General features: G+C 41.4%; 3 protein-coding genes and 1 long non-coding RNA gene across 9 annotated transcripts; 3 read left to right on the top strand and 1 right to left on the bottom strand.

Moving 5' to 3' along the window:
- The first annotated feature begins 47,445 nt into the window (after positions 1-47,445).
- foxl2a (forkhead box L2a) lies at positions 47,446-50,354 on the top strand. Its single transcript, XM_053873896.1, has one exon. It carries the CDS (start codon positions 47,611-47,613, stop codon positions 48,514-48,516), a length of 906 nt encoding a protein of 301 aa, XP_053729871.1. The 5' UTR covers positions 47,446-47,610; the 3' UTR covers positions 48,517-50,354.
- Positions 50,355-61,801: 11,447 nt separating this feature from the next.
- Positions 61,802-118,871, top strand: pik3cb (phosphatidylinositol-4,5-bisphosphate 3-kinase, catalytic subunit beta). Of its 3 annotated transcripts, XM_053873888.1 has the most exons (24): positions 61,802-62,026; positions 75,246-75,324; positions 90,408-90,603; positions 92,361-92,589; positions 94,712-94,941; positions 98,942-99,121; positions 100,593-100,763; positions 103,821-103,910; positions 104,014-104,268; positions 104,336-104,432; positions 105,619-105,749; positions 105,995-106,045; positions 107,140-107,328; positions 108,267-108,388; positions 108,706-108,849; positions 108,919-109,018; positions 109,551-109,747; positions 109,811-109,920; positions 110,195-110,273; positions 112,088-112,255; positions 112,316-112,439; positions 112,515-112,660; positions 117,150-117,282; positions 117,797-118,871. In XM_053873888.1, exons 3-24 carry the CDS (start codon positions 90,445-90,447, stop codon positions 117,932-117,934), a joined length of 3,243 nt encoding a protein of 1,080 aa, XP_053729863.1. In that variant the 5' UTR covers positions 61,802-62,026; positions 75,246-75,324; positions 90,408-90,444; the 3' UTR covers positions 117,935-118,871. The 3 variants fall into 3 exon arrangements, with proteins under 3 accessions (XP_053729863.1, XP_053729864.1, XP_053729865.1); XM_053873889.1 differs by lacking the exons at positions 61,802-62,026; positions 75,246-75,324 and adding an exon at positions 78,713-79,015; XM_053873890.1 differs by lacking the exons at positions 61,802-62,026; positions 75,246-75,324; positions 90,408-90,603; positions 92,361-92,589; positions 94,712-94,941 and adding an exon at positions 94,953-96,971.
- A 1,994-nt stretch (positions 118,872-120,865) lies between these two features.
- On the bottom strand, positions 120,866-124,808 carry LOC128763967 (uncharacterized). Of its 4 annotated transcripts, none has more exons than XR_008415700.1 (5): positions 124,700-124,808; positions 123,149-123,225; positions 121,641-122,134; positions 121,343-121,539; positions 120,866-121,265 (listed from the first exon to the last, which is right to left on the bottom strand). It is a non-coding gene; the product is annotated as an uncharacterized LOC128763967 (long non-coding RNA). The 4 variants fall into 4 exon arrangements; XR_008415701.1 differs by having other exon boundaries at positions 120,866-121,539; positions 121,641-121,716; positions 121,987-122,134; XR_008415698.1 differs by having other exon boundaries at positions 120,866-121,539.
- A 233-nt stretch (positions 124,809-125,041) lies between these two features.
- Positions 125,042-139,518, top strand: LOC128763548 (period circadian protein homolog 2-like). The gene is made up of 22 exons (XM_053872443.1): positions 125,042-125,195; positions 127,750-128,300; positions 129,418-129,510; positions 129,801-129,955; positions 130,123-130,244; positions 130,548-130,749; positions 131,349-131,400; positions 131,739-131,881; positions 132,207-132,285; positions 132,381-132,487; positions 132,560-132,713; positions 132,841-132,949; positions 133,022-133,301; positions 133,493-133,640; positions 133,714-133,850; positions 133,926-134,132; positions 134,214-134,459; positions 134,593-135,620; positions 136,011-136,218; positions 136,532-136,760; positions 137,008-137,158; positions 137,382-139,518. Exons 2-22 carry the CDS (start codon positions 127,858-127,860, stop codon positions 137,532-137,534), a joined length of 4,446 nt encoding a protein of 1,481 aa, XP_053728418.1. The 5' UTR covers positions 125,042-125,195; positions 127,750-127,857; the 3' UTR covers positions 137,535-139,518.
- Positions 139,519-139,796: the final 278 nt, after the last annotated feature.

Below are 139,796 nucleotides of genomic sequence, written 5' to 3'. Positions count from 1 at the left end.
ATTTGGAGCCGACAATGTTTTTCTTCGCTTTCTAAGGTGGTCCAGCTACAACGTTGCTTCATATGTTTTTTCCTCTTCGTCTTTTTACATTTACCATCAGAAGCAGTCACTCGTGTCTCCATACTTACAGAAACAAACAAAAGAACCTCAGAATTTTGCCACCTTGCTCACTTCTGCAGGCTGAAAATAATCACAAACTTTATGTTGAAAATCTACAAAGCAAAGTATTTAAAAAATATATATTAATAACGAAATCAAACATCACATTATATGTCTCATATTATGGACCAAAACGTTATTCTTCTATATTCTTAGAGCAAAAGCCAAAGTCGAAAATGGTCATACTGAATGTTGGTAGGTAACATGGTCAAAAATAATATAAAAGTATATCAACTTGCAGTTGATACTTTTTCAACTGAGATGCTTCTTATTGTGGGTCAAAAAAAATATGTTTCAGTCAGGAAAATATAAGGTTCCATCAGCCAGTTCTCTTTTGATGATGACAATGGTGAAGATAGTAGTGCAACACATCTTGTTTTATTGATCATACTGAGTGATGTTATACAATTTATTCCACCAGTTTTCATTTCAATAAACTTCCCGATTACCCTTACAGTTACTTTCACAGCCACAGTATGCATCCCTGACCTGCACAGATACACTCTGAGAGGTGCCTGAACACCAGCTGTTTTTCCCCGCATGACAAAAGTACCTGTTTTGGAGCCCTGTTTTTCTTCATTGTAAAATTCTTGAGAAATAAAACTCACTCTTTCATGTACTCCACCATAACGTATTTCTATATCTGTCATTTTTTGCAATGTTCCATTACATTTTGGATTGTCTAATATATGAATTGGTTGTTAAAAGCACACCAAGTGGCCTTTTGATAGTTGGATATTTTGAATTAAATGTCAGAATTAATGACCACTTCGTGATACACTACAGCACCATCAGACGGTGTAGCTAAGAATTGCTAACTCCACTTTGTCCAAGTGTCCTGTGAGTCACACTTCTGCCGATTCGCTCAGTGACTCGAGTGGCATGAACACTACTCATGATAATGATATAAACTGTAGATGTTTCTCAAGGTAAGTCGGTTGAAAAATGGTTCAATTGTTGACTCACCAAACCTTTAGGCGATCTATTATGGCTTTCCTTATTTAGATAGTTATCTACTGAAGCACTTGACACTTGACATAAACATCAATTGCAGTTTCAAAGAGTGACTTCCAGAAATTTCGGAGTTTACATCTTAATCCCCTCCAAAACAGGAGAAACCCCCGCAGACTACCGTCCTGCTGATGTCAATAGTTCCAAGCTAGTTCCTTGACACCCCCACAAAGGCTCAGTGGATAAAGCTAGTATTTCAAAAAGTGCTGAAGCAGCCACTATCAAACTCACTTCACAGTTCACAGACAGAGACACTACACTGAAAACTACTTTCAAACAACTCCATCCAGTGTCCGATTCTCTGCCATGAGTACAATGCTTTTGCCACATAATAAAACAGCTCTAAGAATTTAATAATGTCCATCACAGTAGAGAGAGAAGTGCTTTTACATGTTGCTCAAGTGGTACGTAGAATATGTGCTCCTCATTTGCAGTTGCAGTGTGGTATATAAAACACAGATTTATTCATCAATATAGATTTGTCATTCATACAAGGCATGTGGTTTTAAACTAAGATGACTGTGTGATATAAGTAGGCAAATCACTGTCAAGGGATACACCGATAAAATGTTCTTTTTCCATGAGCAGTTACAGGGCGATACAGTATATGACAAGGATACTGAACCAAGTGCATCACTGACATCAGTAGTGATGAGCAGATGAGGTTTCATGAAACAGTGTCTCTATTTTTCGAGCTCAGTAGGTGGCGCTTTTGGTTTCAAAATGATGCAAGGTTTTATTGAAACGATTGTTCAAATCCTTTAAACTAGAGAGTGCCCCCTGAAAGTTAGGACACTGTTTCATGAAGCCTCATAATCTTTTGAAACAAAAGAAGACTTCTTGCCGACATTTAATTGTCCATTGTGCATGTGCATGTTTTGAGTCATTTTTGTCATGTAATTTTGTTCTCTGATGAATATGGATCCCGACGTGGTTGAACCGTTTTGGTCAGCGTCCGCCAACAATCCTGCAGAGGTGGAGTCACTGCGGTTCAAGCTTGGTACCACCAGTGAAGTTTTGCTCTTTATGTCATCTGTTTGTCTCTGTTTGGCGTTTTTGTCTGTCCGTCTGTTTTCAGAGTCGCCACAGGCACCGAATTAAACCCAGATATCTTTAATAGAATTTGGGCACAAGTGTTTTCCAACACTTGCCTGGCCATCATTTCCAATAACATTTTCATCTTAATCCTAATCTTGGCAGGTGAAGAAAAAATGAGGAAAGGATTCTGATTTTCCACTTTGTGGATGAAATGAATGAAAATATTTCCAGAGTTTAAGGATTTGTTGGGGGAATTGCAAGGTACAGCTGAGCTCCGCACTTTCTTCGGAGTGTTTTCGGTTTGGCTGGACGGTCCCTGATTTACATTTGAAGGCCCAAGGTTCGAATCCCAGTCCAAGCCCGAGAAGAAGAGAGAAGAGGAGAAGGCAGTAAGCTCTCCAAAGGTCTCAACCATGAAGAATTTGGATGGTTATCAGGAAAACCGTGATCCCGAACGAATCCTTGATCCAATAAAGTAAGATGAGATAGCGAGACATCATTTTTATTGTCTTCAGACTGAACTTACTTTTCTCTCCTCTTTGCCCTTTAAAGGTGATCTTCGGATACTAATGATAAACGGTGCAAGCAACGGTTCCCAGTCCATTCACAAGCAGTTGTTTGCAATAATATTCAGATCAATGCCGTTACATCATGAATCTGACATGACTACTGGACATCAGAACTCATCCTTACAGAGCATTTCAACAGGAATTTCAATCCTTCCTACCGGTACAGTGGGTGAGAGGCTGCAGACACCATGGACCAGAGACCATAGCAGTGCATATATAGACAACAACAACTCACACATAGACCGGTGGCTTGGGAGGAGCCCACCAACTCTGGGACTACTACACCTCATGCCAATATAAAACAAAAAAATACTTTCATGAATATACAATAAAGCATCAAAACACAAATAACAATGGTGATAATTTATCCAGTATACAGGGTTATATGAGCTCCAGTGCTGTGAGGTTTCTCCCAGGAGGAAAATGAAAAAAAAAAAGATAATTTTTGTATTATTTATTTTCTATTTTTTAAACATTCACCCATCGTTTTCTGACAGTTCACATGGTATTTATTTTGTGGTTCATCCTCTATTTTTATGCATCAGATAATAATGTGCACTCATAAATAAAATAAAATAAAATACATGATTATGAAAGTTAATGTAAACCCCAGAATGGTTTCAATAATATTTTTTGACTTTTGGAAATTGTCTTAAATTAATATTTCTGTAAATTATTGCATTGTAAAAATATTTTCAGACAGGCAAAATGGAGACATGGTGACATGTTGAATTTTGTACATGATGAGAGTACATTTGGTTTGACTGAACAGCACTGACAGATGAAAGTCGATTTAGTTCAATGATTTGAATGTATGTTGGGATTGTAACATCAAACTTTCTGGCTTGTCCTTGTTAAGAAGTCACATTACAGAAGTGATAAATAGAAATGACTGTGGCATGTCTTTAAATACAACAACAACAACAACAACAACAACAACAACATAATAATAATAATAATCACCATCATCATCAGCATATTTTTGTGAATTGTGCACTATTGAATATATTTCATATGATTCAAAGTCAGTCGAGCAACATGTTCTGAGAGTATATGATTGGATGACCCACCCTTGAGAGTAATCCAAGTCATAATTCATCACCGAATGAAACCATGAATCACTCATGTCTTTATTGTCATAGTAAGTTGCCGGTGCGTGCTGGCTCCCTTCATCATCCTCAGCACCCGCATATTTCCGAACTGGCCTCCACAGGATGGTAGCTCATGACTTTGGAGCCCATTCAGCTTTTCTAATTTAACACTGACCTCCCTACACTGCTGACCCTTGGATCACTTTACCAGTTCTCATTATTATTAGGTTATTAACACAAACCCTTGAAAGTATCTTTTGAAAGTCTAAGACAAATGTGATTAGGCCTCTCTGCTCGCGCCGGTGCAGACATACCTATCGCTGTCGAACTCCTGTCTGCTCCCTATTACCGTCGACACTGAAGTCAGTGAGAGGATCTGGACCTGAAAGTCAATATCCCCCCGCACGCCGGACCAGGCAGGGGGGAGCCGGCTTTGCAGCACATTACCTCTTTATTAAATTAATTACGATAAGGATCATAACTTTAAACGCAGGGTGAGGAGAGGGGCGGGGGCTTTTTTTTTTTTTTTTTTTTTTTTTTAAAGCTCAGATGGCTTGGAGCAATTTCTTTCTGCCACGATGGTGAAGGGGTTATTGGATCTGTCAGGTCTGAACTCTGTGGCAGAGTAACAAGCTCCATAAGGTAAGCCGAGGTTGGGCACAGTTCGCCGCGCTGATCCCTGGACGTCGGCAAGAGGGGAAATTTGTACTACATACTGAACAAATAAGAAGCGAAGAGCAAGAGAAGCGAGACGACCGGTGAGGCCTTGTTTTGATGGCGCCTCAGCCTAAAGGCCCGGAGGGTCATGCAGGGTCATCCTGGGGTCCTGTGCCATATACAGTTCCACTAGAAGCAATGAAGTGTGTCATTATATTATGAACCTGCTCAGATGTTGCAACGGCTCTTTATTCCTGGTTGCACAATTCCGAACGGTCCCCACAGGCTTTCCATGTGTGTCATGAAATGATATTCAGAATCCATCTGTGCGGTCCAAATCATGAAATGTACTTTCCTTTGGTGGGTGGGAGGTGAGCTATTTTTAGAAGTGGCTATGGTATTTGGGGTTGAATTAAGGTAAAAGAAAAGGTTATGGTCAGTTCAGACGACATACGTTGTTTTGCCAGGTCTGGAGGTTAAACAGACAATGGACAGCCTTCATATGGTCAACAATTCAAGGATGTGTATGTGCGACCCACCATCCGCTTTCGAAGCCTTTGTGCTCATTTTTGAGTACAAAATAAAAATATATTGTAATTGATTCCAAAAAAATAGCACTATTGTAGCTTATTCAAAATTATTACTATTATTTTTCAAATATTTGGAAATGACACATGGACAGATAGTATAAGAATGATTTCCCCTCTGTGGGAAAAAAATCTAGTGATCTTACGATGCTTAGATTTCTGCTCCAAAATCTTTGGATTTGATCAACTCTTTCATGAGGCTTCATGAAACAGTGTTCTCATTTTCAGGTCACAGTAGGTGGCAATCTAAGTTGAAAATTGATGTGCGGTATCATTGTAGTTGGTTATCTCCAAAGATATTAGATCAGAGAGTGCCATCTAGTGGGCTCTGATAATGAGGACACTGTTTCATGAAGCCTCATAAGATCATCACTGCTTTTCCAATTGATAAATGATTCCACAATATTTTCACTTTGTCTTTTTACTCCCCATGAGGCCTGTGTTGGACGCCGCTGTCATTTCATGTATATGAAGCTCTATCAAAGCAGTTGTTCTACTCAGTACTGCAACATCATATGTCATAAATAATGTGAGACAGCAACATTCACTGTCTGTGCTTTTTAAAAGCAGACACCATCAGCTGAATGTGCTGTGTTAAACCAGATCATAACTCGTACGGTAGGTGATCTGTCATCTCACTTTACAATTGTTGCTACCATTTATGGTGCATAAACCATGTTAGGAAGCAGAATATAATTCCACCTCAGCAGCCTAGAATCCTAGAAAAGTGACACCTAGCAGAAGAAAACCGCTGCCCTCTTCAGTTTGATGTTATTGATCAACAGTCCCGTGGTGCTCGACTGATGAGAGGCAGATTTGCAGCCGGAGCCCACCCACATTTCAGCAGGTTTGAGCTCTTGTCTTTACATTCCTGATCTGTGTTTTTAATGTAGGAGTGCGTACAGACCAGTGTGTGTGTGTGTGTGTGTGTGTGTGTGTGTGTGTGTGAGTGCCCAGGAGCTAAATGTGTGCAGATGTATGATAATATTTTCAACGTACCAAAGTCTCTTTGAGGGAGAATAACCTGCAGCTGAATCAGCCTGCTGCCCCGCCACGCGACCTCCTTATTTAGTTCCAACACAAGGAAGAACTTCGGGATGTACACTGCAAACTATATTGTCAGCCGCTAATCTTGACTATAAGAGAGCTGATGGACATGGGGTTCTTAGGGATCACACTTGGTTATTCTCAACAAGCAGGTTGATTTATTTGGAGGGTTTTTCCAAGCTTGAATTGGACCCCACAGTTAGAGCAGGGTTGATAAGGCTTCATGAAACACTGTCCTCATTTTCAGAGCTCAGTAGGTGGCGATCTAGGTTTAAAAGTTATGTAAGATAGTTGTTCTACTTAAAAGTTTCTACAGCAGAAAGCGACATCTAGTGGGCTCTGAAATTGACAGCACTGTTTCATGAAGCATCATCAACCCATCAATATGCAGCTTATACCCTGATAGATAGATAGACAGATAGATAGATGATGGATGGATGGATGGATGGATAGATAGATAGATAGATAGATAGATAGATAGATAGATAGATAGATAGATAGATAGATAGATAGATGATGGATGGATGGATGGATGGATAGATAGATAGATAGATAGATAGATAGATAGATAGATAGATAGATAGATAGATAGATAGATAGATAGATAGATAGATAGATAGATAGATAGATAGATAGATCTCCTATTTGATGCACTACTTTCAGCTTGCTTGTTGCTGAATGAATCTGCCGTTTAGAGACGAGATTCAATTGGCAGCTTGAACAGCTGCTTTGTGTTTAGCAGCTCAACACCGTCGAGGGGGCAGGAAGACTAATTCCCAATCCAAATACATCAGCATCAAAGGCTCAAATAAAGCCACAAAACTGTGTGGAATTCTCAGCTCGGAGATTTCGTAGATATACTTTAGCGGGGTGAAGTGAGCGGAGTCTGGACGTGAGATCATGTCGGTGGTCAGCGAGGAGAATGGATTAGAAAACATTTGTCAGATGTAAATGACGGAGTTAAGGAAAAACCTTTGAGATAAAGCATGAAGCAATTCCAACTTGTTATATCGTTAGTCTTTTAAACGGACCAAGGAAGAGGAAAAGATTTGGCCAAAGGGATGTCAGCTGCCGCCGTACGGTGAAGGAAGAAAAACATGACGTGGTCATGTAGAAGCGACTTCAAAAATATGATTCAAAAGTAATATAATACAGGTCTGACGTGGGTATTGACAATGATCGTGATACTAAAAACTGCCGCACGGACTCAACAGAGACCGTGATGGTTTTCCTCTCCTTTTCGTCATCCCTTCACCTCACCTTCCTCCCCTCACCTTCCTCAGTCAGTCTCAGTTCTCTGAGCCAAAACACATATTTTCCCAAAAAGCTTGAGATGACCTGCTCTAAACTGCAGACCCCGGCGATGAACCATTTTCAGTATCGGTGTCTGTAGCTGCTGAGCTATTCAGCCTCTCCTCACTTGTCGCCTCAATATTTGTTGTGCCACGGTACAGTAAACATTTCTGATAGCAGGCCTCGTGCTCCTTCACTCGTGTGGTGTTTATTTTGTCATCCTTCCCTCACTTCTCTTCATCTCCACTCGCCTCTCAGCCCTGCATCTTTATCTGGAAGCCAAGTTTACTCACTGGAAGGAGCAGTAGCTTCAACAAACAGCACTCTTAACATAAACACCGGCGCAGACCAAATATTTACCTTTCGCCCCCGTTCGTCCTACTGTTCCGACCATCCTCCGCTTGTCAGTGCCACACGCCTGCAGATGATATCACGCGCTCGCACTATCAATAATTGTGACTGAATATAAGGAGCCCCCAGTGCTTTGGGCTGAGTCACTGTCAGCAGCTGCTGTTTTAGGTTTGGAAAAGTATGTGTATGCCTCCATGCTTGCGTGTGTGTGTGTGTGTGTGTGTATCTCAATGCTCATTGTGTTTGCATGTTTGTTTTGTGGCAAGACTTTAGTTTCCTGCTCTCACACACCTTTTCTTCCTGAGCCCAGTCTGCTGGAGAGAATGTGTCCCTAACAGACCTTTTTGTTGTTCTCTCTGAACTCAAACGGAATATATGAATTTTTACTGCTCACAGTCACCACAAAGCAAAAGCAGGAGAAATATGTTTTTTATCCAAACTGGGCTGAAACCCAAAAGGCTAGGACCTCAGTGTTTTTTTATACTTTATACTTTTTATATTGGCATACGATGTGGCTGCTTTTTGATGGCACTGTCACGTGACATTCTGCTGAACGTAGTCACAACTTTAGCTAACAACGTCAGGAAAATACCATCTGTACCACCAAAATAAGTATTGAGTTAAAATTGAAGTCTCTGGGGCAAAAACCACCAACACAAAACCGAGCAACATACTTTCTCTTGCCCTGTAACTTGTCGTATGTGTTAGCCGAACTGAAAACACGCACGGATGCTCTTGAATATATTCTTAACTCTTCAATCACTAATATACATTTGCATTTTAAAATGTATTTTTAAGATTAACTTAGGATCAAAGTTGTGTTTTGTGTGCTACGTGCGCTTCAAAGTCACCAGTCTGACAGATCATAAACATCCAGTTATGCAGAGGTACAGAGGTATGAGACAACACCATCAACACAACGCAATAAAAATAGCAAAACAAATCAATAAAATAGTTCCTTTGAATTTTTTCTGAGATTTTTGTTGACTCAGAAACTCGTGTTTCAGTGGAGAAACGACGTCGTACCCGAACAACCTGACCACAATTGTGCTTTATCCGGAAGCATCTTGGATCCAGACCCAAAACACTCCCAGAATTAAATAATCATATCTTGCCCCATTATCGACATTTACTGACCATTTCTTTGCAACACGTTGAGCGTTTAATCTCAGTGAAGGTGAGTTACGATTAATGTCAAATTGATCACACATTTATCATCTGTTCTAAATGCACCTTGAAGGCAGATGTTATCAACACAATAGTGACCAATAATGTTTACAATGTTATGCCTTCAGCATGTTGTTGAGCGTCTTCAGTGGCTCTGAGGTTCTTCTAAAGAATGTCCTCGACAGTATCTGTTCTGTTGGGTTGTTGGAGGAAACAAACGTTTACATGAGGGAAGCATTATTGGCCACTCTTGTGTTGATAACATCTTCCTTAAGTTACATTTAGAACAGATGGAAAATGTAAAATGTATTTGCCATTAATCACAAGTGAACTCCAGTTCAGTGCAATTAATTGAGATAAACAAAAATAGAATCTATTGACATCTACCTATTGACATGCAGGACTGACTGAAGGATGTAACTACAGGATGCACACCATAGATCCACTGACATATTTAAAATCAGTTGCTAACACAGACTTGACTCCACGAGACATTGGCCTCACATATGAATTTTTTTTACCCTCATTGGCCCCTCCAGTGTAAAACATGAAAGGCACCCAGAATACACAGACCACTGCCAAGCAGCTTATTTCTGTTTCACTAAAACACCATGGGTGCACATAAATGATGAGGTCATTCTCAAAACCCTCATTTGTTTTGACGTGACCAACCAATCCAATGCTCAGTCTCAGAAACGCTTTATTTATCTCAATTAAGACACATATAAATCCCTATTTTTTCCCAAATTTTCCAATGAATTTCCAGAATGTTTTTGTTGTGCAAATCTGGCTGCACTTTGTCCAATTATTTTACTACTTTTTTTCGTAACTGCTCTGCACTTCATCAACCATCTCGTTCCTTTTCCTTAGCCACGGACAGAGAATGACCTTTGTCTTCTCCAGAGACAGGAAAATATGAGATAAATAGTCCTGCATTCCCGCGATTATTTTATTATTCTTTGACTCAGTGAAAGAAAATGGCAGTAAAACTTCATACTACGATATTGTTGCATCTGATGTGTTTCGCAGGACAAACAGTGAGCAGCAGAATTGAGTAACTTGGCAGCCCAGCACCTCCATCCTGCCTCAATCCTTGACTTATCCCACCCTGGTACTTGCGATGCTCTCACGAATACCCGCATGAATGAGCGTGTCCTACCACTGAACCCCTTCCCCCCTCACCCAAGACACACACCCATCCTCCTATCACCAGCATCAGGCTGCAAAGTAGTTTGCTTCCTGCTTTAATCACACACACAACTTTTCGGGCAGCAGCGCCACACACACACACGCACAGAAACAGCATGCACACAAACTCACATGTCTCCTTTCTGCACTGTACACGGTTCATCATCATCATCATGGCCTCAGCATTATCTTCCACTGTCAGACACTGTCTGAGAGGCAGCGAGAGATGCCTATCTTGAGCTTACTAGACAAGTTCAACAGACACCAGACAGAGAGAAGAACTCAACAAGAAGAAAGGAGATGATTTGACTGAGCGTATGAGTCACAGATAGACAAACATTCTTGCAGTTGACTCACGTGTGTGAAGAAACAATGAAGTCTAAGATGGAATGACTGCTATGGAATTATTTTTGGTGCACACTTTTCCACCAAAATATGCTCAAATAAGCACAGACACACACAAAAAAAAACATTTTTAGTATGAAACATTCTAGCTCAGGTAGAGTCCCAATTCCAGCTGCACCACATTAGACAATGTGATGCCAGAACCAAACCATCCATGATGAAGGAGACTGTGTGAGATTATAGTGATGCAAGAAGATTTACGTTTAGAGGAAATGCACTTTATTTTCATTCACTCACAAAACATGCATCTGCACCTTAAAGGACGACAATTGCAGCAGGACGTAGAGCAACCCAGCTGACTTGTCTATGGTTAGTTAGCTGGGGTCCATGCAGTACATAACATCAATGCAACACCTCAGAGTGAAGATGTTTTTAATTTTATTATTATTATGATTATTTTTAAATAGTTTGTGTCGTTTCACTGCCAAAAGGCAGACTTTAAACCACACTTAAATTCAATTGTAATGACCCAGTTAATTTGTTTTAATCCTCAATTTGAAGCTTAAACTTAAAACTTTAACAAAAAGTCCCCACAAAAGCAGAAGGTCCCCACAAGGAGGCGTATTTCCAATAATTGGACCCCACAAGTATAGCTATGCAAGGTAGAGACACACACACACCACAATTACCATGCTGCTTGAGGCAGTGACTCGAGTTAATAAGTGCTTTGTGGATGTTTTCCCAAATCTTCCTAATAGACAGAATAAACAGGGCCTAACCTTTTAATGATGTGATGACATGTCGATGATGGAGACATTGTTCAGCACCCTCTCCTCCCAGCCCCCTCACCAGGACTCCAGAGATGTGCCTCCCCTTCACACTCATCTCCTCTGTCAGTGTTCGCTCAGTCCTTTCTCACGTGTGCGCAGCTTTAAAACCATGACTTGACACAAGAACTTTCACTGACTTTTGCAGAACTTCTGTGGCCTAACAAGGAGAGAAACAGTGTCTTAGAGTGGAGTTGAATTTTGGACAGAAGGGGGCGACTGCATTGGGAGTGTGGGGTGTTGCACAAACTCACATGGATTTGTGACACTTGATATTATGTCTCACTTGAGGTTTATATTTCAGACGCCAATATTTATGATGGTAGGAGCAAAACACTTTTTTTCCATGGAGAATAGAAGTACAATGATAACCTTAACATGTACTTCTTTTTTACATTTTAAAGGACTCATTATACCTGTGGTTATCAAGATGCAAACCTAAAAAAAATCTTGACATTAAAGGCTTAATATTTTTGAGACCTGATGTTAATTTGCATTCAAATATTTTGAGTCCTAGTTTTTTTTACAAATCTATCTTAATGTTGGATTAAATTTACAATGATACTGGTTTTTTTTTTGGTTTTTTTTTATTTTATTTTACTACCATTCACAATACTTTAGGCCAAATAACCTCTCAATAAGGTTTTGGGGTGAACTTGAGTGCCCTGTGTGCCGTCAACACAATTTTGCAACAATGTAAATGATAAATAAAAGAACATATTCAAAATAAATAAATATTGTCGGTTCAGCATTTTGAAACAAAACACAAAATGTGTTTTAAATATTTCTGAAGCCATTAATGTACTTCGATTGTTTGCATAAGAAGCATGAGTAAACTAGTCGGTTGGAAATAAGAGGTTATCCTCGCTTATCCTTTTTGTAGACTAAGAATTCCAAAACGGACTTGGTAAACAAAGTCAACACAGATGTTCTGAAGCAGGAAGCATGGGAAACAGGAAAATATTTTGTTCAAATTAGAAACTTGTTTCAAATTAGAAGATTTTAAATAAGAGAGTAAACAAGGAAATTAAAATGTTGTGTGTAAGTCATATTTTTTCAATGAATGAACAGATGATGGAAGTGAGCGCCAGACCGTGTCCTCGCCTGTGTAAAGACGGAAACAGATTCTTATTTCGACAACAAAAAAAAACCTTACAGTGTTAAACCAGTAATGCCACAGAGTCAGCATCCACTTCTGTCAGAACAGCTTGCAGCTAGTTTGAATGCAGCACATGGTCTCATCATACAGACCTATGTCATCAGTTTTCCGTGAGACTGAATGATTGAGTCATGAACTAGCTACTGTCATCACAGTGTAAACAGTGAAGCTCTTCACTTGTGCACTAGCAAGCCTGGACTTAGCTTTATGTGTCATTTGCTGCAAGAATCAAACCGAGGAATGTAATCTCAACAGAATGTTGACTGTCTTTCATCGCGAATGATGCGTCGGTTTAATGAAACATGTTTACCAGGCGTCTGCAGACACACTCCGAGGTCTGAACATGACTGACCACTGGGGTGGTCTCAGCGGCTGGGCTTGGGTCATCTATTAGTCAGCCACAGTGACTGTGTGTGAAACTGAAACCGGCTGACTGACACAGACAGCACCCAGCTGCTCTCTCAACCCTTGCTAGGCCAGGCTTGTTTGTCAGACACGCTTTCACCAGACAAGAGTTGTACGCGGTTGAAACGCCGACTCCCACCCAAGATCCAATTGTGAAATGTGGATTTAAAGGTATGAAGTGAGACTCTCATGGAGGACTCAATTTGTGTGTTCTGATCCGGTACAGTTTTTTCCAGACATATTTCAAGATTGAACTTGAAATGCAGTTATTTTTGACACTATTTTATTCCAGAAACTGAAGACAATGACAGTCATCTGAGTCTGTCAGTGATGCCAGTCTGAACTGCCTGAGCTGGTGTGGAGTTATGTCATCGGTGCATCATGCTTCTCTTATAGCATCGATGCATTCTTGAATGTGATGGCAGCCTTTAACACGCACCTGTCTTGAATTTGACTTTGTCTGGGATTTGGAATGGGGTGTGTGTTGGGGGCTGGGCGGCCTGTGTGTTGAGATATGTGTGTATTACAGACACCTAGTGTTTGCCTTGGCCTCAGAGGTGCAGACACATAAAGAGAGAAGGGAGTGGAGAAGGTTGCCCTGCAGTGTTTAGATAGTAATCTCTCTCTCTCTCTCTGTGTGTGTGTGTGATTGTGAGGTGTCTTGAAAACCCAAATTATATTGCTTCTTCTATCATGTGAAACAAGACACAATGACCGTCAAGACAACAACATGTGATCGAGGATGAGGATTTGCTGCCCAGGTCTCTGGTGTCAAGTACAGACCCTGCTCCTTCAGAGACATCAGATACATTCTATTCACACTCGTGGCTTCACTGAACGATGGCCTGATTGGCAAGTGGCAGTGAGGGGAGGAAGTGAGGCTGACAGCACTCTCAGGTGCTGTTAACACTTGACTGACAGATGGGGCGCACCCTGGCTGAGTGTTAACACTTTCCCCACTGGAGTTCGTGAAGGGTGGCCCCAAGATTTGGAGTTGAAATAGGTGGCTACCTGGACTTTTCTATCTGCTCCAGCACTGATGTTTCAAATTCAAGAAGATTCAATTGTGATTTTGTTGCATTAGCTCACTCGGATTCTGGAAAACTAGAAGCTCTTTGTCTTGCTCTCTGGATACACTTGAGACTAGTCTGTGCTGGAGTTAATATACCTGGTTTCAGTCAATCTGGGGACACAAAACCAGCATTTCCATCTTTCATGATGATGTTAAAATACTTGGAAACCAGGGCTTACTCCATACGCCATTGCCTATGAAGGCACATGCTTGTATGCCTCTAATATATTTAGTATGACCCAGTTTTCTTCACTGTAAATCAGCAGCAAAATGTCGTATTCAACCTGGACCTTGGATTTTCGTAAAATATCCATCAAACTGAATAAAATACTGGCTATGATAAAAACATGAAGGTCCAACGGTGGAAAAAAAAACACCCCCTAACAGAGTTGGAAGAAAATGATTGACCGAGTGTAAACAATTTTTGCGAGTGAGAAAGAAATTATTACAATGGCAAGTTGTTAGTCGTGGCCCCAGAGAAATCACTCCCTCCTCTGAAGCCCCATTATATAGTGGATGTTCCTTTATGTGTGAATGGCATAAATGAAAATTATACTCCGGATCAAACATCATTGGTGTCATTTTTATGGGATTTAATCATGTGTATTTTCATTTTCTCATAACTGTCTGTGACACCTGCTTGTGTGTACCCAAAGGCTGCATGAAAAACAAATATCAACAGGAATGCGGATTGAGGTGTTAATAAATGATAATAATCTTAAAAAATTTACATGTAACGCATTTTCCAAGAGAGTTTTGTGACAAACTAATAATTATTGTTGTTGTTGTTGTTGTTGTAATAATAAGAAGTAGAAGAAGAGGAAGATCAATGGGAATCTGATGTGAGTAGTTAAATGTGAAAAAATCCTGTTGTGCCTGTTGTTTCACAGAATAAAAGCATGAAATAAGCACAGTAAGCAATCAATAAATACAGCAAATGTATGATTGACGATTTATACATGTGAAATTAAGTGCAGTGAACAGATGGTGGACTGACAGATATTGCCACTGTCTACTGGTTACACTGCCTATTTTGGCACATCACATGGATGAATACATCATATGGAGCAACTGGTCTTTTTGTGGTGGTTCTATTTTGATATGGCTGGAAGGGTTTGACCAGAACAGAGTGGATTCTCAATCTTGGGGGGGGAATTCAGTTATGTTTTGTGAAGTTTTACTGTGTATTGCTGTGCTTTGTAGAGTATATCTAAGCTTGTTTGATGTATCAACTGTTAAATATGGTCAGTAAATCAATGGCAATAAATGTGTTTATAAATCCATTGCAAGGTTTGACATATACAAGTTGCCTGGAATTTTTTAATCACTTTTAGTAGTGAAGATTTAAGTTTTATTCTGTCCATGAGCAAGTTTACAAGAGCCTTGATTATGTCTTCAAACAAAAGTAACCTAAATCGCAACAAGGGAGATGTGTTTCATAGAGTGTTTCTGTGCTTGATATTCAACTTTTGAATGACTCTGTCACCATTTTAATTGTTCCATTTATCCAGTCACCCCCCTCACTCCATGCCCCTGTACCTCCCACTCACCACTCTTTCTGTCTTGTTGAGTACTATCTTGCATCTGGACCCTTCTGTCTTCTCCTGTTTCTCTGGAGTGTTTCTGCTGATCCCTGACTTTCCCTGCAGCTCCCTCAGGGGTGTGTGTGTGTGTGAGTGTGTGCGCATGTGAAGCCAGGTGTCTGCTCCTTTGGCTGTGTCTATCAATGGTGCTGGGGTGAGGGGAGATGGGAAGAAGATGTGTGGGTGTTTCTAGTGTGGGTGTGTGAGCTGCTGAGTAGGAGCTGCCGGGGCACTGTGACCAGGAGTGTCTGGGAGAAATTCCCTGCATTCTCAAGGATCTCGCCTCAGATAAAAGCCGCAGTGCTGCCATGCACCTGGTTTGGACACACACAATCGCACACACACACACACACACTGAGGAATCATGTTTGCACCAATTAACCCAAAATGTAAAACAACACCGTGACGTACAAGGGTCAAATCAGAAGAGTGACCCCACTGCTACCCGGTTTCCCCTCCACTGGTGCAAAAACAGATATTATAGCCCAAATAACAACAGCCTTTTTGCCTCCTTCGTGACATTCTAAACATTTATTCACAAAATGTTTTGTGGGCACCGCGGTCAATCGGAGCATATAAAAGCAAAGCGAAGTAAAAGTGCTCCGCTGAAGCTGATGGTGTGATCTGAGGCCCTTGACGGCCCGTCATCTGTCACCACCAGTCATCAGGCTCGCTGGGAAAACAACCACAGACACACAATCATGCTGGATGTGAGGAGGGAAGAGAGGAACAGGAGACAAAACTCTGGTCAAACACTGTTTATACAGTCATATAATATCGGCTTGGAAACACTTGGCAGATGCAACAGAAAGTGTGAGCGTACGTCAATGTGTTCTTGTCTATAAATTATGCGCTCATGAACATTGAAACTCGGGTCACATTTTCCACCATGCAAAAGCTTTACAATCTGTTGGCTTTGTAGGCACAGAACAGAAAAACTACACTGACTCAAAACTGAAATTTCATTTCGTTGTCGCACAACTGATGCCATGTTTTAAGTTGACTGTTCACACTTTTTATGCTGTGTGCTTCAGTCACAGTGACCTGCACTTCCCCACACAATGTGCAATTTTTTGAACGCTACGGTAAACATTTTTCACTCCGTTGAAATGCCTAAGAGTCAACATTTAACGCTGCCTTGGGCGTCAGCATGGAACGCAAAAGTCTACTTTGCCAACATCAGTATATTACACCATGGCAGTTAGGATGGGTTGAGTGGCATTAAATGATTTCTTATCATTGTTATTTAAGAAAAAAAAAAGCACCGAAATAACATTGGATCACAGTTTAAGGGACTGCAAAATCATACTGTAAAATCAAATTTAACCAGAACTCATATCAGCCACAGAAAACGTCAGCGGGGTAATTGCTTTGCTGGCTCTACGTACAGTCCCTTTGATGCCAATGCAAGTGTTTACTTGTACTTCGCCTCTCACTCATGTTATTCCTCCCTTCACTCCTCCCTTCCCCTCTCCTGTGTTTGTTGCCATGAACACTTCTACACGCCTATGTGCACACGTGCAGGTGTGTTTATGTATGAGCTTGTGTGTGAGTGTGTGTTGGAATGCTGACCCACACAGAAAGAAGGTGAAAGACTTCCCAGACATCAAAGAGCAGGTAGCTGACAGCGAGAAGAGGGGCCGATAAGTCCAGTTGCATGACAATGGACCCCCGAATGCACACCTGGACTGTATGGAAAGGCAGTGACATGGAGAGAGTTTCTCACACACACAGTTCTCATTCATTCCCCCTCTACGGCTCAGGAACACACACACATACCCTCACACACCTTCAAGCACTCAGCTTGGTTACCATGCATGTCTCCGCTACATTCAGAAGCTTCCTTCAGCCTACTTTCAATCCAATCCACCCATATGCGGCCCCACCCCACGTCTGACCTCTGAACCCACAGGTGTTGGGGTCTTTGTCCTTGAACATGTGTGAGCAGCCCAGTGTTGTGACGGGACCTCAAACCCTCCTCCTCCCCCAGCCTGTCATCTCTCAGGTGCAGCCCCAAGTCCAGGGGGATGGTGAGGACCACGCATGAACTTCACGCTGGTCGGCTGCAACAGGTTACTTTCTGTATTCATGTACTGATGAAACATAAAGCAAAAAATCAATAAAAGTCAATGGTTTTAATGAAAACGCACTACTACTACTACGACTGGTTCTGCAGAGGAACCAACAGAAGAAGCAAGTGAAGCAGTAGCATGTCAACACACTGAACAACAGAGTAACACAGAGCAACATCTGTTTACATTATTGAGGTGATTTCAAGGATGAAAATATAAACATGTAACCCAAATGTTTTGACGAATGCTTTCTCTACGAGACATGAAGCAGAACGTTGTTTGTAAATCCTTCCGCTTGACAGAGGCGTTGACTTATCTTTACTCATTCTGTTTTGAACTCATTTTCATCTCGATCATTGTTGTTTTGTGCTGTTTACCAGATGATATAGTTGGACCAGCTGAAGCATTTTGCAACTTATTGAAAAAAATATTAAAGGCACATCAAATGCACACACTTCTGAACTGATATTAATTTTCCCTAAATATTTTAAATCAAATTTTCCATCCAATGTTGATTTGGCAACTGGATTCTGATGGATATTCCACCAGGTGTTAGCAACAAGCCAGTACAAAAATGCTGTCAAGGTTTGCAGTTCTTTCCAGTAAATGTGGGAGTTTGATCTGAAACTGAGGCGACAGAAACAGAGGGCAGAAAGTAAAGGCAGGTGAGACCTAAACAAGTCCAGCAGAGGAGCTGGAGAACACAGAATATATAAAGGTTTTTGGACATGGAACATCATTGTATTTTCTGGTGGTCATGGAAGTCTTTTCCAGATCACATACGGAGCCTGTTTGTTTTCAGTAACACGGTTCCATTAACACCCTCGAGAAAGAACTTCCAGCGGACCCTCCGTGCCTTTCTTATCGGACTGCACGCGAGCGCAGGAGGGGCCCAATCAGAGCCGTTACTTACCCTCACTTCCTGTTTTTCCTGCCGGGATGTCCCGTCACCTTGGCGACCCAGTGGCACACGCAGCTCTCAGCACCTCCAATCATCAAAGGAGGCAGCAGCTCTCAGGAAATTGGTTTTAAGGTCCCAAGAAGGGAATCGGTCTGTTTCCTAATGGGCTCTCATTAGAACAATGGCTGAGTGGCAAGTTTGCGTTGACTTCAGCGTGACGTGTTTCCCTGCTGCTTGTTGACCCTGCTAATTATTCGCCATTGTGGCCTGAATGACTCAAAGATCAAACTTTGTTCTGCTTAAAACAGAAAACAATAATTGACTTTTCTACTCTGGTTAGTGTCAAAAACAAAGGTGTGTTTTTTGGAATTTACTTCGCTCTTGAAAAAGCAAAGGATTGGGATTAAGATTATTCAAATCCAGTACGATCAGAAAGTTCAGAAAAGGTTCCCTCAGATGACCACAGTATTACGTATCTTGAAGAAGTGATCCGATGTCAGTTCTACCTCTCAGGGATTTATGAGGTGTCCTTGAGTACGCAATTCCAAATGTAGTTGACCCTTGGCTAATCTCTGCTCAACTTCTCAACTATATTCTTGGAGCATTAAATAATCCATGTGCACTTCAGGCTGTGCCAAAGGTCAGAGGCAAACCTCTGGAGATGTTTGGTCAACCTGCTCTCTGATTCATAGGAGACCAACGTCATCTGTCACCACCTCGCCCTCCGTTTATTATGAGTGGATTCTTTCCTGTGTCAGATCAAATAATCGAGTGGGTCCATTGATGCATTTAGCCACTGGGGTCCAGAAAGGCGCGTTTGTTTTCATTGTAAATCCTCTGGAGAGACTTTGTTGGACAAAAGAGGAAGTTAGAAACAGACTGGTGACTCGAGGTTTTCAGAGCAGTGGTGTGATATTATCTCTCTCCTCAGAATTCCAAGCAGTTAGAGCAAGACTATGATTTTTCACAGGTCGGTGAAATGCTCTTGTATTTTTTTGTGAATAGACATGAGCATATTGAAAATGTTTTCTTTGTATTTCAGTGAGGCTGATGACACCGCTTGAATCCTGCTAAACTCCAGGTTAAGATAGTTTTTTATTGTCAATTCTGCGTTACATACAGAGGATAGAAATGTCATTACTCGGCAACACGTGCTGTGACATATTCGACATTAAACCATGTATAAAATACGACATAAATAACATATATTACAAGAGTTTTTGTGGTTTTACAAGAATCTTGTGGTTTTGTTCAAGAGTGAGGGAAGGAGGCATGAGAGATCAACAGATGGATCGGTGTGCTCTCAATCAATAGGAGGTTAGTCATTGTGAAAAAAGAGCTATGAGGTATTCAGACTACAGTCATCAGATCTTCTTTCATGCTCCCAAAAAACGAACCCATTTCAAGTCCACACACACAACAGTCTGAATAGGTATAGTACATATGTCAGTAGTGGGCACTGTCCTAACATCAAATGAAGAAGACAGCACATAACCAAATCCATCCTCACTCCCATTGTGCAATATGTGGCAATGTGAGTGGACATTTGCCTTCTACGATGTTGCTGAAGCCTTCAGCGTTGCATGCTGATGCACTAGGCTTCCAATTGAAGTACGTCTATGTCCTGCCTTCCGCGGCATATCTTGGTGCTGTGGGCACCGCATTAGAAAAAAACAGATAGTGGCTTGGGGTGAGGTAAGCCATGGTATAGAGCTCCTTTTGCTCTACATGAAACAAGCTCTCAGTAGCTTTTTAAAGCCCCTAAACCATCAGTAGGAGGAGACATCCTTACTGACATGTAATGTGTTATAAAGAGCAACCGACATCCATTGTCAGTGAAGAGCGCTTCCAAACATCATTGGCCACTCTTGTGTTGACTGACCCTCCCTTTAAGCTGTATATAGAACAGATAAAAAATGGGTGACTGACTGGCTTCTGAGTAGAGCATGTGCTTCCCACTAGTCCGCAGCATGTGAGTATTCACTACACTTACTAGTTTACTTTGTAGAAAGAATATATATACACCACGATGAACAGCGACCACTGCTGTGTAGTCTGCTGGTAACAACTTTCAGGGAGGGAGCCAAGGCAGAGGCGCAGTGATGTCATGGCTCTCAAAAAGTTGCAGATTGGCCATCCAAATGGAGAAATGGATCTTGTCAAATTAATGCAATCTAGGACCTGATTTCAAAACAGTGACTGAAAATACCAGATCCATGTGGACGAATGGCCTATCCGATGCAGAACCCCGTGTGGACTGGGTCTCAGTCATCTGTGCAGGAGTGGAACTGCTGCTCCTCCACACTGAGAGAAGCCGAGAGGTTCAACACCTTTGTAGGGTGCCTCCAGGAGGTTCAAGGTGAGTTGAGATCTCTGGCTATTAGACAAGTAGTACAGGACAACTACAAAGGCCACATACAGTAGGGTGAGTGGATCAAGACAATTCACCTCATAGTTCTGAAATCCGACATTGTTCCACCAGTAGGTGTTCTTTTGTATGTTGTGACCAGATCTCTTCAGATAAAATGTCAAAAAACTCAAACATCACTTGGAGGCAGCCGTCATGTTGCAGCTAACCAGCAGATTATACAGTGTGAGAGTGTAATTCATTGAGCTGGACAGCTGAGTGGGTTTTCAAATCTGAACATTGGAAAATGTTCAAACAAAAAAGTGAAAACAAGTGAAACAACAAGTGTGACTCTGAGTGTTAGGTTGCTGCAGGTGATATCCACATGTTGATCCTTCTCTGGTTTGGAGAAATGGCTCAGTTGCACATGCCAGTAAGTCAAAGTATACAAAAAAGTACACAGTTCATTGTCTTAGGACACACTGTCCATGCTGCTTTGTCTTTAGGTGGCTTCCACCCACCACATTTGTTTTGACTTGTTCTTCTATCTTTCTGTTGAATGATAGTCCTGACCTCACGTCTCCATAACCCCTTCTCACCACCATACGTGTCAGTCACCTTGCCTGATCACATGCACCAGAAAAATGCGCACACTTGCCGACAATCCGGCCACTATCAGGACAGCTACGACAGATTATTAAACGCACCTGTCAGCGACGGCGGAGCACCGGAGGAATCTTGCTTCCGCCCTCACACTCGCACCACACGGGAGCTGTTTATCCCAACAGTGGGAGCGATGTTGATCCATGTAGGCCAATGTCACTGTAAGTGGAAGCAAAATATTTTCATTGCTTGGGTATCTGTTGGTGTCAACAACCTGATAGGGCTCCAGGGTGGAGATAGCCGGTTCCCATGATGCCAGTAACCTTGGCAGCAGAGAGGAAGGGTGATGGCGGACGGTGGGATTGGCTGTACCCACTTATCGGGAACATAGTGAGTGTCAACACATCCAGAGAGACAGATTGTTGGGTCAGGATGTGACAGAAGAGCGATAGCGTCTGAGATAGAAGGAAAATAGCTCTGGCTTCCAGTTCCAGTTTTATTGCAGGAGCTATCTATTTATACAATATTTATAGTTTATCATTATCTATATAGTTATAACTATGTATACTTTATTTATTCTGCCATGATATATGTTGGTATGTTAACATTTGAAACACTTGATAGCTTGTGACTTCACTTTTTTTTATTCCAATGCTTTGATGTTTGTTGTGTATCTTTAATGTCTTTGATATGTCTCACTGTCTTTGTTGTCAATAGCTGCTCAACATGTCATGTGTATATAATAATATTTGATTAAAGTTAGCTCTCCTAATATCATGTATCTGAAATTTAAACAGGTTTTGGAACTCACGAATCATTTGGGTAAATGTTTCACATGATTTAACATTCTATATTCACAGTTGTTTATGTTATGTTTCTATTATTTGTGACATTGTTTTTGTTTGTCGCCCATAACCATGTAAACATGTATCCTTGGAAGGAAGTGTTAGGGCCAAACATGGCGATGCGATAATGCAGAGGGTTTTTCTCGCTGTTATCTACATCTTCATGATTAAGTTTGAATGAAGCTAAAATACTGCGAGTGCATTGTTTCGACGTGAAACAGAAAATATTTAATGTCCATTCTGTTTTGGTTTTCAGTAGCGGTGAATAAAGTAGTTTATCAGGAAAGGTTGGGGGGGGAAATTGAACAAAAAAGAAATATTAAATAAATAAATAATCATTATTTCAGATTGATTATTTACTTATATATATATATAATATTATATACACCGTTATAGTATTATAGATATTATAATTTGTAATCATAACACTCTCGAAAACATGAACTGAATATAGAAATAAAAAGTATGCAATTCCACAATTTCTTGCAGTTTTTCCACATGAACTTACTGATAATTCTGTTTCTATTAAAAAAAAATCCACTTATCATGTAAGAAATATGAAATATTCGTTCATACATTCATTCATCCCTCTTCCTGATCTCTAGCATGATCTTTTGACCAACTGTAAATAGTAATACGCCAACAAGAAGGAAGAGTTAGTAGTAGTAGTAGTAACAGTAGCAGCAGTGCACATGCAACATCAGTTCCTGTCAAGCCCACAGGTTCAGCACCCTCTCAGAGGAGGTCCAGGGATTGAAAAGTCTGTGGTAATATGGTCCTAGAGCCATAAGACGTAAGACCTATTGTCATGGCACCACATAATGTTAATGAAGTACATAGGGTTTGTATATTTTGACACAGTACTGGATGGACATGGAGATCCCTGGACGTCATTAATGATGGACTGTAGACAGGTGCCGGTCACAAACTAGTGTTGTTGGTTCAGACTTGGATTCACTTCATCACTAATCCATTCATGGATCTGCACTGTATTGGAAATGAAACACCTCATCTTATCCTTGGTTTTACTTCCACTGTATTTTGCTGCATTTTTTGCTGTTTATTGTTGTTGCTCCTCACCATCTCGTCCCGTCCTTGACTTGAATGTTTTGATTTCTCCCACCAACCTTCTGATTCCCTCTAGGACCTGCGAGGGAGCAAAAAGGATCTGGAGCTTACTGTCTATGATTTCAGACGAGTCATGCAGCGCCAGGAGAGTCGGTTGGGGCTAACTGGATCAGGATCAGCAATATCAAATATATCTGATGTACGAGGGGATGTTCTCCTTAAACGCCTGACAGTTGAAGCTTTGAGAGCGTTCCTCTGCGAGTGCTCATCTTACAGTCACTACCCCTTGTTTTCATAACACTCTCAGAATGAGCGTCTCAGGAGTGTGTCTGCATCCTCTGACACAGACACATTTCTGGTGATGATACGAAAACCATTACGTGCACATAAAAGTCCACTCAGTACCAATAGGTTATGAGTCTATTAAACATGTCACAGCGCTGTCATAATATTGGTGCTTTATAAGTCAAAACATGCAGCAGCTTGTCAGGTCTGCAGTGGGTTTTAGTGTAGGTGCATGTGTGAAGAGAGGGTGGTCATTGTTGTATGCAATAGCTCTTAAACATTAGTGCTGTCACATGTCAAAGTAATGTTCCGACTCAAGAGTGGACGAGTCACACTGCGACCTGCTGTGGTCGCCTATTAAGTGTCAGTCCCATCTACACCTGCTTCAGACAGAATTTCTATTTATTCCGGATCATAGCATAAGCGGAGTCACCTTCTGATGAGACACAGATCTGAGTCACATATATCCATATATGTGGGATTCACCTACTTCCTGTTGAGTCCTGGTGTTTTGAAGGGGGTGTTACAAAATAATAATAATAATTTGAACACTATTAAATATAGAACCAAAAATGAATTTGAGTTTACCAAATATATGAGGCTCCATTCAGACAGTGGAAGTGATGTGTAAATGCTTCATATCAAAGTCTGGAGGCGTGGAGCCTCCACGCCTCTCGTGTGGGAAACATGGAGGCTTGTTTACTAAAATCCCTCTCTTCACTTGCTAAATATCTCAAACAGTTAAGGATTTCACCCTGAAAGCAAAACAATGTAGTGTGGGTGACGTAAAGTCACAAATTCACCCACAAAAACTGTGAGTTTGGAAAAAACATACAAGCCCTAGGATGCCACAAAACACCACCATTTATCTATGTCAGAGTCATGAAAATGACAGCAACTAAGTCAGAATCAGAATCAGAATCTACTTTATTGCGGTGAGGATCCCACCAACAGCGAAAGTGGTTAGGAATATAGTGCGGTCATGAACAAAAATTAAATTAAATAAAATATAAAATAGGGTAATTCTTCAGGGCAGGACTGTTTCATAAGATCATCCAACTTCAGTGCTATATTTATCACTGGGACTAAAGGTCCATCTTGGAAGAGAGTCTGCTCACCAGAGCGCCAGACAGTTCAGTGCTCTGACGGTTTGTAGCGACTCCATCTGAGTCAGTCAGTATGAGAAGGTACCGATAACAAACACAAATTGAAACAAAGATATTTCCTCACTGGAATCACTGGTCTAAGGTGTTCACAGTAATGCGTCCAGCTTCTGCAGAGCCAGAACTTCTGAGACAGCATCTGAAGCGCTTCACGGAGGATCCCCTGTTCCCACCTCCTTCAACCTAGAGGAGAACTGTCCCTAAACTCACCTCGCCCACGCCCCTTTTTCTCCAGTCGTACTGTAGGGTCACACCCCATACCTGTCAACGTATACGTTTTCCCCGTATTCTGTACGCTTTTTCATAATTTCAAATCATGTATGCCGTTTAATGACTTTTATACGGGGAAAAATAAATTAGAGCAAAAAAAAATCCCACTGATGTTTCACGCCAGACCGATATCGACTCGCCAATTTCGGATCCAAAACGGATCGTGTCCTCTCGCTGGTAGCAGACGACAGTCGGCACATCATACTAACAAAAGTTATCCTCAATCGCTGTTCGCTGCACTGCGGCCCACATCCGTTGTTTTGAATTGTGTTGCAAGAGGAATCATTCAGAGAACAATCATGGAAGTAAGCATGGAAGAATCGGAATTACCGCCTAGTAAGAAGAGAAGCGTTCTAGGAAGAATTATTTATTTTAAAACATGCTGCACATAAGTGTAATGCAAGAGCTTTTATATATGTTATCTTTGTTGTCATTTTCCAGTACATTGTCTGTCTTGCTGTGATGTAAACAGTAATAATAGAATATTAAAATGCGCCATGATTGTGTTTGTAAGGTTTATTTTCAATTTATAAGGGGAATTGCGTCGCTTTATAAGGGGAGTTACTGGCAGAGGTTGACAGGTATGTCATCGTACCCATCGTGACCTCCAGTCCGTCACCGTTTTTTAGGTAGCTCATTCCACCACCCAAAATGTCCTGCCCATGCCTAGAGCTGGTGTGGGTGGCTCCACATAGCTTCTGCCACTGGCCCAAACTTTTATGAGCAAAACCTTGATGAATGTGATACATTCTGCTAACTGGATGGTCAAATCACCTTATGAGTGAGTCTCAAAACTGAGTCAACTCTGTTTCACTTTCTAAGTTTGTTTTGCCTGGTTTGTCAGCTCTCCATACCTGCTTTCCAAAAATATGCTACGCAGGATTAATGCGACTAATACTGTCTAAAAATGTCTGTTGGTGTTAGCTAGCTGCACTTGTCTCTAACCAGATATCAGTTGAGCTGCACTTCTCCAGTGAATTGTATTGTCTGACAACAGCACTGATACAATATTTACTGACCTGGAGCAGCACTGACCTCAAATGTTTTTATTGCAACCCTCCAGTCATGTTTGTTTGTTGGAAGACATGAAAGTGTAGCAGGGAACCAGGGTTGTACCCTTGAAGGAAATTCGGGAGAACAGTTGCTTCTTCAGTGATCTGATGTCTGCCACAATCTCACGCAGCTGGGATACACAAACTCAACTGATGGCCTTCGGAATTTGGAATGTCCCAGTAGCAACGGCGTCTTGGGAAAATATTTTTGCTTTAATCAATAGCTGGATGAAAGATGGAAAAACTAAAGGCTTTTGCAAAAGGTCTCTGAAGGCTCAAGGGCCAAATTCATGTGACTTTACATGGCACTTTAAATACAAACAAGTGCACCCAGAACGGCAATATGAGTCACAAAGGTCAAGGAGCATAAAGTGTAAAGACAGTACTGTATTTGCATTTTGTGAATACAAAAATATTCAATCACATTTTGCATCCGTTTAGAACTTACATTATGATCTAGTGTGTCAAAATCCAGTGAGTAAAGATATTGCTGTTGACAACATGGAGGTGTGTCTCAAGCGCTCAATACTGAATTTGGATTTTGTTATAAATATTAAAGCAGCTGAGCAGTGCACAGGTCATGACAGGCGACCTAAAAGCACTTAGTTTCCTATTGAAGAACATCACATTTCATATGTGCCTGGCTCCTCCACTTTCCACTCACATGGTGCAACAGAGCATCCAACCTGCTCCTTTTTTCGGAAGTAACATTAAAAAATATTTGCCTCTCTTCACTGACTTTATACAAATTGTGAGTTGACTGTGTATGCACTTTTTCGAACACTGTACTGCTGAAATGACTTATCTGATATGTATATAGTAAATTCCATTTTATTGCAAACAAATTGCCATCTGGCTTTAAAGCGTCTTTGAATATGGATGAGCAGCGTTTGAGAAAGATTGACAAAGAGAAAAAAGAAAGGGCAGAGGAGAGGTGAGCTGGGAGGCAGACGGAGGAAGAAGGAAGTTCATCCACCTCTGTCTGATTTACAGCAGTCGGATATAATCTCCCACACCGGCGCGAGATACAACTCTCTTTTTCAAATCGATACGCTCTCGCAGGACGGCGTAGCACGAGGCCTGTTCTTGATATCCGACAACAGATATGAGGAGCGAGCGGCGCCGCTGTATGAGAAACGTATGGCTGGACTGCAGACACATCAAAGAGGTGGAGAAAACCTATTTGTTCAAGATCAGATTAGTAATTCCTTAATTTTGTTGTGGAAGTGACTGAGACATTCTTAATTATTATTCATTGTTGTGCAGGGGTGAAAGGTTAAGTGCGAAGTTCAAGGTTTTTAACCAGAAATTCACATAATACAAACATCACCTAGAACAGACAGACAGCGACAGATAGAGATTTCCAGTCAAAATGTGTGTTTATTATTATTATTACTAAGGATGAAAAGGTAACAAACACAAGAGAATAAAACTAACTGACTAGTAGTTTTGATGAACCTCAATTCAGAAACACATCAGTGTCAAGAGGCTCAGATTCCATCCGTGTGTGGAACTTTTATTTTTGTACAGTATTTGCTAATCATTGCGCTTTGTAGCAACAATATGATTTTTTTTTTAAACAGCTGATGAAATTTCATTTTCCTATATGTTTCTTCATACCTTTTGAATAGTTATTTGGTTATGCTGGTAGTATTTTTGGTCAGAAACGCCATAAAATTTAAACATGCAACATCAAGATTTGAAAGGGACAAAATCCATTTTATTTCCCAATTGGACTGTTTAATTTACCATATTGCTTATTTATCTTCATGCAAAACGAACAACCATCAATAGAAAATGTGAGATAAGCGAGATAAACTTGTATAGCGCTGGGGTTTTGAATGTGTGCTTAAAAAGATTAAATAATAAATAATAATAGAATTATATCTGTTAAATACAGATTTACAAATCATAACTATCAACTTTCTTTTATGTAACATGAATTATTAAGAAACACAAAACATTATTCATAAGCTTTTCAATGGAAAAGGTTAGGGTCAAAAAGCCATCCAGAAATGGCAAGTATCACATTTTCTGAGCCATCCAACTCCCACGCACTGACGAAACTATTTTTATATTTTTAGTTTGCTGCTAAATGACTGCATAGCATGGTAACTTGTTAGAAGTTATCGTTTTCATTTCGTTCATCAAAAGAGAAAAGCAAAGGGGAGCATCTCTTGGATGAATCAGCCCTGCGTGCCACTGGGCTAACTCCACCACAGTGATGTTTCCTGGCTGCTCCGTCTGCTGACTGACACCCTCCGGTTGTTCGCCTGCAAACAATTCAGCACCAGCAAATACGGAGGCTCATGACATCGTCCGTGCACACGAAGACCCTTCTTCCCTCTCTCCTTCTCTAATCATGAGCGCGGCAGACCGGACCTCCACTCTCAGAACAAAGGCCGGTGTTTGTTTTGTTTCTCCCTCGGCTCTTTATTTCAGGCGTGTTCGTCCACTTGTCTTTGAAGTTTTCCCTCCATCGTCTTCCTCGCTGCAGAGCGCAGGAGGGACGCAGAGACACGCTTTCTTCCGTCTCAATCAGCAAAAAGCTCCCCGACAATCGAGCATTTTACTGCGGGAGGCTTTTTTGAAGCTGTGAACTTTGTGCAATCAGCTGTCCCCGCTGTGAACTCTTCAACTCGTGCACTCACACTGGATCTGACGCGAGTCAAGTCTAAGTTTAGCTCAAATATGTTCGACCCGTCATATCACTCTGTTCAATTCCCTCTGCTCTTATTCAGGTTCCCTCTCCAATACACACGTCATCCTCAACCTTTTCCTTTGAAATAAAATACATCACAAAAATAAATAAATAAATGAATTAAAAACTATGACGCTTCATTGACTAGAAAATGCTAACCACAACAAGACGTCAAAAAATATTCTGATTTCTTTTTTTGCCAATTTAAAACATTTGTTATGAATTAATAATAGGAACATGTTGAATTTCCTCGTACCTGTTCACAGTGACCACTGTTGCATGACAGCCCAGAAATCCAAATTACGGCCTTAGTATGGCTTTTATAGTGCATGTCGACAGCTTAGTCTGACAATAAGAAAAGAATCCCATACTCTCTTAGTCGCACTACACTACCTAGACATTGCGGTTAATAGCTTGAATAAGCCTGCCCATGTAATCACGTTGCTTGACTTTGATCGGACTGGGTGATCTGCGCCTGTGTCAACTCCTCTGGAAGAAGTGAAGACAGGCTAATAATGTTATGTACAATTGAAAAGTTACTAGACAATCTCTCATGTGTCATTCTGTACATCAAGCATTGTTCCACCTGATGCAGATCAGTGGCGAGATAATATTGACATATGTTCTGTCATTCAGGAAATACAAAGAAAACAGAGCAAAATAAAAACTGCTGGCAGCATCACCTCTGAATATTGTATTTATTCAGAAACTTGTGAGTTCGGTCCAGAAACCTGTGGAAGAAAGCTCTCCTCCGCTATGTTGACTATGATAGTGACTGCAGCGTTGAACCATCTGTGGTCTGTGAAACTGAATTTGCTCCATGAACCACATGCAGTATCGGCAGACCAGATAGCAAAAAATAAACTTAACCCATAGAGCCTTCACAGTGCTACACGTCCCCCCACCCTCACAGGTAAAAACACATTTCTCCATCTTTCAGGATAATAGTTAACCTCAGTTGAAAGGTTGCTTGGTGAACTCCGTCAATAGCATTGCTTACAGTGTGGTGCGTCACCAACCCTCTGATCTTCTGCAGGTTACATGAATGAGTGTTTATGTCCTCAGTTGTAATTACAGATTCACACAAGGAATGATCTAAAAAGAGTGCTGTGTTTCACCGCCATATTTTGAGAAGTACATCCTCCGAATGGATCTGTGTATGTTTCAGTATTTGTTACAGTGATGGCAAACACAGTAGATAAGCTTGAAAACATAAACGTAAATCTTTAATTCAGCCAGTAGCGGGAGAGAATATTATGATCACCTAAAAGGCGAAGATGGTGAAATCTAAAACGTATAAGTGAAAAATGATGTATTATGTATGAGTTATACATCATGTCATATCAGACAAATGACTCCTTTGAACAACTGATGCTCATAATACACAATAAAACCCCCAGATAAAAACCTCCTGGGGCATTTTCTGTCGTTTAATTGACTTACAACTAATATTGATATTATAACTAATATTATCAACTAGACAAAAACATGAAACTCCAGATCAGTATAGTGGTTTGGAGGATCTGGGTAACCATGTGTGGGGTCCTAGTCTCTTTCAGTTCTGTTTAAATACTTAGCTGTACAGAGTATTGTTGTGATTGACTTTCAGGTTTTCAAGGCAAACTGTTCTCTAATGCAGGGGTTTCAAACTCATTCAGCAAAGGCTGGGTGGCTGCAGGTTTTTGTTTCAACAAATGATGGACCTATGAGGCTTCATGAAACAGTGTCCTTGTTTTCGAGCCCACTAGATGGAACGCTCTTTTCTGTGGATTTGAACAACTATTTTAATGAAAGCTCACGTCACTTCACTACCAAGAGCGCCACCTACTGAGAAATGAGTATGCTGTTTCATGAAGCCTCATCGGCACATCACATTAACTATCTATTCTGTCTCAGCATCATGGACAGGCTAAGAAATGACTGATGCCCATGATGACAGAACCCTGCTCCTCTCTGAGTGGAGAAGTGGTCTGCCTTGAGTCTCTATATCAGCATATGTCCTTCATCTTCTTCTTTCAAACCAGCTATGATAAGAAAATGGCCTAATGACTCCTTATTTTTCTCTAAACTTTTTTTCGTTATTCTTTATAAATGACTGTGACACATCTTCAAAAGTTGATCGCAGCGATATTCTGCTGGAGACAGAAAGCGACGATGAGTAGGCGGATGGAGATAAGCCGCCGAGCTGCGCACACAGACAAGCATGCGCGCACACAAGTACACACCTCTCCATCGTCTGCTGGATATTACGCTCGGCCTATTTTGGAGAATGTTTAGCTTTTGTGTGTGAGCCACTGTGCATGTGTGTGTGTGAAACGTGCACGTGTGCAGGCAGATGATCAAGGGTGTGAAAAGTCTGACTTGTAATTCACCTCCCTCTGTATATGGGAACATTCTTCTTTTCCATCCGGCTTCCATGAGACTTGAGAAAAAGGTGATTGGAAGTGACAACAGACGTGTTAATGGGCCTCTTTTCCCCGCCATGACAGTTTCGCACATCTGAAAATAGCCTTCCAGAGCCCTCTTTCTAGCATCGGTTTGGAGACAAACATCTGTGACTTGTTTGGACCAATGCATCTAAAAACAAGACTGCTGCTATTTTTAAATACAGTTCATACAGTTCCGCATCAGGAAAACTGACGTTTTTATTCTGGTTCACGCAGGGACATCACTCGCCGATCCCCCCACATGCTTTTATTATTATTAGACAATATTACCACGAGGCTGTTTGGTTTACTATCACAACTAATGATTTGTTTTGGTCCACATTAATAGATACTAACATATTCACCATCTCATTTTTGTCATCTCATGTTTGCTGTGACATTTGTAAATATAGTCAAGCCCTAGCTACGCACCTGATCAATGGTGTTTAAACCAACAGTGAGGATTCTAGTTTCATATATGCAAATGAAGTTATATAGATACAAGTGGGTGGAGTTTAAAGTTTCATCAGACCTGGTTTACTGTCCTCAAGCAAGATCAGTAGTTGCTGCAGAGAGTTCGCTCACCGCTGGAGCACTTCCAGCCTGAGGTTTGAACCGATGTGTACAGATTCAACTGAAATAAGATCATTCTGGCATCAAGTATAAAATGTGATAGTCGCATCCCACCCCTAATCATAACATATTCTGACAAATAATATTAGTTAGAAAAGCAGCCGATTACACTCCCATGATTCAATGGAATAACTGGGTATTTTTATTTATTTATTCATGATCACCGAGCTTAACTCCAGCTGAAACACAACAGTACTACCTGATTAAACATCTGTTCTTTAGCCCAATATCAACATTCCCTGAAAATTTAAAGTTGAGGCCTTTTCAAGCTAGTTTGCTATCAGACAGAAAAGGCTGCCTTCAGGGAAAAAAGGGACAAGCATTTTTCTTCTACTGTTCATTCAGTCAACCATTGCATTTCACCATTGTTCTCATAACCTCCGTTTCCAGTAGCCTGTGGTTTTCTCTTCCATGTGTTTTTAAGTGCTGCAATATCGAGTAGAAAAATACGCAGCACAAAAGTGGACGTCTGCGTCTATATTTTTCATTGAACTCTTTTGGGGGTTCCATCTTTTTTAAAACACAACTGAAAAGTCAAATGATTGAACATTGTTCAACTGTCTATATCCCTGTGGAACTTCAGATTTTATACGCACATTATTGGACGATACATTTCTGAATAAATAACTCTAAATAACATCAAACAACTGATTAAAGATAAGACAGTCAAATAATGAGACTACATCTTCTCACTGTATGGGATATGCTAAATAAAGTTATTTTATCGGAGAAATTTTCTATTCTGATTCTGAAGAACTTTTTTTTTTCAGCAGCCAACGGACAGGAGTAAAAAAACAATATTCAAAAATATTCTCTATTATCATTTTTATTATATAATCCTAATAATTTTAAGTGTCTACACTACCAAAATGAATGCATTTTTTATTATTATTCATACATTTTCACTTGTTTGTTAATATTAAATATGTCAGTTATATGCACTCCTTCTGATTTCCATTGTTCCGCTTGTATATGGTAAACTGACACTGTTTTAGTGAAACTCTACTCCATTTGTTGTAAATATCTTTAAGGTGATACAGCTGTTATTTTAAAAACAAAAAGATGGACATAATTTCTTTATATTGGATATGAAAATTATACGATATTTTTCCTTTTTTTTTTTTCAGAAAATTAACTTCAAGTCATGATTCTTGTGCAATTTCTAAAATGGGTTCCTGTCGTCACTATCCAAGAAACGTCATCACCACTTGAAAACAAAACTGCAAAAATGGAGTTCACCGACGGTATGTAGTGGCCTTTTTCAAGGCTGAACAGTTGCATTCAAGGTCACCATCAGACAGGTCCATGAGTTGGGCCACAGGACCTGAGTTGGAAACCTGGTTCTGGGATGGAACCAGCTTGCAAAGTCTTCCCAGGACTCATATCTTGATTCTACATGACTATGATGAATGAAAAGTCATGAAGCCACCATGATTCCAGCGGAACCCTCCACCCACAGTAGCCCCCCTCTAATACATACACAGCCCGTACAGGCTCATAATTGCTGGGTGCTATTAGGCAGAAAAACAGGATTATTTCTTCAAAAGAAACATTAGCTGCCTTAAGGAAGGAGTGTGAGCGATCAGGGCTGGCCCCCATCGTCTAATCTAGCTGGGGACCCCCACAGTCACACTTCTCCACCTGGCTCCTATTACCCCCCCCACAAATCCCTAAACCCTCCGTTTGTTTTCCCGGATAGAGATGGAGAAGAATGAGAAGATGAGCAGAGCTGGAAAAGGAAGGCGGGATTTGAACTCAGGCTTCGACAGATATTTGCTGGAGCAAATTGAGCGCCGCAACGTTCACCTTTTGGGTGTGTGTTTACCCTGGTGTGTGCGACAGGACTCTGTCTTCTATTCTCTTTAATAAAAATATTGTTTGTGTTTCTCCTGATTGGGAACACATTGGGCCTTGGTCATGGCTGGGGTCCATGGTCTGGGGTCCTGTTCTCCAGGGGTCTCTCCTCTGGTCCTCTGCCTCTTCACTCCTCAGAAGTGCCGTCTGTTCAGGGGGCCACAAGGGGCAGCGGGGTCGACCCAGCGAGGTGTCCCGCCGCGGGATGACCCGGCACTGCCTCTATAAGGGGGTAACCTTAGTCCCCTCTGTACAGACCCCCTTACATCCCTACAGGGATGTTACGCACACACAGCTACACAGAGCGAAACGCATACAAAATTCACATATCCAGGTATTGTTCTCTTCGGTCTGAACTCTCACTCACACACACACAACCCCCCAACACATTACCACATACACCATCATGCAGGTCGAACTCATCTGCCTGTGTGGCTCCGGCTTTGTTGTCGTGACGACGGCCCGTGTTTGAGATCCCCACATCTGATAGCGTTAACATGATCAAACTCCAGCGGCCCGAGATGTGTGGCTCAGAATCGCAGCCAGATCCACGATGATAAGGCAAAGGAAAAACAGATTAAGCATGAAAATGTCCCCTGGTCAAAAGGTTGAAAATTAAAGGGGGCGCTATGACAAACACAGCGGGAGAAAACGATAAGTAATGGATTGGAGCAGCGTGAGCAATGGACACATGGACTCTATATTAGCTCTCGGAGTTAACAAGCAGCGGCGGCGCTCTGACATGAGCTCATGTGTTTGGACAGATCTGCTGAAGGTTTAAGACCAGAACTGAGGCCTTATCTGATCCAGAGATAAGGTCCCGGCTAAGAATGAGAGGAAAGCGCACATGGAGGCAGCCAGTGTGAAAAATAGGCACGATGAGAGAAAGAAGTAGAGAGTCGAAGGTACAGACAGAGACGGAAGAAGAGGTGAGGATAGCGACTGAAAGGGGTCCGAGGAGACCTACTGTACATACTGCGGGTGTGTGTCGGGGATGAGGTCAGTGTGAATTAGCACCGTGTGGATGGATATGAGAACATGTCACAGAGATCTTCTGTGTATTCGCTGTGTTATTCTAGGTTTCATGAATGAACGTGACATCTGTGTGATATTTGCTGTGAAAGCAACAGAGTCTGAGCAAAAAAAGGTTTAAGTAATACAATGTCTTTGACGCACACATCCTGCTTTCAATTTGACTGAAGTCATGGAACTAGGAAAGACATCATTTTGCTGTGGGACGAGCTACAGTTACTGCACGACCTTCACTGACACACTGTCAGACTGCAACGAAGCCTTTGTTCATCATCTCCGACTTTCTCACAAAACAAAGACAAACAAAATTCCTTTAGTTTCTATCAATGCATAAATATAAATGTTTTTGATAGATTCATGTTGTTTGTACTCAGTGAAGCACGTGCGCACCTCCTTGCTCACGCTCCATAAGTGTGCACAAGGGTTTACGTTTAAACAAGTCAAAATTGCCTATGTGGACCGGCTCGTACTTTCACTGTGATGAATATGAGTTTGGGGCAGTTTAGCATGTTCATGGAGGAAAATGTTCTTTTCCTTGATGCGGTTTTTATGCACATTACTGTGCACGCTTGGGAAACGGGTCCCTCCTGTCTGGAAAAAAAGTTTGTTTAGCACATACGGTGCACAAAATTCAGTATAAAAAAAGTTTTATGGTGAGGATGATTGGCCGATGTGATAAGGGTGTATCAACTGTTTTAAATATTGCACTCAATCTTCCGTAGCTCCGTCCCCCAGGAAAGGTACTTAACTGCAAACAGGCTATTTTACTGTACCACATGCAAAAGGGAGCCCAGTGTGTACATGTTTTGTAGATGGCTTTCACTCCACAATGCTTTTCAAGCATGAAACTGTTTTGCTCAAGGACAGAACGTCCATGGTTGGACTGCTTTACTGACATGCAGAACAAAACAAAGTACCTCAGTGGTAAACAACTCGGTGACTGGTATCTTCTCAAACAGAAACTTTTACTTTGTTTTCGAATGCAAATTACGGAACTCTGAATATACACGGTACACCAGCAAACCCAAATCATATCAAGCATTAAATGGAAGTTAGGTGGAAGTGTGGTCGGTGTCATGCACAAAATAACACAATATAATGTTTTTGATGGATAAACCTGATGCTAAATGATTGGTCTGATTACCATCTGAGTGGCAGTATTTTGAAATGTGTCACGCTGGATTGTTCAGTGCAATTTCCAAAAAGTGCTCACATGCACTTTAATTTCAATCTTTAACTGATTGTTTAAAACATAGTTCTTATTGACTCAATAATGACTGTGCATCACTGTGCGGGTCCATTAACGTGTCCAAATAAATATTAAAAAGTGCTGTCTTCTACATTGATCCTGATATTTGGGTTATTTGTATGATGTATCTGTCTGTTACATAAACAAAAGTAAATTGTGCACAAAAATGGCACGAGACAAGCTGACAATTGTGCACATCTGTGCAGGTCAGTTGTCGTCGCTTCACATATTTAGCCTCTCGCTAAAAGCAATATTGGATATGAAAAGCTGAGGGTCGCCGAGGCTTTGGTGCCCAGCGTGATGTTGCTTCCTGCAGGAAGAGGGAGAGCGGAGGAAAAGCAAAACAGGACATCTTCAGATCTGTCAGGGGAGCAGACCCTCACTCCTCTCTGCCCTCAGGGGACAGCGCACCAAAGGAAGTTGTCTCCCTCTTCTTCTCCCCCCCTTCTCTGCCCTCACCCTGCTCCGCTCTCTGTGGGACACGTTCTCCCTTCTTCAGATACTCCTCTTTTCCTCTGTGAGTCGCAATCAGACACTGCCGGACCGAGCAGGACACACACTTCAGGCAGAGTTTCAAATGCTACCAAGAGATATTGGGAGAATGAGTGTCGGACCAAGAACTCACGAAACTGAGATGATCGTATGTTGAAGATAAGGGATTTTTGATTGCAGGTGTGACCAGCAAGATGATGATTTCATTTTCTTTGTTTCCTGTAGATATAAACAATGCAGTTATGAAGGCAAAATATATACTGTAGAATATCTGTGAAACATGAATGATTCACTTAAATGTTTGTTTTCTCAAGTGTTTGGGGAAAAGATTGTTTTTGGGCTTCTCTAAGTTGACAAATTAATTCCTGTCATTTTATATGACTCTACCCTGTTTTTGTTTTGTTTTGTTTTGTTTTCATATTCTTAATGTCAAATTTGGAACTAAACGATTAAAAACTTTTGGTGTTGCAGCTCTGAAGTCATTATATCAAATCATTATACTCCACTGTTCTTCATGGGAATCAAACCCGAAGAGCTGACTAGCTGTTAATGCACCTTTTCAACAATCTGGATCTACTATGAAATATGCATATCATGTTGCCGTGTCCCAGATTATGTGTGCAATTGTAATTCACAAAAGCGCCATCTGAAAAATTAGTTGAGAAATTTCTAAAATTAAACAAACTAGGTGACTTTAAAGCACAGCGGCCCACAAAATCTTGAAATATATATTTTTTTTAATTCACTTTTAATAAATAAAAAAACTTTGTGTGAAGTCACAAGTTTCATATACTGCACAGATGCATGAATTAAAAGTGATAACACCTTTTGACATGTGATGATTATATATGATAGCAATGTTCTTCACTGTGAAACTATAGTAGGATTGGACTTAATAAATTATTGTCTGTGCCATTTCTTTTGTTTGTTTTTCACTTTTAGTAAATATATATGGAGTAACCTATAATATATCTTAAGACTGACTTCAATCTGAGGGTATTCACTCACTCACTCACTGTTCATTCACTAAAAGCACTAAAAGCACCTAACATAAGTCGCTGTTGCACGTTGTCTTGTATTACTTTCTGTTGGTACACTGGTTGGTTTTTGATTCAAAAATGCTCAAAGCTGCTACTTTCGCAACTTTTGCCAAACGGGCAGGACTTGTTTGTGAAAGCACGTCTTTAGATAGGACCGTGGTCACATGAGTTATCATGTAGCGATCAGATAAACAGTCCGGAGGCGCGCTGGCTGCAGCGCTTCATGCTCCGGCTACAGGCTTGCAGGTCTACCTCCATTGCTTCTATTGTTGTTGTGATAATTATCAAAGCAACGCATGAAGCAGAGGAATTTACAGTTAGTTACGCACACAGGAATTTGATCATGCTATCAAAAACTAACTAACCTTGAATTCACCAACACGCCAACTCACAGATTTAAAAAGTGTTTTTTATTTCTAACCTTTGATTTGACTTCTGTTGAAACAGTCCTACGTTTAGGTTTTGCTTCACATTTTGGAAGGTTGAACCATTTTAGCTCTGATATATCAGCAGTAAATTTAAGGACAGATTTACAGTTCCACTGTCTGTTTCGATAGAATCGCTCATTTCTAAACATCACACATGAGTTAGCTACACTAAGGAGCATTATTTGGGGCCACATACGTCGATATGATGCCAACTATCATTCATAGCTGCATGATAAATCATACCTGGACTCAAGTAAAATAGATAAATATAATTAATTAATTTTAACTTTTAACACCAGAAAGATCAAATTCAAGATGAATCTGTCCACATAAGTTTCAACATCATGGCAGACTGGTGACTGAGGAGAACTTTATGTGCTATTAAACAGTGTTGTTTTGCTTTGGATTCATAATTTTGGTCTGCAATGAATTGATCAAAATTAATCTGGAAGAAAAATGTTTGGAGGGACTCTTTCATTTGATGTTTTAAATTCCAAATTGTGCCCGTTGTGGATTTGCAAAGTTGTTTTGGGGAGTTTTTTGCTGGACTACCAAGTCATGTCTTCGCCTCACCTATGCTTTGATAGTGATGCTTTGCAGACTAAATGGGTAAATAAAATGGTCAGTGGGCTGAATGACTCTTAGCATGGAGCCTGCAAAAACATTTTGTGCGAGAGCACTGCAGGTCTAAAATGTTCATCTGGGCCGCATAGGCCCTAAACGAAGACACATGGCCACTTCAGGGACACATTCATTCTCTCTCTGGCTGCTGGCTGGAGTCTTGACACCGCTATCTTAATTCTAACCTGTGGCCCATCCACAGTGAAATTGACCACAGCCACCGTGCGTGAGTGCGATTTCTTGCGAGTCGCTCTCTTGCCTAGTTTTCCTGTTTATCACTGTGGTCTTGACGAAGGCAGCAGTGGAGGGGATCTGGTGTGGTTGTGCTGTGTGGAGGCCAATCCCACACAAACTGTCACTGCTGGCTGAGCCCTGCGTGTTTCTGCGGCGGTGCGGTTTCAAGATCTCATCATTATACAACTCCTTCTGCATGGACCTCTTTGAAGCATCCAGCGGTGACCTCTCACGTCATCTCCTTGGCATTTTCAATATGATATGTTGAGAGAAAACAGAATGCCAAATCCAAAATATCTGAGGCCGATTTTGTGATCCGCTTGGTGTCTGCTTGGCTTGTTATTGTGTGGGATTTATTAAAGTTAAGCCCTTATTTCCTCCCTGGTTTTTGTTTTCAAACTCCAATTTGAGAGGCCGAGGCATATTTTGCATTGTTGTTATGAGGAGTGTCATACTTTCTTCGGCTAATTTGAATGCATGTTCTTTTCATTTCCAGGAGGTAGACTGAGATCTTGAGAGACGAGAGTGACGCAGGGCTCGGCCACGTATGATGAATAATCAGGAGATGGAGCGATAAACCTACAACACAAGGACGATATATCAGACTGATGAGAGAGGTGGAACATGGAGACGGCCCACAATGGACAGCTGGTTTCCCGTCGCTGTCTTTCCGTGCGGCGATTAGATAACATCTCTTACCGTATTCACGACAACCCACACTCACTGGGCTCTATTGTGCGCCAGCAGGCTGGCATGTTAAGTGGAGATTGAAAAACCCTGTCTGGTTGCCGTGACGACCCAAAAGGTGGGATGCTGGCTCAGGAGACTGTTTTTTGTACATGTTAAATTAAGCTCTCAATTGTTTCACCAACAACACAGTCAGTTGATCGATCCATCCAGATAATGAATTTACAGTAATAACCCCAAAAAATATCATTAAATATTAAAGATGGACTAATAAAAAAATAAGTGCGGTATTATGCGTTAAAAGTTATAATATATTTTTATTTTGCATAACACTTAATATGTTATTATTATTTTGAAGGTTGTTTCTTCACAGTAGTTTGCAACTAGCCAAAGATGTTTTTAGCGTCTTTATTTGGAAAATAATATATAGACTAGACTACATATCGGGGACGCCAGGTGTGGTACTTGTTGTGCGCCACATTTTGATCAAATGTAAATTCACCATTTTGCCTGGTCAGCAAGTAATGTACCAGAGCACATAGATGCATGTGCACTTGAAGGCATTTGCTGGGTTGCATTTTATATTTCGTTCCTTTTGAGCCTCACATCATCATCATGATCACGCTTGAAATAAGTCTTATTTATTTAAATCATTTGGGCTTTCACTTTTGATTTCACTCTGATGAAGAAATCATACCTTTGATACATTGAACATCAGCCAAAAGCACTTTCTGTTGTCCATAAATAAGCCATTTTTCCTAAAATATCATTCATTTAGGTGTTTTATTTCTGTGAAAATTCACCTTACGCTTCCCTTGACCTGTGCAAAACAAAAATTATTTGTGCAGCTCAGCTCTTCAGTTCAAAGGTCACTGCACGTTTAGTGAGTTTAAAAATAGGAGAATTTCAGTTATTACCAACACAATCCACACAAAGCTTTCACACGTACACTCAAACATATTTTCTCAAAATTCTGGCGGAAACATCCGCACGTGCTGAGTGTTGTTTCATGCTGCTGCATCTCGTGGTTGCTGCTTCAGCCGCCTGCAGTGTACAGTCTGTGCACCAGCTCACGTCCGATCCTTCTCTAATTCAGCCCTGCTCAACGGATTTATATTCTCAAACACACGCACGCCGCCTCTCGTGTCGGACGGGCTCTCCTCCCGTTCCGTGTCAGACCGCGGCTTTGATCTGTCTTCAGCACGTCAGCTTGCAGCCATGTTTGTTTACTCAGCGTGGTAGGCTACCTGTGTAATTACCTCTAACGAAGTGACTTGTTTTGATTTGGCCTGAAATGTGATCCTGAGCTGGATGAGGATGAGAGAGTGGATTTGTGGTTGCCAGTTACGTTGTTTTAAGGAAGGCAAGGGTCTTGAGTTAAGAGCTTTAAGATTCTTGCTGAGCTAAAAACACATTCTGTTTTTTACGAATGTAGATTTGAAGTTTGCTGCTTAAGACTGGAGGAAGGCAACATCAAATACAACACAAAAGTTTAAGGTAAAATATATTTCAATACTAAACACTGGCTTTTCTTGACTTTCTAGAGTGATGAGAGCTGTCAAACAATAACATGCAGGATAATATTGAGAAAAAAAAACGTCTCTTTTTCACTTAATGATCTTTTTTTTTTTCTTTGTCTTCAAATATCTGACTCCAAAAAACATTCACGAATGTCATCCATTTAAATCTCAGTTATTCCCCGCGCAGCTGGTTGTTTTCTGTTTTCTTCAATAGGCGACTACTTGAGTTTTAAGGAAAGCTTAACAGCTAGTTCCCAAAATACCCATAAGTCTTTTTTTAAGCTTTGCTCTGTAAGAGGTTGCATCATCTATACCATGCCTGGCCAACACGCGGCTCTTTCCCCCGTTTCATTCGGCACTTCACCAAATGAGCCGCCAAACTGGCTGGGATTTAGGTCAAGTTGCTATTGAGATGATTGTTTACACAGGAAATAAGATGGAAAAGTAAGAGCTATTCTGGTGAAATGTCAAAATATTGTACAAAGATTTTGACTTGCGTTTAACTTTGAAACTCGCTGCACGTGCTCCAAGCCAGGGGCGGGGGTTTAGAGCACTTTCAGTGCTGATGTGAGTCGTGGTCCTAAGACTTAGACCTAAGACCGTCATCAGATCCACAATCAATACAATTTACATGACTTAGTTATTGGTGGCATGAGTCACGTAAAAAAAATATACAAGTAAAATAAATGGCGCACACATTGATATTTCGAAGAGGATCATGGTAAAATGTATGAATTTTAAAAATATATGCGCAAGAGACATGCGCCGGACCCAAACCAACCAACCTTGTAACACACAGGGATGTGCTATAACTGCTGTACTGCCACAAAGTCACATGACCAGTTGTTCAGGTGGGCCTTACAGCCTTACATATTTGTAGGATATGGCTCTTTTCAGCAACATAGTAAAACAATGTGGCTCTTTGACTCTGACTGGTTGGCACATCATTCTAAAAGCATGAATACCATCCCAACAAATGCGCCCAACACACAACTATTGACTGATGATCATCCAACGCTGTGGTAATAGCTGGTTCCTCTGGTGATGTGTGCACATCCTAGAAGATATTAGATAAGCTAATAGTCTCAAATATTTGTTTACAGTGATGCAGCAGTGTCTCAGCACATCAAATCACAGCGCACTTCCTGTCTTCCTGTCTCCTGCCTTGTTTTGTGGGCAAACTGACATGATTTAACGTCTGTAATTTTGTGTACATCTGGATGAAATAACTTGAGTTCACTTGAGGACCAAGCATTTGAGTGCTCAAAGATGAACTCAGTCCATCAAATACGAGGAACCACCAGAGGTTATCAAGCAAATGTTTGGCTTGCACTTTGGTGGAAGCCCCTAGACACCTTCAATTTCCTGATGCTTCTGGTCTGGAGGCTGATGATCCCGGTCGTCACACGTTTGCTTCACAGTCTGAGGTTAAATTTGGAGGTACAAAATCACACAATTTTGCGATGAGTTGCATGAGTTGGATAATTGCTTTGGACAACTGTGTAGTCAGGTGAAGAAAGAAGACATCTGTTAGGACTTCTGATTCTGACCTGAGAAAGAGGACGCCTTGCACAACAGCCTGGTCTGCAACTACAAAAGTTTTGTAGAGTCCAATAATGCCATTGAATAAGCTTACAAATGTGGCTGGCAACTGCTGTTTTGAGGGCAACCTTGTTGTTAATGTGAGGCCATGTAGTGTTTCTGACTCTGCCTTTCATTCAGTGACTCAAATACGAACACACTACTGGGCTTTTTCCCTCTGTAGGATGCTCTATACGCTTAATAACCAATAAAGCCTCCACCGTTCCATGTTGACATAAGCCTTCTCTCTCAGCTTACATACATAACCGCTCCTGTGAATCATTTGAGGCCTGGCAGTGGTTCAAGGTAAGCTCAAAGGGAATCTTGTTGGCAGGAGGCCGTGGCGCTTCAACCCTCTTTAAAGGTTAGCGAGAACACAATGCGCCTTCTTTTCCCCGTCTTCACCTCTCTGCTCACCTTCCTATTTACCTTTTCAGAAATGCTGCTCCAAAGATCTTTTTTTTTTTGTTGTTTTTTTTTTTCATGCAAGGAAGTAACTGTTAACTCAAATTTGCCTTTCAAACTTCTGATTTCAGAGAAGAAAGTGGTCTATATTTTGTTTTGTTTCTGCATTATTTTCTTGGCAAATGAATGTTCTGAAAAGTGATGATCAGTTACATTTATAATATATTGTTTTTTATTATGCATTTCATTAACTTTGGACTTTAATTGTGAACCTTTATGCAAAATTACTATCCAGAGCATTATTTTTTTAATTTCTACCGCTATGTCAAATGTAATAATACAGCTATGATTTAAGGTTTTATTTAATCAATTATTTTTGGCCAATATTAATCCTATTATATTTATTCATTTTCAAAAATTTTAATGTCCTTTTTCTTACAAGTGGGATTTTTTAAATAAAGAGTTTGGAAGCTAACCAGTGTGTATTGCATAATGTTTTGTATAAAATTAACTTTTGATTAAAATATATCAGTATTTCAGAATATCAGTATAGTAGCCGCTGTTATTTTCATATAACTTTTATTAATTGTGTCTTCTGGTATTTCTGTGTTGGATGTAATGAAAAGAGTTCTTTCAAATTCTTTCGTCATTTTCTGTATTTTATTTTGAAAATAATGTGCTACTCCAACACCCAAAGTCTCATACGTTTTTGGCATCTGCATGTGTTGGCCACTTGATAGGTTTCTTTCTGTCCAAAAAGGATTAATGGTCAAAAACCCATCATCGCTCTCCAAGGTGAAATGAATAGATAGTGACGGGAAAAATAAACTACAGACATCCATTCAAGAGTTTGAGCAAGAAAGCTTGGAGTCTAGAGGAAGTGTCCCAGCATGCACTCGGCTGACCATCAACTTTAATAGAAGCCTGACACAATGATTCAGGATGTCTGTTTACATCAGCACACCTCCCCCTCTAATCCACGATGGCAAGGATGTGAAGGCGTTGAAGGGGGAATGTGTTGCTCACTGTTTATTTGCTCGTCTCTCTCTCTGTTGAAGCTGCTGCGTGAGGGCGAAGGCTATACATCCTCCTCTTCCTCTTCGCCTCTCTCCCTCCATCCCTCTGTCTTTTTCCTGCTCCACATCAGGATTCGATTGACGGGGGGGCAACATCATGTTCATGATGGCAATGAGAGTGAGATCAAACCAGGACAAGCAGGGAGAGATGTCTGGAGGGTGAAGACCCACGCAGGGTTATTGATAAGCTTTCACACATTTGTGCAGCCTGAGGAAATTATTACATTATCACAATAATTTTCTCTCAATTGTCTTTTATTTTGTGAACAATATCATTTTATGAACATTTACTTCACTTTAAAACAAATCAGTTCAACTTCAAGACATGAAAGCAATATATTTTTTCACCACACCACCCCAACATGCTCTAATTTAAAATACACAACAGAGAAGATCTTTGGTAAATAGTTGTTTTAAAGTTGAAAATGGATCTGCATTGTCATTTGGTCATCGATCGATCATTATTTAATTGAAAGCTGTTGTCTTATAGTTGTCACTTTGTATTACTGTGTTAAGTGTAATAAAATATAATGTGATCTAATAAATACCATTTGCTTGTTACTCCACATTAGAGGTGGTTTGGCACCTAGTGAACTAAAATTAAAACCACGAAAATATATTTTTTAATACATTCTTAGACTTCGTTAGTTGGTATTATAATTGTAATTATTTTTATTTGCTCCTCTTTATTGTACATTTGAATGTCAATACAAAATGTCTAACATATAAAACCATTTAAATATTCAACAAAATAATGCATGATAGCGAAATGTTGTCGTTAATAACTGCATTTACCAAATCAGAATTACAGCCATTGTGCACAGCGATTAAATGCTGCCGTCGGACCCAAAGTGTAACCTCTCCAGGCCTGGCGCTCGCGCACCGGTCCCGACCTGACCCGGTGGATGCGTCCGCCACATTCCACCCGCACGCTCAACTCTAAACATCCTAGTTCCAGATCTGCGAGGGCAGGAAGTGCAAGAGGGCAGGAATTCCACTCCTTCATTTTATATTATGTCCCATAACACTGATGGCGCTCTAGTTCGCTGCGGGCCGTTATTAGCGCACGCATGTCCGCGCGCGCTCTAATTTCCAGCCCGCGCAGGAATATGCGCCCTGGTTCGGTTTAAATGTCTTTGTTTGATGAGAATACCATCAACAGTTTACCAACGAAGGACACAGTGGCGTCTCTCTCTCAGAGCGCAATCGTCAGCAGAACGGATGTGCAATACATAAAACTGATAATTAATAGTTATTTTATTATGTGTGTCGGTCATCACAGGCAAATATAGCGGGACAGGAAGATGTTTTCTCAGTAATCAGGTCCAGGTCTGCCCTTGTTTGTATGACGGATTGTTGTTGTTTAGACATGTGGTCACGTGGGCCAAACGGCCTGGGAAAGGGAACTTTCTTCCATTAGACGTGTCCAGTATTTCATGCCGGTGAGTCTGAAGGAAAAAATGATTTCATTTCCATTCGTTACAGTTAAGCCGAGTTTAACTTTCCCACTTGTTTATTATGTTCCCAAGTGAACTGAGGTGCGCTTTTAATTTTAAAATGCAGAAAGCTTCAACTTCTCTGAAAAACGAAGACCACGTTCGTTCTTTTTGTTAAGTATGCTTTTATAAACGCATCGCCACGATGGAGAACAATAATCAAACGTACATTGCAGTCGCAACACCGTCATTGACCCTCATCTTTGAATTGGCGTTAGCTTGACATATGCATTTTAATATGTCGCACGCCCTGTGATAAATCGCAAAATTAATTATACTTACCATTAACAACCGAACCGATCACCTCTTAATATGTATGTTTATTATTGCTGTTTTTTTTCATGCTATTATTATAGTTTCAGCATCCATTGATGTGGTTCTCAATTTTCGTATCTATTTAATGGGACAATTTTTCTTTCAGTGATTTTAAATCACAGACCTGAGTAAGTTGGTGCGTATCTGTTTACCATCGTGTAAATGCAATTTCTTGTATTCACAAACCCATACTTTTGTTTCACAGTTTGCCATGTTTATTTGTATTCATCTAAACAAGGAAAAGCCAGGTCCTTTATTACCTCTGGTTTGTATTTGGCTTCTGTGCGTGCCGAGCAGTGACGTCATGCGGAATGATACTAATATTATTGCCCCTAATTGCACGATATTAAGGCTCCGTGGGCATTAAACACGTGAAAAGGGCCACTGAAATGAGGACTAACATGAGTGTGTGATAATTGCACGATGAGAGATGTTGGGCTGTGAGTGTTTCAGCTGCAGGGTGATGACACATATGCCAGCGCTGCTCCAGCCTGCACACTCTTCCAGTCCAGGGAAGTACAGGACGACCGGGCTGGGCAGGGGGTGAGGGTCGGGGTGGGGGTTCTCATGGGTGGCCAGGGAGGAGAAATGGACACCCCACTTTCAATGTGGCCTAATTAAGCTGCACTATCTGTCTAGGTTCCTGAAAACATGTCAAACAGAGGAAGTGATCGACCATTAGAGGGACATTGGTGTGAGAGTTGGATATATTTACATGCTTCTGTAACCCAATTTCACCCTGATATGAAGACAGTGCTAATTCACATTTCTCCGGAATATATATGCTGTAGTGTGCAATCGAGGGTGCGAGGCTGAAATATATAAGTTCAAATACAAGGTTGACTCTGACATTATTGCGTTCATTTTTACTACTCCAAGACTCTCTACTCATACTTTACTACTCATAAATTACATGTGTAATGCGCCATCCACAGCTGAATAAATCACAGTATTTGATGTGCGTGTTTTTTATTATTTATTCCCACAATTTTTAAGAATAAATGATAAATGTTAAGCGTGCGCTCTTCATGCAAAAATGTGCAAAAATATACTAATTTACTTTATGACGGAAATATTAGCCACCAGTACTTACTTATACCTTACATTGTTAGACACTCATAAAAAGGATATTCTGCCCATTTTTTTCGGAACTAAAGAATGAATTATTAAGATTATCTTCGCACTATCATTTTCTAAAATATTTGTCTATTACTAGAGTCGACGATAAACGCTTTGTTTTTATCGTCAAAACAAGTGCAAAACATGATATCTCCGGCTTTTACTTTATTTTTATTGGAGCCCGCGGGCAGATATTGGTTATTTAATTGTCTTTCAGTGATGGTTATGTTTCGTGATGACTGTTTTGACTTTCCCCGTGCGTGGGTGGAACTTGAATGCGCACAAAGTTCTACGTCGCTGCGTGTGGAACTGTGGCGCACCCGCAGCCTGTCAGTGGGCTGGACTTGCTGAATCACAAACCACAACTGGGTCCATCCGAAACCAGTTTACAAGATCCTCCGTCTGGTGGACGTGACCCACGCAGTCGCAAATTAGTTGATCCGTCCAGCGCGCAGTTGACGCGGACGCTGTGGATCCCCGAGGAATCTGCGACCAGGTTTCTTTCCTGCACGTTGGGTTGGACTTGTTTTGCTTTCTCGGTGCGCAATGATGGCCACTTACCAGAACACGGAGGATGATGCAATGGCTCTCATGACCCACGACACCAACGCAGCCAAGCCGAAGGAGCGGCCGAAAGAGGAGCCGGTCCAGGAGAAGATCTCGGAAAAGCCGGACCCCTCGCAGAAACCTCCGTACTCCTACGTGGCTTTGATCGCCATGGCGATTCGGGAGAGTTCGGAGAAGCGCCTGACTCTGTCCGGTATCTACCAGTACATCATCAGCAAGTTCCCTTTCTACGAGAAAAACAAGAAAGGCTGGCAGAACTCCATCCGACACAACCTGAGCCTCAACGAGTGCTTCATCAAGGTTCCGCGGGAGGGAGGCGGGGAGAGGAAAGGCAACTACTGGACTCTGGACCCGGCCTGCGAGGACATGTTCGAAAAGGGGAACTATCGGAGACGCCGCCGGATGAAGCGACCGTTCAGACCCCCTCCGACACACTTCCAGCCCGGGAAGAGTTTATTCGGAGGCGACGGTTATGGCTACCTGTCACCCCCCAAGTACCTGCAGTCCAGCTTCATGAACAACTCTTGGTCTTTGGGGCAGCCGCCCACACCGATGACCTACACGTCCTGTCAGATGGCCAGCGGGAACGTGAGTCCAGTCAAGGCTCTGTCCACCCCGTCCTCGTATAACCCGTACCAGAGGATGGCACTGCCCAGCATGGTGAACTCTTACAACGGCATGAGCCACCACCATCACCCGGCGCACCCTCACCACGGCCAGCAGCTGAGTCCGGCCTCAGCCGCCCCGCCGCAGGTCTCCTCCAGTAACGGAACCGGGCTGCAGTTCGCATGCGCCCGCCAGCCCGCGGAGCTTTCCATGATGCACTGCTCGTACTGGGACCATGAGAGCAAACACTCGGCGCTACACACGAGGATAGATATTTAATATTCACCGCCATGATGGACTCGCGCGAGTGAGACTATTAACTCCTGTGATTTCAAAAAATAAAAAAAGAGAACCGTGAGTATTTGAAAGAAGATCATTTGGGTCCAGATGACCAAAATAAAATGCCAGAGGAGAAAACCGTCAGCTGGCAGGTATTTTTGTGTTTTCTATTATCGTCACGGTGACATTTCTCCGGTGCGTAACGCTAACTTTACGCGCGCCATATCGCAACAACAAAAACAATGGTGTTTTACTTTGATGTGAGTGAACCCAAACTCATCGCAGCCTCTTTGCACCAGGAGTGGGGTCCCTTATGTGCCTCCCCAAATTATGCAAATCCAGGTCTCATATTCCATATTCTCCTGTACAATGTAAATTCCACTTCAGACGGTTTGTTCGTGTTTCTACTTTTTTTACTCTTATGTTGTCTCACTTGTGCTGGGACCATGTTTTCATTTGAATTAGCACTTTTTTTCTAGATTTGTCAATTTCTTAATAAAATTGTTTTAAATAATAGATCGGCCGAGACGCTATCTGTGTTGTTTTGGTTATATTATAATTATCATTATTAGTCGTCTTTGCAATCCATTTAAAGGTATACAGCTTGGTTGATAGCGCGATATTATTGTTGAACAACTGCCTTATTTTTACTTTTCCCATTCTTCCTTTTTTTAGGTGATAAAGACGATAGTAATAGTGACAAGGTCATACATTTTAATGTCCAAAAATCAAGAAGACTAAAAAACAAGCTATGAACGATCAACACATTGACATATTGTGTCGCATTGACATCCTTGTAAACATCGAACCATAATTGCGTTCACTTACACTAATGAAATTCTTTTTTTTCCCTCTCCAAACTAAACCACAGTTGGTCCCCGAAGGCCTCACTGCGACCGCTTGAAAAACCTTGATAGGATCTTTGGATTAAAATGGCTTTTCCAGTGTAAACGTCGAGCTCAGCGCCCTACTGACATTTCACGATGATGTTTCCACGTGTTGTCTGGCGTGTATTCCTCATCATCAGCCAAACAGGGAACTCAATATATTACTGAACTGTGACTGCTGGAAAAGTAAGACAGGTAATTGCGCGATGCGATTAAAACTAGTCAGGTGAAATAGTCGAGCACTTTCTCGCGCCCCTACTTTCTGAAACCGGGGATGCTGGCGTGCCTGTCTTCGTCCGAACCTGCATCCTATTTAGACTTGTTTTCGAAAGACGTTCCAGTGGAATGTTTTGCATGCATTCATTTAGTGTTATTGCCGCTACGATTAAAAACTCAAACAAGTAATATGTAATCGTCGTTACTGTTCCAATGACAATCGGGGTGTTACAGTGCAGACGACTCACTAAATTACATTTTTACTATTTATTTTTAGCGTCGGATGAGCCTCTAATCCCTATAAACACTATACCAACCGCAGAGATATATTCAGAGTCGGGCAGATGATTGGTAACATCTTTTTCTTTCCAAATGCATCCCATAAGTGTGCACACATAACAGACTATTTTTTTTAACTCCTTTCGAATGTCGTGGAAACTACAAAGATAGGGACAATTTAACAACAACATTCCCACTAAGAAATGTAATTAGACTGTGTCATGATAGTGTTCACATTAAATCCCAGTTACATAATGGCGGCATTCATTTATATGTGTGTTTCAGGAAACGAAAGTGAGATTCCAAGATGGTCTGAAATCTTCACTTTAAACAGCAATATTCGTTTTATTTTAATTTGCAGTTGCAAACAAGAAGTAAGCCAGTGTTTAACTTAAAAAAAATAAATTAATTAACTAAAATAAAACCTCACCTGTTTAAGTTTGAGGTAACGGGTATTAGTGGATTTCTTTTTTTTTTTCCTCTGCTTTTTTTTCTTCTTCTTTTCCTCCTCTTAAATAATTTATATATTAATTTCTCGTAAAGACTGTATAACAACGTTCGCACCGAATAAAATTCCACACTCGCTTTAGTTTGGCATTATTGTTAATGTATTTTAAATAAATACATTTCAATCTTAATCCTGTCTTTCCTGAGAGATGAGCGTAAACCAACACCCTCCGAAGATTCACTGTTGTCCTATAATCCGTTTCGACTGGGAACATCGGTTACCGCTCGTTTATTAGATCGCCTTTAATTGACCGCATCCTACTCCAGGATGAAATAATCTAAACATCTATCCACCTAGCAAGATTGTAAAACATAGTTTGAAAAAAAAAAGCGTCCGTTATTTAAACAACCGTGGTTCTGCTCTCACCTCTTCCATTATTTATTTGAACTTGTCCAACCACCTTCCTTTCGACACACACACATAATAATTCCATGCCGATCTGCTGCTGCGCATGAATCTATAAATAAAGATGTGGGTGCGTGCGTCTGCGAGAGCGAGTGTGTGTTTGCGAGCGTGCGCGTGTGCGCGTGCGCCCATGAAACCGGACAGTTGGGAAACAATGGGGCCTGCAGACAGGATGTTCCAGGGAGTGCTGGGCTTGGATCAGGCCTTTACATCTTCCAAAATATAAAGAAAATACAAATATTTGTATCACTAAATGTGCACGTGGGTCAATAAAATTATTGTTTAAAGAGCAATGTGATTTTTATCTCGCTAACATTTAAATGTCATTTCCACTATTCCGCAGAAAGGGTGGTGCGGTGTTGTACAACGTCCATTGAATTCATCCACATTCGCTCTCCAAATCGTTCGTCACGAGGTGAAAAGGTTTGGTTTTTATTTCCACGGAACTTGTCCTCCGAGCGTGCAGTGAACGCGCATGAGCGTGTCTTCTGTTGCGCTCGGTCGGATGACAGATCGTAATCAGCAAGACAAATGAGGTCAACTCATTGTACAAGTAACGTGTTTGACCCCCGCACGCACGTACCTACACGCACAAACACACACGCACACAAATGTGGGACATGGAATCATGGAAAAGACATCAAGGCAAAAGTGCATTTTATTTCATTTTAAATTCAGTTATCTCATAATGTCATTAATGCGGAATCAGCATGTATTTTCCCAATATTACATTTTGCTTAACTTTTTAAAATATAAATATGTAAGATTTCTGATCTTTTTAACTGAAGAGAAGCGCACACGTGAAAACACGCGTCACATGACCACACAGGAAGCTCAAGGAATAAAAATAATAATAAAAGAAACACTCAGCATTGACAAGCTTTACTATTTGACCAAGAATGTTATGCCTACACGGCCTGTTAATTGTTTTGGGGCAGTCACATTTAATCTGTTTTGAACTATTATCTTTCACCAGTGGGAGGTGTTTATTTATTTATTTATTTATGGTCAGGTACATTTCCCTTCATTCCAGGACAGATCGTCTAGTTAAGTTCTCAGATCTGCATACTGAGAGGACCAAGAATTTTGCATCAAGTGGGTTTGTCTTCTGTCACTCACTAGGAAAATTTAGGAAGCAAATCGGTATATATTATGATGTTAAGTTGTTGTGAGGTGTGATTTCCAAAATGAAAGTCATGATTTGCACCACACAGATGCAGGACGAGGATGTTACTTCACAATTTGTTGAATCCGAGCAAGTCAGTGGTTTGTGTCCTGCCGACCTGTTTTTCATATGTTACAAAAAAAATGGATGGACAGCACTGTAAATCATAGGCTGCTGTAATAAGCTAATTCTGATAACAAAGTGGCACATTTTAGGAGCTTTGAAACTTCACCACACACAGTGAAATGAACAGGAGCCCCAAATTCCATTTGAACAATGAAGGAGTTAGGAAAACTCAAGTGAGGCTCATGGGAAGTCTGGTCTATCCATTTTGAACTGCAACAGCTGCCACATGCCAACACACCACATGTATCTCTTCATTTGCCTCAATACATAATTTGCTAATTCTGATTCATATTCTTCCAAAGAAAAACTCAGACGGAGTTGTGAAAACAGAAGATTAATTCCCATGTCATATGACAGTGTGCCAGCATGCTAATTTTTGCTACATTCATAAGCACTTTCTGATGAGATGAATTTGTCTCCCGTGTCCAAACTCATCCAACCATTCAAGCAGTGAGTTACTACATGTCAATAACCGTGTGCAAACCTGTCAACCATCATCTTTGCACCCTAGAGGGAATGGGTGAGGTTCATTTAGGCTAAAGTTTTTTGCCATGCATCTCACTTAAAACCTTCCAAACAGTAATGTGTACTGACTAACATTGAACACAAGATGTATTGATAACTTCAAGTCACAATCAACTTGATCCGAGCAGCAATATTATTTTGCTCAACATTATGATTTCAGCACATCTCATAGCTTGCTTAGCATCAATGTAACAATTTAACTAACAGTGTTCATTGAGATTTCTTAAGTTAACGTTCAGGAATATGGCTGCCTCACTGAGGAGGCGCTGGTAAAAAAGGAAGAGCAATAAGGATAAGAAAGAGGTCAGTAGGTGGCGCTCTTGCTTTAGAAGTGATGTGAGATTTCCTTGAAATAGTTGTTCAACATCAAATATGTAGTTAGAGCAGAGAGTGCCACCTAGTGGGCTCTGAAAATGAGGACACTGTTTCATGGAGCCTCATAATGTCTCCATCCCTCTCAACCAAAATCACTCTTCCTCATCTCTTAGCAAAAAATAAATACAGAAAAGTCCGTCTGAAGAACAGTTTAATTGTCCATGCGGGGTGGGGCGTCATAATCCCATGATCCTTTGCAATTGGGCTGATGAGGTGTCATGAATCGCCTAAAAAAATCACATAATCTGAATGAAAATACTTAATGAACCATGTCTTTCCGGAAGAAATAGCCCAAATTCAGCAATTTTATTCAAATCAAGTGGGGTGGTTTATGCCAGTCGAGGTGGGTGTCCAACAGTCTGTCCCTGCTGATTTCTGCGTCACTCCGCATGTACCCCACATGACATTCCCATTAAATTCATTCCAGCAAGCATGAGCGTCTCTGTGACTGAAGCAGCATGTGCAACTGCAGAGCTGCCTGCATCAACACCAACACCAGCGGATGAACATTAATATCAAACTAATGCGGACTATGCGTATAAAACAAATACAGGTTCTTTGTTACAACGCGTTGGTGGTTTGTTTACAAGCGGATCGAGGAAGAGGTGTGGCAGATGAGTCTCCTCATCTCCGTTTTCTGGCTCTTCAGGACCATCATTCCGCATCATGAAAACTGGGAAGATTTCATTTCGGATTGTACCATTCATTGTGGAAAAACTGCCCAGCTTCAACTTCACATTAAACTGAGAGCGCCACCTAGTGAGCTGTGAATATGGGGACACTGTTTTCATGAAGCCTCATTAGCCATCACTGCATTCCAGTACACCAGTCATACCTTCAATAACACCGTAGATAACCCCTTTAAAGTTAATAATAATTAGTCTATCAAGTATTCATTTCTGGAGCAAGTGTTTTTCCGTCATTAAACACCCCTAACTGTAACCTAAGCAAAGACTGCAGATATCCACAGAGCTTGTTCTTGACTCACACAAAGTCCCTCCTACATGAGTGAAAGCGCACTTTTACGGCAACCTTGACTTCATCTGCGGCCCGGTGTGGCAGCGCGTACGCTGGACGGGTCTTGGCCGGTCAAGTCACACACAGGTTGCAGGTTTCCCAATTTTGTCCACACAATTGAATTCCTGACATGTTTGAGAGTGAAGAGCAACCGTTTCCCACTTGAAGCTGCTCACAGCACCTCGGAGCCATTGAAAAGCCGAGTGGGGGGTCACAACTGTTTGGTATACATCTGCTCCAAACAGGAAAATATGCTGAGATTTGATTCGCAGAAAATCCGGCGATTGTTCCTTTTTTTCCCTGAGAGGAGCAGAAGTACTCGAAGTTTGTCCTCTGTCGGACATTACTGAATATTTATTTTCTCTGTTGGATCATCACCTACGTGATGTTTTTGCTCGCTGCTGATTTCTATCTTAATGACAGCACGGAGAGACAATAGTTGACATGTAATATTTCTTTATCCCACCAAAATAATGACAATAGTGTGTGTAGATAGGCTCGCCACCGTGTATAAATAAAACCAGGAGGTCAACAGAGATTCACCACACTCATTCTAAAAATACATCCATGTGACGCAGCGGTGGGCCGTGATCTACCGGGAGACATGATCACAATGACCGCTCTTTAACCTCAAATCTCACATGCCACAGATTAGAGGGGAGGTCTGAATCTGATGTTCACGGGAAGGTTGTGGGGTATAAACAGAGAAACCTAGAGAGTTCACGGGTGACAGTGGGGAACCTGATCCCCCAGTTAGTGTTGCTTTACTTGGGTCTGGTACCAGGTCACAAAGGCAGCTCACCATGGGAGTTATAATTTTATTATGAAAAACTGATCAGTACATAAAAAGATTTTTTTTACCATATATATCTATATATCTCATCGCATTTGAATTGGAGAGAATGAGCGACATGAATGTTGGAGCCCTATTAATTTGGCTTTACAATATGTTATATATTTACCTGATAGTATGTTCTAAGTATGTGACGTGTCAGGAAGTAACGTGACATGTCAGTACGTGGAAGCATACTAAAGTATTATTATTGTTGTTGTTGTTATTATTATTATTGGTAATAGTAGTCTAGTTACAGTAGCATTGGAGGCACTGGTCTACTTCGCATTTCTCAGTTAGCTGCTAACATTTTGATATGTGTATGCTTTAAACATGAATTTTTAACTCATTCTAAACACAAAACTGGAACACAGTTTACAGACGATTACGTTCTAAATATATAAAAAATATTATTAATCATGCGTTTTCTCTCACACACGCTGGAATGAAACTGCCGCTAGTAAGGCATGCTAACACCACTTACCGAGCTGCTGCTTCTGTTTATCATTTACCCCTCCGCTCAGAGCGTGCTTCTTCTCTCTGGGTCGGCAAGAGGATTGCTTGATCTTGTGTAATAGTCTTGTGAAGCCGACATGCGGTTCCAAGGGAAGACGTCGGCTCAAGCTCCTTTTTAGATTTCAGAGCCCGCTAGATGTAATTTTTACCCAAGAGCGCCACCTTTTAAGCACTGAAAATGAGGGCAATGTTTCATGAAGCTTCTTCAGAAACAGAAGAATGAGGTGGTGGGCAGAGCTAGATTTGCACCCATGTATATACATATATTCTGCCAGCAGACTGAAATAGGTGCTCTAAAAACGTCATGTTTTATAAGGTTGGCCCTGGAACTTATACTCAGATGCGACTTATATACATATATTTACACATCTTTTTCAATGTTATTTCAGAGTGACCGATGAGACCAAGGTGTAAACATTACAGCCATGGCAGGACACTCTTGCCTAGTTTCTTACTTTTTAAGACTTGATTTGATTTTCATTTTTCCTAGACATCCTCCCTGTTACGATCTTTATGTAAAGGTCTACCCAAATAACTGTTGACCAGACTAACCATGACAGAGAAATAGGGAAGCAAAGGACGGTTTTTACACTTGAATTGATGACAATGTTAGCTTTTAATCGGCAGATCTCTCTCTGCAGCTGTCCGTTCCTTCAGGCGTCCACATGGCACGCATGTGTTCCATGAGCGTCCCTGTCATTTGTTGTTATGATGTTTTTGGGGGGATTTTTCCCTTAAAAATATGTGCCAAATTGCCAAACTTCCAGATATGTTTTTCTTCATTAGGATACATTTTTCGGTAGGTGCACTTATAGTCTGAAAAATATGATACATTAATAGACGTCTTAGTCACAAAAAAATATATATGTCAAAACAAAGTTGCAGCACGCAGGAGTTGAGAGCGACAACAAACCTGAAATACACGCAACCTTCCAATGCAACGACTTGAATTGCATGACTGAGAACCATTGTGTGTTAGTGGACAAATACGTTTGTACAGTGGGCACAGCAGCATGTGCTGCCAAGGGAAATGTGATAAAACACATCCGTCGTCTTCATTATGAGCGGCAAATTGCTTTGTCGGGATTTAAATGGCAACTCTTTTCCCATAGTGCATTGATGGCGTCTATTTTTAAACCCCCCTCCTTCCCCACCTCTCCCCCTTAAAAACTTCCGTCGGGGTTTGCTGCAAGAAGCTATTAGCAGGACTTTTCTCCTGTTAGCGTTTCAATGAATCAAGAGATGGAATCAAATTCCCACTGGGATCGTTACGGCCCAGCACCTGTTTGGCTGATACTGTACGCCGCACAACCTTGCAGGGTTCATGGTCAGATTTGGCCGGGCTCTGCAGACTGATGCCAAGTACCCGGAACCAAAACTATTTCTGTCATGACTACAGATGTTTGTTTGATGTCTAATATTGTGGTCGTTCATCCACAAAAACAATCAAGATATATAATATAAATTTATATAATATCGATATTTTGCTTTGGTGAAAACAGGAATATGAGATAGAATAAATAAGCTTACCATATCCTTTAAAGTGCTGAGACAATGAGTATTTGTTATTTGAGAAACAAATAAAAAAGAAATGGATGTTTTAATCTGCAATAAAATAAAAAAAAATGGCCAAAAAAATCTGGAAAATGATCAATGCTTTTTTGGGGGAAGAAAAAAAGTAGTTAATGTTATTCTAAACGAATCACTAATTTCAGATTATTTGTTTTAATAATTTATCATATAAAAATAATTTAAAAACAAACAGTCAGAACATCCATAGTAAAATACAAAGTGTATTGTTTCACGTTTTGCTCGTGTATTATTAGTTAACTAGAATCACATTCACACACTCTTTAGTCTTAAACAATACTCTAGTTTCCTGGCACTAGCAGTTTTTCTACTTTATTTTCTTACTTAATTCAATTACTTATTTTAAATCAGGTGCATGATATATATTTTCAATGGGCAACGCCCCCCTCTAGTGGTAATAATTCTTTCTCTCACACTCTGTCTCTCCCTCTCTCTCTCCGTGTGAGTGTGTGTGTGCTCAATGATCATATTTTATTTTTTATTTATTTCATAAATGAGTTGAGCATTATCTTTGCTTTGGTTGCATTGTTTAAAGCAGTAACATTTTTGGCTAGTAATGGCCTGAGAAGCATCACGAAGTAGCCCAATAGATGGCGCTCTCTGCTCTAAAATCTTTGGATTTAACTATTTCAATGAAACCACACATTATTTAAAAACCGAGAGCGCCACCAACTCCAAAAAGGAGGACACTGTTTCGCAAAGCCTCATCAGCCCATCGCTGAACAACTACAGTATATTTATGAAATGTCTAGTTTAAACTAAGAGTGGCACCTCCTGAGCAGTGAAAGTGAGGACACTGCTTCGCGAAGCCTCATCAGCCCATCGCTGAATAACTACAGTATATTTATGAAATGTCTAGTTTAAACTAAGAGTGGCACCTCCTGTGCAGTGAAAGTGAGGACACTGCTTCGTGATGCCTGTCAGTGTTTGCAGCCTGGTTAGCAAGAAACAGCCAATTCCTCAACTAAAAAAAAGAAAAAAAAACACTAGATCATATCAATTTTAGCTTGTCTTTTATCTTCATTGGTTGTTCTACAACTTTTATAAGCTATGATTAATTATTCATTTGAATTATATGCAAGAGAAGATGAAAGCCTGAGAAGAATGTCACCATGCCATTATGAAGGCTTCTAATGCCACACAGCAAAGACCACAGTGGGCAAAGAATAAATGCAACCTAATCAAATCTAAATGCAAAAAAAGTTTGTCAATACTTTGACTTCCAAGGAATAAATAATACTCATCTTTAAAAAAAAAAAAACATGTTTCACCATCGTAAGAAGTATATCACAGCTTACTCAATATGTGCCAACAATAACTCCTGTCTCTAACACGCATCCAATAAGTAATTCTGATTTGTCAATTCTCAGGAACATTTGCTTATTTAGAAAGTAAAATTTTGATTGTATTTTTTTTGTTTGTATTATTTTTTATAACTGAGTAAAATATCACAATATTTCTCAATATTGTGATATGACAGTATCACATACTGTCATGTCATGACCCAGGTATTATGGTGAGTAGAGTATTGTAAGGTTGTAGTCAACACTCAAGCCAATTGAAAAAGAGTCAAAATGTTTTAAAGAATACACTTTAAAACCAGTGAGAAATTCACCTTGGACACACACATTGAAGCCAAACTTATTATCTCCAGTCTGAGTAGTTTTCATTCCAGATGTCCAGGATCCACCATGAGGCGAGCTATACTCACAGTCAGTTGTAAAGACGGCACCAAGTATGTTCTTACTTCTGGACGTTTAGCTAACACATAATGCCCTGTGACTGATGAAGCTTCATGAAACGGTATCTCGTTTCAGAGAGGCAGATTGAAAAGGGTCTTCAAATCCATCATTTGTAGAGCAGAGAGTGCCATCCAGTGGCACTGAAATTCCAATGCAGGACGTGTGTTTTATTTGAACAACAGATACCAAATAAACCAGGCTTTTACAGGTACCTTTACCAATGCTCAGTGAATCTTGTGCAACATGGTTGTTTACCTACTCACAGTTCGTGGAACAGAATCAGCTCAGATTTTGGAGTGGAAGGGATCCAGACCTACTTTCAGTCACATCACAAGAGATTCTCTGGCTGACCAGCAATACAACTAATGATGCAGTGTGCTTCTCTTTCATTGCCGAAAGAGGGAGAGAAAAAAACAAAATAATTGTGGATAGTTCCATAGGTTTTCAGTGCAACTCTGCGACAAGTTTGGTGGGCGTATGTGTGGTCTTTCCCTGGAGTCTGAGATATTGATATATGATGATCTCACCCGTGGTAAAAGAGCTACTCACCACAAAAGTGTTGCTGTTGAAAAGAAATAAACACCAGGAAAACAGATCAGTCACGCAACGTCTGCTGGATCCCAAACAAACAACGAATTCCAAAGGCCTTCATCTCCTGAGGAAGAAAGTAGCATGAGTGAGTAGCAGTTTCAAAAAGTCTTTCAACGTGCGCAGAGATTGTTGTGAGAATAATTAGTCACCAACATGTTGTGCTGACTTTTTTCTCTGGTCAAAGTCAATCTTTCCTTTCTTATATTTGGCTGGGTCTCTGATCTTTGGTCTGTTAAATGATTGCATCTTCAAGTCCATAATTCGCTTGTTGACTCAAAGTGCCTTTTTAAGTGCAATATGCTCTGCATGACATGCTCATTCACTGAGATGAGGTTGTGCCCAGTCAGGGTTTGGACTTGGTTAGGCTGCAGCTAGCGCAGTAATGAAAGCATGCTGCGTGGATGCCACATCGGCCGCTGTTGCCTTTAAGCTCGTACGTGGTTTTTCAGACACTGAAAATGATACAAGCAGAACTGTAGCTGTGACCTCTGCCCATGAGAAGGTCGGAGCACCGAGACGAATCAGCAGAAGAGCAACCCGGGTAAAAAAGCAAATGTTATTCACTGAATTTATTTGAAACATTTTCACTCTCAGTGTCACTTTTATTTGCATTTTAAACGCTGCTTGATCAAACAGCCTGCAGGGAGTTTCCTTTGTGAACTATAAATACTTTGCAGCTGATTTACTAAAGCTTCAAGCACACAAAAACACATGCAAACTGATTGTACACATAAAAACATTGAGCAAGTTTTTTATGACTTGAGGTTTTGAGGTTTGCTGCCATGAATATGTATTTTGGGGTGTTTACATGAATCAGTGTATTCTGCAAAGACAATATACAATAGAACAGGTATAGTGGCAGGAAATATCACACATTAATAATATAATTCTCATGTTAATTTTTCAATTATTATTATTTCTTTTTTCAGATTATGTGCACATCACATCATTTACAATTAATAAACGTATTGCCACGCAACTCGTTTACAATTGGAGGACTACCCAACCTGTCAATATTTTATCATCTCTAATGTACATCAGGGAGTTGGGGTATTGATTCATCTTGTAATGTTTTTCCACTTAAAAAAGAAATCCTTCTATGTTGTTAATACATGATATACCTCTTAATATTGTGTGTTTTATTTAAGGTTCATGACGTCTTCCTTATTTATCAAGCTCACCAGATTTTTTTTTCCTTATTTTTGCATGCACAGTTGTTTTCACTTATTTATTGATCAACAGTTCCTAAAACAATGCAATAAACTACATAATAAAAATCTGTTTGTTATTTTTATTATCCTTTTCCCTATGTAACCTTTAATTTCTAATATTATTTCAATAATAAGCACTAATCATTAAGTACAAAATAAAATAAACACATTAATTAGATTTGAGGGAAAAATAAATTTACACCTATTTTCACTTTTCATTTCATGTTATATTGAGTTTTAAAACTATAGTATTATAGTTTTCTGAAAATTATCTGCTATTGTTCAAAACATGCTTTCTTTTAATTTCATTTGTCGCGGTATATTATATTTAACGTTTGTGTTAATTGGCTTTATAATAAGAATACTGCCGACGAGCAAAATTTCCCAATGGAGGGAACGATAAATGCGATCTAAAGATGACGTCCGAGTTGCTTTATGACAGTTTTAACCACTAGAGAGCAGCACCGTCTAACGAAGACAGCGCACCTGGAAGGTGAACGAGGGTCGTAACGGTTCATCCAAAGATGAGGTGCCGCACAATTGAAACTGAATGTGGACTCTACATGCGGCACCTCATGACAGATAAGGTGGCATTACAAAGTCTTTCTCAATATAGTTAGCGCACAAACACTATAAATGGTGCGCACTTTGGTCACAAAACACTGTTGCCATCGCTTAAAGTAAGACTTTTTAAAAATAAAATAGTGCGGGTTGACGGTGTGTCGGAAACGCTTGTCTGAAGATCACGGGTGGTTTATTCCAACTGTCACAGACATGAGGTGAATCAACACAGGAAATACACAACTGACCCCTTCACAATAAAACTCCTATTTTCCCACTTGTACTCCGCTTCTTTAGAGCTTCAGACATGTGTCAAGACTGAGGCATTTGCATTCTTATTTTGTTACCAATATATTTTGTTTCTTGCTATTTCAATTTTCAATTCAACCATACTAGGAGCAGTTGGGAGAAAAAAAGGCTGAGCCCACATGATAATAATTAATTTGGGAAAACTTGCTTTTCTAATAATTTATCAGATACAACATTTCTTTCATCATGTCCTTTGTTCATATTGATTGTTCTAAATGTATTTTACATAGGAACTGTGTTTTAATTATTTACAAGAATTGGAGTATAAACACGGCTGATGTGGGCAATTTCCATAGAAATAAATGCTCAGTTCAGTAAAAACGTTGTAAAGCCCAAAAGACTGCGGCTCAAAAGAAGTGAAAGTAAAGCGCTTTTATTCTGATAGTTTCCGGTCGCTGGCGACAGGCTCTAACTTGAGACAGGAGGGAGGGTGAACCGGCGGAGGGGGGAGAAAAAAAAAATCAGCGGCGGCGTTCACCTTCTGAGACAAACAGGAAGCCGCCCCGAGCTGTCCTCTCGTTCTCCGCTCCACCTGTGACAGCGCGTCCCGCGACCCTCGCCTCCCGCCGACTAGCGTCTCTACGGTGGCGGTACCGCGGTGATATCCGCCGTCCCGGCCGCCTCGGCTCCTTCTCCCTCCAGAAAGTCACTCAAGGTAAGTGCGCACTTGTTTGTTGGATACCAGTCAATTCCCCTCTTCCACTGAGCCACCGGCTCAATACTCCCACCTTTTGGATTAAACCTCTTCAGTGTATCGGCAACTTCAGCCAAGGAACAGCGTTTTTAAGAGCCGTTTTGAGCCGCATGTTGATCAAATTACGGGCTAGTACCTGATAAGAGACTCATCCCGACGTGCTTGTGGGCGGTGTGCGCCAGCGGGGACCGTAAATATGAGTGTCCTGACGTGAGAAGTTGGATTGGTTTTAACCTCGCGCGAGTGTTCTCGTCTGTCTGCTGTGAACAATAAGCAGGTTTTTGTACGCTACGCCAGTCGAGGAGTTGCGGGACTGTTCCCTGCTCATCTGTCAAGTGCAGTGCAAGCGTTCCCAGCCCTTGGCCTGAGTTCGGCGGAGATCAGGCGCTATGTCTTATCACTCTTTTGTGCACCAAGTTGGCTACGCACTCTCACATGTGAGGGCTCAACCTGTGCTGCTATGAGTAGTTTTTGTGAGTTAAAAATGACAACATGGGTGGAAAACTAGTGGTGTGGGGATTCAAAATGGAGTTGAAAACTACGCAAGTCCATTAATATAGTTGCCTCGGGCAGAGGTTGGGATGATCCTACTGACTTCTTTGTTTGGAAAGTCTCCGTTGCAACCATGCAAGAGTAATAATATGCCCCAGCAGTGTGTAGATTAGCGCTGAAACTTATTACAGACCAAAATGATTCATCCAGAAAACGCAGATTAATCGGGTCGAAAGGTTTGTTTCATGAGGAACATTTTTCTGTGAACCACTTGCAGGTGCTCCACACATTATGTGATGTCATGACCAGAATAGCCATGATGAAGGGACTGAATGAGATTGTGCTGATGGATGGGAAAATTGGAGTTTCAAACACAAAAAATGCTGTTCTTAGCACTTTATCCAACCAAGTGTTTGTTCATCACTGAAGTACTTCCATCATGATGTTTTTGCTGCTGTCTACCGATTCAGACTTTGTGGTAGTAGTTGAGTAGTAAAATATGAACCCAAGCCTCTAAAACCTCTGTTATATTATGTTATATTTGAATCAGGCATATATTAAGCACCTTTTAAACAGTGTTGCCATTTCGATTGTCCCATCGCAGTGATGTCGTAGTAGAGCTGTGTATTGGCAGGTATCTTGCAATATGATGCGTAACCCCATACTGGGATGGTGATACGATATATTTTCCCATACTGTAAGTTCAGCAATGTATTGCAATAAAAACTATGATAATATAGTGAAGTCCAATAGCGCGTGCATAAAACCAAGTTTATTGTTAGGACTTGAGTCCAGTTAGACTTCCAGTTAAATTTCGCATTACAACAAAGCATAATTAATCAAAAAAATAATTCCAGTGTGCATAAAGAAAACATTAAATTTAACATAAATGCAGCTGCATATCCATGTACCTTTGTGTTAAATATTGAGTATACAACTTAAAATAGTCGGACAATATCTCACAATTAATTATTGTGATATTTCAGCAAAAATATTGATACTGTCTCGTGGGAATCAGGTGTCATAATATTTTCTTACACTCCTATGTCATAGTGCTCATAATTGTCCCATCGATTTATTGGTGATCAATTGGTGACTGATATTGAGGGAATTGTGAGTCACACACTGCCACGAAAACAGCAGTCAACTCCCCTACACTGGGAAAATCTCACAACCCTGACTGACTACTTTGCTTTGGTTAGCTAACACAAGTGATTTGTGAAACAGCCTAACACATGCTTTGATCCAAATATTCGTTATAGATCTATTCATTCATACTTACGAAGCTGAAAATTCTGTGAACACATGATGTGCGTTGCATGACGATTAGGGGTTACAGCTGCCATGAAGGCCATTCGGTGTGTCTTTGTTACTTGTCCGGGACTCAAGGTGCTTGCCTTTGATTCCAAATAGGCAAAGAGGAACATTTTAACCCATTGTTCTATGGTGGTCATGTACAATGATTGTGGCGATTAATAACGCCGCACGTAGGCACTATGTTTTAACTTCAAACAAACAGTGCAGACAGCTGGTGCTGGAGTAAACAAACTTGTACACAAATGACCTTAATGCATTCCTGTTTTTCCACTCTGTAAAGTGAGCTCAACAAGAAAAGGTTTCTTAGGTTCCCTTGGCACTGCAAGACGGCTTGTGAAGGGTGGTTCTTTCAAGCAGCGTGGCACGAGTGAGGCGTTTCATTCAATAACTCGGACACTTGAAGTTTGTACGTTCCTGTTAATTGAAATGAAAGGACTTGACTCAGCTCTTACTACCACGACGCCGCAGTCTATACTTCAGGTGATCAGTGAGTCACTTGTGCCGACATCTTCACAGTTGAGAAATCGGGAGCGCAGCCGGCAAAAACGGGATGTGAAACCTTTTTTGATCAATGGATGCCGTCAGTGTGTCTCACATAACTGTATTCATTTTTTGTCGATCATTTGTTTGTCTTGAGTTTCGATTCTTTTCAAGCTTCTGGACGTGTAAATAGATTCAGATTCTGTATTTGTTCCAAAATAATACCTCAGATATTCCTTTAAATAGTTTTTCTCCCTCTGATGCATGTTAAGTTCCCCCTCTTTCTGGCATATTATAATGTTATTTCACCACTGCTTTGGACCACAATTTCACCTGACCCAGAAGGTTGCACCACCAGTGGTTAGTCACACATTAACTATCCTGTTATGAAAATTTTCTGCTCCCAGCGAATGTACTTTCCAGTCAATGTGTTTTTAGTTCCGAGCAGCTAATATGTGGTTTTCTCTGATAGGGGAGTAAGAACTTTCCTGATGAATCATTAAGCCACCGACATGGTGTGTTTGTGATGGCATCGGACCTACTGTGTGGGAATTGTGGTAGCTGTTTTGCATTCTTGTCATGGCCCTCCATGTTCTTTGGCTGACATTGGCCCAAAGTGTCTCAAGTCAATTAAACTGTGCAAGACCAAGACTTTAAATGCCGAGACCAAACTGAATACAAAGCACAGAAGCATGGATCTATTAGTTCTATAGATTTATTAATAAGTCAAGAACTGACATGATGTTATTGAAACAAACTATAGGACAGTTTTGTGTTCAGTTTGGTCTTGTTCTTGGTCTTGCTCTTGGTCTTGGTATCGAGTCCTCAAAGTCTTGGTCTTTCTTTGCTCTGGTCTAAGTCTCGACTTGATCTTGGAGTAGGTAGTCTTGACTACAACAGTATCTGAGGAGTGGGAAATAAGAAGCTGCAAATGGGTGGATGGTCTGTTGTATCTTGTAACTATGTCTCAACTTCGTTTTGTTTTTTCGATTTAATTTAACTTTTTTTTTTTACATTTATTTCTTTTAACTGCTGGGACTTTTTATATCAGGTACCTCTTGCAGAGTAAAATGTTTTCAGTTTTATCTTGCAGTAAAGTCTTCTATTAGCTTCATAGCATATAGCATACAACCGCATACAACTTCATTGATATATTTTGTGTTCCTTTCCAGAGTTTCCCCTTGATTTATTTATTAACAGACTGAATAACGGCATGTGTGGCTTCAATTCATCCTGTGTTGGTTTACGAGTTGCTCCTTTAAGTAGCTGATCCCTGATCTTAAGTGGTACTTAAAATGCTTTTCAAGTTATCCTCTATTTTCACAGCACTTTAAGGTGTTAACATGTCAGTGGTTTTATTTGGTGTGTAGTCGTTTGACCCAATTCTGGGACTGTGTGGGTTCTGCTATGAGAATCCAGTGGTAAAGTTCGTGAGAGCAGATAAGAGTCACAGACGTCACTGTGCTTCCATCACCACACAAGTCTGCTGTTTACTGAAAAAACTACTTATTCCAAATGTTTCTTCGAAATGGAGAACTCGTGCTGAAGTTGCACCCGAATGAGAGGTTTGCTTTTGCTTTCTGTTTAGTGGAAGTGACGTGACGACTTGTGAGAAACACTGTGCTCCACCACACAAAATAAGGATCTGATTAATATGTAAACTCTGTATATTAAGGATGCAACAGTCAGTCATTTCCTGTACATTCCGATTGGAAGCTCTTAATATTCCAATTGGAATATTCAAGTAGGAGTGCACGATATTGGGGAAAAAAATGACATTGCGCTTAATTTTTCTTCGTAATATATATTGCGATATTAACAGAAAACACAAAGTACGGTCTTTTGGTCAAAATGATTTTTAGGAATCAGAAATCTGTTCATATTTCTGATGCTGATTGTCCTGTGGGGACTTTTATCCGTTGCTGCAACACACTTCTTCATTCTACCATCTGCATGAGCAGAAGCGGGAGGGGCTGCCAAACAGACTGATAGCGCTCCGCAGACAAGATTTCTCAGTGATCCTTAAGTGAGGCTAAATTAGAGTGGAAAAGTCAGAAAACAGAAGGAAAATATTGTACTGCAATGACACTATGGTACATGCACACATGGCGATGGCGAGGTTTTAAATGTTTATTGTGCAGCCCTGAAAAAAATGTCCTGACGTGAATGGCACAGCACGTTTTGAGGCCGCACCAATATGACGGAGGAGATCCAACCGGCTCTACTTTTGTTTTTGTTTTTTTATTATAAATAAGCACTTTTATTTTTGTGACACCTTAATATCCCTATTTGTCATTCTGCCTTGGTGGGAGTAGATCACTTTCATAATTATAAATAAATAAAATCATTTTGAATTGAAAATTAATTTTAAATCCAATTCATTGCTATGAATCAGAATCGAATCATGAGATGGTAATAGATTCTGACCTCTGGTATTTAATATTCCTAACATTTCTTTTTAGACATTGATTATAAAGTATACATTTGAACTCAAGTGTTTAGTATGAACTAATAATGACAAAGCTCCTCTGAGGTTGTAGACACTGGATTTATGCCACTGTTGCCACCAACATAACAGAGGACACAGGTGGACATAAAATCTATTTGGTCGATGAATTCAACAAGCTTCATGACGTGCTACACCTCATACATGCCTGGCATGTGTACTCTATTCTTATTCACTTGGGTTTCTTTGTAAACATACCATGAAATAGCATTTTTAAAAATGTTTTCATTGTCTGTGCATTGAACTGCTGAAGAAAACGCCTTGTCTTCATAGTGAACTGTTGGCATTCGCTTCTTTAGCTTTCTCCCATCTGCGGGTAAACATTATGCTTGAGCTTCTAGCAATGTGGGCTGTCCGTCATTTATTCTTAGCTTGTTTATATCAGTGTATTCTAAACATGGAATAAATGAATGCAAATAATTGGATTTTATGTGGCTGCATGAAATGTGTTTGATTCGGTTGAAATAAACTTAAACATCTGATGTACTGTTGATAACAACTGGTGACTATATAATTCTACGGGGGGGATTAATCATCGGTTCTATATAATTGCATAGTAGGATATAAAAGTGAGTCAAGATGCATTAATCGTCGTGACTGCAGTTTCGTGACAAATTCGTACCCAGGAAATGTGATTATCCAGATAGCTCTCGTATATATCATTCATCAAAGATAAGAAGAGAGAATACATTTGTAGTGTTGAAATGTGTAAAAATGGCAGCGCAACGTTTATTAAGTCACGCATTGAAACGGCGCAAGTGGTGGTTATTTCAAAACTCAATTAAGTGATCATTATCTACCATCTGTTTTTATCCTCCAGTGACAGAACGTGTCAAATTTAGGTCACGTAAAGCACTGGCCCTTTTCTTTTTTTCATTGGTTGTTTTCCAACCAACAAAGAAAAATTCAGCCGTTCCCATCACCTCGTGTACACCATTCACCATTACACAAACGGAGGTAATCCGAAAACCTCAGATTGTGTTGTCATGAATTAGAATTTTTAAAAAGTGTGAAAACAAACTACATTTTAAGAAGCGTCTGTAGTATTTGGAATGTGGTTTTTATTTAGCAAGCGGTGTTGCGCGTTCTCTATCGCCGTCATGTTTGCACAACTTCCTACCAAAGTAACCATGACCTCAATAGCAGATGCTTTTGCTAACAAGATGACTTTAACAACCTTTTATCTTGAAAGCCTACACCATTTATTTTAGTATTTTTTTTGTTTTTGTTTTAATCAACAACTTGGAATGGAAATTATCGTAGCAGTAACTGTCTGTGTGTGACTGAGATCAGAACAGCCTGCAGGAATTGTACAACGTTACGTAGAACAGCACGCCGGGACCTGCACAGGAATGTTGGAGAGGGAGCAGGAGAAGGATGAACGTGAGGAAGAATTCCAGAGAAAGTGGAATCAGTTGGAACATATGTCTGTTTAGCATGAAAGGGACAAATGAAAATGTTCTGTCGTGTTTTTGTTATATTGCTATATTGAATTAAATATCCAAAATTCTGGGGAAAATGTTCTGTTGTGTGTGCGAGGGCTTTAGAAGAGTCATTTAATAAGAAATGTATCTTTGATCTCTAGTTACTTTATGTCTCTTGTGTCTAAGTTCAAATTGTATTCCAAATTTTTGGCTGTTGATAACTTATTTATGCTGGCATTAAGAACTAAGTAGGAGAGATTGTACCTACCAACTACACCCCAAGTCTTGTATGATCTTAGCCCTATATGAAGAGTACCCTTGGACAGGCTATGGCAGAAAGAAAACAGTTGTTTTTATATCAGTTTTTTTTCTTGATACCGAGTACCATTTGGAACCCTTTTACTGCCACAATAATTTACAGATAGTGTGGATATTTTTTTCATTATATTTTTCAAGACAGTTTGCCAGGATGAAAAACAACAGAAAAGAAAAATCCATTCCAGTTTTTCTACTTTATAACATGGTGAGAACATAAGCATGCTGAGTGGTCTTCTCTCTCCCACTAACAGCATATTGACAGCATAGTTTTGAGTGGGACTTGATGCTTAAAAAACACACTGTCAACACTATCAAACTTAAATTGTAGCTAAAATAAAAGCATTTTGAAGCAGTCTGCAGCTTGTGCTGCTGCTTGCATTGTTACTCAGCTCCCTCCCGTCTTTTCCTGCAAAGTTTTGACCTGCTGGAAGCTAGTGTTATGACAAATATGAGCAAAAAGCCCAGGATCCCTGCTTCCGAGCTTTGTTTAAATTTTCTCAATGAGACACACCTTTGAGGTGATGGTTATTAGAAATGCGTCAAGTCCTGTCTGCGATGACAGGTTCATCACTCAACAGCTTAATCGCTCTTTCCCATTTAGAGAAGAACATCTCACTCGAGGTCACTTCACTTTGAAGTTCGCCGGTAAGGTCTGGCTTGGCTGTGAGAATGGGAAGAGGTGACGTGTGCACTCTGGCTCTGGAACAAGTGGGTGGAGAAAGTTTTGACATTCCCCGCTGATGCATTATAAGCCTCAAATGGTCAACAACTGCCAGGTGTTAAGGCGTGAGGGAGTCTGCTTGGTCGGGGAGCTGCTGGCTGACTTTACACTTCACGTTTAGCTTCAAGCAGTCTGAGTCAGTTTGTTTTGGCAGTTTGGGGCAGCTACAGGAGTGTCTTGCTCATGAGTACTGCCTGTTGTACTGTTATCACACACACACGCAGGAGTTCGTATCCATGACCATGACCGTCAGTTGCCTCCATTATTTAATGACTTTATGGAATGACGCGGTTTCGAGAGGTTCCTGATGCATGATCAACATTTTTGGACTATGTTTGATGGCTAAATGCATATAAATCACTGTATAGCACGTCCAACTGTAAACATGAATGCGGTGAGAAACTGGAGCTCCTGGGTCAGACACTGTAAACGTCAACCTTTCAGACTAAACTCCGATATTGTTGCATTAAAAAGAACAGGTACTTTGGCTTTGTTCTTCATGATGACATTGTATCTGTTAGCTTTGAAGTCTAGACATTTTTTGTCACTCATGTTTTCCTTCTGCTTCTGTAGAGTTACATGACCTGTGGCTGATTTCAGCCGGCTAAGCCCTTTCATGTTCGTCTGTGTTCTAATTGCAGTTGTGTCTGTGGTGAACCGTATTGTCTGTGCGATGAGCGGCGCTGCTCCAGGGGCTAAGATGGAACTTTGGTCGGTCAGACAGTCAGTCAGTAGTTGATTTACAGCATCTGAGTGGATCTTCGTAGACGAGACAGACTGGGAGGCTCCAACCCACTTTGGGCAGCTTCACAGTCGCGCAGGAATAGTTTTAAATAAAGACTGAACAAGTCCTTAAGTTTAGAAGGAGGTGAAAGTCAGTGTTGACTTTATCATACACTTCTTTTCTCTCATTGCTATGGATGGCTTGAAATGATCAACCGTGCTAATGAGTCAACATCAGATGGTTTTACAAACAAAAACACAATGCTGTTTTGTTCACAGTGAGCCAGTCATGACGCATTGTGGGACGTAATGGTCCTTAAGACGACACATGGTTTGGGGGAGCGCATAAAATGTTTGTCTTGTGGCATTCTTGCCATTCCTGCTGCGTGTTTCGAGCTCATTACCTGAATGGTTTTTACTTTACAACCATGGATTATTTCTTTATGGCGTTTGACTTACTGTTTCCACTCGGCTCATTTAAAACCTTTAAAGATAGTTTATATATTTTTTAAATGCCAGCTACATTTTCCATTAGTATACTTTCCAATAAAAATAGCTTTTTGACCACTTGATCACTGGGATCAAGTTGAATAAAAAGCTATTTAAATGAATGCTAATAAAAATAGCAATGGTTTCAAGCCTTTTTGAAAGCTCAAATTCAAGCAAAGATTAGGACCACAAGGACAATATTTGTTGTTATTTGTTGTCAGTTCCCTATTCCCTATATGGTCAACAAACACAATACTTTTCTACCCAAAAAATATTTTGAAAAAAATTGAGCTACTTTCATGATACAGTTATCACATGTTTAAAATAAGAAGTATACTTTGCCCATATATATGAATTCCATCTAAAGGAACAACCTGGATAATAAAGTGTGGCATTCAGTCTAGTTATGTAACTTTGACCTCAGGTCATGTATCTGACGGTGCTGTGTGCCGCTCAGTGGCATTCAGAAGGAAGATGCCCTGTCTCTCATTCCGGGTCTAATTGGAAAAAGGACTCTCCCAGGAACAAATGGCCAGAGCTTAAAAGTTGAGCGTTTACTGATGTCTTACGAGTGGAGGAGTTACATTATTGGATTTCAAAGCCGTAAATGCTGTGATTGAATAACCAGGACAGACTACAGCTGACCCAGAAAGCCCCTGGAGACACTCTTTTCTTATTCAAGCCTCTAGGGCCCAAAAAGTTCCCTGTTTACAATCGCTGCTCTCACTGACCTGTTTTAGGGCTCGCAGTCACAAGAATGCAGTGACATAAATGACAATAGTGGGCCTCACCAATGACTGACTCACATGACAAAAACAACCATGTTGACAGAATGTCTGTGTGAGTCAGGGAGATAGCTGGATCTGTGTGATGAAGCCCCAAGTCATTTTGGTAGTGAGCATTCCCAGCATTCCTCTTCCAGGTTTTGGGTGGAGGAGGAAGGGTGTGTGTGGTTGAGTTTAGAAGGGTCCACACCGCAGTGTTTTCATTTTTAAGCCCAACTCTTGGCCCAGACATCAGTGCAATTAGGAAACAATGCTGGTAAGTCCTTGACACCGTAGATCCTAAACATGGAGGTGGATTTAGTGTGCTGTATAAAGAGTTCTCTAAATATATTTTCTTTATTTAGTCAAGTGGTGTCATTAGAACAATGGGTGGATTCAAGTGTCGCTCTAGTTGAGGGTCAGTAGTTGGACTGGTCCGATTTGGTCTGCGACTGGTCACAATGGTACAGAGAGTACAGCAGAACTTCACCTTTGTGAGTGTTTGACAGCACAAGAACCAGCAACAAGCTGGCATGGCATCTGGGATTAAACTCCCAACTTCTATTTGGTTAAATATTGAACTTTTAGAAGGGACCATTGTGACCCATAGCATCCCAACCACGTGACCATCTCATTAAAAGAGGGCACATCAAAAGCTTCACACCACATTTTGAGCAATAAATATTGAAATACAAAGTTTGAAAAGAACATTTTTAGACTAGTTTACAACAATTCAAATAAATTTCCTTTTCCTTTTCAATTGCCATCATACTTCACATGGCAACTAGTCACCCAACTCTGCAACACCCTTTTTTACTCTTCTGCTGCCATCAATTTTGTGAGCATAAAGGGACTTGGACTTGTTTTTGGTGAGAGTGGTTTAGTGTGCAGCAGGCCAGTTGCTGAGTCACTGTAGTCAAGAGTGCGAGCAGTCAGCAAATGCCTTTTGCGTAAGAAATGACACAGAAACCATGAAGTTAGCGTCACTTAAGTCAGTGGTGCAGCGACTGTTTTCACTGCTGGGTCCTTCAGCGAGAACAGATTACAGGTCTGCTGCGGTCATGTGTCTCCTTTCGACTGTAAAACAAGACGTTTTAACTGTTTGGCTCAACAATCAGACAATTGCTTGTGCCTTTAAAATGCAAATCAATTGACAGTCATGGCTGGTTTGTGTGCGCTGGTGAATTGTCTGCCTGTGATTCAGACTCAAGTGGCCACTGGTTCATTCAGCCTCATCTTTTCTTGGGTTTGTGCTTCCTGTTTTCATTTGGAATGTTGATATACTGTACTGCCAAGTTTTTGGTTCTGGACACATAGACAGTTATGTTTATTTATTTATTTGTTTGTTTTTAATGCTTCAGTTTGTAATATAAGGAGCCAAACTGTGATGGGATGAATGACGGTTTTTATCCTGTGATCAATACTTTTCTGAATGCACTGAATATCAACTAAGGTAATTGTCTTGACAGAAGCTGTGGAGTCATTTCTTGTTTATAATGTTTCTCAAACTAAGCTATTAGGAATCTGCCAATTGATGTTAGTCTTGTTTGTAAACTTTAAACAGAGCCAAAAACTTATTGATATAGTCTTCAAAATCAAAATGACTTTCCTGTGTCTGAGCATTTTTCTAATAAAAGCTTGACACGACTGAGGCAACAGTGAAACTCATTCTCACTGTAACGCAAACACCATACACATCATGTGACATTTTAACTGTGACCGGTTACACATTGACTGTCTCCAGCTTGTGATGTTATCATGGCTGCTGTTAACATGCTTCCAGGATTCGCTCACCAGTCGTGGACTCGGGCTGTGCTCCAGTGAGCAGATTCCACTTGTCGTCTCGATGAAATTGTCTTACCTCCTATATAATTATCCAAAGATGGGACCTTTGGAGGACGGCTTGTTTTTGTGATCTGTAGTGTCACGCCCTGGCAAACAAGATAACACATCAGCTAGAGGAAAACAGGAAGTTTGGTTATCTCCATCAGAGAGCGTTTGCTATGTGGTTGGTTTCTTTTTTTGTCTGCGGTGTATTTGTTGAAGATGTCATGAACTTCTAATCTCCTGCAGCCACGATTGGAGCTGTGGCTTGATGTCGGTGATGGGACGGGCTCTACTGCTGCCTGCAGGCAAATTCTAAGGTTGTTGGCCAAGGAGGATAGAAACCTTTCCAAGGGCTGTGGTAGTCTGATATGGCTTTGATAACAATGCGGAGAGGCTCGCCCTCGGGATTCATGTTTGGGATGTTGCCCATGTTAGTTGTCTAGTTTTTATGTTTACATATCTCAGGCTTAAAATATGATATCAGCACTGCTGGAGCTGGAATTTTTATAGATTGTGTCAGCTGTAGATATCTGACATCACTGACAGCTGGCAGCGTTGTCACTTTGCTATGTGACGCTACAGGTTAGTGCCATTTTGGATACACTCCATTTACAGTTGTCAGATATTTGTTGTTTTGACTTTTAATTTGAGATGGTCAAGCTTTATTATAATGTTCAACTAGCTTCACTTGCACAGTCTGGATGTAGGAGAACATTTGGCTGGTGGATTTCACTGTCCTGTCTCCACTCTCAGTTACTGTTCTATGAAGTTGGGGATTTCCTCTGAGATGTCAGCTAGGAGAAAACTAAATTTTGAAATCCATCAGGAGGCAAAATCCGTCACCAGCATTGCAAAACTGTATATAGATGTGATTGATGTAATGTAGCTGTACAGTACAGACAGTAAGAATAAATTTGCTTCCATTTGTACACAAAAATGAGGAAGGCTGGCCATCCAAAATTGTATATATGTATTTATTTATTGAATACAAATTAGTATTTTAGCCTAGTTGGAAGTAAAATACATGTTGCTGTCAATAATACTACGTTCTTTGTTCCCAATGTTGGCAATGTGAGATGCACTGCTATTTAGGATGCTTTGTATGTTGATAAAGGAACAATCATTTCTTTGCAACTGTGTAGTTTAGTGGCAAACTTGATGCACTTTGTTAAATATATGTTTATAACACTTCATTTGACTGTCATTTTTTTGAAGCCATCGTTCAATTTTTAGTATTATTGTGTTTGTTTTATATACATAGAATATCCTAGCCAAGTGCCTTGATGCTTGATTTATAATTGACACAAAGTGTTTATGCAATTTTATTTTAATTTATATTGGCAAGAATTTTGAATCAATGATGTGATCATAATTTAATATTCTTCCAGTCGTGAGATGTCTACACTCCCATCATTTATAATGAATAAAAGAAGTATTTTAAAAAGCAACCAACAAATCACAATTATTTAGGTCTCTATTTGAAAGTACAGTTTTACATTTGTTTGAAAACCATCTTTGGCAGCAGTTTTCCTTATTTATTGATGAGCTAGCGAAATGCGCTGGCAAAGTTAGTCGTGCACGTAGGCGACCAGGATGTGAGCAAATCAGTGGAAAATTACTTTTCTCATCAATATCATTATTTTAAAGTCATATCTGGTAAATGATTAGGTCTGGAACAAATACACATTAACAACAAGTGATAGTGCTGATACATTTTGTCCTGCCTCAACTAACAGCTTCTACATTAACAAGCTGCTCGTGGTTCGTGGCATCGCTCGAGATAAGTCTGAGGGGTCGCTGATTGTGGGCTAAGGATTTTTCCCTTTCTAGTGAGTGAGTGCATGTTTCTTATCACAAAGCTTTGTGTGCTGTGAATAAGTCAGTTAAAAATGGATCTTTATTAATGTGAGTTTAAGAGTTTAGCTAGGTTTGTGTGTCACAGAATAATGTCACTTAAATTTCACCTCTGTTCTGTCACTGGTCTTATCTCATTCAACGTGGCACCCGGAGCCTTTTGGATTGTGTCGTGGTTTTAGGATAAACATGGCTAGTCGCTGTTATGGGCTACATATGTGGTTCTTGAATATTTACTGAATTGTTTGGTCCACTTGTCTCACAGATGCAGTGTCCCTGTCGCCATCTAGAAATGTCCATCACTGAGTGGAGCTGAGGAAATAAAATCCTCCAAGGAACGGCAGGTAAGCAACTTCTGTATTAGATAATGGTGTTTGCCTGAAGAACAATTGGAGTCCATAATGATATGGTTGCTGTCTTGATTCAAACTAAGTTGGTGAGACTGGCTGGTAAAGTGATTAAAGCATATTTTCAAGGAGACTGTGGGGACAGCTGTAACTGTTCTGTCAATTTTTTTTTTGTGTTTAGACCGTATAAAAACGACAATCATTGCTTCAGTGGCAGAATGGGCTCCGAAATAACAAATGAAGCCTTGTTTGTAGTTTTTCTTCCAACCTTGTAATGTGTTGGCATTATTCCATCGCTCTGACCCAGCCATTATAATCCAGTCATTACATGTCGGAAATTATTATCCTTATCTTTTGTGATACTTCTTACAAAGGCTATTAGTCCACAAATGGCATGTCAGTTTATGCATACAAGCCTCTCGAGTGTATGTTAACACTGTCGAAGTCACGAGTTGCAGGCTGCATTGTTTGGGAGCTTTAGATCTGGTAAATGTTAAAAGTGAAGTTCAGCTGTGTGCTTCACGCTGAAATTGGTGTCCAATAATTAACAAGCGGACTAAAATCACTCTCTGACTAGACTCTCATTACGTGGTGAAGGAGTGCCAGTTATTCACTGCAATAAAACTACAATGGAACTTCAGCCCACGATTTGATTGTGTTTGACGGTTTAACTGCCTTGGCTAAACTTTGCTGAACTCCACAGCTTATTAGTGACTATAATGTGTGACGTTTGATCTTTGACTGCAGCAGTTATTTTTGCTCAGGTCTATACTTGTACTACAGCATATGGAAATTTTATTTGTTTTATTTTTCTTTTATAAAGTTTGTATTATCTTCGGACAACTTTCAATGTCACTCAAACTCCGTTCCACAACATTATCTAATAGTCTCGAAATCACAATTTACCTTGCAGTCAGCAAATATTCACAGAATCAGAATCAGAATCACACTCTTTTCCAGATTTTTTGGTAGGAGCTTTTACAAGCTAAGTGTGTTTGACTAGTGAAAATAATTGTACATAACTTACTGACAAAATTATCCTTGAGTGACAGCACCCAGCCTATTAAGTTCAAATGTTAGTGAAGAACTTACTGAACTAATCCACTGGAGTTTAAATACCACAGTATTATCATTGTGTTTCGTTAAGAATTATGTTCTAAGTTTGTTAAATTAAACTCACTTTGCCTGTAACAATCCTTCGAAAGCAATCTCACTTGCTGATGAAGTCAGAGTCCAATGTGGATTTGGATCCATGACCGAGAAAGATTTTGTTTGTTTTTGGAATATGGACAGTAATTTATAGATGGGAAGGTTTCACACATGTTACGACCATAATCCAAACTGGAATAGCCCTTTTTTACTCAAAATTTGTCACACATTCCCCAATTGATTTTAAATTATACATGCACAAGTACTAAAAGTATTCACGGCCTGTACCATCATGCTCAACATTGTGCTTCCTGTTTCCACTCATTGCCCTTGAGATGTGTCTGCAGCACACCTGAAGTCACTACTGTTGAAGGGACATGGTTTGAAAATGTTTACACCCGTCTCTGTCTAGTCAAGGACTGCAGTAACTGTATTATAGGAACCACCTTGATCCTTCTTCTGCTGGCAGACAGTGTTAATGGCATCGAGTGATAAATTATCAATGAATATGTGTGTTGAAAATGTGTTGGATGTATGTATAAAAAACACAAACAAATAAAACATGAATTCATTATAAGTTGCTTACTCTCTTAAAAGGTTGACCTAACAGCCGGTTTTGTTCCTAAGTACATTGAACATAGCTTTTTAGAGCTTCAGGTAAATGGTTAATTCAATATAAACCAACTTGCCCCTTTGGCTATGTGACAGATGAGTGCCGTAGAATGATGTGTTGGACTTTTCCTGCATATTTATATGCAATTCACTGCAACACAGGGTGAGAACTGGCATTGGCGTTCATACACAAAGTCACTGAAAACTGAAAACTTTCAGGTTACCTCTGTGCGTTTGTTTTCTCTCGTAAATGACTTTATTTTGTAGAATTGTTTGATTCTGAACACTAGGTTGCCAAGGCGATAACCAGTCTGGTTGAAGGGCTGCTATTTTCCTGTTCTTGGTTTGTAATCACCCCAAGGGTTTATCTGAGGCTCCCATTTTAAAACAGATGGGAGATTGATGAGGTAAAATTAACCTCAGTAAGTGCCCCTCAGTCCTACTGACCTAGTTACTAGTTCCATGCTCCCTAGTGACATGGTCCACTCTTGTCTTATCTGAAGTCCCCCCTTATGTACTGAACATACACACATGCCATTGTGCTTCTTAACCTTTGAAAAAGAACACAGCGCTGCATGGGAAGAAGGAGCTCAGCGACCATCTGATTCGTCCAGGCGAGCAGCTGCAGACAGAGGTGAAGGCTCATGCCTACTTCCTCTTTGATTTAACGCTCTGAACTGTTGGCTGTACAGGTGCAGCTTTGACATCTCCCTGCATTACAATCCCATTTCCTCCTGTCGATCAGTGTTTGGGACCAATAATAGGCACAGATGCCTCCCACCTGCTCTCATTTCCCTTTTCATTCGCGCCCTCTCAAATGTGGAAACTACCTTGATCCAATTACCTCTCTCCTATATGCTGTCTCCGGTCATCAGGCTTCTTCCACTCACTGTCATGTTCAGTAAGTGTGCAGGTTCTTCTGAAAGGTGGAGAGATGATCAGAGAAAGTCAAGTCGTCGCCAAATATCTGAGGATAAGACAAATGCTCCTGTTAATAATATAAAAAATGAAATGTAAAATATAGAGTTGGTGAGTTGTCATCTAGCGAGTGTGATACTCTTGAAATAAAGTTATTTATTCAGAATATTCCAGTTCCAGTACATTTGATTGAGTCTTCATTTTTTTTTTAATTTATAGTTATTTCCCCCCACTCATCATGCTATATCCAACTGAACCATGCTTTCTAGAAAAACACAGTGATGCATATGAATTTCTGGTGAGATTTGTTTTTTTTCTTCTTTGAGTTATTAATCACCTAAAGCCAGCAATGTGACCCGAAAGACCATTCAGTCCAACAATCTGAGGAAACCCTGCCCTTCTCTTGGCAGTGTCTCTGTGCCATTGGCCCCTGTGCCTTTCTAGATTGTAATTTAAGCAAACTGTGTTTTCAGATAACACAATGTGCTGCTGTGTTGCAGCTGATTTAGAATGGACATGTGGTCTGCTTGCGCACTTCAATATATTTCCTTTTGATAAGAACAATAAGCGCTTTCGTGTGTTGGCAGAAGACAAAATGTAGTCTGGAACACAGTAATAGTTCAACAGGAAGTGACATCACGTCAGTATGTTTTCTTTATTCTGCTATAGAGGTAAAATGAAGTGTCATCTAAGGACATCTGATCTGGATGAGCTTCATTTCACTTCCATCCGCTAAGCTATTTACCGTGCTGCACGTTACATAGCTCTTCAGCTACTAATGAAATGTTGCCTCAGGGTTCCTGCTACATGTGAACTATCTTGGCGCTCCACCACGGCTTAAGTGAGAGCCGCCACGTCTTCAGAGAACTGATCTCTTTTTGAAGATGAAAATGAAATGAAGTGGAAACTTCGAAACGAATGGAAAACAAAAAAATGCCAAATGAAACATCAGAATGTCTGAAGTCAAAACATGTGAACAGACGGACCACGTCAGGACCACGTCAGATTTGTGAGAGATTTCCTTCTCATGATTGAAAAGTAGCGATTTTATTGTTGGAGGCACTTCAGCGCCCAAGCTCTTTGGTTGCGTATTCAGTTGAACAGGAAGCTCTCCGTCGCTGGACGGTGTGTTCAGTTTTCAGGCAGATGGATGCTTGTGTGAAGTGCAGAGGACAACATCAGGATGTCAGTCCCAGTGCTCCCAGCAACCCAGTTACCGTTGGAGTGAGACAACAACACAGCCAAGAAAAGCCTCCCATCTTTGGGTTTATGTACTGTTGCTTATTATTTATGACAGAGATAAATGGTGGCTTCGCAAGATGCTAAAAGCCAAAATCCTAAAAAGTGTGTATGTGGGCACATCATTCCGTGGTATTTCAGTACTCATCTTCCTGTCTTGCAAGTGTTGGTTGCCACTGTGCATGAGCTGAGATTTTCTTTTTGAAGGGGCGATTTCCTGCTGTTGAAAAGTCCATTTATAGTTTGTTGTGGTTCCATTAATGACCCCGGAGGGCATTTCACTGAGCTGTTGTTCTCTTGCTGAACTGGTTTTCATGTCTGTCACACATCGTGACACTTCTATTCAACGGCTGTGCTGAAGAGGCAAATATAGACATTGTGGTGATGGCAACAAAATATAACAGCTCAGAGCTTTCTAAATATAGCTGGCAGGATGTCACCAATTTAGATTCCAGTCCCACTCCTTTCTGTCTTACTGCACGGTTCTAATGATCATGATATTTAGGTTGTATGTATTTTAAAACTCTAACCATTGAATAATAGAATTGATATGTTCCTGGATCCTCTGCTTTATGACTAAGTTATGGATGCTTTAAAACGGAGAATAATGCTGCAAATAATCTTGTCAACCAAGCCACCAATGTAGGATGAAAGCCTACAGTGGTGTTATGAAGCTTTTACAACCTCCGCAACATAGCAACAGACATTCCTATTGTAACATTAAAAATAGAATCTGGGCGGATGGTGGAATGACATCACAGGTTTATGACAGGAAACCGTTGTAAATTGAGCAAGGAGATAATGTAGTTCAGCCTCTGTGTCACATACACATGAGCTTCAATGCTCATGTTTCCCTCCACTCATGTAAAAATCAGAATTTAAATACACAAATAGATAATTTACAGTACCGCTATTTCGTCCAGTGGAGTCTCTGTCTGTTTTTTCTTTTCATTTTTATACCTTTTTATAGTGGCACATCAAATTTCGAAATACAGTCTGAGACACATTTACCAAGCAAACCTCTGGATTTGATGAATCACACTGACCCACTTCCAGTGTTGCAACCCTGTTTAGCCCACTTCAAAAATAAAAGTGCTGTATATTCATTTTGAGGGGGAGGAGGAGCACCAGATGAGTGGAGCATAACGACTGATGTACTCGTCTTTATGGTGGAGCAAAGTTTGATCAGCCTTGTATAATTCTGCGCAATTGTAAACAGAGGTGTAGGGTAATTAAAAAAGGGGGAGGTGGTACTAATAGAGGGGTAGAGACTGTTTCATTGTTTAAAATAAGCATGTATTATGCTGATCATTTTCGGAAGGCTTTTTGAGGTTTTTTGTTTGTTTTCCAACGTGAGCTGTTTGAAGAGAACCTACTGTGTTTCTCCTCTTTTCAGATTGAATTTCCACTTCTAGAATTCTCTGAGGATTTGCAAACTACTCTCTGGAAAACCACCAAATACTGTAAATCATATAAGGGAAGCTGTTTATCATTGTGAGCACCGACAAGCTCCATGTGACCTTGTTGCCCCATGGTCTCTGTTTGTATTGTGTGAGTGTGTGTCTGAGAGAGAGAGCAATGTTTGTAGGGAGCGGGTGATCGGCAAGCCAATGGCTACACAAGGGCAGTGTTTGTTCAGGGCACAGGACTGTCCTTGCTGGCATACACACACATACTTGCCAAAAACAGAGGCTTATTGTCAACTCCCATCTCAGTTCGATCCACCCACTACAGTGGCATTTTGTATCCGACTCCGCCTCACCAACTTTCTTTTATCTGTCTCTAGTTATTGGTGACAAATTTGTTTTTGTGCCTCAATCTTATCTTGCTGCTGTTGTGAACTTAATTCTGTTTTCATTTTTTTCAATTTCGCCTGACTGAGGCTACGAGTGATTCTGAGCCCTTCAGTTCATCTTCCTTGGTTGTGATAAATGAGGTGATGATCATTTGTGTTGAACTCCCTCGATGCGGCACATTAGTTATCTCTGTCACAGCACCGCCCTAATGAGGGAAATGTTGTTTGACCCACAAGCTGCCCAGCAAATGGAGCCAGCACTGTTTAAGGCTAGTGAGTTGCTTCATGGAATACGTGACTTTCTGATGGACAAATCTCGCAGATGGACTTCTCATGTTGATCACTGGCTCAAAGACTGCACTTCCTTCTCAGTTTCCAACTGTTGGGTGTGAGTCAAACACTCATGAGGACCTTCTGTAGTGCTGTCATGGAGAGTCTCATTAGATGTGGGATGTCTGCATGGTTTGGCTCACTCACAGCACACTGCAATTACACCTACAGTGAATTACTCTGTCACTGTTATTGGTTATTCATAGTCAACCTGTCTCAGAATATTCTAGGATGTTTTTCATGTTCTTCAAGATCCAGCTGTGATGTTACTGAGCATTGAGTCGCTGAGTTACTGAGCAGCTTTAGCGACTAGTTGACTAATAATCAGTCAGCCAGTCTTAGTCATTATTCTCATCAGTTTGGGGAGAAAAGACTGCTGCTATGTGACCATCGCAACCCAAAGTGTCATAAGTAGGGATGCTCCGATGAGGGTTTTTGCTGCCGATCGTCGATACCCATCAGCCAAAGTGCTGATCACTACCAAACACTGATACCGATCACATGGATTGACAATGACTTTGTCATCAAAATGATGAGACCTTCTGTGTACACATGTGCAAACATGAACATTTAAATCAATTCAATTCAGACACGAAGAAGAAAGCATAAATAGAAAAAAAAACTTGCAGAATGCACCAACTATTATGTCAAAAGGACAACTGAAAAACACTTAATTTGATGTGTGACGTCACAGTTTGGTGAATCTCTAGAGACTGTGCTATGTCCATGAAATATTTATATACTGGCCGCTTGTAGTGCAATGCAAACTTAACATGACGGATTGAAAGAACCTTCATGGCAGACATGTTGCTGCCAGTGGCACAGCGAGTAGGGAAGAGCGGACCGCATCACAACGCGTGGGGCTTCATCAGAGCGCCGGCTGTCACACGATTGGTTGTTGTGATCGGCTATGGCAGGTAGTGATCGATCGATTGATCGGAGCTTCGTTGGTCATAAGTATGGAATCGTTTCATGGAGGGCACAAAGCTTCCACACCGCCATTTGAGCAATTAAAAAGGCTATAACGTCTCAATACAATATTTATCAATGAAGTGTTTTCATGATGCATTTAATTTTTATCTATATTCTTTTGGCAACATTATAATTGGCCACATTGACATGTTCGTCAACCTGTGCACATCATATGCAGACTCATTGTTACTGTAGTCTGACTACTAATCAAAATAATCTCGTGTAGGAGCCATACAGAGCATGCAGCTACAGCATAAAAGAATACCCAATAAGTCCTCCTTCCTCCCAGCATCCATCTTGCTATCGATTTGTGAAAACTTGAAGTACTTGTTAAAAATTATTTAGGTACAATTTTCAATCACCATTTTCTGTCTATTTATTAACTCTATTTTACTGGTTGATGCCGAGCAGTGATTTCTGATAATATCGGCCGGCCTTATCGGTTCTTCTTAAGAACTGATAAGTTGTTCTTAAGCAGTTCTCAATAATCAAGTCAAAAACTTGATGTTGCCTGGATTTCACCAAATATGCCCCTGAGACTCCAGCATTTGTTTGTGGTGAGTGATGACCTCATCAAATAACTGCTCCGTAGTTGCGACTAACCAGTTGCTTGCTCACTACTTGACAAAACATTTGTGGTGTAATTGTTTTTTTTATTGTTTTAATTTTGGGTTTTTTTTGTTTAGTTTGTGATTTGCCGTGAAAGCGAGGCACATGTAAGGTGGAGTAGTGCTCTTATTTTATACAATCAGTGGGACATCACAGTAAAAGGTGATGTGCCACATTAGTTTACCATCGGTTGCTATTGGAAATGAATCATTTGGGCAGGTACGGGCAAAATGTCAAGTGCAAAGTTTTATTGGATTTATTGGATTGTCTTTCTGTACGTTGCAGTTTCATTCTGATGCATATTTGTATCCATCAGTATTTGTTTTCTAGTACTGTTTTTTTGGGTTACACTACCAAACAGATTATATTGATGATGCTAAAACTGTCTCTTGTGGCGTGTACCTGCTTTCTGTGATCTGTCTGTTGCTCAAAAGTCACCTCTCTCTGTGTGTGTGTACTCCAAGTCGTCTTCTGTTATGATTAAATGGATGCTTGTGATGCAACATCCAAAACGAATCGTGCTGTGGGATAATAAAGTGTGTCCAATCAACCACTCTCATAAAAGATTCAGTCACTAACTTTCGTACAATTATTTGTAGTTCCAAAGGTCTCTCTAAGCTTTAATTTAGTTTGAAACCCTTGCATTTAATCTGTTAAGGCTGTGAGCAATGATGACTAATAAAACACTTTAGTCAGAAATTTGGCCGTTGGACACGTAGAGCAGATCTTAGCCACAGTACATGTAATCTTCAACTGTGTTCTCAGAATTTACTCTTATTTTGAGTCCTAAGCCCTGATAGGGGAATAAACCTTGGCCTTTGAGAACACAGGGAACTATCATAAGCCTGTACAGATCACACAAATGACTAAAGAAATATGTGGTATTATGTCTGCTTGTGTAATTTGTCAGCGTTAGACATGAGGCCAGATTGAATTTGACTAGTAATCACATGTTGGTTGCAGGTTGTCCATTTTCAACACATCCTCACTCCCATAGTGTAATGTATTGACGTTGGGAAAGTGAACTTTGGCGTCGTACACTGACGTCAAAGGCAGCTTTAAGCATTGCATCTTGATGCTGCGGCAGCGAGTCGCATAACAGAAGATGGAGCTTGATGTATGCCATGGGATGGTGATTGTTTCGTCTTTTTGAAGCCCCTCAAACTGTCGAGCATTTGAGTCACGGTGGCAGTGAGGAGAGCCACGTAAGGGGTTATAAGTAACAACTGGATGTAATTCAGTGAGGTTGAGTTGAGTCTTACTGAGAAGAAAGTTCAGATGATCAAACCTTAACCTAATTCTTGAAATTAGAATTATGTGGACTTGCTGATCGTAGCGACAGAATTGCTCATAAAGACAGTAATTTGTGTCTGGTTGCAAAAGTGGTGGCAAAATTGGATAAAATGTCTAAATATGTATTTTGACGAGGACTACAGACTATAATAGAACATTTTCTTGGACCATGGTGTTAAAATGCACTTCAACTTCATTTCCTTAAAAGCATGGCAATTAGCATATTATATTATAACATGTAAAATTGCCTTTTACGACAGTCGACACGTGTGTGTTTTGTTTGCTGTTAAGCCATAAATGATCTCCAAATATAATAAAAGTTGATGAGCATCGTTGTTTGTAATAACATCTCTTCCGATACAAGGAACGGCGCAGCCTGTGATTCAGTGTCTTTTTTCATGAATGACTGCTTTGGGACTTTTGCCACAGTTGTTTGTCACCCAGTTCCTGTCTGCTGTCATCGTTTCCTCTTTGGGCTGTAGGCGTGTGACCGGAGGTGGGGGCCGTGAACCACATGGAGTTCAGATTCGAACGCCTGTGACATCACTTCATTCACATTTTCTACATCATACAGTGGATTGTTGTTGTTGGTGTGAATGTTGTGGGTGATTCTAGTTCTCAATCTTTCACATGGAGAGAAGTTTCTGAATGATGTTGAGATTTAAAATGTTTTTTTTTTTTTTTTTGGGAGCCATATGGTGTTTTGTATCAGTTTGACGGATGATGCTGACTTGATGAGAGAAATCAAAATTGATTTTCCAAGATGTAAAGATGTAATGGAACTGCCACCTACTTGGAAAATTATATTCCCCCTCGGTGTGGTTTCATTTTTAATGCAGGTAGTGTGGGTGCGTCACACCTCGGGTCGCTCTACGGGACTCAAGCATGAAGTGCGGTAGTTGACAGCAGTTAACAAAATTTAGCATGGATGTGCTCCAGAACAAAAATCCCTTTCAAAGTGAGATCTGATTTAAAGGTCAGTTAAAGTGTCCCGCTCCTCATCTATCTCAGCTGTCTGTACTGTACCAGCACTTGTGCATCTGAGATTGATCATATAAACTGTGTTGTAAGCATATTATGCTTCTTAATCACCATCTCTCACACGTTCATGTTCTTCCATGTTTTTTTTTTTTTTTTATATAAATGGCGCACAGTGCCGGGAGTGTGACAAGCTTGCTGTTGCAGACAGAGAGCTTTAGAAACAGCCGACTGACTAACACCAGTGTTTAAAGAAGCAGCGGCACATCTGTGTAGGACAGCCTCGACACCGTGCCTGTCAGTTGTTTCAAGGAATATGATTGGATTCATTTTTAATTTTGCGTGGTGAAATCTGTCATTCAAATCTATTCGTTCACGATTTCTTTTGTCCATGTGTTTTAAGAAAGCGACAACTGTAATTGTCACTGGTTTTGCTTTTCTGTGACCAAAAACCAAGTTTTCAGTAAGTGAATAGATTGTGTTTTCTCCAGTGTATATGGGTGCAGTGCAGTATCTTTCATGATGTGCAAAGTGATCCATAAGTGATCGCTCTCCTTGTGCCCCTTTCTTCTCAGACGTGGTGGTCTGTCTCGCCACTATTTTTCATTGCAATGGGCTACGGACAAACTTTACTCTGTAAAGTCACTTGCTCCACGTCTGTCGCCACTAACCCTAACCAGAAGACACAACTCTGTCTTAGGACTCTTCTACTCGTCGCTCTTGTTAGCACTAGCCATGTTACCCTGTCACCCTGAAGGAAATGGAGGATGGGACGGGAAATCAGTGGAAGTTCCAGAGGGCAAATGGTACACCGTATGGGGAAAAAAAATTCAAATTAATCGAGAAAAACATGACATCACCCAGGCCATGTGAGTCATTAACTGAGCAGATGATATTGAATACTTAGGGGAGTAAGAATATATTGATACACTCAAATATCGTGATGATTATTGTTATTGTAATTTATTGTCCTGATATTTTAACTTGTTTATTTCGATATTTAATACATATTTCCTGCTGCTTTTGACATGTTTAATATTGTTTTCTTTTTGTTTGCTGGAGTTATTTTGTTGTTTAAGGGAACAATTCATTCCTCTGTTGGACTGCGAAATTTTACTGAATCTAACTGAACTGACGTTAAACCAATTAACTTGTTATCATGCACATAATGTACTGCATTATCTCGTTTTCCCCTTTAGTACGAACGTTCTTGTCACAATATATTGTTGAATTTGCAGGATTGCAATATATCGCAATGTATTGAGTCACTCCTGTATGGGGATATGTATCATATAGAAAAGCACCTGCCAATACACAGCCTAGTGCTGAACTGTTGAGCAAGATGAAGAGGGAAAAAAATCAATTTTTTAAAAAATGATCTATTTTTTAGGAATGCTCCGATCGATCGGTCACTGATCATGATCAGCCGATTACAGCGTGATCTGTGAATGTTGATCAATACCTGCCATTGCCGATCACAGCAACTGATCACGTGTGACAGCTGGCGCTCAGAAGCCCCGCTGGTTATGATGCGTCCGCTCCTCCCTACTCGCTGCTCACTAAGCAGCGGCATGTCTGCTGTAAAGATTCTTTCAATCTGTCATGTAAACTTGGCATCCTGCAGAACATGCACGGGAAAATGCTGTGCAGGCAAGCGCCTTCAAATAAAACGCGCCATTTAAAGCACCAGCACTTGACGGAGCACAGAGAGTTTTCTGGGCTCATGAAAGTGAGACCACTGGTTCTACAGCAGCTGGCTGTTTGCATAGCTGACACTTGGCAACACCCGCCGGTCTAAGCGCGACATTTGGAATGCTAGGAAATGATTATTAATTTGACAGAGGTAGCCTTTGACCAGCCTTTCTCAGGTGTCATTTACGCAGAGACAGAAACAACTGGACCCATCCCTGTTTTGGAGTCAGGTGCAGCATGCGTCAACCACCTCAATCTGAAACTTATGTAAACATCAGGGGTCGAAACTTTCATAAAAGCAGTGCTCGGTGTCTCAGAGTATGCAAGGATTTCGTCGACGTAGTACAGTCTCTAGAGATTCGCCTGCAACATGTCACATGGAATTAAATGTTTTTCAGTTGTCCTTTTGACAGAATAATTGCTGCGTTCAGCAAGGTTTATCTATTTTTGCCGCCTTGAAAAGATATATAAAAAGTGTCTGAATTAAAATGATTTAAAGTTAATTTTTCACGTCATGTACGGAGAAGGTCTCATCATTTTGATTACAAATTCACTGTCAATCCATGTGATTGGTATCGGTGATCCCTAGCAAAAATCCTGATGGCACCATCTTCAACATCATTGCAAATTAATTAGTAATGTGCTATTTATTTTTTACTTACTCTTTTTTTTGACATGTTGATGACCTGAGGGAATCTGTTTTTTTTCCACTGTTGCCTACACCTGTTTGAACAGAACTGTTGAACAGAAATGTAATGACTAATAACGGTACCACAGACACCTGGCAGCTCTGTTTGTTCCGTTTTCCTCTTGGAAACTGGAGTCTGGGAAGTCTTGGCGATCCCCCCCGATCTCTGTTTCCCTAGAAATTGTGATTCAAGAGGGTGTTGTAGTTCTCATACCGACATCAGCACTTGGGGAAACAACTTGACACGCACAATCCTAGCATTAAATATATCCAGCTGTTTGTTTCTATTTCACCCCTTAACTCCTAGTTATCAGCCAAGTTTGAGCATATTCAGAATACTTCAAACCTTTGACTGTTATTTTTTGTCTCTTGACGTTGAAGAAGCAGTTGAGTCAGCAGAAGTCCATGGCTAAATAAATCTATGTATGCCCTGGTTAATAAACTGTGTTGAGTTATTGAGTGTTGTATAATCATATAATAATGAAAAGATGAGCATTTGTACTTCCATTTTTTATTATTATTCTCTTCTGTTGATCATTTCTCTCCTCCTTAAAGGAGCACTATTGTTTGTTTTTTTTTTGTTTGTTTTTTGTATCCAAGTCTCTCTCATCTCACGGAAAATAGTCTTAATTCACTGAGCCTTCGTAGTTGGGTCTTCAAGTAAACTAAAACCTTAAAATCTTAAATGCTGGGTAACATGTCATGCTGGTTCTTCTTGTCACCTGGATAGCTTTTTAAAGCATAATAGGGCACCCTTAATTGGGGTTTTTTCAAGTGTAAAAAAATGGACTTAAAAGCTCATTTTTGACTCTTGATTTACATGAAGTGAACTCATTTTCCGGAGTGGATTAATTGCCATGTGCATGTTCGCCTATCTGACGCATTTCCTGCTGCATTTGTAGCACCACGGAATGAACACAGTTAACCCTCATGTCGCTCATGTCAGCGCCAGTTATCTCGCAATGACTGCAGCATTTTGGCACCTGTCAGTGAGTAGCGAGACTTGATAATGTTGTAGAAATAAAGGGAAGTAAACAAAGCCAAAAGCCACTGCGCCAGTGAGCACAATAACATGGATGTGCTAGCTTGTCGAATCTGTTCTCATGTGCTACGAATCAAACATTTATGCCACTGAACAATTTTACTAAGTGTACTGATAAAGACTTCCATTGCATTTAGTGAAATTGTAGTTTAATTTTTATCATTATTTTTAAAGATATTTGAGTAATTCAAAACAAGTGTTCTTGGTTTAAAAAAAGATAAATGAAAGAATTGCCTTTAAAGAGTGTGCTTGCATTGTCTAAAAATTTTAGTCTAAAAATATTGACAATAATATTGTCTATTCTCAATTGTTTGTGGGACGATTTATCGACCAGCAAAATTTGTTATCGCTACAGGCTTGGCACTATTGATGTTAGGTTGACTCACCACTGGCCCTTGTCACATGAAACAGTCTCCCTGATCTTGTAGACCCACATGTTACCTCCTCAGTCTCTTGCTGAAACCTAACCTGGGCAGCAGGACTCGCGGCCTGCCACCACATCCACTATAACTTGGCTCCCTCCACTGCATGAAGATGCTGAGTGCGTCAGCATCACAGTGGCCCAGAAAGCGTCTTGCATGAAGCCCATGTTTGACAGGTGGCGGTACGATTGTAGAGCCTCTGACTAACGGTGTCGTGTTGCCTTTCATGTCGGAAACTGTGCACCTCTGTTACAGTACTCGCTCAATGTTGCCTGCTCTGTTGAATGTCATCCTTTGTGTCTGTCTTCCTGCCACCACCTGTACTCAAACATAATACTATTGGCTTTGTTTTTTTCCCCTCCGTTTCCTCAGTGTGTCTCGTTATGAAAACCACTAAAGCAATGTTCGGAGCATCTCTCTTTGCTGTGTCCATTTGCATGGATAATCGTCCAAGTGGCTTAAGTGGCTCCGATGGTCCATATGTGGCGCTGATATGGAACCGCCCTCGACTCATCCGCTGGTATCTCAGGCACTTAACGTCACGAGGATGGACCATTAGAGGCAATCATGGTTGTCGGTTTTAATGGGTCAAGAAGAGATGGACTTGTGACCATGTGGTAGAGTTAATGTACCCGGCTGCTCCGGTGCTTGGTAATGAAGCAGAACAGAAGTAGGGTGACTGCTGATGTGGTTTGACAGGAGCATGAAAACAAACAGAGCTGATGCTCAGAAGTCAAATGTCCGTTATCTTGATATTAAACTGAAATCTTGAGTCTACATTCCAGCTTTAACAATTATTTTACTTCTTCAGTCTACTTCTTCTCTATTTGAATATTCTGTTTTGTCAGTCTTCTTTTTTTACCCCTCTCTTTCCCCAATGTAAGCTTGCACTATTCTAGCCACATAGGAATCAATATATAAGGGTGTTGTTTGCTAACATACTCTAAGTAACAGATGTACATGTGGTTTGACATTTACAGTTGGGTTTTACACTGGGTTTAATGTTGCCCTAGAATCAGGTGACTCCTTCATATTTATACATGGTTGCTAATGCAGAGCTTTATAATTCTTGCTGTGAAGCATTACTTTCACGTTCAGATTTCGTGGGTTGTGGTTGTTTCACACTGGTATTTTTAAACTTGTTCTCCAGGGCCTTGAGTTGCATTTACTTCAATTAAAGGAATTCTTTTCAGCGAAGATGAGGATTTGGTTCTTAGAACTCAAGTGTTTGTCTGTCTCTGGTGAATATTAAGTATTTAAGTGTCTTGGTAATCGTCTTCTGTCTTTTGTGCCTCAGACTGGCAGATTTTCCTTAGGACTGTGCTTTGTTATTTTGTCCAGGTCCTTATGGTTGAGGTGCTGAGTGGTTCCCCTTGCCATGCCTCCTGCCATGACAGACCACCTGGACATGTGGGCGGCCCACCAGGATCTGGCCAGCCATGCTCCAGATCAGGTCACAGTGGACTTCCTCCTGCCCACTGGCATCTACATCCAGATGGACGTTCCACACGAGGCGACAATCCAGCACATCAAACTGGTATGCTGTTTTAATCACACGTTTGGTTTTTACGTTGTTGGTGCTCATCCATGCATCACAAGAATGTTTTATTTGCAGTATGCCCAGTTCATTTAAATGCCTTACTTCATTCCCACACATTTAATGTTCCTTATATTTACACTTGTGATGACACACTGTATGTTGTGATGATTGACTGTATATTAAATGAATTGAAACTACACCTCTAACTTTCAGGACAGGTCTTGAATGTCTGTACTGTCCTACAAGCCTTGTTATACATTTACTTTGATAAAATATTGTTTTATTGTTTTATATCATCACCTTTCAGCCAAGATCTTATGGGGGACTGATGTAAAATCACACGCCCCAGTATTAATACAGTAATGCAGCTGGGTTGAAGAAAACTTGAGGAATAGAGAGAGGTGAATTCAACTATTTAATACAAATTATAATGATGTGAGGTTAGCTGGTTTGACATGCCAACAGGACAAATCCTTGTCTGAACTCAAGAGAGTGTTTTGGCTACAGCTACAGTGTTTGTCGTAGGTTTTTGTGTTTGGAGGGACCGTTGTAATAGTTTATAAGCATTCAAAACATTAGGAAATTTAGCAATTTGCATCATTCACTTTGAGGAATGTAAAATGTAAACTCCAAACTTTTAATTGTCTAAGAACTGTACAGATTTCTTTAATAGATGTTCAATCTAATAATACTGTATTCAAAATACAGGGGTTGGATGAAATAATGGAAACATCTTAAAGCTTTTTCAGCTTTAAGATGTATCTTCACATACAAGTAAACTGACATTGTTCCATCTTGATATTCAGGTCACATTCACAGTTGAAGACGTGTCAAAGAACTTTTACAGTTTTTATCCATGTTGTTTATTCAGTCTCAAACTGATGAACCTCATGAATCCGTCTGCTGAGAGACTTCGATTTTGTCCAGCCAGCCATAAATATCGCTTTAAGAGGAGAAAAAAGCGTTGGACACAACATTTCCCAGAAAATCAAGCGTCCGTGTTCACATGCCCTGGAAAGCAAAAAGCTGCTCTTTTGATCAACGTCCTTATCATTTATCAGACGGAGCCCATGAGTAGTGAATGGGAATATTTCTTTCACTCTAATAAACACTTTGAGGACTGCTGAGAAGAGCCAGTGTCACACTCTTTCATGGAACTTTTACAGTCTTCTAAACGTCACTCTCTCAGTGTGACTGTTGTACTGCTGCCAGAGGATACATTTTTAGATCAACTGCGAGTTACGTTCCCTGTTTCACTCATTTACATTACGACAATAGGTGCAGTAATTGAATGCACTCCCATGTTTTTTGTTTGCTCAACTGCGTGTTAGATGTTGTGGTATGTGAGGCTTTAGGAGGCACTCAGACGTGAATCATGCGAAGATTAGCTGATGCAGATTACTCACCAGCGGACTCGGTCATGTTCCTCTGACTCACTTTTGCATCTTGATCTTGAAAGTCATACTTCACCCTAGGAACATTGCATAAGATGTTTTCTTTTACTGAAATGAAGACAGCAAATTTCAGTAATTGCTATGAGCACTTGAATGTTGACTTTATTTCACTGATATGTCTCGGTATGCTCCGTGCTCCGTGCATCATAACAAAATATCAGGATGGCCGTCTGGGCAGAATGGTAACAAAACTAGGTTTATTCCGTAATGAGGGCATTGAATGACATAGGACCCAAGCATGGTTGTTGTTTTTTGAAACCCTTGAAGTGCATTCACTCAGTCACCTTCTCGTCCCTGCAGCTACTATGGAAGCAAGCTCAGACATTCCCATTTTTTCCCGCTCTGGGCGAGATGGAAAGCCACATGTTCGAGTGCGTCAACCAGGCGGCCGTACACGAAGAGCTAGAGGACGAAACCCGTCGTCTGTGTGACGTGCGACCTTTCCTTCCCGTTCTCAAGCTTGTCACGCGCAACTGTGGGAGAGCAGAGCGCGTGCTGGACTCCAAAATCGGCGTGCTCATCAACAAGGGTAATTCACCGCCAAAATGTATTACTGTGCATATATAAAACACATGCTCAGTGCAAGCGCACGTACACTCGCAATCAAGTCATTGACTTTCCTGATCCCATTAAAAAACACTTTGAGCTGGTCAGTGAGGTTATCAATCATTCGCCGCTGTGGAGCTGCTCTCGGTCATTAAGGATGAAGCTCTTCTGCTATCAGAATAGATAGGTGATGCAAGACATGTTTAGAGTGGTCTTTCTTCTCTGTCACTCCTAATCTCCGCATGATAAGACCTTTAAAAATATACCATGTATGAAAGCTTGACTGGAAAACAGAAGGTAATACACCTGGAACACGTGAGCATTTTTCTGATATTCTCTGCTGGGAGGAACACAATGTTGAGTGATTGAAACAAGATGTCCTAAACCTTTATTGAACCCCACAGGGGAGTATTTCGATGTGCGCTGCCCCAGATTGTTAATGATGCAACCTCTTTCCGAATAAGAGTCAATGACTTGTTGCAGAAGGCCTGGTGGGTCTTTGTGCAGCAATCTGTTGAAACTGGAGTCTACTTGACTCCAGTTCTTCTGGGTCTTGACTCCCATTTGCCCTTTTATGTGTGTCTGTAATTCACTGAAGATGAAATTTGAGTGCTCCTCACCCACCAAATGTAAGAAGAAAATTCATTTTGTACTCTCATAAGCCGGGTTGGTCTGTAGGCCGCAGGTACAGCAGTGCATTCTACGTCGCTGAAAGGTCAGTGAATTCAGCACAAGGATACCTTACATCACCTCTGAATGTGCTTTGAAAAGGCAGCCAGCAGGACTCTTCAGAAGAATAATCGAGGTAGCGAGGAGATATAATTGAAGTTGACTCAGACGATATTGATATTCTCTGCTCCTGGCTCCACTTTGGTCCCACATTATCTTTTAACGGCTTTTTGTCAAGAGTAAAAGGCCATTTGAAAGGAACCCCACAGGCGTCTGACACAGAAACTCTCACACACACACACACACACACACACACACATACACACACACACACACACACACACACACATACACACACACACACACACACACATACACAACGTAACAGCCTTGCCATGTGCACTGTAATAAAAATCAACTGATCCACCACTCAAATGCCCCTTTTGTATTTCCCCGCTTTGCCAATCTTTCTTATAAATGTCTTGTTTCAAGTCGCTTTGAATTGCAGGTAGTGATCTCTAAAGGTCTTATGAAAGACATCTCATGTGTTAAGTCGCTGCAGTGTAGGCACATGAAATTCACTCTTTCCTTGAGAGTTGGTGAGTTACTGAAACTACAGTGTACGCAGTTGCGATGCGTCTCTCACAAAGGGAATACGGAGTTACTCGGAACCACAGCAGTTTTCATTTTCCATTTCCACTGGGAATGGGGGAGCTGAGCGACGCGCGAGAATCGTCAATCCGCCTGTTCTTCGTCGACTGAAAGAGGCGATGTCTCTATAGAGTTTATGTTAAGACCATGTGGTCTTAATGTCACAAAAGAAGTGCTCCGTTTGCCAGTTATGATGTAATGTTTATGCTGCTCTTTCACAGTAAAATGAAAATAATGTTGCAGAATTCAAGCACAGGCGAGACTCACTTTCTAAGATAGTGATCAATGTTGGTTGAGCGAAGTTGAGATGTCTAACATTGTGTCACATGGGTGATTGACATCAACACACTCATCTATATTATTGTATTACTTATTTGTCCTTTGAAATCTCATTGTTCTCATTTGTTGTACATTTCAAATGAGCTCAGTTGGACAGCAAGTAGCAGTGGTGGTCAGGAACTCACTGGCACTGCGCACACATACACACACTTGGACTTCTGTCCTTGAGGGCACATTGTGAGGTTTCTCACTGCCATAATGCCTTCTCCAGCCTCTCACCCTAACCATCCAAAACAAACAGCTAACCTTCAGGTTAACAGCTAACCGAACCAGGACTCTTAACTAAACCTAAACCCACTTAGAATGACCGAGTTATTTTGAAGTCATCCTCAAATTGAGGCTTCACTTCATGGGGACCAGCCAAATGTGCCCACAAAGTCAAATATTCAGATGTCACCAAGATTGCTCTAGTAATCTGAAGTGATCTCTTCTCCTCTCTCTGCCAGGACTCCACGAACTGGACGGCCTGAATGACCAGGAGGTGAAAGACTTTCGTAGCAAAATGTCTCGTGTCAGCGAGGAGAGGATGCAACAGCTCCAGATGATGACGTGGACCGAGTGGCTGCAGGCCTGCTACTCCCCCCAGCTGGAGCCTGCTGCTGAGACGTCTTTCACAGATGGACAGAGTGAGCTTCCAGCTGACCTGAAGGTCATCATTCACTTCGATCAGTCTCAGGTAAGAGTGAGGTAATAACGATGAGTGCTGGAAGGGCACAACTCTCAATGCAACTTACAGATGAAGAGCCCCCTCGTGTTGTTTGTGCGTGGGAAATGCACAATTCTTAGGATAGCTGACACAACCCTCACAAACTGAAACAGGCCCAAAAAAGCCCAAGTGAAAATCCAAACTAGCATGTTCTGAGACCACAGACCTCCACTGAGGTCCTTGTGAGGAGCTATTACAAACAGTAATTTTGGTCATTCTGTTCCGAGTCAGCATTGTCTACTGTACAAATTGATAACAGTTGTTTACTAGGACAGCAGAGTTTCTCTCTGCAAGCTATATTTTACACTTTGCACGGCTTCGGTTGGATTTTCAATTGGGACATATTGACATGTATTTTATCTTAAAATACCAGGGATGTTATTTGTCTGTCATATTCCTGTGTAAATGAAATGACATGAGCATTAACACGTCATCATCTATGAGTGCAAGCTTCCCTTTTTTACCTTCAACCATCGATTCGATATCTGAGTCTATTTTTCGACAGTATTGATACTGTGACTGAAAGTCTTCCCCCGTGGTTGATTTTGTTATTGTAATGATGAGCTGAATTTTGGTGCCGTCTAGCAGCTTGAAGGCAGAACTGAAAACAAAAAAAAGAAAATTAAAGTGTCATAAGCAAAAATAGAATTCTTAATGCTGATAAATGGGTGATTTTATTTGTGAGACGTGCAGCTCTTCTGGGACTACATTATCTCTGTGGAGGAAAACTCATTTTAACCACCGGATTACAGATTATTTAGGTGGCTCACTTAAACAAAAAAAGTTCCCTATTTTCTTAATCACATTGTGCAACACCTTTAAAAGCACTTTTTCTTGCAGGGGTCGTATCATTGATGTAATGTGCTAAATGATACAGTGAAACATTTTCAGGATTCAAATGGCCCAAAAACATACCTCTATTACATTTCAGACTTGTATATTTCCTTACAATCTAGTAAAGATTCATATTTGTTCACAGCCGATTCTCACCAGTGGAGACTTGTCCACTCGCACAAACAGGAAATGGTGTAATGAACCAATAAGTTTCCCCCCAGTATGTAATCTCTGTAAACATGAGCGCATAACAATGTGACCCACTACTACAAAAACATCCTGTGTCTGTGACAAAAGAAGGCACTTCACCAGCGTGGGCACATGTTTTGTCAATCAGCCTCTTTTTCTGCTCAGTGTTGGCATTCCCATACCAGTCGGGTGACCGGGAGTGGTCATGTGGTCACATCCCAATGGGTGACAGTCAGTAATGAATTATGCCATCGCTGGCCACAAGCCTGTTACACTGGACTCCATGTTGGTGCCTCTTGAGTGTCTCTTTCCATCAGCTTCACTGCGTATTTGCTTCCCTGAGAGCAGATGGCAGCTTCCCTCTAGACATCACATTTGATCAACGTTGGCTGAATGAGAGCTTGCTTGTGTCAGTGTGCTCAGGTGGGATGTGGCAGGATGCCTTATTGAGACCCAATCTGCTATTTGGTAAGATAAAATATCGCAGGTAGAAAAACTGCAACACTTCAGCCCCCTCACAATATTGCATCACCTTCAAAAGCTTACATTCACCTTCAATAAAACAAACACATTCACACATTCATGTTACCAACATGATACATGGCTGTATTGTCCTCCAATTGAGGGCATTAAAATAAGAGTTTTCACTTGATTCTTTTTCAATTAATCCAGTGTGGAAGTCAATTTCTCCAGTACCTGTGAATGATGTGATGCAATGTTAGTAAAGTTTTTAATATGGCTTCCTTTTGGGACTTGAACGAAAATGCCAACAGTGCATTTCTAACAATAATGTATCTGTGGATGTCATGTGACATCATTTATTATTCATGCACATTGCAATTGTACTTCCAGGAAATCTCATTGGCGTCTCAGATATCAGGTCAGACCTATAAGAAGGACACAGTGAACCCCACTACCTCCCACAGCAGGCAACATGTGTCGACTACACATGCTCTTCTGAGGAGTCACTCACACAAGTGAGCTCTTGTAGACGAACCGATTGACTTGAATGCTATTGACTGTTTAATAGTCCATGTCTGATTAGAAGTGGCAAGCATTAGTTGCTTCATATTTTATCATCTGTCAGCACAGTCTTTGATTTTTAATCAAACTGATCCCAAGTGATCCTGTTTGTTTGTATGGAGAATAATTCACGGGGCTGCCTTGTATCCGGTGCCTGTTTTCATAAAGGACAGGCACAGTCTTGACACATTCACATGTTAAGGATAGATAGTGATAGTTTTGTAGTTAAAGTCAATGCATGTCACTTCACTTACCAAGTGCAGGAGTACATAAATGTGCCATGATCCAAATCATAAAATAATTGCAGCTTTATTTGATTAAATACATATATATATGGGCAGAAATGCAGCTTCACATACTCACATATAGCACTTTAGATATTGTTTAATGAAATGAAGGCAATTTTGTTGGTTTGTTTTCCCCTCTCAGAAAATTCCTGTGACCCACAGACATTGGCTTTGTGACCCAAACTGTCCAGTTGAGAGTCTGTGATGATAGTGTCCCAAGTATATTTGGGAGTTAATTCACTTTTCCTCATAAATGTTTAGTGCCGTAAATTGGGCACACTGGAATATTAGCTGCACCCACTAAATGTAACATTCCTACAATTATTATATATAATTCATATATTAGCTGTGTTGTTGTATAAGCTGCAGGGTTCAGACCGCGACAAAAAAGTAGCAGCTTATAGTCTGGACATCACATGAAATAGAAAAAGATTTTATTCAATTTAATTCCCTGTTAATATCTGGTTGTTCCTGAGTAGCATTGATTCATGAAACACAGCACATGATCATGGTCTGTTGTACCAGCAGATGACAGAAGGTTGTAAATCCTGGGACACAGTCAGTAGTATCTAATTGAATCACGAGGGGTTTCGGCCTTTCAACATGCAGCTTGTGTAAAGCAAGCCACATCAAGCATGAGCTCATGTCTAATCATGATACTCACCTAGTTCTGTGAAACCCTTGGATGTTTTAGGCAGTGGTGTCATTCTCCCTGGCACACGCACAGTTGACCATGTGCGGCGTATTAGGAATACTAGCTGTATGCATATGGTCCACAGTGTACTCCACCAACATACTGCAGTAACTCTGGGTGGTAATGATGCAGACCAACCTTTGGACAAATATTAATATGTGAATTAATATGAACATTTGGTCATAGAAAGTGAAAGAGGTGTATTTATCTTTTTTGTGTAGTTTACACCCCAGTATGAATGTCAGGCCCTTTCACACAACCCTACCTCACCACACACCTTTTCACCCTCGTCATCTGGATTGTCAAGCCTGAGTTGGCTGCTTGATATTAAGTTGCTGTTGTTTGAGCCCAGCTAAGGACCTTCTGCATGATCCTGTTGTCTTTCTGCTCTGTACGATGAAGATGTGTTGGAATTGGGCAGAGGCGACAGGTTGGGTCTTCTCTATATCTACTAGTGGAGAATATTGAGATGGGAGTATATCACAGTAGCCTTAGGGCTGGTGTAGTATGTTGTGCCGCATCGTGTGTTGTCCATTTTCTGCCTGTGACCTCCTTACTGTGATGTTGCTCGTGGTCTGCTCTCTAGAGTCTTTTGAAGTCATTTGAAGTCTTACTTTGGAGCCGTTGTAGGCAGGTTGTTATTGGGATCTCATAGATGGTGAATGGCCACATGACACACACACTGTATTGGGTTGCCCCATTGTCCAGTTCAATGCCTGGAGATAGTGATTTTTATCACCCTTCGATTGGACTAAATCTCAGTAGCAAAGTGGTCTGGGAAGTTGACCTTGCAAAACCATGGTCACTTGTGTGTTGACTGACTGGAGAACTAAGGGTGATTACATTTCTGAAAGTACTGAATGGACCAGAAAAGTATTTTGGGACCAGAGCTGATTGAGCAATGTTTAAATGCTATAATTCAATGGTCTCTTTGCTTTTGAAGGACTCAGCCAGTCTGAAGGTGTCCTCATCCTGCACGCCCGCTGAGCTGATGGAGCATGCCGTGAGGAAGTGGCTGACCACCCATGGACCTGAGGAGGAGGTGTGGAAGGGGCAACACGTTCTGAGGGTCAGCCACTGCCTGGAGTTCCTCTGTGGAGACCACCCTCTCAGTCAGTACAAGGTCAGCCACAGTGGGGGGACATGCAGTTCTCTCTCTGTCTTTCTTTTATTTTCCAAGTGTTTGCTCCTGGATACACTAGAGATGATGAATGGATTTTTACCCCCACCCTCCTCCATGCTTTAGAGATTTTAGCAGATTTTAGAAATATTTATTTTAATGATTTCAGTATTGTAGTATATAAATATAGGTAGAATTTTGTCATCATGACACTGAGAAATCACATGATCCCCCACATAACAATTATATGAATAAAACCATCTCCATGACTACAGAATTGTATTGGTTCCTGGCTAAATGCCCAAAACCTGAATCCCAACCTTGGAGTCCCAACTGTTGTGCTCCATTTGTTTAGGAGGGCTTTGCAGTCTACATAAGTCTTGTCCCTCTAACTAGTGTCTTAAGGCCATGACAAATGTCCATGGTGAAGTCAAGTTACCCGCTTGTCACATGAGTAGATTTCTTTTATGTCTCTTCTGCCTGGCCACTCACAGGTTCCTCCATAGACATTTCATAGGCCTGGGCTGAGCGTGTAGTGCTGATTCCAAAACCATGACTCTCCTGTTTGAGATTAGGGATTCATTAATTATGATTTAATTACGACCGCATCACTGCTGCTGTGGAAAAATCATTACACTGAGTGAAACAAACAATCCAATCAAAGTGGTGCATGGATTTTTTTTGTAACCTATTTATTATTAAATAATGAAGAACAAGAGGAGGTCCCTAGCGAACGACTCACCACCGCCACAGTGCATTCCAGCCAAACCTTAAAATAAAATTGAGGAAGCACTTGCTCATCTGCTTGAGACTTGGAACACCAGGAGACCACAACTGATAAGAAACAAACAGAAAATGCCTCTCTGAAGGAAGTTAAAATTACAGACAAAAATTATTTATCCAAAAAATGGCATTTATATACTATTCAAAGATGGTATTTGTAGGGTTTCGAGAAAACATTCAGGCTACATATGACGTGTCATATTACTTTCATGCTGGTGAGTCACTATTATTTATTCAGATGCAAATTTTTTAATCTTTATTTTCCTATTCGATATCTGCCTATTTCAGTCTGTCTGGTTGGTACTGAGCTACTGTGACATTTGAGGCAGTGCTTTAGAGATTTGTATTAAGGAAATCATTTTTATCCTGCAGGAGTTAGAAATACATGAAAACAACATTGAACCATAAATGGTTCTACAAAATCAGGTTGTGAAACAAGAAAAATAAGCATATCAGTGATGAGAAACTGTGCATAAGCTACTACCTTGAACAATCCAGTTGAACATATGAGGCATTAGTAACATTACAGTAGCTTACTTTTGAAATTTACATAGGAAAGTAGACAATGTTTGCCATTATCTCAAGGTGTTCCTGACGATTCTGAATCATTAACTGGATCCCATTGTTTCCTCATTGTGTTCGAGTAAAAGTTGCGATTACGAAAGCAATTTTTTTTTCTGTCTGTGTCCAGTACATCCGTAGCTGCGTGCAATCCAAGGAGCCTCCACACCTGACGCTGGTCCACACAGACACAGTCAAGGCCATGTTCGACAAGGAGATGGCTGCCATCGGAGCCGTCGTCACCCGCAAGTCCTCCAATCCCCTCCCTTTCCCGCTACCTCCCAAGAAGAGAGCCCCCACGGTGAGTTTCAGAAGGGTGCTGCAGCGATAGTGAAATGGTGGTACTCTGCATTGGACGTATTCAACATTTGGGTCTGAAAAAATATAACTGCTGAACTGTAATCACTGTTTTTTTTTTGTCATTTCATGTTTAATAATGTTTCAACACAAAAATGGCATCTTATAATATGACATGAAATAGAGAAACAGTGTGATAACCAGGCATTTCATGAAAAAGTAACTCATTTGTACTTGAGTGAAGTACACGTCTTATTTCCTGATAAGAGTTGTTGTGCTTGGCATGTTCCTCTGAGCCAGTCCTCCTCTATTTCTGGTTCTAGTACTGCCAACAACCTGACAGCAACCATCAAGGATGGAAGATGACGGTGCTTTGCTCAAGACAATGCACCGTGATCCATTCAGCACTCCTCAACAACAACAAACAAATGATGTCTTGGCCCAGTTCAACCTCTCATAGTAACCAATTGAAGAAAATAGCAGATTAGTTTTCTCCGTTTAGACAGGACGGTCAGCTCACTCATCCAGGAGAGACTCAAATTACTGTAGAACCACTGCTCCTCCACATCAGGAGATGCCAGCAGAGGTGGGATTTTTACAGTCCTCCTGGAGTCCTTTTGGTGAGGTAGTCCTGGCATGTCCAACTGGGATGACAGCCTGTCTTATGACACTCCTGAATTATGAATTCCATACAGAAAGTAAAATGGAGGTGGTGTGAAATATAAAAGTGGATGTCGGAGTGACTTTGTGCTATAAAGTTTTGAAACAAACGCTCATTCTTGTTACTGCATGTGAGGACCGGAGGGCTCTTGACTTTTTCTGACAGCAAATGTGTAGCTTGTGGCCTACCTTAAAAAAAGAGGAGCATTGATAAGTAAGACGTAAAAGTCCGTGGCAACCAGTGGGAAAGCTAGAGGAGGGTTTTGTTATGTTTGGCAGAAAATAGACAACATGTGCTGGAAAATCTATTTGTAAAATGATCGTGTGGGGCAGGAGCAGTATTGGAACACTGGAAATAGTTGACAGCCTCGGCAAAAACATTGCAACCATTTACTGACTTCAAGAACTTGAAAAGTTGAAACGGTGTTGAGTCAAATCTGTTTATTTTCTCAGAATATATTTGACATTTGATACATCAACTGGAGATGTTGAAGTGATACTTGTATTAAAAAAGCAAGATTGAGAAAATGTCACTTGTTGTACAATTGCAGTATGGGTGTGGCCAAAGTGGGGCACTCCCTTTTTGTCCAAGGCGAGATGGTTAGTGACTGTAAATTCTGATGCAAACATGAGCTTCACCACAGAATTTAAGGTGCAGATACCCCAGTGATATATGAACGTGTGATCATGTAACCTGTGGTGTTGGAAGCCAAAATCTAGTGCAAGGGTCAGGTTTTCTTTGGTGCATGGTAGTTTTGGAAATGCACTTCAAAAATGACCTGAAACAGACCCATAATTGTGAGGGACATGAAGAATTGACTGGATTTTGAAAGTGTCCAATTTCAATATTCTGCTGGTCCATGTTGCCATCTTCAAGACTACTGTGTATCAATGATTTCACCTGGTAATGAAATGAAAATGACCATCTGCCTATCGAAAAAGAACAAGGTTGACTTCTTGCTTGTATCCAAACAGAAATCCCAAACTGACTTTTAATGGCGTTGGTTTTTACAGCTGCTGTGCTCTCTTAAATAGCATCAGGTCAGTGGCGTGCATCTCCACCTCCTACCTCTGTTGGGGTGTTGTGTCAGGAAGTTGCTCGCTGCTCCCACCTGTGGTGACGTCGCACCCTTGTGTGCTGGCTTAAATGTCAGAATTTAATTGGCTTTTGACTAACAAGACTTTGGGTCAATTCATCGCTAACAAATACTGCAGTTGTGAATGAATTATGATACAGCCATGCTCGCTTCCCAGACTGCCGTCCTGGCCGTGAAAAGCACCTATTACAAGGTTAAATAATTCACACTGTAACGTAGTGATGTAGTGATGGATGAATACATTTGGGTTTGTTCAGGACAGATGCCAGTGTTTTATTTCATACACTGTGTCAATCGCAAACAGTCTCTTTATTTGTCTTCTATTGATGTGTACGGAAGTACTCACAAAACCCCTGTAAAGGTTGTAGCCTGTCTGTACTATAAGGCTGATAAATCTTCGGAAGTGAAGCAGAGCTGATGTAATTCTATCCGCCTTTGTGTGAGATTGAGCTGTTCCTTCAATCTGACTTGCCTGAATAACACAGCTACAGCAAACTTCCTTAATTGTTCGAGACAATGAAGTATCAAGTGGAAATCTTCTTTTTTGGGAACAAAGGTGCTGGTACACTGCAAATAAAAGATTACTGTTAAACAGTAAAATGACTCATAATAGCATAATGAACGGTAAACACCGAAACACAAAAGCCGACGTTGAAACGGTTAAAAATGGGAAACACAAAACGTAACAGGCTAGTGTGATCACATGCAAATTTTAACACACTAATCTGTAAAGAGTGACTCATGCTTTTGAACATGCCCTCGGCGCATCGTGGCATTGTGTACTACAGGCAAAACAGATGTTGCAACTTACAGAGCAGAAAGCAAAGATGAACAGTCACAAAACATAGGAGAATACTATTTTTAAGTACTGCAAGTAAACATAGGTTATCAGCTTGTGATAGTGTCACACTGAAATATGGCACACACTGCTCTTTATTTCAAGCCGCAGGAAGTTAGCAAGTTAGTCATGTTCATAGGCTCTAGGTGTCATGTGATGCTGTTTGTCCTGCTGAGTGCTGACCCTCGCAAATCCACTTGGCTTGACATCAGGATGACCCGGCTGACCCCCACCTCACACAAACACACACACACACACACACACACACACACACACACACACACACACACACACACACACACACACACACACACTGACTCACCCCTCCCTTCACCCACAGTAATTGTTTTTGTATTTCGGTGCATGAAAAAGGGAGCCGCATGTTTTCTATGAAAAATCATTAGCTTGCTCTGCTCCGTTGGTGCTCACTCATTACAAGTCTCCTCTCCTCACTTTCCCTCTGCAGCAAGCGCAGACGTGCGTGTGGAACGTGTCGAGCCCATTTAAGATAGCTCTGGTGAAAGGCAGCAAGGTGAACGCAGAGGAGACTGCCAAGGTAAACACTGCAAACATTCCTGCGTCACCAAGCGATTTGCTGTTTGAAATCATTGGTGTGACATTAACAGATCCTCGCTGGCATTAATCATTTATCCCTCCAGGTCCAGGTGAGGGCCGGGCTCTTCCATGGAACAGAGCTGCTGTGTAAAACGGCCGTGAGCAGCGAGAGCAGTGGGCGTGCCGATCACACGTGGAAAAACAACACGCTGGAGTTTGATATATCTGTGTGTGACCTGCCGAGAATGACCCGCCTCTGCATCGCCATCTACGCCGTCATGGACAAGGTCAAGAAGCAGAAGTCCACCAAAAACGCACATTCGAACAAATACCAAACCATACGCAAAGCAGGAAAAGTGGTGAGAGTCACAAATGGATGCAACAATTCCTATTGAACAAGACTAATCTCTGGTTGTGTGTGTCCAGCACTACCCTATCGCCTGGGTCAACACCATGGTGTTTGACTACAAGGGCCAACTGAAGACTGGGGACATTATCCTTCACTGCTGGTCTTCATTTCCTGGTATGAATCATGCGTGCTTTATGTCTTCTCTAATACTGAAGCTGTGGCTGAATGTACTGTCTCTATGTGGACCAGAACCTTAACAATCTCATAATAATAATAATCTGACATTTATATCGCACCTTTCAGACAGAAAGTCACTAAGTGCTTGACACAACATGAAGGAATCAAACATGACACGCAACTGCCCAAAACACAAATAAAAACAGATACACAGAGGCAAAAGAAAACCAAATGCTCTAACAGTTGAGTAACAAAGAAACTAAAATTCCCATCAGTGGATCTAGGAAGACAACATCACATATAAGACAGAATGTAAAAATGTCTTTAAAATAAGGCACATACTAAACCAGACTTGTCTCTTCGGGGCAAAATCCAGGCGCTCTGAGTGAAAGGCTTGGCCCCTCTTTGATTTCAGCCTCGACTTCGGAACAACTGAAACGGATCTGTCTGAGGAGCTAAGACTGCAAGCTGGTTCAAATGTGGTTAGCATGTCTGAGATACAGCTGGGGTCCAGATTATGACGCAACTTATTAGTAAAATTTTATTACATAGAAAATAAAAAGGGACTTAGACCGGAACCTTGCACTACTCCACAGGGAACATTTGTTGTAGAGGGAGAGCATGCTCCCATAAGGAGCACAAAGGTTCTGTTTATAAGATAGGACGAAAACCAACTCAGTGCTCTGTCCCTGATGCCAACCCCAGGAGTGTTGCGTCCTCCTATTTAAGTAGTGCTTTTTTTTCTGTAGTCTTTGGCGTTAGCAAAATCACTTTTGCTATTATGTTATCTTTATCTATGTAAGACCAGTAGATCCTGATCTGGATCCAGGAATCCTTTGAAGGATTCTTCATGCTCTGTTGCGACTGATCTGCTACTTGCTTGGGCCTGCCATGTGTTCTGCTTCCGGAACACTATTGCCACCTGCTGTCTCATTGATCTCATTGCTATCTTCGGTATGTCACGGGCTAAAAAATGGTATTGGATCATTTGTACAAAATAGTAGTTTTTGAAATGAGATGAAAGCGCTCTGGAATGTCACGTCTCACAGGTTGGACAGCTGTTTTGTCCCATAATATGGGTGGAAATGTGGCGGATGTCCGTGCTGTCTCAGTGCTTTTCATTTATCTCCTGAACATGTATTGTGATTTTTGCGCTGAGTTGTGTGTGCAAATGTGTGTCCAGATGAACTTGAAGAGATGCTCAACCCCATTGGAACCATTCAGACCAACCCGTACACTGAGAACGCCACGGCGCTGCACATCCATTTCCCAGAGTACTCGTCACATCCCGTCATCTTCCCTCCGTTCGACAAGGTGAGGCTTCCTCAAACTAGTTCAACGATTTAGCACTTGAATGTCCTCATCCATATCTGCAACCGTTCAGAGCTTCCCATCCTGATCTGCCTGTGGATGATCGTGACTGTACTGCAGATAAAATCTTGCTCCTCACATTGCTAGCGGGTGATTATGATGAAGTGGATGCCACAGACGTGACGTGATGTGCTCAGTCCAGTTAATGTGCTTTAGCTGACATTAATGCATCGCGGACTTGTTTGCAGATACTGGAGAAAGCTGCCGAGATCGTCAAAGCCAGCGACTGCATATCGTTGGTGAGTCCGTTGGTGAAATAAGCCGAGCCGTCTTTGTCAAATATTTGCATTCAGGGGCAGGTAAGGTGATCTCCGCCTGTGATGCGGCTCCTCGCTCCGCTCTCCTGGGAAACGGCTTGTTGTTGGCCAGTCAGGGTGAAAGTGTTTCAGTCTTCTGAAAACCTGGTTTCTGTCAGATGTTTTCCTGTTTTACTGCCCCACTGACTACAACCCACCCCTGTGCACGTTATGTAACCCTGTTACGTGGAGGGCATGTCTCAACCCAAGCCCTCTGTGTTCCTTGTTCATGTGAAACAACTGTTTCAGTGGTAATACAACTCAGGTGTTTAAATAGCTGCAGCGGATCTTCTTTTAGATGAGTTTGTCCAGTGTGGAGTTTGTTCCGGACTATTGAAATATTATCCTCTCTGATAATAAAGCTTGTACTTGGAATGGATTGGAATATCAGTCAGTAAAAGGCGTTTGTTTGATGTTGATAAGGATTTAATTTAAAGAGCAAGTAATGAAAGGCTAAAAGCTAGTTGATACTTTGCTCCCCCCCTGTGGTTTGTAAATGTTACTACAGCAGGTTTTTTTTTTGGTTCAGCAGGTGCAAGTTGTTTTTCGATTCACTACTGGGGAAACACCTGCTGTTTATTCATATCACCCACCTCCCTGAGAGTTATAATGTTAGTGTCTATTTAGAACACTTTAAACCTTACTTCGGTTCGTTTATTCTGATGAAAATATAAATTTTAAATCAAAATTCCTTCTTTGAAACTCTGTTTGTCAGTACAGTACAACGGTACATTGAGTTTTTCTTGTTGTAGATTCAACTTTAAATACAGGGGGAACATAAATTTAAATAAAAACTGAGAATGGTGGAGAATGTGCCATGTTATGGACATGTTTACTGAAGTAGAAATTATAACGGAATAAAAAGTTAATTTTTAAAAAAAATTAAAGACCATATTTGTATTTTAAGGCTTTTTAGCACCTTTCTCTGTGGCCAGTTGAGATGCAAGTGCTTTTGTTGCACTGGCATAGAAAGATTTAATAATAATAATAATCCATTGCTCATCTGTCACCAGTCTTGACATATGTATTGGCTTCAGGGTCGCGGAGGAAAGAAATTCCACATTGAGTTGAAGGAGATAATGGAGCGGGACCCACTGTCTCAGCTGTGTGAGAACGAGAAGGACTTGATCTGGACACTACGCCATGACTGTTGGGAGAAGTTCCCTCAGTCGCTGCCCAAACTGCTGCTGTCTGTCAAGTGGAGCAAACACGAGGACATGGCCCAGGTAGACATTCACTTCACGACAGCGGGAACAAAGGAAATGTTTAACTCATAGGTGGCCTTTTTATTTCAACATTTGTGGGTTCTGAAAGAGCAATATGTTAGCTGTAAAATCACAAGTTTAACCAATCATGACTGTTATGAGGATAAAAAAAAACATCAACATTGAACACTGGTTCATTTCATTTCGTTTTTTATTTCTTTTCTTATTTATTTATTTATTTTTACAATTAATCATTTGTTGCTATGACTAATGTAAAACTTTGAAAACTTTTACTGGTTGTACATAACATTTTTCAATATATTTATATGTATTTGTTTTGATGTCATCCGTTAGCATACAGCATACTTTGCATACACTATAAGACATTTCTTGCTCAGCCGATGAATGTAAGAAAATGCTTTCACAACCTTCAGTCAATGTTGGCAAATCATAACTGAGCACTTCATGTTTCAAATGCACCCCAATGCTTATTAAAAAATAATTGAGGTTGATTGATAGATATTCATCCAATGAACTTATTAATAACTGCAAACATTTCCATGATCCACAAAAAGATCTAAATGAGGCAAATAAATTGGTTTCAGTTTCTTTGGGTTGGTGCCTGTGAAAGGGGTCCATCCCCAGTCTTGAGCAATGCCGCTCCAATGGCGCATCACATGCTGGAACTTCTCGGTAGCAAAGCAAAAAATGGTCGCCAGCTGGATTCACAGCAGCATGAAATCAATGTAGCCACAAAGAGGAAATAACGACTAACCCACTACATTGACAGGAAACAAAAGTACACACACAAATCAGTTCTTTGAACCAGCCTGCTGATAAGAAACTTGTTTTTGTATGAGCCTGATCGACTGGGGTGTAACTGGGGTCCTGTTTACAAAAGGTTCGGGTGCTTTTCTTCGGTGTATAACCTCACCAGTGTTTGTGTGTTCGCTGCTCAGTTACAGGCGCTGCTTCAGATCTGGCCCAAACTGAGTCCCAGAGATGCTCTTGAACTTCTGGACTTCAACTACCCCGACCAGTATGTGCGGGAGTATGCTGTGCGCTGCCTGGCGGCCATGAGGTGAGAGAGTGGAGGAGAACACTGTGACTCATTATATACTGAGCACAATTGCTGGTTTCACTTGGTATCAGTGTACAAAAACACTCATGACCTCACTGGGATTTTTCATCGAGAACAGTGTTTGGCTTGATTGAAATACTATTTCAGTGAAACCTCACTGAGAGCGCCATTTACTGAGCTCTGAAAATGAGGAAGCAGTTTCATGAAGCCTCATCAGCACATCCCTGCTTTTCCCATAAGATATAACACCTGCTGGAGATGGTACTATTATACCTGTGTGGACCACATTCTGATCCGGTTCTGTTCACCTTCTGCAGTAACGAGGAGTTGTCGCAGTACCTCCTGCAGCTGGTACAGGTGTTGCGCTACGAGCCGTACTACGACTGCGCCCTGACCCACTTTCTGCTGGAGCGTGCCCAGGCCAACCGCAAGATTGGGCATTTCCTCTTTTGGCACTTGCGGTAAGTCTCAGCAATGCACTAGGGGGCGAACAACCCTCAGTCCTCATATGACTTCATCGCCCCCTACAGGTCAGAGATCCACATGCCGGCGGTCTCAGTCCAGTTCGCCCTCATTTTAGAGGCCTACTGTCGGGCCAGCATTCCTCATATTGAGGTTCTAAAGAAACAGGTGAGGTGTCTGAAGCGTGTTTTGTCCAAAATAAAATGTCTATACTCTGTATTGTGTCCTGTTCTATCTGTTCTATGTCACACAGCCAGCTCCAAGAGAACACATCCCATAACTTGGTGGCATTTTCTCTACAATATGAATATTCTCTATTTAATATGAATATTTAATGTGAATTTTAAACTGATTTGAGAAGACTCCAGCAGTCTATAGTGACATGGTGGCTATTTTTAGCCCGTCAGATGACAACAGCATCCCTTCTCTGCCCTTTAACCTTTGCCCTGCATCCTCCTGGGTCTGACAGTCTCTCATCTTGACACTTCCTTGTACGTCCTCATCAGCCCTGTCATTCCTCAGACCACTTCCTGTTTTTGAACACACTAGCCTGGGCACGGAGGTGCTGACGTTGATGGTTTCGGGTGAATCACCGCCTGCATTTGTCAGTCAGAAGTTCCCAACTGTCTGAAGATTTGTTGTGGAGTTTGCTGATGAAGCAACGTTGGAGTGCATTCTAAAAAAACTATTTGCTCACCAGGTGGAAGCCCTGAACAAACTGAAGTCCGTCAATGAACTGATCAAGCTGGGAACCATCAAGAACCCTCGCAGTAAAACCAAGGAGGCCATGTTGACCAAGGAGGCCATGAGGACTTGTCTGAGCCAGACCGGCTATTCAGAGACTTTGTCCAACCTGCACTCTCCTCTCAACCCCAACATCCTGCTGTCGGGCATCAAGTGAGTTCTGAAAACATCAGAGCCTTTCCCACTCTTTCTTTGATTAACTTTTCTTCCTCTCAGCGTGGAGAAGTGTCGGTACATGGATTCCAAAATGAAGCCACTCTGGATTGTTTACCACAACAAGCTGATGGCAGGAGACTCCTTAGGGATCATCTTTAAGTACGGAGACGGTAGGACCGGTTTCAGTCACCGTTCACACTTCTCATCTGAATGTTTTTTTTTTCTTTTTTCCAAGTTAACAATTTATCATTGGTAACAATGTCATCCAAGTTTAATGATCATTTTCTTCAGTCTAAATCACCAGACTCTGCTCATCTTGCTTCCCACTTTTTCATTCATGAATCATGGATTTGGTTTCCAAAGCAAAACAGTTAGAAATGATAATGTCTGGCTGGAACGAATGGGAGGATTGATGTGATGGTGTGATCGATTCTTTTCTGACAGATCTGAGACAAGATATGTTGACACTCCAAATTCTGAGGTTGATGGACATGCTTTGGAAGGAGGCCAATCTGGATCTCAGGTGAGTCCATGTTTTTCCTTCAACAGTTTCAACAACCTTTGTCTTTCTTACACTTTTGCTATTAGTGCTTTTGCACGAGTATAAATTGATGAATCATCCAACTTGCTGTCACACTATCCATATTGCTCCAACAGAATATAGTTGCATTCACACAACCAGATATGCAGTAGCAGTTCAACACAAGTCTGTTCTCTTTTTTTCTTTTCATTTTCCAAACCATGTTTCACACTTTAGTTGTTTGTTGGTCATCGTTTCAAGTAACAAGTGTAGCCATCTCTGTCTGTTGTCATGGCGACTCTTTGGCTGCAAAGTGTGATTTACTGAATACTGCTTTTGTTCAATGCTGCCCTCCACAGTCAGAGGACCTATCTGCGTTTTAGGGGTGTCCTATTTTTAAGTCACACATAACCACTAGATTTCGAGAGCTAAGCTTTGCGGTTAAGATTGAGGATTGAGTTTGAGGGTTAAGGAGTAGAGACAGGATTTTCATCCTATGTGTCCTAAACATAGACATCAGTTTTTCACCTTGTTTTGCGAAGTACCCTGAGAAGATCACGTCACGTCAAGATCACATTGTGTGACCTCTGAATCCTTGGTACACTTTCCCGCTCATACTCACTAAAGAAACGACAACATTTTTTACTGCGTTCCAATGAAATTCGCAGTGTTTGAGGGCTCTCCTCACCCCAGGTCAAATTGTGCACATCTGGGCAGGAGGCTCGCTCTTAAAGTTCAGTGTGAGGACGTAGCCTCAGGTTACTGTGACAGGATTTCAGAGTGGTGGGACGGATCTCCAATTACACATCTTTTAGGAGAAGCGTGTTGAATTCTGACTAAATATTACATCAAGTCACAGAAATGCAAAACTGAGTGATGACGTCTTCACACCTGTATACCAAATACGGCTGTAAAACATCTTGACTATGTGTGCTTCGAGCATCATGGGACGTGTGTTTTAATGTTCAATTATATTGATTTTATAAGCTCTTTGTTGTGGCCCTTCATAAGCAGTCCCAGTTTTGTCGCTGATCTAGTTGGGGCTTTCAGGACCTTTTTATCAAGATGTCACAGAGAGGTCACCAGAGCTTGTTGTGTACGTGTAGCTGTGGACCGGTCCTGCTGCAGGAAAGCATAGCATCGTCATATGATGGTGTGGTTTTTCAGAGCGCCTACCATTTCTGTAAAAGGAAACCGCCACAAAGTGATCATAATGCTAGCCCGCTGCTTCTGAAAGAAATCTGCTGCTGATGAGATGTTTGTTCAGTTTTACGTGATGACTTGTGGCCGACTGCTGAGGCTGCAGGACCATCAGGACAACAAGCAACTATGTACTACAATGTTGATTCAGCACGTACAGCACGTAACACTATTCAAGAGTCGCTTGTTAGAACCCGTACGCGCCAACAAGTTGACTAAATGTTTTTGAGATTTGTCAAGCATGTAAATATAGTTGTAATTTAACACATATCTAGTGTTTACGACGATTTACATACATTTTTCTGTTTTGCAACACTGTGATCACATGAGTCAGTGTGTTCATCAACCTTAGGATATTCTGTGACTAGTCATAGTCACTAGTTGGAGTCCTAGTTTTAGTGTCTGCTAACTGGAGATCAGAGGATTCAGCTTTAAACTTCAAAAAGTCATAACCTCAATAGGTGAACAGTGACGCTTGCAGCACATGCATCACTACTGTCCCCTTGTGGCAGGATCAGGTTTGTCAAGTAATTGTTTTTGTGCTGGGCCGCCTGTTGTACTGGACGTCAAACATTGTATTGAAATGGTTCTTTGCTTTCCCCCCCTCCATCATTCAGGATTGTACCATATGGTTGCCTAGCGACGGGCGACCGAGCGGGACTGATAGAGGTGGTGTCATCATCTGACACCATTGCCAACATCCAGCTGACCAGCAGCAATGTAGCTGCCACTGCCGCCTTCAACAAAGACGCTCTGCTCAACTGGCTCAAAGAGAGGAACACTGGGTAGGATCGCATTGTTCAGTTTAACACTGTGTCCGTCTACAATGTGGTTTCCATCAACAGTGACGCTCTCGACCGCGCCATTGAGGAGTTCACGCTGTCATGTGCAGGCTACTGTGTAGCCACCTATGTCCTGGGCATTGGAGACCGCCACAGTGACAACATCATGGTCCGCAGCACCGGGCAGGTGTGTGATGCCACTCAGCCACTGTGTCATTTATTGACTTGTGCTCAGGTGTGTGCGTTTTCACTCTGATTCCAGCTCTTCCACATAGACTTCGGCCACATTCTTGGCAACTTCAAGTCCAAGTTCGGCATCAAGAGGGAGCGTGTTCCATTTATCCTCACTCACGACTTTATCCACGTCATTCAGCAGGGAAAGACCGGCTACACCGAGAAGTTTTGCAGGTTTGTTTCGTTTCCCTCTGAATCGATCAGTGGTCCAGGAAAATACTACTAAGTCGATTCCATTTTACTGATGATTTTATTTATTCTATCAGCAACGTTTTTTTCTTTTCAAGCTTTCTAAACAGTAAGTCTCTTTCATAATTAATCAAAAAGGGTCGAAGTGTTGCATAGCCCAAAATAAATGTTTCTTGCAATATGAAGCTCCACCAGCAGGGGGCAGGCGTAACTAAGGGATGTGTCCCGGTTCGTCTTGCCGCACGCTTCCTTCCAGCGTCCTTGACTCAAGTGACCAGAACATATTGTCATAATAACGCAGTCAAAATATGAAAGTCGTGAAGCCTGAGTTAGACTTGAATCTCAAACACTTGATTATATATCATATATGTGATATAGACTTAACTTTCCTGTGTGATCTCAGCTCAGGAAGGTTCATACACTTTATAGGTTAATACACCTTAAAAGCCAAACCAACACAGTGATTCCACGTTTAAAAATGCCAATGCCAATAACGGAGTTTCTTTTACATCTACCTTTGCAGACTTGATTATCTCAGGCCCTAGCTCCTATGGACTGATTCATAAATCAATGCAAAAACACACTAATGTCATAGTGTAACTAGAGTCACTGTCTATTATTAAAGGGTTAAATAAGTCAGTAATACACACATAATGGTTTTATACATTGAAATGCATGCTTTTTAGTATTTTTTTAGCATGAACACAAATAATTTGCTCTGTCTGTTATTAAGAACTGTAGATTTTGTCGAATATAGGTCTCATTTCATTCCCTAAAATATAATATCAGAAGTGATGAGTGTTCACATACTTTGTGTTTCCAAAATGGCTTCCAGACAGTGGAGTGTTTTGTGGATTCTACAGACTTTTGTTCTGAAGATGTACCCATACTGTAGTTCCCATCAGCTTTGAATTAAACAGATTAAATTCTGGGTTTTTAAGACAATAGATGTTACTTTGCTGAGCGGAGGTCGGCTTTGTTTTGTTCTTGTTTCCTCACCATCTCACCTTCTGACGTCCCGGATCTGACAGTTGGTGTGTAACTGGCATCAGTGCAGTTTGAGCAGTATGTCGCCATCATTTACCCTCAGAAGATGATAAAGTGGAACAAGAAGAACAGTTGTGTTTAGGTGGAAATACCCATGTGGCAGAAATGTTTGTGTGACCTACATTCACATGTAAGAAGATGAGCGTTGGCGACGTGTGCCACTTACACAGACGCTTAGAATAACTGGAAGTGATCAGAACATCATGATGATGTTGCGTTCTTATTCTCGAGGATTCAAATGAAAGGTTACCTTCAACTGTCTTGAGTGGTATTTAACTCAATTCATTCACAATGAAGTGCTCAAAGATCTGTCATCAACGATACATCACAGACAACGCTAAAGAGGCCTGGCTAGACTATACGCAACATGTAGCTTTCAAACTTCTTGATTTGATGATTCCTTTTACTGAGGACATGATCCTCAATACAGTAAATATCCTCTGACTGCTGTACACTGCAGCATATCGTCCTGGTCTCCACAGCCTGTTGTGATCATCAGAGTCTTTCATAAACAGCCCTAGTTCTGTCGCTGATCTAGTTGGGGCTTTCAGGTGTCACAGAGAGTGCACCAGAGCTTGTTGTTGTGTACGTGTAGCTGTGGACCAGAGGATGTGCGCCTTGGATTATATAACATATGGGGTCAGTAGGAGGTTATTGATGTCCATGTCTCAGTGGAGCGAAGCCATGTGTCCAGTCCAACCAGCATTTTCAGTAGATGCCAGTCTCTTTTCCATACCTGTGGCTTCTTTTCCATGCTAGATTCACCTGTTTTCGTGTGACTTGTATGGACTGACCAGGTCTAGTCCCCTGCTGATCTCATCTAATGTGTGAGGGAAACCAGAGTTCCCAGTGTAGAAGATCTGAAGTTGCCATCTGCTTTGAAGTTGATAAATGTGATGAACAGTTCGATGCACACTTTGCCTCCTCTGGCTCAAGCGCCAGTGACCTTCAGGTGACAGCGGTGGCCACTTTTAACCCGTGGCGCCCTTTAAACACACACTGAGATGTTGCATTTATGGCTACAAGCGAGGACACGCAGCAGTGCATCCACAGCTTTACTCAAACACAGAGGTCAGCAGCCTGTAGCTCACGAGGCAGGTGTGGCTCTTTTGATGACTGGCTCTCTCAGCTGGCATTTCTTAGCAAAGTAGTTAGTTTCGCTGACATTTAAGTTACACATATGGAAATCAATGTTATTTGAAAAAAAAAAAAAAAAAAAAACACTTTTAAATAATTTGTGTTCACTATACATGGTGTGCAGCGGGCCTGATGGGACAGCAGGTGGCAGTAATGTTTACAGCCCGCCCGTGACAAAGAGAACGGGACACTTGGCGGGGTGTGGTTGAGAAGACCTTGAAATAGAGCTGGTGATAACCAACATTTAGAGCTTCTGCTGTAAAACTGTAGGTTATTTTGGTTTCTCCCCTCTATTCATTCTATTTCTACCAGAGTTTCCCGCAGCACTTTGTAGCCAGTCAGCTTTGATTAGGTCTTTCAGGAACATGCTCAACAGAGCAGCCTATCAAAAACACAAGCTAACGGTATGGCTAACGGTGATCGATGGTCATCTTGGGGTGTAGCGGTGAAACCAGTTGCATGTTGGTTATTTAATCCAGATCCAGATCTGTTTTGTGTCTGAGCAGAGGTTGAGCAAGTTTGTAACTGGCCTCAAAATGCTACTGACAGAAGGTGTTCTTGCACCTTGTTATTGCACCTCAACAGCTTTGTGTATTTCTAAAGAGTAAATGAAAGTAAACTGTTTTATTAACTGGAAATGTATGGTTCCTGGCTGTTTTGACTACAGCTGGTCTCGTCTGCAAATCCAAATGAACACCACCAAAGTCAAGTCACTTCTAAACCAGCCTGTTTCTAACCAGCCCTGAAAATATTGAAGTACATTTTTCAGTTATCATGTAAACGAACAAATGAAGAGAGCCTGTAATGATCGGCCATTCTAGTCACTCATTCAAACTGAACTGTAGTATCTTTGGCAGAAACAAGAGCATGAAGGAGGGCTGCGGTGTCACCGTCAGTGCCTGAGTGCAGTTATGTAACTGTGAATGCTGCGGTTGACGTTACACTTTCATATTCTGCTTTGAACTCCGTTTCAGCCTCCGTCAGCACCACTTACCAGCCGGTGATTGAAAACCAGAGCATTAGTGCCTGTTGGCAGGTTATTCTTAGACTAAACTCATTTTGATAACACTACATTCTGGCTGCTCAATGTGTCTTGCTGGTTTCCATTGTGTGTGTCTTCAAGCTTTGAGGGCAAAACCACAACATTCAGAACGGTAAAAATCTTAAAATGCAAATTACAGTGGAGAATAATGTTCTTGCGTCAAACGGATAACTGATGCACTTCACCTCACCTTTATATTCCAATTACAAATTTCTGTGTGAGCCTGGTAAATCATGGGATTTTTGAAATGAATCAGTTTAAAGAAAGACAGAAATGACTCAAACATAAGGGTCATGTTTCATATTGAGATTCTAAAACCTGATTATAAAAGGATTTGTCATTTTACATTACATTTCATTTTATAGGATTTTTAAACAGCTTTCTGTCTAACCGTTCTTTAATTTGGGGGTCAAGATCAAACTAGATTCAGGTTTGTGACGTGTACACTGACCAAGTGATGCCTCGTGTTCAGCATATTTTAATAGAAATAATTATTTCCCGCTTGTATATTGGGGGGGTGTATGTGAATCTTTTTTTCATGATGATATGGAATATATATTTCTCCCCAGAATCGATTTCATTATCTTATTTCTCCAGCATGACTCTTGAAGATAGAAAGATGCAACAGAGGAGCCAATAAAAAACACAGGTTTCATTTTCAAACTCAAATCTAACAAGAACATCAGTTGGAACAGGTGCTAACACGTTAGCACATTCTGCTAACCACCGCTCATGTTCTCATCTCTCTGGTGGTGTCAGTCTGCTGGATCAATATCTTCGGTTTGAACCACAGTGGTACGAGGTTGTTAAAATATAAATCACATGAAATTAAATACGGATTAATTTGAGTCTGGCAAAAGCATTTCATTCCTTCCTGGTTATTTAGCATCTGTAAATGCAGTTAAAAAAAGTTTATTTCTAAGCTCAGTCAATATAAACCTGTAGCTAGCTTCAGATAAAATTGTTTGCTGCAAAAATATGAAGTTCATTCACAGACATTTTTCAGTATTTTTTTTACTGTGATGGATGTCCTGTGCCGCAGGAAAATGCCAGATCATAAGGCCTTGCCTTGAAATGGGCTGATGAGGCTTCATGAAACGGTGCCCTCATTGTCAGAGCTCAGCAGGTGGCGCTCTTGGTTTTAAAATGATGTGAGGTTTCATACAAATGTTCGTTCAAATAGAGCAGAGAGTGCCGTCTGCATCTCAGGTTGCTGGTCCATGACTGTGTCTGTGCTTCTCTCAACAGTTTCCGTCAGTATTGTGAAGACGCCTATCTGGTGTTGAGGAGGAATGGAAACCTCTTCATCACGCTGTTCGCTCTCATGCTTACTGCTGGCCTGCCGGAGCTCACCTCGGTTAAAGATATCCAGTACTTAAAGGTACACACAGGAGAATACAACTGAATGTCAGCATGAGCAAGAAGCACATCGTGTTCATCTTCAGCATTAATTTTGAACCTGACACCAGTTTTATGGTCAATTTTCTGTGAGCTACCTCATAAAAATTCCAGTGGAATAAAAAACTGAATGGGAATTTAGATCACATGAACGTCCCATCTCAATTTTGAATTGAATTGTCTCTAAAATTTGGTATGAAAATACTTTTCCCCACTCTTTTGTGTTCATATTTGTGGGGGGGGAACAGGTGGTAGTAGTTAGTTCTTAAAGATAAAGCAAAATACCTTTTTTTTAAGAATTTAAAATTTTACAAAAAAAGACCACATTGATGTTATGAATAAAAAAATAAAGTCAATTAACTTGAGTTGAAACAAAAAAGTGCAGTGTTGGTTTTGTTTTATTGGGCACTGATGTTCCATAGGCTGGCTTCTCAGGCAACAGTTGATTCGCTCCTGTGGCTGAACACTCCACTGATCCAGTGTCTCTCCGTCCGCAGGATTCTCTGGCGCTGGGCAAGACGGATGAGGAAGCCCTGAAACAGTTCCGGCAGAAGTTTGACGAGGCCCTTAGGGAGAGCTGGACCACCAAAGTCAACTGGATGGCTCATAACGTTGCCAAAGACAACCGCTCATAGAGTCTGTGACGGCCCCGGCCACCGGGGGGGCGTCAAGAGGATACGGTGCAAGGGGCGTCGAAGGGACGACATAAATTAAAGAAGGGAATGGGCTCAACACACAAACAGTTGGAATTCTCTCTACTAACCCCCAGCTCTCTGAGGTTGGTGGTCCAGGGCTGTGGACATCCGTGTGGTGGGGAAAGTTGCTGCATGTTTTGCACAGGAGATGAAGGAGCGGGCGACCAGTGGACCTGAATCTCCCAGGCTGCCTACTACTGACCCATCAAGTGGACTTGAACTTGCATGGACGGTTCAAAATGCTGATGCCACCTGAGTCCTATGATGACTCGGAAACGGCTCTGCTGCCTTCGAGTGTGCCTCAGAACTGCGAGAAGATTTCTCTTTTGCCATGTAAGATTTTGTCGTCTGACTGTCACGTGCCAGACTACTTCAGAGGGAATCACTCGCCTTCATCTTAAACACTGGACATCTCTTCAACACACGCACAAGACTTTAAAATGTGCTCAAACCACCTGTGTGCTTCCTGTAGCTCCCAAAATATCAAGCAGAGATTGAACAGAGACACTGTGATTCTTCTGGCCAGCGATGAGGACCAAAACAAATCGTGCTTTTAGTGATCGAACGTCTCTGACCTGAATGTGCTAACACTCTTTGAAAGGGTCTTATTTTTGATATGAGTGCACAGTGGGCTGGAGTGGGCGGGTCTGACAGTCACCGCATCTCAAACCCTGCTCCTCAGTCATCTACCACCGTCAATGTTTTTATTTGGTGTGCAATATCTGTCAGAGCCTTTCATGTTCCGTACGATGCAGCTGTAGTTTCACCGCTCGCCACCCTAAAGTGTCAGACACTGGATATTGTCAAATGTACAGGCTTTTACTGTTCTGCTGTTTTTGTTTTTGGTTTTATAGGAGTTTTATTAAAGTTATTTTTCACCGTCATTTGGTTTTCTTTTGGGAGTTCCTTTGAATAGGGATGCATTCAAAGTATATATATATATATATATATATATATATATATATATATATATATATATATATATATATATATATTTATAGTAAATTAGAACAATCTTCAGTTTATCAGTTTAATCCAAAGTTTGGGATGAAAGTATCTGCTCGCAGACCATCATGACGACAGTCATGCTATCATGATGCTCAGGGAGCATCACTTTCTGTCTCTGATCTTCATCAGAGTGAGAATATTCCTCTTCAGAATCTGAGGCAGTCAAATCCACTCTTGCTCTGTTATGCTCCTTCTATGTAACCACAACCTCCATTGTCTCGTCGACCTGCGGGTGGTTTTCAATCTCTTCTAAAACTTGATAGAAACACACCGACAAATCTTGCTCAGACAGCTGTGCGCCACCTGCTTCTATAAAGTAGTAACTACATCAGGCTCCATATTTGCAGCATGGCTTCATTAAATGCTACGATGCCACCTGTTGAAATCTTGCAACTATGGCACTTTGCCATCTGGCTCAGCTATTCTTTGCCGAGTTCATCTTTTCCAGTTTCTTTGTAACCACAGTTCCAGTTCTCCCTGGAGTCATGAACCTTACCGAAAGCCTGTGGTATGTAGTGATGCTGGAGCTCGGTAGGTGGTGCTCTCTTTTAAAATGAAATGAGGTTTTGTTGAAATGGTTTTTCAAATCCAACGCTTCATTGTTTCAAAGATTCAAGGCAAGGTGGGACCTATGAAAAAACTCAAGCCAGTATGACCTTGGACTGTTGCTGACTTAATACTAGGAAATGTATATTCAAAATCATTCAATTCAATTCAAAGCATTCATGTGGGATCTAAGTTCAGTTTTGAATACAACAGTTAATGCTCACAACATATGAATACGTTTGCATGATTGCTGTTTCAGCAAACGTATGGATGAAGGGAAGAGAGGAGCACAGCACAGTGAGACTGGACGATGAAGCCTAAAAGTTTGTTGCTCAATTGCTTTCTCACTGTTTCTAGACGACTGAGACTGCCATGCTATCAGATCCACTTGATGCTGTGTGTGGATAAAACTGCACAAATGATCATCTTGGAGAGAGCAGCTTCTCCTGAAACCTGAATCCTCACAGCCACGTGTTTGTCTTCCCTCCTCGGTGAAGCACTAACCAGTCAATCCTCCGGTGATCATCACTTATTGATTCTCCGTCTGCTCACAACAGTGCCACAGGTGAATCGCAGCTGTTACGTAATCTTTTAACAAGATATCTTCCAGCCAGCATGTAAACAAATAATAAAGCATTTGTCTGGCAGGTCGATAATACACTTGGCAGGGAAAACCTGCGTACAAATGAGAAAATAAGGGAAATGAGATACTGTAATACCAGTGCTGGTTACATGGTGTAAAACTGTTGAATAGAAGCTTAACACACTATTGGATATCTCTTGGTACCTTTTGGTAGGGAGTTCGATTTTCTTTTCTTTTCTCAGAGTGAGCAGCGGCAGGGATGACAGTCAGCAACTTATAAGTGCTCAACATTTTGGGGGGATGGTGCTCAACCCTCAAAAAAGGGTACCCATGACAAAAAAAATATTATTATTGTTATTGCTGTTGCATCTATTTGCATTCTATAGATCCATCTATGTTATTTCCGGTCACCTGACCAGCCGGAAAATTTGATGTTATGTTGAGAATTAATGAACTCAAATATGTCGATTGTGCATGTCTATTCAACGTTACTTTATGAAAACTTTACAGCTTCTTTGCTTGCAACGTCACAGTGACATAGTGGTCAGAGCACGTCTCTAGGGGTTGTGGGTTCATGTCCGGTGTTTGTAATGTATTTAATTTTACTGTGAGATCATTCAAAGTATCTAAATTACTAGGCTACTAGAAGCAGATCAAATCCGTCCGTCCTCTCCTCCTTTATACCCCACATTCACTGTAGAGGACTGAATTACATCACCATTTAGAATCGCTCCTCTTCCTGTCACAGATGCCTCTTTTGAACCCCTGAATATGGCGTGTTTATTCACAAAACGCAAGCTTCAAAGCACCCATCATTTTACAGAACACGAGCGCTTGACACATTCTTCAGAGCCATTTGGCAAACTGACTGTTCTGCTATGCTGAAAGGTTTGAATTTAGAGTCTCAAGTGTTTACTCTATCGGTTTCATCCGAGGAGAGGGTCAGCCTCTTCCAGACATGGCCAAGATTGATTTGTCTAGATCTCTTACTCAGGATAGTAGTAAGATTGCTGCCCCTCTGACCCACCTCAAGCCATTTATCTTGTCATCAGAGGGGGGATTCTGCCTTCAAAGAGCTTTGTGCCCTGGTACGTCATCATGACACCAATCTTCAGTTCCTGGCGGAGGTCAACCCTGAAGGCAGTAGAGCCAACTGTGACTGCTGAAGGCCACACACTAGTTCCAAGGTACCAATCCTGGTATGTACGCACCTCGAGATCTTCACGTACCACGGCACAGCTAAGAGCCTGGAGTCACTTTCACTCTGACGTTTTAACTGCTCAAACGCGAAGCCTGACCTTCAGATTGCATGTTCGCTCCTCGGTCTCTATGCTCTCCGATTCTCAAATGACGATTCCCAGCTAACTTGTTGCCCTGGCACTGCACAATTTCCATTTTTTCATTTTGCCTGGGGAGCCAAGTCAGACGGAACATGTCAAGCAGACCTGTAGGTGGCACTGCATGGCATCTCAGCTCAGGAAGAGTTTGCACTCAACACTCCAACCTCACCTGTTTGGGAGTGTCCCCATTTAGGGCCAGTTACAGTCACCTGCCACTCCCAAAGGTGTGGTCGATCACTGGGCTCCTCCCGATCCAGAGTGAGAATAGTAAGTTAGGTCACTCAAAATGAAATACAAAGACATAAAAATAAAGAAAAGATTAGAAATTCAATACGCGGAGGAATGAAGTTGTGTCATGAAGTACACTAGAACAGTTAACTGGCAAAGTACAAAGGCCATCCCTACTTATTTAAACTTTTCAGACAAGCACTTCACAACACACACTCATCCTGTTGTAGTTGTAGTGTTCACCGCTACCTTGTCCATCTGTAACATTTCTGTCATGGACTCCATACCTGGGCAACACTTCCTCATCTCCTCGGTTTTCTTCTCCCTCACGGCCACTGAAGTCTGCTCCTGTCATGATCCTCCACCTCTGGGTAGCGTTCTCCATCACCTCATTTAGTGTGTTGCAGAACTCCTGCTTCTCCTCCTGCTGACATCCTGCGTATGAGCCGTAAGCACTGCTGTTCATCATGAGTCCTGTCTGTCTTTCTCTTCACTTCCACAACATTGTTAACATACTCGTCCTTCAAATTTATGTCCACATCATTTCTCTTCCAACCTACTTCATGGTAAAAGTCAAGACAATGAATCCATCTTCAATGTTCCAAAGCCTAGCTTCCTTAGCAGTTATCCAATGGCTTATCATCATGTCAGCATCCTCTATGTCCTTTCTAGTCATGGTACCGCCAACCTTTGTTCACGCTCACAATAAAGGAGTGGTTCAACTGGGTGTGACCACAAACCATGTTGTCGTCTTTTCTTGCTGATGTTTAAGTCACCATAGAATTTTGGCTGGAGAAGGTTGAGCAACTCATCTAAGATGGCATATCAAAGCTCTAGCGAGAAGGTTGGCAGCGTCTCTGGACAGTGTCCAGAGCATGGAGGAGACACCAGGAAACAGGCCGAAACAAAGGCTCCTTTCTTCAGACACCTGCCTAGCTTCCTCCTGCAGGAGTCTCAATTTAAAAGGGGTATGAAGATTCTGGCTACTAGTGAGCTGTCCAGTGATGACACCATCACAACTTGGGACTAAAAACATGAGGAGCTAGCACTATAAACTGGCTAATAAGAATGAGCACAGACAGAATCAGCTCTAAATTCCCTATACCCAGCACATATAGAGTTGAAGTGGTTCTATATGTGTGTTAGAAACCTGGAGCTGTTTTGCTTTAACATGTCAAATATATTGGGGACAAAATATACATTTATTCCTGAATAACACTTCTGTTTTAATTGGCTCTTGGAAGTGGTCAAGGTTATGAACCTGGGTGTGTCTGACTGTGAAACCAGAAGAATATTAAATATTAAATTTACATTAGAATTTTTTATTTTTTTTCAAGTGTGGACATTAATATTTAGGGCGCTGAGGATTTCTGGTTTGGTCATCATGTTAATCTGTCTCACTTCTGCTGGCATCATCATAACTCACTGAGGTTTAGGGAATTCACCCACCTGCAGACGGATGCCTGGGTCTCCACTGGAAACCATTACGCATTATTGAGCAGTATCTTGTTCACAATTCTGGAGGTCTGTAAAGAGAACGATGGAGCTATGAGAGGGGGCAGCATTGCAACAAAGATACTGGGATCAAAAAGGTTGTCAAGTTGGTTCTCCTCTCTTCTGCTTCGGAGCCTCTTCAATCCTCCCATCCTTCTCTGATGGCGTAACACACAGAGAGAGCTCAGTGATGAGAATCCCACAGACAGTGGATACACACGATTGAAGAAGGAGGATGTGACAGACGTGTTGTCACATGTTGCTGTATGTGGACACTGAGCATCAGTAGACAGACGGCAGAGTGTGTCAAGGCATACTGCGCCCTGTCCAGACAGGAAAATGTACCAAATGGGTTCCTGGCAGAGGATCGGCAAACATGTGAATGCTGTGTCAATATGTGATAATCGCATTTTGTGTGATCTCCGGTATCAAACACCTGTGAAACACTCATCGCACATGTTTTACATTGCTTTCATCCTGGCAACCAGATGGACCAACAATTTATTTAGAAAAGATATGCTGTTTTTTAAGCACAGAAGTAGAAGTGGTTTTATTTGCCTGATATTTCACAAGTGTTTATAGTGATGCACTGATTTATACACATGCTGTCTGAACAGATACACTCGCTCCTTTCCATAGAGTTTATACAGTTTCAGAGGCCAATCCCAGCTGCTTAAGGCGAGAAGTGGGGGCCACCCTGGACAGGTTGCTAATCTATGGTGCCCACACGTGCGGACAATTGAGTGTCAGCAATTAACCTCTGTATATTTTTAGACGCTGGAGAGAACCCAGTTTGGCAGCCAGGCTGCAGCACCACCACTGCCCACAGTGCCGCCTACTAACGCACAGAGCAAAGTGTCAATTATCAAGCTTCACTTTCAGGAAAGAAATGCTTGTGTACACAAATATATAATGATGCTATATGACACGCAACTGTATTGTACATCACATAAATATATAAAAATAAATATACATAAATCGATCCAGACCAGAACCCGAGGAACAGCTTCTTCCCATCAACCATCAGACTATCGAATTTGTGATCAGCCTTTGTTGTTTTATTTTATTTTATTTTTGTCAGCACTTTATTCCAAAGCACTTTCCTAGTTGGTGGGATTCCCACTGACCATGGCAATAAATGTGATTCACATCATAGAAAACCTTAATATATACATTGCATCCTATCAAACTTGTGAGATGCTGCACATACTATGTGTGGAACAACATTCTCTTATTTACTCCAAACGACAGCTCCAGAATGGATTTGAGGTGTCAAATATGGCTGTGAAATAATCGCAAAGGAAATTAGTTGCAGTACACTACGCTTCCTTTTACTGTGGTCCGCGTACACGTGTGGATTTCTTTAGAGCGAGACGACATTTTTAAAAGACTTGCTGTGTGATGTACCAGTCCGCTGTCAATGCGCTGAATGACTTGCCACACTAACCAACAAGCGCGGGTCGCTGACCACGGCGTCACGTAGTTACTTTAAAGGTCTAACTCAACTCTGTCAAAGCGATTGGTTCGGTTCGGTTCCAGACTTCCCTTCAACTTCCGTTTTCTTCTTTATGTAATTTCAACGCACGATCCGTAGCCGTGCACTCGAACTCGTCACTCTCACACCGCGCGAGATACATAACATGAGATTCCACGTGCAGGAGATGACTTGTTTATATAAAACGATGGACAGCTATTTGGACCAATGGGCGTCCAGATATTTGATTTCGTCATCTTTTCCATGGAAACCTGTTGTTTCCAGCCAATCATGAAGAGACTAAGGTGGAGTCTGAATTGAGGTCGCGAGCCGAGCCCACTGATTGGCTGCAGGGCCGGAGCCGGAGAGTGCCGGGGAGGAACCCTCGATTCACTGTGTCAAGCCGTCTGCGGTCCTACTCCCATTGAGATACACTGTGATGGTTTCACTCATTTAACTCGCCGCTCGGACTTTCTTTTGCTCGACAGCGAAGACGACGGGGACAGGGGATTTATTTTACCTGCACAGGTTGGTTTTCCATTGATTTTATCGGGTAGCTTTCGAGAAATTGTATAACTGAGCGCAAAAAATAAGTTGCATAACTAAATCGTGTGTGCGCATGCGCCGAGTTTCAGCTTGCTCTACTTTTTGTACTTTTATACAACAAAATACTCTGTTTGGGCCCATGAACGGGTGTAAAGTGACGAAAATCTATTTTCTTTCGACATAGACCGATGGTGGACGAGAAGCCGTCACACAGGGGTCGTTTTTAAGCGACATCATCACTTTTACATAACTGTGTCAGTGTACCGTGCTGTGGATTGCAGGTCAACGTGTGTGTGGATTTTGAATAGCAGGTCAATGGAAGCTGGTTGGGGGAAGGGATTTATGTTGAAGATGGCTAATTTATTTTCATATTTGAAGTGAAAATAACGTTATAGACGACACGGACATGCAGTGTAGAACAAATATTAGTGGAAAAATGACGAATAGAGAAATCAATCTGACGTCTGTTTTTGGTAGAAATGACTAAGAGGTGTCAGGGAAAACAACACAGACTTTAATGTGCTCATCAAAAAGGCAATAGATGTATATTTTACATGAACGTAATGTATAGATGTTTCTAAATCGATCCGATTTTGATGACTACAACCATTATTAATGTGTTTAGGACCGTCTTCAGGCCTTATTTTTCTTATAAGAAATATAATGTGCTAGTGACATTTGTACGTTAACCATCGTTTATATAGAAAATACTTGAAGTGTTAATGCTTTGCCCTGTTTTCATCTACATTATCAACACGTTCATCACCGAGTATGTAGTGTTTCGATATCTTATTAAGGGTGGAGGGAAAGCTTAATGTATTAAACTGATACTGGTGTTAAATATCAGGTTTAAAGTGTACATTTTCTAATCGATGCCTAATTGTTATCAGGATAGCAACGAGCAAGCAAATAGCCCATTAATTTCATCCTGGTTTATGATTGACTATTTACAAAGCTTTGTGAATGTATTTATAAAGATATATGTACAGTGTGTGGCCACTGGTCAACTGTTTCATAAAAGCCCGTGGTTTTGTGAAGCAGCAGTGAAAGCCAGATCCATGTGACTGGGGCAAGGTTGTATAATGCCTGAGATCTGTGCTAGTGGTGCTGCTGGTTCAGAAACAGGAGTGAGCTGGAAGCTCGAGGAGTTCCGCGTCGTGATGTTAGTCTGTGGCGGTTTCAGTGCATGGAACATGCTTACTGAGGACTTCCATTCCATATTTTTGGGAACATTTCAGTGAATATCCGTCTGGTTCTGCTCCTGTTTTGGAGAGTTAGCAGTTTCTCTCTGGTAAGCTCGTGTGCTGATTTCTGTTGTAATATGTAAGAATGTATTATCACTATTGTGTAGACTTCTTCGATGATTTAATCTTTTTTGATTTTGTGTTCATCCAAAAACGTATTGCTAGTAAGCAATTTTGGCTCGAATTGTCTTAACTTAAACAATGACAAAACTGTAATCATTTATCATTTGAGATTCTAAATGCTCTCATGTAGCCTTTTTATATCATTTTAGAGGTTAAAACTCTACATATTGCCATATTTTTACCTGTGTCTCTCTCCCCCACGGTTGATATCAAGCCAACCTGTTGACACTCCTTGCGCTCTTCTGACTGGTTATTTGCTGCAGCCAATAGGAAGCTACTGTTGATCACTTGGCTACTTCCATGCTAAATTCCACTGTGGGTCACATCCGGGCCTAGACCGTCACTGTGTGGAGGTGTGGGTGGCATGAATTGTGTTAAATTGTAAGGGTTTTTTTTTTTCCTTGTTACTCACTTTACTGCCTTGTTATTCCAGGGAGGTTATATAAAAGCGCTTATGTAAATCGTGAAAGATACTGTAGTTAGTGTTGCTGTGGTTGGAGCCTTACATAAATAGTTGTGTGTGCTGCTGTTTATTTCTCTGTGTGGGAATAATGGTCATTTGAATAATTGGAAATTGTTTACACAGTCAACATATGTAGCGTCTGTAATGATGTATGCTTGCAGGGTGGATAATTGACACATAAACAGCTTGAATTTAATGCTTTTGGTCGTAAAAGCTGTTTGATCAGGAATCTTTTTTTGCTGCTTTCCTCTGTTTGCTGGTTGTTTTTGGCTTCTTAATTGATTTATGTTATAGGGTATGTAAATATTGTACGGTTTTTCAAAAAGAGTTTTTTAAGAGTGAATTCCCATTTCAATTTTTGTGCTTAATTGTTTTATTAAATTTCTCTCATGATAAATTGTGGTTGGGCTTAAATCCTGGGGGAAACAGTTGTGTCCTTACTGAGCCATCCTTTTAATGGAGTCCCAGCAGGGTTGTGTGTGTGTGTGCGTCTGAAACCTTTTATGAGAACTGACAACGGAAAGGTGGGCAGTGCTCTATTGGCTGCTCAGAACAAAGTGTGTTGTGATGGATTAGTGGTAGTAACTGTTATCGATTGGCTTCTATTTCAAGTGACTCCTTTGCTTCTGTATTGATCTTCTATTTATTTTTATTCTACTGTAGGGCGTTACATAAATGTTTTCTTTATTTTTGCTTTTCTTTTCAGAGTCTCTGTCCAGGTGGTTGATCTTCATATGCGCTTCAGTGCCTTACACTTGGCCTTGCCATGTGGAGGGTGACTTGATTAGCTCCTCTTTACAGACCTGGTCATTCCATGTCTGAGGACAGTAACCCAATTCACTACCTGTACTCCAACCTGCATAGCCGTGAGCGGCCTCGTGAGAGGGTTGGCTTCCAGGTGACTGAAGGGGATAGCCCCATCAGCCAGCTTCACCGTATGGCCAGCAGTTACAATGAGGACTGTGGCGGCCGGGATGGCGTCGAGTTGGAACCAGAATTAGGGCTGGCTTCTGAAGGGAGCGATAGTAGCCATGAGCCCCCTGCCTCGCCCGGCTCCCCGCATGAAGAACGGAAGCGTGCACGTCCACCTTTACATGAAGACGTGGAGATGGGAGGCAGTGGCTCAAGTGGGAGTGGGACGGAGTCTCACGGCAACGAGTCTCATGGAAATGAGTCCCATGGCAATGAGTCTGTTGGCAGCTCAAATGGCAATGGCAAAGATTCAGCTCTCTTGGAGTCGTCCGGCAGCAACAAGAGGTAAGCGTGTTTTCTTATGTCATTCTTCCCTATTGTTATGTGGTGCTGGATTTTAACAACACAGAGCAGTTCGGGCGCAAGAACACCTAGTGCTAATGTAGCGTGACTCAACGTCGGACGTGTTGAGGAAAAAATGTGGTACACATGCCCGGCCTGTATGTGGCGTTGTAATGCTTTCACAAACAACGAAGAAGTAGGAATGGCACTTGCTCTCTAGTCAACCTTTGTTTTATAATGTCACAAACTGCTGACTCAGTTTTATTTTGTTGTCAAATTGTATGTGTGTGGTCAGACAGTGCATGACAGAGTGCTTTGAGAGTGGTTTTGCAGTTCCAAAAGGGTGCAGATGAATATGTCTAGCTGGGCCTGCAACAATTAAATGACAAAATAAATTTTTTAAAAATAGTAGTAGCAGAGATATTTCAGTGTTAAAAAATACAAATTAAATAAAAATTCCGATGTGATGTCTGGCTGCCCTGTTTACACGAAGAAGAGCAGGTGATGTCAGAAAAAAACATAGTAAAGGTGTTCTCTCCAGGTACAAAATGGGCTAGTGAAGTTTCATCGCAGAGTGTTGTAATTTTCAGTGCCCTCTAGTTGGCACTCTCTGCTAATAACTTTTTAAAGAAAACCTGTAGGAGGAAGTGGTCAGGATGTTGTTTGTTGTTTTGGAGACAAAGAATTTCAACGTACGATGTAGATCGGAACTCGGCTCCAATTATTTGTCATCACCAATCTAACTAGTTCTATGATTTGATTATCTTCAGAAAAGGTGTCAGATCACATAATCATTTGGGGACTAGCAATGGACATATTGACTTGGCCTCATTAAAACATTTCCTGGAGAACTTTTTTTTTCTTCATGTGGCAGTATGGCTCACTCTACTGTGCTACAAATGCTCCTGATTTTTTCTTCTTTTTTCAAGAAATGTTTTGGTGGCGACTAGTGGCGGTTGTTTGGATCTAGAAACCCTGACACCAACAGAAAGTCATTGACTCCCATCTGTTTTGTCCCACACTTTTTTTTCTGTGCTCAAACTGTTCCATCCATGCTGCTTGTTTGTGGCCTTTACAGCAACATTTTGCCCATAACACCATGTGTTGTTTATGTTTGCAGCTCCAACTCCCACAGCCCATCCCCACCAAGCAGCTCCAATGCATTCAGTTTGTTGAGTTCTGAGCAGGACAACCCTTCGACAAGCGGCTGCAGGTAAGAATTTAGATCCGTTTTTGTGGATGATGATTTTGTGGTCCATGATGTATTGTGTTTTTTATACTTCTGAGTGATGTCACTTGTAATTTCTTTCTATAACGTGGAGGTCACATTTACTGTCTGAGACCCAGAACAAATCTAGCCTGTGATGCTGCACCCCTTCTATACTGGCAGCTACCCCCTCCTGATCTGCTTTCCTCTTTGGAAGGCTCTGCACTGTAGAGAGTGTGACAGCAGCGATCTTGTCATATTGACACACGTGTATCTGTCTCATGCACACTTTGTAGCAGCGAACAGTCCGCCAAAGCGAAGACACAGAAGGAGCTCTTCAAGACCCTCAAGGAGCTCAAGATGCACTTACCGTCGGAAAAAAGGAGCAAGGGCAAGTCCAGCACGGTCAACACCCTGAAATATGCCCTGCGATGTGTCAAGCAGGTGAAAGGTAAGCTGGTTTTCTTTTAGCACCTTCTTCTGTCACATGTTTAGACATGTGTTGGCATCATCTATGATACTGACTGTGATTAAATGCAATTAATAACTTATAAGCTTTATTGTATTCTCAAATGAATGCACAACCGTTTTGTAATGTTGTTTTGTGGTTTGTTGTAGCCAATGAGGAGTATTATCAAATGCTGATGATCAACGACAGTCAGCCTCCTGGTTTTGATGTCTCATCTTACACCATCGAGGAAATCAACAGCATCACCTCCGAATACACACTCAAAAATACAGTACGTACATTCGGTTTTGGTCTAAATTCTAATGAGTTTGTAATGAGATATTTATGTATCTCAATGACTCTTCAATTTGATTTAGACTTTGCAGATTTCTTTTTTTAGGGACATTTTTGCATTTGTAAAATGTTATTTCCCCTGCCCAACATCAGTGACATGTGCAAAGCTTTGGTTAAACAAATGTCAACTGTATACATGCTTTTGTATTCTGTTTGCACAAATTATTGTTTCATAGTACTTCTCTATATCTTTACACTTATAACATCTCGAGTGTCTTATCAAACTGTCTTTTATCACCAGGATATATTTGCTGTTGCTGTCTCGCTCATCACTGGAAAGATTGTTTACATCTCAGACCAAGCAGCAACCATCTTGAATTGCAAGCGGGAGGTGTTCAACAACGCCAAGTTTGTTGAGTTCTTGACCCCTCAAGATGTCAGCGTGTTTTACAGCTTCACAACTCCATACCGCCTGCCCTCCTGGAGCATGTGCACCAGCGCAGGTACCAGACACCCTTGAGAGTTGTGAATGAATGCAAATTAGAAATAACGTTCGTTCATCTGGTGAGGTGGTTTTCCACGAGCCTCTGTGAAGCACGTGGAGAATCCACACACTATCTTCACCACCTGCACATACATGTATCTAGTCATTACACATGACACCACCTACACATAGAACAACACATGTTCATGCATACACTACACATATTTCATTAACAGGCTCAATGACACATTATTAAAAATGTGTGGTCGCACAGAAACACCAGCTATGAAATACCTCATGTTTGTCGCAAACATTTTACCCAAAGCAATATGTATTTGAGCTACAAATCTTAATGGCATGTAGAGAAAAAGGTTGAATCAGTTTATTCTTAAAGTCTATTTTTGAAAATGTCTAACTTCACCATGTTTTCACATGCAGATCTCATTCTGTTATATGCTTTGAATTGATTTGCTGATGGAGTAGCCTTTTGGCGTTGGTCTCCTCTGTGTCAGGGACCAGTTTTATAAATATAGATGACTAACCAGATGGGGGTCTCGGAAATAGCCGAGCTAATGCATTTGATAATGTGCTCAAGCGTCTCTCTTTTGTCTTATGCAGAGTCATCACCCACGGAGTGCATGCAGGAGAAATCCTTCTTTTGCCGCATCAGGTGAGGGCCATTGGCCACCAGCTTACATGATCCATAGTTTCCTGTTTTGAGAAGTCTGACTCAGCTCAGCGTTGGTGAGAAGCAGGAAAGGGGAGGTGGCACTCATTGTTTTGTATGTGTCATTGTTGACCAGTCAGATTTAATTTGGATAGGACGAAATCAGTGAAAACACTTTATTTTACCATTGTTATATCTTTTTTTTTTAATTCTGATTGAGAAAAATGTGTCCAGACGTCGTGAACTTGACGAATGTGATGATTTCCACATGACAGAATCCATTTTGTGTCTATGTTATATATCAGAACATAATTATTGAAAACAGACGTCTTTTCCTCTAGTGGTGGGAAGGAGCGTGAGGGCGATCTGCAGTACTATCCTTTCCGGATGACCCCATATCTGATGAAAGTCCAGGATGCCGAGTTGTCCGAAGAACAGTTCTGCTGCCTCCTACTGGCCGAAAGGGTGCACTCCGGATATGAAGGTGAATTTTTTTTTAGGTCTTGGGTATGCAGCGTTCCAACACACTTTTTTGTGATTCAGTTATAGTCAAAATTAATTTCAATGTCACTGGGTTCCCTCTTTTAGTGTAGTTAAATGAGTTCCAATCAATGCAATTAAGCAATAATCTGATTTTAAATTTGAGTAAAAATTCACATTTCCTCATCTAAACGTTGCTGCATCTTACCTAAAATAAATTGTGCCCCTCTCACCGACTAGTATTCATAATGATGAAGTTTGATTAAACAGTTAAAGTCTTTAAGTGCAGAGGTTAATTCATTTCTGTTATTGTTCTGTCATGCTTTCAGCACCCAGAATCCCCCCTGATAAGCGAATCTTCACAACCACACACACTCCCAATTGTGTGTTCCAGGATGTGGATGAGAGGTCAGTCATATACAAACGTACTTTGTATTGTATGAGAAATTATTAGCCTTTGACTGACTGACTGAAAAACACACCTCTGTCTGTTTATCGTCCAGGGCTGTCCCTCTGCTGGGCTACCTCCCACAGGATTTAATTGGGACTCCAGTGCTACTCAATCTGCACCCAAGCGATCGGCCCATAATGCTCGCTGTGCATCGAAAAAGTAAGGCAACATCAGTTTTGATGCTGTGTATCAATATGAGTATGTGATTTCTGAACTGTCTGTGGTTCACAGTCCTGCAGTATGTTGGTCAGCCGTTCGACCATTCCTCTATCCGCTTCTGCGCAAGAAACGGCGAATACATCACCATCGACACGAGCTGGTCCAGTTTCGTAAACCCCTGGAGCCGGAAAGTCTCTTTTGTCATTGGCCGACACAAAGTTCGAATGTGAGTTTAAATGTACATGAACTGTCAAACCTACTGTGATATGTGTTGACACTGTAACTGTCGAACAAGTTCCATGATGTATGTTTCAGTTTTCTCGAAAGTGTATTTTATCGGTTTATAATTCAAGGGGTCCTGTGAACGAGGACGTTTTTGCCGCACCAGCGTACCATGGAGGCAAGATGATGGATTCCGACATCCAGGAAATCAGTGAACAGATCCACCGACTGCTACTCCAAGTATGATCTCACCAGATGTGTATTGACTTATCTTGGAACTTGGCACTTCTTTAACACTCTCTGTTTCTTCAGCCGGTCCACAACATGGGTTCCAGTGGTTACGGTAGCCATGGCAGCAATGGTTCCCATGAACAGATGTTGAGCATCAGCTCATCTAGCGAAAGCAATGGCAACGCCATAGTGAGTAACATGGCAGAGGATACGGGCAAGTCCAAACCTTCAAGGACTTTCCAGGAGATCTGTAAAGGGGTTCATATGCTTAAGAACCAAGACTCTCAGGTCAGCTTGCGGTCTCCACCTGCTTCTCCACTGCCATCACCCTCAAAACCAGAGCAGCGGCGAACAACCGATGGTATGTTTTGTTGTTTTTTACCCACAAATAAATCTTAAGTGACTAGTTTGTTTGCTAGATGTAGCTGTTAAACACACCACAAGGAAAACCACAATGTATGTTTATAGGGATGAATGTTTTTATGGAAATTTTTTATTATTTTTTTAGCATTTATTAACTGTGTGATTTACAGTATTTACTTGCCTTTGCAGCTCAGAAAAGTTCTCTGGTGCGTCTGAAAGAGTCTGCAGCCTCTCCTCAGGCCAGAGATGGCACTGCTGCCTGTACTGAAGACTTCACTTGCAAAGACCAGACTGTCTGCTCTTACCAGCAGATTAGTTGCCTTGACAGTGTGATAAGGTAAGAATGTGATGAAATAGTTATCAGTTATTATGTGGCATACACCTTTTAAGCCATTTAACTTCTTCCATAGGTACTTAGAAAGTTGTAACATCCCCATCACGGTGAAACGGAAGTACCAGTTCTCATCTAACACGACGTCATCAAACTCTGACGATGACAAGAAGCGAACGGAGGATGGACTTCAAGTAGATCCCAGTGGAACCACAGGCATGTGCAATTCTTATTTCAGAAGTCTTACATTTTAGAACATCTACTGATGTATTTATGCTGATGTCTGTTCAGATTCTATGATGCTCGATGGTCAACAAGGAATGTCGACCATGAAAGCGCCTAAGAAACCTGCAGCAGGGGATTCTGCTGTGGTGGGAGGCCCCATGGCCCCCCTGACCCTCCACAGCAAAGCTGAGAGCGTTGTGTCCATCACCTCCCAGTGCAGCTATAGTAGTACCATAGTCCATGTGGGAGACAAGAAACCACAGCCTGAATCTGGTGAGTTTCTCTCAGCCTTATAAACCAACCTGTCAGTCACACTTACTTGATCATCTGATCCTGATCTATGCTGCTGCACAGAAATCATAGAGGATGTGGCTGAGAGCCCTGCACCTCCAGCTCAGCCTGTCAGTGTGGTGTCGCCACCGAGCCAGGAGAAGGAGGCCTACAAGCGACTGGGACTTACCAAGCAAGTGCTTGCGGCACACACGCAAAAAGAAGAACAGGCTTTCCTCATCCGATGCAGGGTTCTGAAAAACACCCGGTCCTTCCAGAAGGACTACTCCACATATCTGCACAAGCAAAGAGGCTCTGCTCATGCAGAAGGTAAGCATCAGTTTCACTCTGGTCATAACTGGTGTTTTCTTCGTCTTTCTGCAATTTGACTCAAAAAACTTAAAGTTCACTGATGCCGCCCGATTCACTATCCCATAAGCTAAACTCATGAATGGTGTTGCAGAGCCACCTGGGAACCGTGGAGCCTCCAAGCTAGGCAACCCCCGACCTGAGACTGCTGCCAAGAAAGGCAACCGCAATAGGAAGTCCAAGAAGCCTCGCATCAAGCATCCTGATTCGTCAGATAGTGCTGTGTCGAACCGCAAACCTCGACCTCCCCTTCAGGGTCTCAACCAAACATCATGGTCTCCCTCAGAAGCGTCCATGTCCGCGTTTAATGCGTCCTACCCTGCCATTGTGCCTGCATACCCTCTGTACCCTCCTGCATCTGCTGCCCCAGGGCAAGTCCCCCGCCAAGACACTTCTCAGTCGACTGGATTTGTGGAAGGACAGAGCACCCAAGCTCCTCCCACGGCCACTGCGTTCCCTCCACCAATTGTTACACCTGTGGTGGCACTGGTGTTGCCGAATTACATGTTTCCACAGATAGGGCAAATGGGACAACTCGGGGCTGCTCCCAGACCAGCATTTTATGCTGAGCAGACCCAGGCACAGCCAGCCTTCACTAGCCAGCAGCCGTTCCAGCCCCCACAGACGACGTACACCATGCAGACACAAGCTGCCTTCACAAGCCAGCAGATGTTCCCGGTGCAGACAGCATTCCCGCCACAGCAGCCTTTCCAGGCTGCACCTACTGCCTACACTCCCCACCAGTCCTTCACCAGCCAGCCGTCTTTCCCAGTTCAGACTCAGTTCGTGGCTCAAGCCCCATACGCAGCTCAGCCCTTTCCGTACACCTTAAACACAGAGCCTCCGAAATCGGTGACTGTGGAACATCGAGAAGGGGCGTCGCGCTCCTCCACCCCTGCATCAGGTGCACGGGAACCTGCAACATCGCCGACGCTGTTTGAGTCACGCTGCAGCTCACCTTTGCAGCTGAATCTGCTGAGTATGGAGGAGGGGCAGCGTTCTGTGGAGCGGCAGGACAGCACACTGCTGGTATCTGCCACTCAAGCCAGTGGTATTGGGGTTTCAGGAGGAGTAGGAGAGAAGAACACTGGAGTTCCAGCCAAGTCTGAGAATCATCCGCAGGTAAGCATAAACAACTCAAGTAGGAGAAGACGACTTGCATTTGTATGATTCGTCTTTTCGGAGTTCACCACTGTTAGGTGCTTTTAGTGGTAACTTTTGTGTCTTAAAATCTCATAAACATTAGGTGCTTAGGCAAATATAACCTTTTGTTAGTTCCAGGAGCGTTACAGAGGAGCGGTGATGCATTTAAGGCATAACATGAAAATTACATAAAATTCACAGAATAAAATGAAGACTGGTGCAATGTCAGCATTAATACCCCTATTCACCAACACATACTGTATATATTTGTGTAAAACGCTAAACTTTACTGAAATGTGACTCGCCAACTAGCCTGGAAAGAAACAACCTTATTTTCTCTCTCATATCTTCGCTTCTGTTTTGTGTCAGGTGGAGTCTCCGGGTGACACTGCTCACAGTGATGGTAACTCCTCGTGCTCAGACCTGCTGGACATTCTGCTGCAGGAGGATTCTCACTCCGGCACTGGATCCGCCACCTCCGGCTCTACGGGTTCAGGCTCAGGATCAGGTTCAGGGTCAGGCTCTGGCTGCAACGGCTGTGGGACATCAGGGAGTGGAGCGTCAGGCAGCAGGACAGGTCAGTTGCTCACTTTTCTGAGAGTAGTCTATGAGTATATACTGATGCATTCTCTTAGGGACACTAAAGTATTGAGTTGGAAGTTGAAGGCCCAGAAAACGTCATTATTTCCTGAGTCTGACTTTTAAAACGTGTGTTAACGGCTATGATTCAGCTCAAAAAAATAATTTGAATCATGTTTTGAGCCTGGATCCGAACCTTTATCGGGGTCAATCCTATGGTACTTAATAGTAACAGCCTAGTTTTTATTTTTTTTAAGTATGTCCACATGTGGTAAATCCTAATCTTGATATTAAAACTCTTTTTTCCACAGGGAGCAGCAACACTAGCAAATATTTTGGGAGTGTGGATTCGCTCGACCCTGACCCCAAGAGCAAGGTCAAAACAAGGGGTGGAGGAGAGTCAGATGGAGGTCAGTCGCAGGCCAAAATCTCCAGCAAAGGAGATGAGGAGCATTTCAAGTACGTGCTGCAGGAGCCTCTCTGGCTGCTGATGGCCAACGCTGATGACAAGGTCATGATGACATATCAGATGCCATCCAGGTAAGATCATGACTCCACAATCACACCGGGAGCCTCCATGAAATAGGGTCCTCATTTTCACAGCCCAACACTCTCAGCTCAGAAATCTCTGAGCATCCATTTAAATGAAACCATACATAATTTTTTAAACTGAGCGCCACCTACTCAGATTTGAAAATAAGGACTCTCTTTCATCTGCTCAGTCTATCACTAGCTGTGGGTTTTCAAAATGCAGGTATGAATTTGACGTTCGTCGCTGTGTTTGCAGGGACATCCAGAAGGTTCTTAGAGAAGACAAGGAGAGGTTGAGGCAGATGCAGAAGAGCCAGCCCCACTTTTCGTCAGATCAGAGGAGAGAGCTGCTTGAAGAACATCCCTGGATGAGGAGAGGAGGTCTGCCGTCTGCCATCAATGTGAAGGTCAGGAACCAGCACTGCCTTCTCTCTTGTGCGATCTTTTATTGGGGTTGGGGTTGATATGTAACTTCCATTGCATTTTAGAGACATCTAAAATATAACATCAGTCTTTCATCAGTAGCAATTGAGAAGCCTCCACACAAGTTATGTCTGAATTCATCTTTCTAGGATCTTACATTTTAGCTGTATTTTTGTTAGTATGACAACGCTACCTTTGTGGTCTCAGGAGTGCGTATATTGTGAGGATGCAGCGGCGCCCCCTCTGGAGGAGGACCTGCCTGACATGGACATGGGTGAACTCGGCGAGGAAGGGAACCAAGAGCAGCAGAGCGCGATACCATCAGAGGACTTGGCCCCTAAAGAAGGCTCAGTCTCCTGAGTGTCTCCGATCACCAAACTGGGGATATACTTGACCTGTCAATGACCCTCGAAATGCACACTGACAATCTGACACGTTGTGGATATGTATGAAAAGGAGCCCTGCCACATTCACCGAAAAACACCGACACGCAAGATGAACTCAAGGCGAACTTGCATGTGTGTCTGATGAACTGATGCTGTCTATACTATATGTGGCCACACGAGGGCGATGTTTCTCAACGGGAACCACAAGTTATTGATTACATTTGCCAGCATTTTTTACACGTACACACTTTCAGATATATTGTGGACCTACGTTGTGTGTTTGGTGACGCTTGGCCTCCAAGATACATCTTTTATTTCTATTAAATTATATTTTTCGTCTTGCTGTCTGAGGCAAGGTGCAATGGAAGCTTTCAGGACAAAGAACAGGTTTTATTCAATTGACCAGCCAGATATCATTAGTTCATTTATCAACACAACAGGCATTACTGACTGTGTGTTCTCTGGCACAACCACAGGACCTCAGAGGTGGAACACCTTAGGTCCCAATGAGGCGACTGTGTTGCCCTCTGTTCTTTTATTCCACTATTGCTGAGGCACACGCTGAGTGGGAGGGACAATCCAGTGCACAGCGACAGTCATGGTTGTAGTAAGCTTATTTATTTCACAGAAGAGGAATAAATCCAGAACAGATCATCTTCAGCGAAAGCCAAATCAGCTGATCTCAGAGGTAGGATTCACTAGATTCCTTCAACACAGCGACAGTCACTTTAAGGTGAGATGACAACCTGTGTGGAGTGTGGATGGTGGGAGTCATCACGGGGAAGTCAAATCAGCCAAACTTGTGAAAAGGCGTCATTTCCAGCGGTGTATTTTCTAGAGATGTCCCAATGTGTGATAGTTGGTGATTTTGATGTGATGCAGCTTTATCCTGAAATGTACTTTTTGATCAAATTATTTTTGGTCTTTTTTATGAACAACCACAGCTGTCACTATTTAAAGTATGTATGAGCACTTGAGTGCTTGACACAGTCCAGTCATCAGAGCCTCTGGCACGTCAGCACAAATGTCCAGATCTCATCTGAAACAGAAGTCCGAGCTTGGAAATCCCCTGAATTGAGAGAACAACAGTGCAGCGTTCGAAATGTAGCTCACCAGGGAGCCGTGTGGCCTTAGTAATGGTCTGTTAGAAGCTTGACTACACAAGCAAAGGCAACATTCTTCCATGACACGTGTCATGGAAATGGCCCTGTCCCCTGGTCAGAAAGGATTCTGGACTGTGGTTCCCCTGCAGAGCAATGTAGAAGAGACATGAATGTAACAGAATGGACCAAGAGCATCTCACTGGCTTCATGGGTTTCATTGTTTTATTGTTGTTTTATCTGACCTTTTATATTCTATTTTTCTTTTTTTAAAGCTTTTGTGTGTCTTCGGGGATGGACCCTACCTCTTACAAATCCCAGGTTACTGTGAGAATCCACTAGGTGTTTGTGTGCAGAAAGAGCAGCCCGATACTTGAGTGATTCCGGTCAGTTGCGAGGTGGTGCGCCGCCTTGTACTGACAGAGCTTTTGGTGGCTCCTGGTCACCGCCTTAGGCATCTGCTGTTTGTCATCTGTCTGTTTCTTGTCCAAAATACCCCACAGGGGCTGCTCTGTAGCCCACCAGTGTGGCAGTCAAAAGTTCACGTTTGACACGTTGGGAAAGAAATGCTGCAAGCAAATCCTTTTATATTCAAAGCCTTATTCCTGATCTTGCAAGGCCTCAAAACGAAGGGTTTTACACTTGAGTGACACACTGGTGGTCAATGAGACAACCATTGCCCCTCTGTGCCGTGAAGGTGTGGACACGGTACGGCACGTCGTGTTGTGCCTCGTCACAGTCATGTAACAGCTGTATGAATCTGCGATGCGCTCAGCAGAAAGTGTATGTTCATTTTTGTAGGTAAGATCTGTGTTTGATGAATAAAATATATTGACCTTTTCCTTCCTCTGCTTTCACTCCTTCGAAACGGAGCGGGTAGAAAAGCATCATCCATTTATATCAGGAGGAGTAGTGGAGCCCCTGCAACTGTCACGTCAATCTATCAACTTCACAGCGACATCTCAGCTGAACACTCCTGAATAACACACGAGGCAACATCTGTGGGAGCCAGTCACAGCTATAGCAGGTGATCGGGGACAGACGGCCAGGATCCTTGCCCTGTGCTGCAAACAAGAACTGTGACTGCTATTTGTAAGCCATCGAACACGGATCATTCAGTCACATAAAATCTAAAC

Source organism: Synchiropus splendidus, chromosome 8, assembly GCF_027744825.2.
Source record: "Synchiropus splendidus isolate RoL2022-P1 chromosome 8, RoL_Sspl_1.0, whole genome shotgun sequence".
Taxonomy (NCBI): Eukaryota; Metazoa; Chordata; class Actinopteri; order Syngnathiformes; family Callionymidae; genus Synchiropus; species Synchiropus splendidus.
This window is presented reverse-complemented; position numbering and strand designations above follow the sequence as displayed.

What these genes read in the sequence shown, in the direction of transcription:
- foxl2a (XM_053873896.1), top strand. Translation starts at nt 47,611, where the DNA reads ATGATGGCCACTTACCAGAACACGGAGGATGATGCAATGGCTCTCATG.
- pik3cb (XM_053873888.1), top strand. Translation starts at nt 90,445, where the DNA reads ATGCCTCCTGCCATGACAGACCACCTGGACATGTGGGCGGCCCACCAG. An exon ending in TTCACTTCGATCAGTCTCAG is followed by an intron (nt 94,942 to 98,941) that starts GTAAGAGTGAGG and finishes TTGCTTTTGAAG; the next exon opens with GACTCAGCCAGTCTGAAGGT. An exon ending in TCTTCCCTCCGTTCGACAAG is followed by an intron (nt 105,750 to 105,994) that starts GTGAGGCTTCCT and finishes ACTTGTTTGCAG; the next exon opens with ATACTGGAGAAAGCTGCCGA.
- LOC128763548 (XM_053872443.1), top strand. Translation starts at nt 127,858, where the DNA reads ATGTCTGAGGACAGTAACCCAATTCACTACCTGTACTCCAACCTGCAT. An exon ending in GGTGCACTCCGGATATGAAG is followed by an intron (nt 131,882 to 132,206) that starts GTGAATTTTTTT and finishes TCATGCTTTCAG; the next exon opens with CACCCAGAATCCCCCCTGAT. An exon ending in AGGCTCTGCTCATGCAGAAG is followed by an intron (nt 134,460 to 134,592) that starts GTAAGCATCAGT and finishes ATGGTGTTGCAG; the next exon opens with AGCCACCTGGGAACCGTGGA.